Source organism: Peromyscus eremicus, chromosome 3 (genome assembly GCF_949786415.1).
Source record: "Peromyscus eremicus chromosome 3, PerEre_H2_v1, whole genome shotgun sequence".
Taxonomy (NCBI): Eukaryota; Metazoa; Chordata; class Mammalia; order Rodentia; family Cricetidae; genus Peromyscus; species Peromyscus eremicus.
The window spans coordinates 70,888,456-71,032,337 of NC_081418.1; the positions used below are offsets into that span (position 1 = coordinate 70,888,456).

The window sequence follows — 143,882 nt, forward strand, 5'->3', positions numbered from 1 at the left end:
TAGCAAACAATGCACTGAAGTTGAAGATAATTCTGGGAAAAACTGTTAACAGAATTGTCTCCAGAAGGAAAAAATAGAAAAGAAACGGACATAATTTGACACAAATTAAGAATAAATGGGGGGCTGGAGAGATGACTAAGAGGTTAAGAGCACCAACTGCTCTTCCAGAGGTCCTGAGTTCAATTCCCAGCACCCACATGGTGGCTCACAACCATCTGTAATGAGATCTGGCACCCTCTTCTGTATATATAATAAATAAATAAATCTTTTTAAAAAAAGAGTAAATGGAAAACTCACTGCTAATATTCTTGAATTTAGAATTTTAACAAATGGACAATTTCCTTAAATGTGTAATTTTATAAATAATGATTAAAAAAGAAATTCAAAACCTCAACTACTGACTGCTTTAAGAAGTTAAGACTAAATCTTAAAAATGGCAAACAGTGATTGGAGAAAAGCAAACAAACCCTAAAGCAGCCTTCAGAGACGGTTTGACAGTGGGTCTGCATGCAGAGAAGAAAATGGAAAACAGCAGCTATTTGACACCAGACAAGGACTGAGTGTGAAGGAAACTTAAAATGCAGAAATCCCGATTGAACAATACCAGTCTAAAGTAGTGTCTCATGTTAGGGATAAGCTCTCTGAAGCCAACTATTAGTGACACACACATACACAGAATAAATAAGCAAATAAATGAATGAATGAAATTATGCCTCAGGACCAAATTGGATTTATGCTGGGGCTGAACAGATACTATAAGATGAGACCATTAACTCAGTAAATGAGGAAGCTTTAAGGAAAAGTCTGTCTGTGTTCATGACCTTTACAGCAAAAACTCAGGCTAAATAATAGGTGAATTATTAGAACTGGGCCAGTGAGAGGGATCAACAGGTAAAGGCACTTGCTGCCAAGCCTGACAACTCAAGCTTATTCCCCCAGACCCACATGGCAGAAAGAGAGAACCAATTCCTGTATGCTGCTCTCTGACCTCTACATGCACACACATGGATGGATGGGTAGATAGATAGAGATGGATGATAGGGAATAAAAATTATTAAAATCAATGAGGGTTTATTGGGTTGTCAGATAGGTGACATATGTGTGGAAATTGTTGCTTTCATGTCCCACAAAGAAAAAAAAATGAAGAAGAACTTTTCTTTAAATAGTAACATTAAAAATAACAAGGGCTACAAAAGCAATAATGTATTAGAAATAATTTCTAGAAAAGGTTTGAGACTTTCTTTTAAAAAAATTTAAAACCTTATTGAAATAAGGTATCTAAGATTAATATACATGTAAAGCATATTATGTATAGAAAAATGCAGTATTATAAAAATAATATTTATACCCTAATTAGCCTGTATAGTTAATGCTATCCTGTTGTTGGTTGTTTTTGCTTTTTTGTGGGGTCCACCACCCAGCTCCCAAATAAATCAAACACAGAGGCTTACTCTTAATTATAAATGCACCAGGTCTTAGCTTGGCTTGTTTCTTGACAGTTTTCCTTAACATAAATTATCCCATCTACCCTTTGCCTCTGAGTTTTTTCCTTTTCTTACATCTATAAATCTTACTTTCACTCTTAGGTGGCTGGGTGGCTGGCCCCTGGTGTCCTCCTCTCCTTGTTCTCTTGCTCTTTCTCTTTGCTCCTCCCAGAGTTCTCCTTCTATTTATTCTCTCTGCCTGCCAGCCCTGCCTATCCTTTCTCCTGCCTCCCTATTCGCCGCTTAGCTCTTTATTAGGCTATCAGGTGTTTTAGAGAGGCACAATAACACAGCTTCACAGAGTTAAACAGGTGCAACATAAAAGAATGCAACACATCTTTATATCATTAAAACAAATGTTCCACTGCATAAACAAATGTAACATACCTTAAAATGATATTCTACAACACTCTCCCAATCAAATCTTAGTTTCTTGTAACCGGACACAGTGTTTCTAATATATATATATATATATATATATATATATATATATATATGGACCAATAAGTGAAGGGCTAAAGAGCAGTGACCATACTCATGAAGAATAATCCTCTTGGGACATATATCCTAAGAGATGCAGAAATTAAACAAATGTGGACAGAACTGAGTCCATAAACACGTGAGCCTGAGTGGAGAGACCACAGCCTGGGACCTAAGGACATGGAGGCTGCAATCAGGGTCTCAACCCTTCCACTAATTAATTTACTATGTGATTTTAGATGGGCTTTAATTTTCTTGTCTCTGAATGTTTACGATAAGGGCAATAGTACAAACTTCATGTGGTTGTGAGGATTTCAATGTGTTAAAATTTGGGCAATGTTGGCACTAAATTAAGTGAAAAAATTGTTGACTACAGATGGTGCTACAGTGTCATAGAGTAGGCTCTTGATGAGTAGCGCTGGGATTAATTGGTTAGTGACATGGAAAACAGTTGAATCATTTTTAAATTTGAAATAAAAGTTCTAGGTTGTCTCTGTAATACCTGTGAAATTCAAAAATCTAAAGAAGTAGGAAAAAAATAAGGAATTGTTTTTGACCTTTTGGTAAGGAATTTCTTTTTGCTTAAGATATACCCTTTTCCCCTCCATCCCCACCCCCCCAAATAAGCTTAGGGGTGCTCAAAGATGACTCAGCAGCTAAGAATACTGTTCTGCTCTTGTGAAGAGGATCTAATCTCGGTTCCCAGCATTCACGTGGCTCATAGCCTCCTGTAACTCCAGTTCCAGAGGATTTAACTTCCTCTTCTCAAGGGCTGATGCACACACATGGTACCCTACAAACATTTAGGCACACATACATACACATAGACAAATTTAAATGATAAACTTAGAAGACTGATAACATTGACTGTTTTAAATTGTAGCATATTTACATTTGAGGTAGAAACTAGACTTTGTAGTGGAAATGGCTCTTGACAACAAAAGTTTTGTGATGAAATAACACACAGTCCTTTGGTTAGTTGCTGTAGCAGATGATGCTTAAGTTGGCAGATAGAAGCATGATAGCGTAATGACATGGTAATAGTCTGGTCCAGGTGATACCTTTTCTCGCACCCTAAGTGCTGCTTTGTACAGCTGCAGAGGAGAACACACAACTACAACAAGCCATGCAGTAATGCAGTGTTGAAGGGCACTCATCCCCCATGGCCCTGTAGGTATCCCTTCAGGCTATGTGTTTCAAAGGAGCCCAAGTCAGAGTTCTCAGTTTTATGTGCATTGGCTTCATGGCCTATCAGTCTGGATTCTTTTTAATTATATATGACAATAAACTCATAACATTCCAAAAAGTACAGTATTTATTAGAAATGAACGTGTCATTGTTCTGATAACAAATTATGTTACATGGTCTGCCTTTAATCTGTTTTTTACCATCAAACCTTGTTATTTTAAGTTTATAATTTTGTGGAAAGGGTTATTAAAAAAGCATTAAACAGCACCAGTATTTAGGAGGTGGAAGCAGAAAGATGTCTAATTTGTGATCCACATAGCAAGATCTTGTTTCAGATGCCTGACCCCACCCCAAATATATATGTTGTAACTGAGGTACCTGAATAATAGTAGCTTCTTGAAAATCTGTAAGAAAAAACTGTAGAAAATTAAAAAATACAAAGAAAAAATTGTGACTAGTGAGGTAGTTAAGTGGGTCAAAGTGCTCACCCCAAGTCTGACAGCCTGAGTGTGATCTCTAGCACCGTTAGGTAGAAAGAAAGAACTTACTCCTGTGGGCTCTTGCCAGCACATAATCACCAATCTCTCTCTCTCTCTCTCTCTCTCTCTCTCTCTCTCTCACACGCACGCGCGCGCACACACACACACACACACACACACACACACACACACACACATACACCCCACACCCTACATATAAATTGTGATAAAGGATTTTTGGAAATGTAATTCAGTAAAGAGGATTGATGTGGTTGGTAAGCAGCTCTAGTTACAATGTATATGCTATAAGTCAGTCATTCTGTTCTCAAGTCTGTGCTGCAGAAGAAGTCTAGAGAGAGCAGCCACTGCCCAAAATTAAGACCAGGAGGAAAGAAAGCATCTAAACCAGGATGTGAGAAAGCCTTACTGTGACTCTCTAAAATGCCATTTCAAACTGTAATTAATGACAACATTAATTTATAATTTGTGTGACCTTTCAGAGACTGTTCATAGATAATTGGGAATATCTATAGTAAAAGAACAGATCAGAAAATTGTGATATACTTTTTGTCATTATTTATTTTGAAACAGAATCTCATCAAGTTTTCTAGGCTGGCCTTAAACCTATAATCTTCCTGCCTGCCTCAGTAACCCAAGCAGCTCGGATTATAGGCTTGTGACATCAAGTCTGTGTGCTATACTTACATAATGGAATACAAATTTAAAAGCACTTACAAAGAAGGCAAATAAGGCATAATATTTGTGGTGACACTAATTTAGAATTTTAGACATGGGACAATACTGTGTGTGTTTAGAATACATGCCTCTATAGTTATGCAGTAAGAAAATGCCTGAGAATAAAATTCAGAATACTGATTTCCTGTTGGAGCTGCTAGGAGAACGGGCTATCACAGTCTAAACAACCAGTGAGGTAGTTTACAGTCGAAACTATGTGAGTTGATACTAGTTTGATGAGATGGGATCTGGAGTGAGTTATTGCCTTCTCATGATGAACCTAGATGACATGGATATGGAGATAGTTTACCTTTTTTTTCCTATTTTCACCTGTAGAACTACCAATAACATCTTTTCATTTGCCCCTTCAGGATACTAGCTCACCTGGCTATATGAGCATACAGAAATTAACATGTGCCCCCAATGAGAACTCTGAGAAGTTTGAATCCTGCTTTAGTACTCATAGGCTGCTGCCCGAGTTACTTGTCCTTTGAAGACATTGATGTTATCGTTTGCCACAGCTCTGTGAATTTGAGAAAATGAAGGAACAATGTGCACAATTGTTTTTTTGTACAATGAGGGAAATGTGTTACATCTGTCCAACAGTGGAGCAGCCATTACAGGTCACTACTGAGAGCACTTGAAATGGGGCTGAGAAACTGGACTCTGTTGTTAATTAAGCTAATGAATTTAAATAACTACTGCATTGGACGTTGCTAATCTACGTTAGGAATAATTACGAGCTGCGAAGATAGCTCACTAAAGTGCTTCTCTTGTAAGAATGAGGACCTGAGTTCAGTCCTTGGAACACACACAGAAAAGCTGCTGTGGTGACAAGCCATTGCAATCTCAATGCTTGAGGAGGTGGAGGTGGGTGCATCCCTGGGACTCACTGGACAGCTAGCCTCATGAACCTACTTAGATAATTCTGGGCTACTGACAAGCCCTGTTTTGTTTGGTTTTTGTTTTGTTTTAACAAAAAAGGTGAGAAGCACTTGAGGAATGACCTCCTAGGTTGTGTGTGGCTTCCACATGTACGCACACATACATATATAGGCATGCACATACGTATACATACACAAACCCAAAGAAAGAGGATAAATATATGTACTCTGTACATAATTTTCAGTAAGACCATGAATCCTCTATAAATGTAAATAGATCAGGGTATCTTTGTGTATATATGGACTGCAGAGCAGGGTGAATTAAAGGGTCAATAATTACATATAAACATGAAATTTTAAATGTTAAGCATTATTGTCAAGAATTAAAAATTTAAAGCTTTTTATTACATTGCTAGGCAAGCTAAACAGGCCTGTGTGTAACTATTTTGAAAAGGAAATGTTTTTTTCTAACTTTTGAATATTAATGAAATGGTAGTTCTTGAAGGTAATAGTTACTCTTTTAAAATTTGAAAGTATGTCATAGCATAATTGTTCGAGGATTTTCCCCCTTAATAATGTAAAATAACTGAAATATAATTAACATCCTTTACTGTATTTGTCAGGTGTGATCATTAAAAATACTGATTGTTTTCCAAAGACACTAAAAGTCAAGTAGTAGATGTTTTTATTATGACTGTTGGGATCTCATTATACATAGGATTTATACTTTTCTGGTTTTGTTCTTTTCTAGCTGCATAGATGAATGGTTTGAAGTAAATAGATCTTGTCCAGAGCACCCTTCAGATTAAGCATCAGATTCCTGTGTTATGGGTAATTGTCCCTTTTTTTGTTTTAATTGATTTATAAACTATTATTTTGAATTACTATTTCATCTTCAGTTTTTTTCACCTTTTTTAGTGTGTGTGTATGTGTGTGTGTCTGCACTTGCTACTGCATGTAATCATGTACAAGCCTTGGCGTGTGTGTGGAGGTCAGAGGACAACCTGCCTGAGGAATTAGTTCTGGCCTTCGACCATGGAGGTCCCAGTAATTGAACTCGGGTTCTAAAGCAATCACCTTTGCTGCTGAGCTACCTCTCAAGCTACCTCAGCTCTCATTGTTATCCATCCATTTACTCACTGAGGCACGTTTCTGTGTGCATGTCTGTATATGTTTCCTAGGTATTTTGCAAGACTACTATATAAAAACTCACATTTAAAGCTATACTAAGGAGGCTAAGAGTCTTGTTAAGGGTTAGAACACAGACTTAACTGTCACAAGCACCAAAATCACTCCTAAAACAACAGCAAAACAAATACATGAAAAGTAACTGTTCTTGATTCTTGAATAGAGTTAGGTATTGAATAACTACAATACCCTTGCTACTTAAAAACATAATTGTTTATTTAATTACAGTTTACTACTGGGAGGAAACAAACAAACAGTGAGGTACAAATCATGACCACATCTTCTAGGAAGAATTCTTTAAGGGTCAGAGAGAGAGGTTAAGTCCCATGATTTTAAAAAGCAAGTTATACCATACTCCTCAGAGTATTTATATTGCATATGCACAGCTTTTTTTGCATGTCATTTACTTCAAGTCCAGATTGCACAGAATTTAATCTACGTGCTTAAGCATTGCCCCAGGTGTTTTCTCAGGTAATACAATTCCAGTCATTTGGAAGTCTGATGTGCTGGGGTCATTTCCTGTCTGCTGTGTGCTTGAAGTGAGAGTAAGCTGCTCAGTACTCAGATAGGGAAGTTAGAGCCGTGGGAAAGGTGACGTGGAGGACACGTGGTCTGTGGTGCCAGTTTGCACCCAGCTCATACATGTATCACCTTGCAGTACTAAATGGAGAGTGGTTTTATTCTGCAGAGGTAGTTTATTTGAAAATGCTTAGTGAATTAAAGGTAAACCGTGACTGTATTTTTCTTTAATATATGTCCCATAAGGTAAATTAATGTAAGGCGTCATTTAGCATTGAAAAAACTGAGGTTAACTTAGTTGCCATCTTTAAGTATGAAGCATTTAGCTAATCTTGCAATGCTTCAGAGAACTGAAAGACTCATGATGAAGGTGAGAAGACTAGCCAGCTGTAGACTTAGTGAGCAGCTGTGACTAGAAGTTGGGAGTGGTGTTCTGGGGTCTTGTTCTCTGCCATCCTTGATAATCTCAAGGTGCTTGGTGTATGTGCTGGCTAATTTTATGTCAGCTTGACACAAGCTAGGGCCAGCAGAGAAGAGGGAGAAAATGCCTCCAGAAGATCAGGCTATAGGCAAGCCTGTAGGGCACTTTCTTAACTAGTGGTTGATGTAAGAGGGTCCAGCCCATTGAGGGTGGAGCCATCCCTGTGCTGGTAGTCCTTAGTTCTATAAGAAAGCACCCCTCTATGGCCTCTGCATTAGCTCCTGCCTCCAGGTTCCTGCCCTGTTTGAGTTCCTGTCCTGACTTCCTTTGATGATGAACAGTGATGTGGAAGTGTAAGCCAAAAAACTATTTCTTCCTCAACTTGCTTTTGATCATGGTATTTCATCACAGCAATGATAACCCTAACTAGAACAATGGGTAAAGGTGCCTGTCACCAAGCCTGATAACCCGTATTCTTTTTTTTTGTTTGTTTTTGTTTGTTTGTTTTTCGAGACAGGGTTTCTCTGTGTAGCTTTGCGCCTTTTCCTGGAACTCACTTGGTAGCCCAGGCTGGCCTCGAACTCACAGAGATCCGCCTGGCTCTGCCTCCCGAGTGCTGGGATTAAAGGCGTGCGCCACCACCGCCCGGCCCTGATAACCCGTATTCTATCCCTGGGACCTGCATAGTAGGAGAGAATCAATTCCCATATGCTGTTCTCTGACCTCCACACATGGGCCCCACCTCCACAGATAATAAATGATGTAATTAGTATCTCTTGCTCTTTAGCTTAGAAGTCTAGGTATTGAGGTGATGTACTCAAGAAATGTGGTTGCAGCATTGATGAGGGTAACTTAAGGGTAACAGATTCAGCAGTGAGAACTACAGCAGGGTACATGAGAAAGCAAAGGCCCTGGGGGACTGGGGTGCTGAAAGACCCTAAGTACAAATGGGATAGCAGGCGTTCTGGTGCAGAGCAGTGGGATGTAGTGAGGTTGTGTCAGGGCACGTGTGTGTGCATCAGTGTTTTTAGTTTACTATTAGAAAGGTAGAGATCTTTATTGGTTTTGTTTTATGATGTTGGAAATCAAACCCATGATCTTGTACATACCAGCAGTTTACACTGGGGTACTTCCACAGTCCCAGTAAAGTTTCTTGTTGTTTCAGAGCTTGAACTTAAAGTTCTGTTCTGGCTAGGTGGTGCCCTGCCACTGAGCTGTATCCCCAACCTGAAAACATTTTCTGATGGCGAGGATGCTTTGCCATACTGTCAAGTGTTGTCCTGTGTCTGGGTCAACACAGTTAGGGGAAATTACTGTAGCATTTTAAAATAAATACTAAAAACTAGTGCTAATAAAATGAAGGTTTTGCTGGGCATGGTGGCAGAAGTTCTGGGTCAGCCTGACCTACACAAAAAGGGAGGTATTTTTAATTTAGTGTTTCACATGCCAAAATCTATCCCTAAATCTTTAACCTGCCTATAAATATGCTCCTTTTAGTCTGTACTAGTGCAGTCAAGATAGCCTAACAAAGTACCTGAGGTGGCTAATGATGAGCAAAATCTTTGCTCAGAGTTTTGCACATTGGAAAGTCCGGATCAAGGTGCCAGAAGACAATGTCTTCAATGATCATTCCTCAGGTGTCCTTGGATGACAGAAGAGAGGTCATTGGCCAGGAAAGGCTCTGATGCTGCTGTGATGGAGATTAGCAAACACCAAGATCACAGCAGAAAGTTTTTTCTTTCATGGTCTCATCACTGAACTTTTTTCTTTGATGTTACAGTGAGCTCATGGGATTTTGGAACACATCCTGTCTCATAGTCACCAGCACATCTTTTTAAGCTCAGACAACATTTGTTTTCTTAACATCTTAGTCCTTCCTCGTTAGGAGTGTTTCTGCACATGGCACCTGTGCTTTGAGACGAACTTACATGGGATAAGTTGATCTTTCTACACATCTGCCTGCAGAAATCCAAACCAATGGAGTCTGTTTCCAAAAGCTTTAAGGAGTCTTTTTGAGTAGCAAGGCCTTGCATTATATCTGTAGCATAAGAATTTAATAGTTACCAACCCAAAATAGAGACATGAATATGCACAGTCTTGATTAATTATGAAGTTGCTTACTGCTTTTATTTGGGGAGATGATTTTAAGTTTGAGAGGGTGTATGTATATGTGTTCATGTGTGTACTTAAGCACTTACCGTGGAAAAGGAATGACTTAAGTTTTTGCTGATTTCTTATACTATGTTAAGCTTTTATTGTCATGCTGTTTCTTAATTTGTTCTACAGAATAATTTGTAAATTTCTGAAGTAAAAAGGGTGGTATAAAAGGCTACAGTAATAAAGCACTCTTCATGGGGAAGTGGGTGTTGTATTTCTGTTTGCATTACTATTATTGATCATGACTTAGAATAATTTATTTTTATGCAGGTTTTCTTGTCTTTTCAAGATGCTTGAGAAATCTAGAAGATTTGAAGATCTGTCTCTGGAAAAAAAAAAAAATGAAAACTGCAGGCTTACTCAGCCAGGAACTGAGTTCTGTGACACTCGGTAATCCAGAGATGGACAGGAACCACAGAACTCAGTGTACCAAACTTGCATATAAGGGACACACAGGGATTTTGAAAATGCTGCACATCCTGTACTAGTCACTGCATAGATGATACTGATAAACATTTTGTATTCAGACGCCAAAGTTAACTAATTTCAAAGTTGATTTACTTTTTATTAAGTTCTGTAGAGCTGCTGTTTTATTGTATTTGTTTTATTTGTTTGTTTGTTTTTAGTTTGGGGACTTTTTATTTTCCCCAACATAATGCTTCTGCATTCACCTATTCTTAACTTGAAAACCACCCAATTTAGTTCTTACAAACTCTTCAATGTGAAACCAAGAAATGTAATCAAAACAGAATAATATTCTATGAATGGAGAGTATAATCTCAAGTTCTTCCATTTTTTTCCCCCATGTGTGAAAAATAGATTTCTGGGTAGGAGAGCTAAAATATGTTAGTAGTTTGAATTAAAGGTTTAATATTATAAAAATGCCATCCAAAGAGTAAATCAAGTTACATAATTACATTTTAGTTAATTAAATGTAGAAGTGTCTACTGAATTGCAGTTTCTGAAATACATTGTTTCTTTTGAAATAAAACTGCGCAATAGCTTGTTAGCAGTGACCATCTTGCAGCTATGCAACTTTGAAAAGTCCAGACTTGCAGGTCTTCTTCGTGCTGGGGCCGCAGTGACTGTCCTGACAGGGATCTTTTCTTCCTTTCATGTAACTATGTCATTGTGCTTTGCATTTCCAGGCAGGTTTCCCATGTTTGGTAAAATGTTTAGCGAGTTGTAAACTTAATACCTTATGAAAAGGGTGAAATAAACGCGTCTGCAGTGGGACTTGTAGTAATTTGAGGGACATTTTATATACTTTTAAAAATCAGAATTTAATTGGGATGCCAGATTTCTAGCAACTTGCATCTTTAGTTTTCCAGATAATCTGGAAGTTAGCATTTGATAAATGATTTTTAAGCAAATATAAAGATTTTGTTAATTTATAATTTATTAATGTGTTGTTACTGTAATTGAAAATGTTGTGGATACTTTTAAATTCAGTCTTTGTAGAAAGAACTGTATTAAGCAAAATTATGTGAATAAATATTCCCCCAAAATACATCTGATGGTTAAGAATACTGAAAGTTTAGCTATGAGGACTGCAACAGTGTATGTCTTTTTTAAATACTATCAGAATATCACTAAGTGGGTTTCACGTTTGGGTTCCTCAGGAGAATGTCGTTTCCCTGGTCTAGTCCAGGCTGCACAGTCCTGCTTCCGGCTGAGCTGTCGGGATGTTGAAGTATATGCTTCTCTGATGCTGCTGCTCTCCCTCTCACTTGGTCCCAGCCCCATTGCTTCTGCTTCCTCTTTTTCAAAAGGGCAAAGGGCAGGGGGCGGGGCGTTTGTCCAGATCATGTAATGAACTTGCATTGTTTTCCTGTGGTTGTAGGCTAGATACTACTTTCCTGCAGTTACACCGTGGTCTACCTGTTGGGGACAGTGGTCAGACACCAGAACCTCAGTGGGAGGGACAGCTGCCAGCACAGCTCTGTAGCTGCTTTTTTTCCTGTCCAGGTGTAGGAAGTTACTTTTCCCTCAAGGGAAATTTTCTTACCTTAATTTTTTTGTTGTTGTTGTTGTTGTTAATATGAAATCTCAATCTATTTTACTTTATCTTTCAGTTTGTACACTTTCCTCTCTCCTCTGATTTTCCCCAAGGAAGAGCTCTTAGAATGTGAATAATCACTTTGCTTTCTACTACTGGTGTATTGTCGTGGTAAGAATTACTTCCGCTGGCTTCTCTTCTGGGAGAGAAGCTGTGGTAATGAATGTTTATATTCCCCTGGAAGGTGACCTGCTTTGTGCCAAGCTCAACTTCTTGGACGTCTCAGCCTAAGTTCGCCTTCCTTCACATGTCCTCCAGCGCTCTTGATGGCTTCTCTGCCGTGGCTGCTGCCTCCAAGCTCCTGCGGTGTTAGAGGCCAGTACTGCTGTGTCCAGGACACCGGCAGGCTGTGCCTGTCTGGACAGTATTTACTGAACTCCATTAAAACAACTTTTTTTCCCCCTCAAATTTTATAAAGTTGGCATTTTTACTTTAAATTCTGTCTGTAATGATTTCCTATAAAGAATAATTTAGAAATGGAAGAAAGGAGATGTTTCAGTTTCTGTTCAAAGTTACTATTCTGGGAATGTTCTATAACTGATACTTTATAACACTGTTTATAATATTTATCAGTCTGTATGCAGACACTGAGTAGCATCAATCATAAAATTATATTAGCTATTTGAATATTCAGCTGAAACTACTGACAGTAACTACTATAGAGACAGAATCACAGTGGGATCCTCACTTATCCAGCCAGTCATCACCCTCTAGAATCTTCGTAAATGTTCTTCAGATAAGGTCACGCGTATGCCGAGAAGGAGGTACATGCTTGAATTTCTCTAATGCTGCTCTGTCCATAGTGAACTTTCTGCCAATTTTCTACTTTAATCTGGCTGTTTATTTCCTCTATACTAGGATATTTAAGAGAAGCACTATTCTCTTTAGAAAACCAATTCTCTTTCTTTGACTCCTCTCTAGAGAAATAGACATAATGATTTTTCAAACTTAGTTATAAATCAGACTGTAAGATTATTTTAAGAAGAATGTCTGTGACTAAAATAAGCAGTGGTCTCTTACTGACTTGGTGTGTGTGACAACAGAAACCACAGTGGTCAACTCATGTTGACTGTGGGAGTGTATAGGCCTGGGCTTTCCAGTGCAAGTCTTCTGCATTCTTAAATGTTACATAGTTACTCTGGTTTTCACCCATGTAGACACTAGGATATAGCCCAGAATAACCAAGGACGATCCTCAGCATAGCTGCAGTACATACAGTGAAGCTGTTTCCACCCGCATGAGTTGTCTGAGATGGCAAGCCTTTCCAGACCTTATCTCACTCAGACTGGGTTCTAAGTCTGGGTATGGTGAGGTTTCAGAGCACTCACTGCCCACACTCCTCAGGAAACTGAGGTAGGAGGATTGCCACAAGGTCCAGGCTGGCCTGGGTTGTTCTAGGCTAGCCTGTCTCAAAAAAAACAAACAAAAGCAATCATTTTAATATGTTACAGTAAGACATATGCATATTCCTCTCAGTGAGAAGGATCATGAATTCAGTGTAAATAGGACCTACTTTTCTGTACTGACTTGAGTGAGGTGAGGGGATTTCCCCAACAGTAAGCTAATGGTGAGCAAAGCATGAAACTCAAAATTCAAGAGTAGTTGTGTTTGTAGTCTGACTTATAGCCGCACTTTATATTGACCATATGACCCAGATAGCCTTATGCTTCACAAAGGAGGTTTCCATCTAAACCAACTCAGAACGTCCGGAGCATACAAAGTGACTTAGAGGCAAATGATGCTGTTGTCATCAATGTCCTTTGCTCGTGGTGGGTGCTCTGGTGCATTTGGCCATTTTCTGTGGGTTACACCCTGGTGTAAACTAGGTATTCACTGACAGTGAGAGATGAAACGTGAAATGTCCCTTGTTACTCACTGTACAGATATTTTAACTTGACTTAAAAAGACTAGTATGTCAGTGCTTTGGAGCCCATTCTCCTATTTTTCCTAAAATCTGTAACTTAGTCTTTTCTTAGCTGTGGTGTGACTGTAGTTCCCTGTTTCACTCTCTGCTCCTCCTTCCCACATCTGCTGCTGAGTCTGACTGGCTGCTGCTTGGCGTACTCCTGGTGGTGATTCACATTCTGAAATCATTAAGAAAACAGTTTTGGTGAGACTGTACCCAGTACTTTATACCATATTCTCTAAATGTGGTGCTTAAGCTAGGAAATGGAATTTTTTTTATTAGAGTTCTGTCTTAAATGGGAAATACCTGATCACCTAAGTTTGTTGACTTTCTGTGAGAAATAAAAGGCCTTGAACACCAGAAATGTTAATATTTAGTTTAATATGCACAGTCAATGTCCTCACAGGTGTGTCATTGGATGTTCAAACTCTTCTTCATTTTTTGACCAGTGGCTGAAGATAAGGTAGTTTGTTGTTGTTTTGTTTTGTTTTGGTCTCTTTGTTTATGGAGAAGCAAAGAGCAGTTGACATGAACTAACATCCCCACCAAAAAAAAAAAAAAAAAAAAAAATGAAGAATGTGATACTGTAGCATTTATTAACGTGGTGTGTTTCTTAACTCTGCCCCTATGGCATTACCATCTCAAAATTGGACAGAAGTGACATTCTCCTGTCACTGAGGAGACATTTCTGATTTAGTATGTTGGAGTTGATGTGTACCAATCATTTATTTGGGAAACTTCATAACTGCCTGCCTTTTGTCAGCAGTAATTGTGGCACCAGAAATGTTTCCTTCATTAGCCAAGGACGTGCACATCTGGAACCCCAGCACCCAAGGGGTTGAGGTAGAGGCAGAGGGTCACACGTCTGAAGCCAGCTTGGGCTACACAGTGAGTTTGAGACCAGCCTGAACTGCAAAATGAGAGCTTGTGTCAGAGTTTGGTTGTCATCTTGTTAGAGTGTTTGGGTGTACACAGTATAGTTAGGAGACTGGTCTAGGAGAAACAATAGGAACATGGGACTTAGTGGCACTGAGTAACAGTTCATTGCATTTCTTTGCAGATGACTTGCTATGTGGACTTCTTTGATTGAAAATCACAATATTTACCTCTATTGATTTGCTCCTGGTTTCCACAACTCTTCTAGAATATCTCTTAATTTTCTCTATTAGAAAGTATTTTGTTGTTCTTGTTAAATAAGGCCCTGGAAGCATTGATCACAAGAAACAGAGAAAATATTAGGAACAGCTTTTATTAGTGTGATCTAAACAGAAACAACAATTCATCATTGATATTTTAATAAATAAAAATTCCAAAAGATCTTGTTAAACTCTGTTCTTTAGAAGTAGAAAATAAGAATACTCTCAAAGGAAGTTGTCATGTCCTACCTTATGTCTTTAAGTTGACAGTGCATTACAATAAACAAATATTTGAATGCTGGAAAGTTGGCGTGCTTTAATTGATGTTATGTCCTCTTTATTTTATTTTTACCCATAATAACAAAGCTAGATCCAAAATTGTGAAAATTTCTCATTAGCTTACAGTAATGGACAAAGGTGTTTTTGTATTTCCATGACTATAAGTAAAGATGTACTTTGAAATACCCGATATAAACCTTTAATGTTATCATTGAAATGCAGCTAGAACACTGTTGGGAGGGACACCCTATGAGTGTGCAGTCACACTTTGTAGACTTCATTTGTTTCATAACTTGCCTTTATTTTTGGAAGCAGTTTTTAAGATATAAACACCATTGGGTTCTGTAGTGAAGTGATTAAGAAACTAGGCTTTGGGGCTGGATCTCCTAGTCTTAGGCATCTCTGGCCATGGATTTTATTCTGTGCCTTGCCTTGGTCTTCTGATACCAGGGCTCTTGTATTAAGTAAGAAGGTATGTGTATTCAAAGTCAGATATGTGGTATACATAAATGTTGCTATATTAAACAAAAACATTTGTACCCATTTATATGATTTTTGTTAATATGTTTACCATGAAGTGTGATGATAAAATCTGAGATCTTAACTGGTGTATTGAAAGAAGCCATGGAATACCGGAGCATCGTGGGTTCTGATTTTCATTCTCACCAGTTAGCAAGAATGCTATTTGAGCAACTTTTCATTGAGCAGCTTTTGATTTCATGCTGTCTTGGAACTAGGAACATAGTAATGAAAGACAGCTGGCCTCTAGAAGCCTAATTTCAGTTACCATTGCATGCTAGAGAGTAATAAGCTGTAGCAGGTATGTTACTATGTAATATGACTCAGAGACATAAACTCAGAAGAAATGGGAGCATTAGTAGGTCTTTAAGAATAGGTAGATGATTCATAGCTCTGGAGAGTATGGGTAAAGGGATATGGACAGCTAGCAACAGATCATGCATCATAACTGTGATTAGAGGACTTGAAACAGGAAAAAAGACAATCATGCTACATTTCAGATTGGGGACGGTGAAACTGGAGGCAGAAAGGCCTGGGAAGAAATCTCTAGTAACTCAAGAGATGAGAGAGAAGTCAAGAGAAGGTGAGGTCAGGAGGACCTGGAACCTTAGAAAGGAAGGTTGATTCACCTCAGCAATCATCTCTATAGAAAGGGATAGAGAGCTCCTGGGACAACTCATTGTCCTTTCTGTCTATCTTGAAAGGTTGACTGCCTGGGAAAATCTGATTATGCCAGGAATATCCTAAAGAACCAGAAATAAGGACCTTCCGTTTGAAAGTGAATTGAAGTGGGGGTCGGATAGAGGGTTGAGAACAAAGGCAGACATGAATACATGGCAGCTGCTTCAGGATCATAATGCCTTAGGGCTGCAAATATCGGTAGTACTAACTGCTAGCTAGAGAGTGAGGAACACAGAGTTACTTAACACTCCAGCTTGGCTGAGTTGGACTTCTCTTGAAGCCCTATTGCTTTAGCTTCTGTTGCTGTGGCCCTTGCTTAGTGAGTGCCAGCCTGTACCTTGAAACACTTGAGAGTTTTGTCTTGGGTTCATTTTCCATGCCCTTTCCATTGTACCTGACTTCAAATCTTGACAACAGACTGCTTGGTTTGGGTTCTCGTCCACATCCATGTGAGCCTGTGGTCCTAGTGACATTGCTCCTCAAAAAAGCTTAGGTTCTGCTCTGGAGAAGGACCAGAAGGCTAGAGGTGCTGCTGCATGATCTTTGCTGTTGAGCAAAGGACAGAAAAGACTGGTAAAGGCTTTCTGGGAGGAGCAGCAACCTCAGGGTAGCTGTATGGGTCAAGGAGGAGACCTCCTGACGACCTAGTCTAATAGCACATCCCTGGCAACACAACAGATTGCTCCAGAATGACCTGTGAAAACAGTAGAAACTTAACCTTGAGATATATATCCCAAGATGGCAAAGGACCCTAGGTTTATATATTTCACATAAAATGCTTTTTAAAAAAAAAAAAAAATGTCTTCAGTACTTTATAGAACTTAAAATTTTGTCAAATTTTGTCAAACTCCTCTAATATTTTCTGTGAGCTCTTGATTTCACTATTTTGTGGGGTTCAGATAGATTATAACCAAAAAAAAAAAAATACCTTCCCGATAAAATAAATTTGAGTTTTTAATATTTCTAATTTATTTGGTCCTTTAGGAGCCGAGTGACCAGGACATTAACTGAACAGTAGCTGCATAGTGTTGGCCTTAGTGTAAAACAACTTCAGGAAAATATCAAAGAACTGCGTATCATGAGCCTTTGGTAGCTCTGTAATGCCTGAGATGTTTAGTGTTAGGTCGGGTGTGGTGGCACACACCTTCAGTCTCAGCACTCAGGAGGCAGTTTTCCTGCCTGGCCCACAGTCAGGACAAATCTCTCTCACCTACCAGTCCCACAGCCGCTCAGACCCGATCAAGTAAACACAGAGACTTATATTGCTTACAAACTGTATGGCCGTGGCAGGCTTCTTGCTAACTGTTCTTACAGCTTAAATTAATCCATTTCTATAAATCTATACCTTGCCACATGGCTTGTGGCTTACCGGCATCTTCACATGCTGTTTCTCATCATGGCGGCTGGCAGTGTCTCTCTCTCAGCCTTCCACTTCCCAGCTTTATTTTCCTCCTTGTCCTGCCTATACTTCCTGCCTGGCCACTGGCCAATCAGTGATTTATTTATTGACCAATCAGCAACACACTTGACATACAGACCATCCCATAGCAAGCCTGGTCTATATCGCCAGGTCCAGGCCAGCCAGGGATACATAGTGAAACTGTCTCAAAAAAAAGTCTAAGGTTATTCACCACCCAGATATTCAGGTCCTGTACATCAAGGACAGCAAATGGCATATACTTCATCTGTTGTTAGAACGCAAATCATAAACTGCCCTAGACTGTTCAGATATGCAGATCCACCTTAGCATGTAATCAATTTGATAAGTCCCCAACTGATAGATAACTAGGTGGGTTTTTTTGTTTGTTTTTTGTTTTTTTTCTTTCATCTTTGGGATCTATTTGGAACTAACCCTGTTTTCAGTGCTCAGCAGTTAAGCGACCAGTAGCTATTGTCCTGGAAGGCACAAGTTCGGGCATCTCTACCTTGGGAATGTTTTCTCTCTGACTTTTTGTGCCTGGATAGTTCTGAAGGCTTTGTTAAGACCCTGACCTCATTTGGAGTTGGTCTGGTTGAACAACTGCACGTAAGCAGCTCTTGCTTGCTCTGTATTGGGACTAGACGGGAATAGTGCCAACTTATTCTGACAAAAGAACTGGAAAATCCTTTGCAAAATTAAGGTCTTCATATGCATTCATGGACAACTCTGGCCATCACTGTGGCTGTAGCTTTTGGTGGTTATATGCAGACTTTGATTAGCTGGTCTCCTGCACAGGAGCTGAAGGGTTTGTGAGGTCTGATCAAGCAGAGTTGTTCATGAACCCCTTTCAGATGCATCACCTCTCGAGTTCTACCTGACCATCTACTTGTAGTTAACTCTCTACCATGTTCATGCTTGGTGCTGCTGTTAGGCTTACCCACAAAATACTCATTTGCAAAACAGACTTCACAATCTCGTGTGGGGAGCAGTCTAGAGGCAGTTGAAGTCTAAATGTTACTGAAGCCACTGCCCAACTTGCTGAGGGGTCTTGTGCTCTAGTGTCATGCTGAGTGGGGTTTGTCAAGTTGAACTGTTCCCTGAGAAAAGGCATATTAAACACTGTGCCTCTTGATTCGTGTGAGTCGGTAATTTCTCAAAACTTGGCCAAGCATCAGATTAACTCAAGAGGCAAGAGGGAATGCAGGAGCTGCTCTTTAAATCTGTGGGCTCTGGGCCAATCTTTGCAGTATGGTTCTGTGGGGTATCCAAGAGACCTCAGACCTGTGCAGCCCGGCTCTCGACATCTCTTCTACTGCTCTTCTTGTTAGGTCCAACTTCTCTTGTTGAATATTGAGAAAACTACTCTTGGTGAAGTTATAAATCCTTCCCCTCTTTGGTTAAGGAATCAACTCTGGCTCACCAGGGCTCCAACACTGATTCTGCACAGCCTACTTTAATAGGTTCCTCAAAACCTTTTTTCCCCCAGAGCTTGGCACTCAGACAAAGCAAAAGTCCTTTTGCTTCCAGGCTTTTGTCTTCTTCACATTTAATAAACTCAACTTTGACTGAGCACTGACATCTCTCTCTCTTCGTCCTGAAACAATGACTCTAGTGAGTCCGACTTCCCAGAAGCACCCAGAACACAAAAAAATCCCAGGAACAAGGACCATAGCAGCTAAAAATAGTGTCACCAGCTGGCCTAGTAGCACACACCTCTAATCCCAGCACTTAGGACTGGAGGCAGGAGGATCAGTCGTTCACAGTCACCCTTTCTGCATAGCCAGAGACCAGCTTGGGTTACACAAGACCCTGTACCCTAAAAAGTGCTGCATTCCAGTGAGACAGAAGAGCTGTCCCAGTCTGTTCCACTCACAGATAGACCTTCAGCTCTCATCTTGCGGAGGAGTGTGTGAAGCTATGCTGATAGGGGACAGATAGGGAGTGGATGTTTGCTGTTTGTAACAAAAGATTGGGACTCACATTCAGTATAACAACCATAAGAATAAATGGCACATGCCTGTAATTTCAACACTCAAGAATCTAAGACAGGAGGGTTGCTAGGTTGCTAAGGCTAACCTAGGCTTCATAGTAAATGCCAGACCTGCTAACATTACGCGACTAGACTATCTCAGCAACAGATTTCAAACACTTCTTGAGTAGGCGTGTGTCGTCAGGTCTTAGAAGGAGTAAGGGAGGATAGTTGCACAGGACAGTGGTCTCACATTCTACCAAACTGATGTGCTGCTGAGAACCAGTGAGCACTGCAGATGCCAGGCAAACTCGGCCCTGTTTCCTCAGCAAGGGCAATGGTGTGTCCTAATCAAGCTATTTCTTTTTCAGAGCAGCTCTCCTGAGTTAAAATTTACATATAACAGAAACACCAAGGGGAAACAGCACCTAAGGAATTGAACAGAAATGCACCTGCGTGGCTTTTCTCCACAACCGAAATAGAGAACACTTCCATAATCCTCAAAGTTACCTCGTGTCCCTTGAGTAGGTTCCCGGCCATCTACCCTCAGCCCCAGCCACTGCTGTCTGCTTTGTGTTGCTGTGGATTAGGGGAAATCAGTATGGCTTTTATTTGTGTGTGGTTTCACTCAGCGTGGCCCTGTGAAAAGCACACATGTTACTTGAGTCAGTTTTCTTCAGAGTAGTATTCTGTTACATGAAGATGCTGTTATCCTATTGGTGTGGACCTCAGCTGTTTTTAGTTTGGGTTGTTATGAATAAATGGTTGTGAACATTTATATACAATGTGTGTGAACATATAACTTCATTTTTCTTCAATAAATATTGGTGGTAAAATTGCTGAGTTATGTGGTATTTCCGTCATGAGATGTTGCCAAAGTGTCACGAAGTGACATTGTGTTTCACTTCCCACCAGTACCACACCTTATCGATACATGCCTGTAATCGGATATTCAAGAAGTGGAGGCAGGAAAATCAGGAGTTCAGGGTCAGCCTCAGCTACATACCAGGAGTTCAGGGCCAGTCTCAGCTACATACTACATTTCGGGTTTGAAGCCTGTGATGCATGAGGTCCTTTCTTAAAAACAAACAACAACAACAACAACAACAAAAAAAAAAAAACCCAACACTTTATCAATCATTCCCATCTACTCTTCCCCAGCCAGAGGACCCTTCATACTCTGTAGATTTGCATTTTAGGTTATCTAGCCCATGTCAGTGGACTCCAGTATGCTCTTGCATTTGATGTTTTGCACCTTAACATTCACCCATGCTTAGTGCATATTAGTCATTCTGTAGTGACAAATATGTGTGTGGCTATGCCACATTTTATCTGTCTGCTAGTTGGTAGAAATCTGTAATTGTTTCTATTTTGTGGAAGGCCACTCTGAAGAATACTGCTTTGAACATCTACCCTCAAGTCTGTATGACATTGGTTTCCAGTAGGTACTGAAGAGTAGAATTGCTGGGTCATGTGTATGCAGCTCCCTTCCTCTCTGTTGGTCTCATTCCTCAGACCTCTAGATTCCTTGTCTAGATTCTGAGTCTCTTGTCCTTGGGCTGATGACAACCACATTGGTTTTTCCTGATTTTGTGCCTCCCACATCAATACCGTTTCTAACACTGACCTTCACCAGAGTTTCCCCCACTTTACTCCCAGTCTGTTTGGTCCTCCCAGCCGGCTCCACCCTGGTAGGACTACTTTGACCCAGAACCTGCTAGGGGTGGGGTTGGGGTAGGGTAGCGGGAGTTTGGTTAACCTTCCGTCTGGTCATTGGGCTGTTCAGTTTTTAATTGGCTCATATTTCTTACTGAGTTTTGTTGGGGGAGGTTTACACAAATCTTTTATTAGGTGATTTATAAATGCTAGTCTATGGCTAGCCTCGAAAATGTTCTATTTTAATGTCAATTTATTAGTGTGTTCTTTTCCTGTCTTCCTGCCTTTTTGGCCTAAGCAATTCTTACCTAATATATAGTCACAGGATTTTCTCTGTAGCTCTTAGAGTTAGGTCTACGATACAGCTGATGTTAATTGTGTACTGTGTGACAGTAAGGGTTATGGTTTGTGTTTCTCCCTATGGCACTCGAGCTTGTTCCAGATAATTTGTTGTGATGGTATTTTCCCTATGGTATTGATATGACATCTTCATTAAAAGTCTCTATTTTTCTTTTTTTTTTTTTTTTTTTTTTTTTTTTTAAAGATTTATTTATTTATTATGTATACAGGAGAGGGTGCCAGATCTCATTACAGATGGTTGTGAGCCACCATGTGGTTGCTGGGGATTGAACTCAGGACCTCTGGAAGAGCAGTCGATGTTCTTAACCTCTGAGCCATCTCTCCAGCCCTAAAAGTCTCTATTTTTCTATATGGACCCATTTCTGGTCCCCTTTGTTTTTAGGCCCTGTGGTCTGCTGTGTCCATGCTAATGTGCTCTTACAGAGGACCTGAATTCAGTTCCCAGCATCCACAGGGGCAGCTCACAACTACTTTTGTATCAGTTACTTTTTTATCACTGTGATAAAACACCATGGCCACAAGCAACGTATGGAAGAAAGGGCTGGCTTACAGATCCAGAAGGATAGGAGTCCATTACGGTGGGCAGAATAGCAGCAAACGTTAGACATGGTGGCAGGAACAGAAAGATGAGAGATCACATCTCCATCCACATGCAGAGAGCCGAAGTGGAGTGGGCCTGTGAACTCTCAAATCCCACCCCCAAAGACAGACTTCTTCCAGCAAGCCTGAACTACCTCCCCAAATAGCACCACCAACTGGAGAGTCGGTGTTCAAATATCTGAGCTTATAGACAACATAGTTATTCAAACCGTTTCAGCCTCTAACTCCAGTTCCAAGAGATACAACACGCTTTTCTGGCCTGTGTAAGCATTGCCAGCACATGGGGTACATGCAGGCACACACATATAAAAATAAAGGTAGTAAAGGCTAATGTATGATTGAAAATGACATTGATTTATATGGGAGTTGCGTGTGTGTGGAAGTCAGATGTCAACTTGCAGAAGTTAGTTTTCTTCATTCACTACATGGGTCCAGGGATCAAACTCGGGCCATTAAGCTTTCTGGTAGGAACCTTTATCCACTGAGCTATCTCACCGTACCTCCCTCCTTCCTTTTTGGAAAAAACAGAAGACTACAGTAGCTTTCATCATGTCCCTGTCCTCAGTGCACACTGGGTGTGTGAAACAGCCCAGTCACAGCCCCTTGGGTAGTGAGGACCAGAAGTAGCTGCTTTTTCTAAGGAGCCATTTCTGCCCCTGAGGCCAAGGCACATGACAAGGTCCTGCAGCAGTGGCTTGAGGTGGTAGGCATCAAATGGAGTGGAGTCTGGGAGGAGTCATGATGCTGTATGATGGAGGGCATGTAAATACATCTGGCCAGAGAGTGGACTATTGGCTTTGAATCATGTCCACAGACCCCTTTGCATTTCCTACATGCAGAGCCTTAGTTCTGCTCCTCTGGATTATAGCCTGGTCCTGGCACCTTGCTCCTAACTCATTAGCATCGGCCTACATGTGCTGCAGAAGCCTCCAGTACTAGTTTAGAAAAGCCTTCTGCCTGGCTCTGGAGAATCTCCGTGGCCCCCAGCTTTGTACTTGAGAAAGACTGGTCACCAGGCAACTGATGGAGGAAGCTTCTAGACGACTCTCCCCAGCTGCCATCATACTGCAGCCAACCACATGAGAGAGCCTGAGTGAGGGAGTCCAGCCCACCTCAGAACTGAGAGGCCTGAGAAGGTGTGGCTCTTGACCTTGTGTCCCACCAGGGATGAGGTGGTTGGACACACTAAGAAAACTAGAGCAGACCTGTTCTAGAAATGAGAGCACCTGGCAGACGGCCCTAGGCCACGCAAAGGTTTGGCCACTTGCTTCTCTACTCGTGGCCACTGAATAGGTTTTCCCCTATCCCCTATTTTTAGCCACACAAAGTGTTTTCTGACCTTGGGATGCTTGAGAGTCCTAAAGTGAAGAGAAATGTAGAAACTTAGAGGAAGCCAGGTTATACCAGTGCTACGATGTCCAAGAAAGAAAAGTGGGGGGGGGGGGGGGGGCGGAGCAGTTGCCTGGGATCATGAGAGCTTGCCACACAAGCATGAGAAACTAACTGGGTTCTGTACCCAAGACTCACATGAAAAAGCTGGGTATGCCTCCCACTCAGTGCTAGGAAGGCAGACACAAGTGTAGCCCTGGAGCTCACCCAGCCAGCCTAGCCTAATAATAGGAAAGCCCGGCCAATGAAAGACTCCGACTTGCCGGGCAGTGGTGGCGCACGCCTTTCATCCCAGCACTTGGGAGACAGAGGCAGGCGGATCTCTGAGTTTGAGGCCAGCCTGGACTACAGAGTGAGTTCCAGGAAAGGCGCAAAGCTACACAGGGAAACCCTGTCTCAAAAAACAAACAAACAAACAAAAAAAAAAAAAAAAAAAAAAAAAAAGGAAGACTGACTGAAAACAAGGTGGACTGCTCCTGAGGAATGTCTCCCAAGGCTAACCCCGGGCCTCTACACACCCATGCGTACCCATATAGATATCCACCGCACACACACACAGAATGGGGGAGGGAGGGAGATAGTGAGAAGGAAGGAGGAAGTGGGATGAGCGAGAGAAAGAATGCTGGTTGGAACAGTTCAGAAGAGTTAAATCTATTGACTTTAACACTGTAAGGTGTTACTAGTAGCTCCTTCTAGGAAGGGAGTTGTTTACATGTCAGTTAGTATTGGCTTGGTAATTATCACAGAAAGGAAATGGAGCACACAAGGAGGACCTTTTTAAGGTAAAGCTAAGGAAAGGGTTGTTTTGTGTATGGCTCTTCTAATTAGGGTTTCTATTGCTGTAATAAAACACTATGACCAGCCAGGGGTGGGGGGTGGGGGTGGGGGGGTGCATACCTTTAATCCCAGCACCAGGGAGGCAGAGGCAGGCTGATCTCTGAGTTCTAGGTCATCCTGGACTACAGAGCAAGTTCCAGGACAGCTAGGGCTATGAAGAGAAGCCCTGTCTTGAAAAACAAAATACAAAACAAACAACCAAATAACAACAAATAAAAATACCGCCGGGTGGTGGTGGCACACGCCTTTCATCCCAGCACTCAGGAGGCAGAGCCAGGTAGATCTCTGTGACTTTGAGGCCAGCCTGGGCTACCAAGTGAGTTCCAGGAAAGGCACAAAGCTACACAGAGAAACCCTGTCTCAAAAAAACAAAAACAAAAACAAAACAAAAAAAAACAAAAACCATGACTATGGTAGTTTAAAAATAATTGGCCCCATAGTCTCATAGGGAGTGGCACTATTAGGAGGTGTGGCTTTGTTAGAGTGGGTATAGCCTTGTTGGGGGAAGTTTGTCACTGTGGGGCAGGCTTTGATGTTTCCTATGCTCAGGATACCACCCAGTGTCTCAGTTGACTTCCTGTTGCCTGCAAGACTCTCAGCCACTACTATGGCACCACTTCTGCCTGCACACCACCATGTTCCCTGCCGTGATGATAATTGATTAAACCTCTGAAACTGTAAGCAAGCCACCCCAATTAAATGTTTTCCTTTGTAAGAGTTGCCGTGGTCATAGTGTCTCTTCATAGCAATAAAACCCTAACTAAGACAATGACCAAAATCAACTTGTGGAATAAGGGTTTATTTCATTTTACACTTCCACATCACAGTCCATCATTGAGGGTGTCTTAGGGTTTCTTTTGCTGTGAAGAGACACCATGACCATGACAACTTTTATAAAGGAAAACATTTAATGGGGGGCTCACTTACAGTTCAGAGGTTTAGTCCATTATCATCATGGCAGGAAATGTGGCAGCATGCAGGCAGACATGGTGATGGAGAAGTAGCTGAGAGTTCTACATTTTGATCAATGGGCAGCAGTAAAAAGACTCAGCCACACTAGGCCTAGCTTGAGCATTTGAGACCTCAAAACCCACCCCCACATTGACACATTTCTTCCAACAAAGTCACATCTACTCCAACAATGCCACACCTCCTAATAGTGCCACTCTCTATGGGCCAAACATTCAAACACATGACTCTGTGGGGGCCATTCCTATTCAAACCACCAAAGAGGGCATTCAAGAAAAGAACTGATGCAGCTGCCATGGAGGAATGCTGCTTACTGTATTGCTCCTCGTGGCTTGCTTAGCCTACTTTCTTATACAACTCAGGGTTATCTGCCCAGGAGTGGCACCACTAACAGTGAGCTGCCCCTCCCCACCCCTCATACCAATCATCAATCAAGAAAATGCCCTACAGCTCTTGCCCACAGGCTTGCCCATAGGACAATCTGGTAGGGGCATTTTCCCAACAGAGCCTCCCTCTTCCCAGATGATTCTAGCTTGTGTCAAGTTGACAAAAGAACAACCAGGACAATGGCTTTAATAATTCATCCTTTATTTCCAAATAAAATTTTTCTCCCTGCAAAATAATGGAATTTTGTTATAGAGACCTTTGAAAATGCAAGGAAGGCACAAAAAAAAAAAAAAAATCCATTGTATTTCCCCCTTTCTCATCTGGCCAGAGATTTGTTTTCTGTTAATTCCTTGGCAAATATTTTTCCTGACTCTTTTCTGTGCATATATATTTTTGGAATTATATATAGTTTTTAGAATCACTTTCATCTCATTTATCATTTTTTCCATAGTGTTTCATTACATAAGTTTTCTTTCATTTCTAGTTTTCTTTCTGTTACTGTGCCATAATATCAGATACTATTAGTATATTTATATTTATATTTAATAATAAATATTTAACAGTGCTATGGTTGAGTAACTCCTCTGTGTTTTGTAAATGTCTTATCTAAGGCTGAAATGAACAGTCTTATCTAAAGTTGATGGGTCAGGCTAACAAATGCAATGTCAGGTCATGGTATTCCTTCACTGAGTCCAGTCCTGTGGCCCCATCTTACTCAATACCATAACCTAAAGACCCCATAACACACAGACATAGACACGCCCCTCCCACTTCCTTCTCTAGCCCTTCTTCCTCCTCCTTCCCTCACTGGCCCCTGGTTTGGGCTCTCTGCTTATGACACTTCCTCCCCAGAATCTTGTAGCTTCCTTTTGCTTTGGCACGGTTGTCACCCAGTGGAGACCCTTCTTCAACCACACACTGTAAACACCAAACACTGCCTGACACGTAGCTGTCACTCAGTAAGCTCAGCAGTAGTAACACCAACACTGACATTGTGAAAGAGGTGACTATAGTATAAAAGACACCACCGTTTTAGATGCTGAGGCAACCTTTTGTGTATTTTTACTCTACTAATACTTGGTTCAGGATTTTTTACCCCACCCATATGGGACGTGATCTATGGTTTTCTATTGTTGCAGTGTGTTTTGTTTTTCTCTCTAGAAAATGGAGGGCTCATTGAGAATCTTGGGAACTGCTCCCTGGCTTATTTTAAAAGTTTGTACAAAATGCTAGAAATGTCCTCCTGTGTACTGCTTAGCCTGCATCTCACAAATTGCATCTTGGTTGAAAAGAGACCATGCCGAGACCTGAAGCAGATGGTACTGGGAGTGTAGGTAAGATTTATCCCAGCAGGTATGGGCCAGTTTCCTCTCCTGGGAGGGAGAGCTCCTGGGGGAGGTAGCTAGTGTCTGCAAATCATGGTGGAGAGTCTCAGAAGAAAGCCGATGATCCTCATAGCCAGAATAGCACTGGGAGCTGTTCCCATGCATAGCACGTTGTGCTTCAGTGATTACAAAATAAGGATTTTGTGAATCTGAGGTTAAGCTCCATTCTAGTTTTCTTTCTGTGATAAGATACCCACCAAAACGTCTTAGAAAGAAGGGGTTTATTTCAATGTACAATTTCAGATTCAGCCAGTCACTGTGGGGAAGTAAAGGTAGCAACTTCAGACAGTCAGTTACATCACATCCATGGTCAAGAGCCACCCACCAATGCAGGGGTTACAAGAACGCGCGCTGTGACCTCACTTTTTGTATGGGTACTAGGGGTCCATCCCAGCGTATCTTGCTGTCATAGCAACCATTCTATTCACTGAGCTGCCTCCCCAGCCCCTGGTATCTTTGTGTTCCGCTCCAGCTGGACTCCTCAACAAACAGGTAAGTGTTTATCTGTTTGTAATTTCAGTTCTTTTGCACTATGAAAGTTTGTCTTCTGGCTCCAGATAGGATCTGGTCTACCTTGGCATCTTTTACCTGTCAAGGCCATCTTCCCCTTGCTGAGAAGGCTGGCCTGGAGAGAGATCACAGAGATCCCTTCTGCCTGTGTGACACTGTGCTAAGTCATATGGCCACAGCTCACAGTGGAGGTGAAAACTGACTTTGGCTATATTCCCAGGAAGAAATGTGAATAAAATCGAGTAATTCTGTAACATGACCGCTCATATTTCTTCTTAATTATTCTGCTTTTACTCCCATTCCTAGTTTTGTAGGTATACACCCTTCTGACTGATCCAGATAGTTGATTAGAGTTATGAATATTTGACAATATGTAGGATTCTAATGTTTATTTATTATAGGTATGTCATTCTTTACTTAACTATAGATTATGTTTTTGTAATCTATGATCTTGTTTCATATAAATACCATTCATCCCTTTTTACTTTTTAAAAATATTCCATGGTGGCACAGGCCTGTAATTCCAGGTTTGGAAGCTAAGCAGGGGGACTGAGAGTTTGAGGCCTGCCTGGACTATGTTGTGTTATGGTATAATCCTTTTGTACACAGTGAAGATGTGTCATTCTGATTGGTTTAATAAAAAGCTGAATGGCCAATAGCTAGGCAGGATTTTCAGGCCAACAGGTCACTGGGAAGAAGTGTAGAGTTGCCAGACAGACAGAGAAGGAGCAAGACATGCAGGAGGAGAGATAAATGCCACAAGTCATGTGGAAACACGTAGATGAATAGAAATGGGTTAATTTAAATTATAAGGGCTGGTGGGACAAGCCTAAGCTATCAGCCGAGCTTTCATAATTAATAGTAAGTCTCCATGTTGTGATTTGGGAGCTGGCAAGAGGGACATAAAAATCCGACTGCAAATGGCACCAAATGTCCAGTCACATATATCCACATAAGACCTGAGAAAACCTTAAGAAGGTTTTAAACACACAAAAATGGACCCAAATGTGGCTTCCTAGCCTCCTGTCTCTTATGCCAGCTATGGTACAAAGACACATCTCCCAGCAGCTGCCTGCATGTGTGAGGCCCCAGTTCGCCATGAGCTAAGCCCTGTGGCAGATTTAAGGTTTTGCTCTTGCAGACAGAAAAGGTTACAGATACACAGTAAAGCAGAAAACAAAACAAAACAAAACAAACAAACAAAAAACCAAAACTCTGAACAGGTTACAGTGTGTTTAACAATATGCATAAGCTTAAGGGGAAAAAAAGGACGAAAGGGTATAGACAGTCATAAAATAAATAAATAGTTTTAAAATAATAAAGTTTTTAAAGAAAGAACAAAGTAATAAAAAAAGCCACATAGATATGGGAAATACACAGGAAGTCTGGATCCTGTATGTTGCTGTGTTGACTTTAAATTTTTTGATTGCTGATGAGCAAACAATAGCTGCTGAGAGACACTGGATCATAAAATCTAAATTAAACCAACCTATATATTTTTAAAATGTCTTAACTTCAAAATGGAAGTTGGACAATGTTTTGCATTGGAGGAGAGGTTATACTTTTGTTTCCAGATTAATAGAGATCAGATTTGTCTGGGGAAGACCTGAGTATGTTTGCTACAGACATGGGGAAGGAAGCCAAAAAAGACTACAGGACAGGCGATGTGTAAGCTGATCCCTTGACAGGGGAACAACTCTGAGATGAGATGAGGCATTATAAAACTTGTTGGCTACAGAGTCCTCATGATTTATTATTACATGCCATCCTTTCATATGGCATAGATAGAGATCTGTATTACAATTTAATTATACAGTTCAAATGGACTTATAAAGTTGATAGAAGCATTTTACCTCTTCAAACATAGAACAAAAAAAAAATCTTTAACAGCATTGTGCACACTGCACATTCCATACTTATGTTAATGCAGATATGTATGTTACCTTTAAAAGTCTGTGTGGTTTCAGAGCAGGGGGACCAGATACCAATGAAAATGGGTGGCCAGGTGATCCAGTCTCTCAGAATGCCTCTATTACAATTTCCTCAGAGTTATGCATCCAGAACAGCTTCAAGGCTACTGGCTGAGATAGTCAGCCTCACAAACTATTCCAGCCAGGACTTGAGATAAGCCTTGCACTTTCCCATTGCATGGAGACTCAATGACAAATATTATATATAACTCTCCCAGGACTTAACCATTATCCCAGTTTTTCCAGGGTCTCCTAAAGATGCCAGTGCCCCCAGACAACAGAAAGCAGTCTAGAGAACACAACACCCACATTCCCAAGAGATGGAGTGAGTATTTTTTTTATCATTTGGTGGGTTATAGATGTTTATTATTGTTTAGGGGGGTTGGATACAAGTTGTTATTGGTCATGGTCAGGAAAAAAGCTAAAAAAGGAATAAGATTCAAGGATCTCTTTCTGAAGGAAAAAAAGAGATATAATATAAAAATGATGAGATAAAAGGGCGAATTGCTGAGTCCACTTTTAAACAATCATTACTCTCAAATATTTTACATTGGTATGGATTTTTATGTATTGATACACATTTAAGGTTATTTTTATTATACTGTATATATGTTTCTATTCTTGTTTAAGGTATTGTACCTAATTTAACAATGTAATATAAATTTCTAGTTCTTGAAAGTTATTGTTACAAACTATTTAGGATAATAAAGAAATGCAGATTAATAGTCACCTGTTACAATCAAACTTACACTCATGTTAGGTATGTTTTCAAGGTAAAACAGAGATACATTTTAGATAGATAGATGGTCTTCAAATACTTCAAAGACATATAGAATATGGCATTTAAAATGTTTTGTTAACATAAGGCTCTTCATGACAATGAGATATGTCTGCTCCTGGCAGCAGCAATTTACTTCAGAGAAAATCATGGGCATAGAAGTAACTCCATATGAAGTTTGCTTTCAATATGGCAAAATTAGCCATTTGGGCAAGAGGCTGACCTTGCCTTGATTGCTGACAGTATGCTGTCCAAACTGGACAAGCAGGACACACACATACACACACACACACACAAATGTGACTGCCCAGTTTTGCCAAGACAAGGTTGAACAGTTCTTCAAAATTCCTGCTTTATCAAAAAGTCTGTCAGATATTCTAGGTCTGTAGGCTGAAGATGGATGCCCCTAACATTACAGAGGAACCTTGTGTGACTGTACAGGCAGCCAGCTGTTTCTGTCATTTCTATAGGGTTGGAAGTGGCTTGCACTGCACTTCCTGTTTACTCAAGTAATATATCATCCTTCTTGTGTCTATGATGAAGTTGAATACTAGACAGTCATAGTTATATTTTCCCTAGTTATGATAGAAGATAAATTAGGTACAGAACTTTAAACTCACCAAAATAAAATACAATAATAAAGTATTTTCTCTAAAATTGCCAAATACAAGTGGACTAAACATTGTGAATGTTATTCTTACCTGATAATTGTTCTTATTATATATAGCTTTACTGTGTTAGAGTTAAACCCTTTCCTTTTTATTTAGACAAAAGGAGAAATGTTGTGGAATAATTTTTTTGTACACTGTGAAGATGTGTCATTTTCATTTTATAAAAAGCTGAACAGCCAATAACTAGGCAGTAATTTCAGGCATACAGGATGCTGGAAAGAAGAAGTGTGGAGTTGCTAGCCAGACAGACAAGGAGCAAGACGTGCAGGAGGACAGGTAAATGCCACAAGTCACATGGCAACACATAAGTGAATAGAAATGGGTTAATTAAGTTATAAGAGCTAGTGGGACAAGCCTAAGCTATTGGCCGAGCTTTCATAATTAATAATAAGTCTCCATGTCATGATTTGGGAACTGGCAGGAGGGGCAGAAAAATCTGACTACAATGTAGTGAGTCCCTGTCTCAAAAAAAAAAAAAAAAACACACACACACAAAAAAAAAAAACAAAACAAACAAAAAAAAAAAAACCAAAGACGTATCTACTTTATTCATTTCAATCCAATATATCTTGCTGGCTGGCCCTCTGTGTAGAGTCACCGTCTTTACTAATGCCACACTATCTATGGTCTCCTCATTATCTCTGCCATGTAGCAAACCACCTCACCCCTAGTGACTTCAATGACAGTGTCCATTGTTTTATTACCACATTGTACATGGGCTGAACTGTCCAGGACAGCTTGCTCATCTTTGCTCCATGCACTTTTGTTGATGCACAGGTTCAGGTTGGAGTTGCCTGAAACTTCACTCTTATCTGCTGGTGATGGTGGTCGTTGGTGTGGACCTCAGGCAGCTGGAGATCTTTGCCAGGACACCCACTGTGAAAATTAGTGTTAACTGTCAACTTGATAGACTCGAGAATTACTTCTGGAACCGCCTCCGAGGAATTATCCTGATTGTGTTCATTGATGTGAGGAGACCCACCCACTGTGGGCAGCACCATTCCCTGGCTGGGATCCCAGCCTACACAGGTGGAGAAAGAGGGCTGAGCAGCAGCAAGCACTCGGTGCTCCCTGCTTCTGACGGTACCACTCTGTTTCAGGTCCTGCTGCCTTAACTCTTCAGTCGTGATGGACTGTAACCCAGATCTGTTAGTCAAAATAAACCCTTTCTCCCTTAAGCTCCTTTGTTAGAGTATTTTATCACAGCAAAGAGAAAAGAAACCAAGACACCACCAGTAGCATGTCTGAGTAGCAACCTGACTTCCTAACTGCAGGGACTGGACTCTCAGTGTGGTTTCCCCAAGAGAACAAGGCAAAAGTGCTTGGATTTTACAATCTCAGCTCACAAGTCACACACAGTCACTTTCACTCCATCATGTTTGTGGCAAGGACACAAAGGTCTTCCTGGGTTAACAGAAAGAAGACAGGCCCACTACACAGGAGGGAGTATACAAAATTAACATGCTAACAAAGCGTGTGAGGTGGGGTAGGTCACTGTCCCTCTCTGGAAAAGACAGTTTAGCATACCTCAAAATTGAAAACAAGTTAGACACAACAGCATAAGTATTAAGGCTGACAGGCAAGTATATAAAGAGGTCTACTTGAAATGGTTAAATTCTATACATACACATACAATATATATACCAATGTACTAAGTCACAGCCAAGAAATTCTTAACTTCCCATGTCTCTGGTCTTTTCTTTCTAAAGTTATCTCTGTCTTTCCCTTGGCCTTTATTACCTTTAATGCTGCCAACTCATACAGCAGGTTACAAACCTGGAGTGCCACCACAAGAAACTGAAGATTTGCCTCTGTAGAAAATATTTCTTAGGAGAAAGAAATAGTAACTGGCGCTGAGCCCCTGCGCCCTCATTCTGTGTGGTGGGACAGACGGTCAAGTGCCAGCCACATGACTAGGTACCTTCCATCTGCAACGACCATCCTGAAGGCTTGTTGTCCCCAGCCCCAGCAGGCGGGTCCATAGTTTTTGCAACTCTTTCTGTGATCAGTCCTCTGTGGGATCTGCTGGGTCTCTGGTGCTTAAAGAAAACACTGCCATATGTAGCTCTGCCTTCTTTGGATGATGGCCACGAGAAGAGACGTGTGTTCCAGCCATCAGTATACTGGGAAGAGGTGAGGTGGGTTCTTCAGCCCTGTCGAGGTCCTGATTTCTGTGGATTATGCCATCAGCGCGAGGCCTCCTTGGGCTGCAAGTATAAACACAAGGGGAGCTTCTGCTCTATGGAGTCTGTTTCTTTCCGTGGCTGTTCATTCTTAATTTGTGTGGGCTACTTCAGTTACCTTTCCTGGGATAACAGAGCACTCTGAAATTGTAGCGGCTTCAAACCACGTCAGCCCTAATTAACCCCTGATTACAGAGGTCAGAAATTTGGGCTCTCAAATGTGCTTGTTTGTGCAGCTAGAATCAGCAGGTGGATCTCATGGAGTCCAGCTGGGCTGTAGCTCCCCTGGAACTCCTTGGTAGGTGCTGGCTGCTAGCTGGACCACGTGCTTGCAGCATGCTTGCCTGAGCTCATTCATGTGATGGTGGAAGCGTTCCCAGGAGCAGGAGAGGACAAGCCCCGGTCTGCAAATACTTCCTAAGCTGCTCTGGCTTAGTGCCACACCACTGTTCCCTAGCCCTGACGCCTTACACAGGCTCGAAGGACACAGGATTTATGGGGGCCATTTCCTGCTATAGTTGGTTGTGTATGTGGCAAGTATGCAAAGTAGGCACTTGGTTCACATTTGTGTAACAGCTTAGTTGCGTATTTGATAATGACGTCAGCTGTGACGCCGTTTTCATAACCTCCTGAATCAATTAAAACTGTGTTGGTGAGAGGGAGTGGGTGAGGAAGGAGTCTCCCTGTGTAGCCCCCGTCTGGCCTTGGACTTTTGATCTTGCTTCAGCCTCCTTTGTAGCTGGGGTTGTAGATGTGTACCTCAGTGTTCCGCTTCTCAATCAACTGAGTCAGTGTTGGGCGTAATAGAACTCCAATTATTTTAAATTACTTTTCAGGTCTGGATATGAGACTAAGATATTTGCCAATCATCATGGTTGGAATATGGCTTTTCTCCCAGGGCTCATGTTGGCGGGTAGTGTGGGGCCTTTAGGAGACGAGGTCAGCAGGCGGTCCGTAGGTCGTTGGGAAACACCCTCGGAAGGAATCAGGGTAGTGCTCATTGGATCCCTGAGTTGTTTCTCAAAAGTCATAAAATTGGGTGTGAAGGTGCATGCCTGAGATTCAAAAGTAGAGGCAGGAAAAGCCAGAGTTCAAGGTCGTTCTCCACTATAGTGAGCTTGAGGCCAGCCTGGAATACTTGAGAGCCTATTAGCAAACAAGCCAAACTTTCCTGTGGAAGGAGCTTGGCCCCTCTCAGCCTCTCCGGCTTTCTCCTCTAGACGTCCCTATCTCTTCCTCTCATTCCTGTTCCCACCACTGTGACACTGTCTTCTAGGACATCCTCAGAAGGGTGAGTTGCACACATCTCTTTATAAAGTTACCCAGACTCAGGTGTTTGTCCCTCCAAAGAACCCCCCATAAATCAATTAAAAACAAAACACACAAAAAAAACACCTCACTCCTCCATTTCCAACACCTCTTCATCCATCCTAGTAGCACTGGGTGCTGCGGTATGTCACGCAGTAGACCCCTTTTGTCCACTCAGCCCCACCCACAAAATGTTCGTTGCAATGAGTCATTGGTCTGGTTCAAGTCCTCTGGCACACCATCATCACTGGACCCTCACCAAAACTCCTCTTAGACATCCTGCTGTTGCCCCGAGTCATGGAGATCCTGCAGCCATTGATCCACAGGACCAGTCCCTTCATGTACTCCAGCAGGTCATAGATGTGGTAGATGTTAGGGTGGACCAATTGAAAGCTCAGGATGTGGGTCTGGGTAGTAGCTGAGCTAGTCAGTCCTGGCCACTGGGACCAACCCTCTCAGTCGAGGAGTGGAGCCAGCTCTCCCACGCCCATGGTGTGGGGTGGGGCCGTCTCTCCTGAGTGTGGGGGCCAGCTCTCCCATGGGGGAGCAGGACCAGCTCTCCTGCTGCAGTGTCCAACAAGGGGCAGGGACAGTTATCCCAGGGACAGTGAGGGGCAGGGCTAGCTCAGCATGGCCCTCTGATTTCAACATGCAAGGTTCCTATGATGTGGCAACATGGGCCATGGACATCATCACAGATCCCAGCTGCAGCAAGACCATGGGCCAAGACATGGCCCTCAGCAGCAGCTCAGACAGAGATGTCACCATGGCCCCAGTGGCAGCACAGGCCACCCAGACCAGTATGGCCCTGGTGGCAGCAAGGCCCTCAGACACCAACATGGTTTCAGGTAGCTGTCCAGACCCTGGGCATCTGCACAGCCCTTGGTGGCAATAGGAGCCACAGATATCAACCCAGATCCTGGCTGTTGCTGGTTCATAGACCCAGATTTGGCCCTCAACTTCAGCCCAGGCCTGGACAATACCATGGCCCCAGGTGACAGCACAGGACATTCAGGTCGGCATGGCCCTGGCAGCATAGCCCTTGGATGCCAATATGGTCACAGAATGTAGCCCAGACTCTGGGCATCCATGTGACCTTTGGTGGCACCAAAGGCCACAGACAAAATTATTTAACAGTTTCTCCGACCGGTGTATCCATTTCTTCTATCTTATCTTCAGTGACTGAGAGTCTCTCTCCTACCTCTTATATTCTGCTGGTGACAGTTGCCTCTGAGGTTCCTAAATTTTTCATTTCCAGTTTTCCCTAAGTTTTGGTTTTCTTTTTTTTTCTTTCCTTTCTTTCTTTCTTTCTTTCTTTCTTTCTTTCTTTCTTTCTTTCTTTCTTTCTTTCTTTTTTTTCTTTTTTTTTTTGTTTGTTTGTTTGTTTTTCGAGACAGGGTTTCTCTATGTAGCTTTGTGCCTTTCCTGGAACTCACTCTGTAGCCCAGGGTGGTCTTGAACTCACAGAGATCTGCCTGGCTGTGCCTCCTAAGTGCTGGGACTAAAGGCATGCACCACCACCGCCCAGCCAGCTTTGGTTTTCTTTATTGCTTCTGTTTCCACTTGAAAGTCTTGAACTGTTTTCTTCATTTCCTTTCACTGTTTGTGTTTTCATAGATTTCTTTAATGGATTTATCCATTCCTCTTTAAAGACCTCTTACATATTCATAAAGGCTATTTTGAAGTCCTTGTCTTGTGCCCTAGCTGTATTACGTTTCTCGGGGCCTACTGTGGTAGGGTTGCTGGGCTATAGTGGAGACAAATTGCTTGGATTATTATTGATTGTGGTTTGGGGCTGGCATCTACGCATCTAGGTTTGAGGTGATTGTAATTCTAATTTCTGGTATCTGGTCTTGTCTTTGTTGGGTGAGTGTTCCATTCCTTGGTTTCTGTTGCCCTCTCTTGTTCTTAGCAGAGTGTGGTAGCTGTGGGTGGCCTGGTAGGGAATGCTTCTGAGATCCTGCCAGATGTGGCCACTGGGGATTCTGAGTAGAAGGTGTTTCTTGGTATTGGGAGCTGACAATAAATAATGGGGATTGACTAGAAGAGGATGTTAAGAGGGTCCACAGGAAGGAGGAAAGCAGGGTGTACCACCAGGATCTGCTGAGTCCCCTGGGGGCAGAGAGGGAGGAGAGGCCACAGCCATCTGCTAAGGAGCTGAGGGTGAGACTGGAGCTTTGGATTTGGAAGAGATGAGGGACAGTGAAGATCTGAAGATTGCCTACCTGCTTCCCTGGCAGGCAAGTTCCCAGGGAACGCTTGTGTGAAGCAAAGGCATGGGGTGGTGAGGAAGTCTGTAGAGTTCTGTGTGATCCTCTGTAGGTGAGGCAGAGGAGCAAGGGAGGCCATAGCAGCTGGGTTGCTACCCAGCTGGGGGTGAGACTGGATTTGGAAAAGAGAAAGAGTGAAGGTCTGAAAGTCACCCACCTGCTGCTCTGGCCAGTGTGGACCTGAAGGGGTGGGGGTGGGTTCCAGGGAGCCTGTGAGAGTTGGCAGCTGAGACAAAGGCATGGGGTGGTGAGGGAGGCTGTAAGAGATCTGCTAACAAGGGCAGGAGTGCACACTTGCATTTTGTTCTGAACCTCCTTGTGAAGCCTTGACCCTTAGCCAGGGTAGTGGAGAGATGGCATGATGTGTGTGGTAAGGAAGCCAACTTGGGTGCCCGCAGAGGAGACCCTGGTCTCTCCGAGGGCAGGACAGGAGGAAGCCAAGAAATAAGAGGAAGTATGACAGCAGCTCACACAGGCAAACCTGGCCTCTCACTCTCTCTGCCCGTGGGCTGGTTTCAGGAGTCAGGGACCATGGAAGAAATGCTGTGGGACCGCTGCTGCCTCGTGTGCTTTAGAAGGCAGCTGCTCCTATGGCAGCCTCTTCCCCTTCTACAGGGGTGTCAAAAAAATAACAGAGGCAAAGCTGTCGCATGCGTTGAGATGATCTTCAGGACAGGTGAATGAGAAGAAAGCAGATGGTTAGACCTGTGACCGTGATTTGCTGAATGGAAAATTGCACAGTGTACGGAAAGACCCTTGGTGGGGCAGAGGGACTTGGGATGGGACAGGGAGAGTGTTGTTGGTGTTTTATACTCTTTTGGGGGGTCCACCACCCACCTCCCAAATAAATCACACACAGAGGCTTATTCTTAATTATAAATGCTCGGTCTTAGCTTGGCTTGTTTCTAGCCAGCTTCTCTTAAATTATCCCTTCTACTTTTTGCCTCTGGGCTTTTCCCATTCTTTTACTTCTGTAATCTTATTCTTACTCCATGGCTGGCTGTGTAGCTGGGTGGCTAGCCCCTGGAGTCCTCCTCCTTCTCTAGCTACTTCTCTTTCCTCCCAGATTTCTCCTTCTATATATCTTCTCTGCCTGCCAGTCTTGCCTATTTCTCTCTCCTGCCTCACTATTGGCCATTCAAGTGTTTTAGCAGACACAGTAACACAGTTTCACAGAGTTCAACAAATGCAGCATAAACAAACATAACACACCTTAAAATAATATTTTATAACAGAGAGAACTACCAGGTGTGGGGAAGCAGAGCTCTCTCTCCAGAGCAGCAGCAACACCAGGAAGACAAAAACAGGTGAGACCAGAGAGGTAAGGGGGCAGGGGTGGTAGGAAACTTAGATCTTGAGTGTGAATCTTTGGGACTTAAACAGAAATGCATCACATCGAGTGACTAAATGCACTGAGAGGAGAGAATCAAGAAAATGTAATGGAAGTCAGTTCTGGAGGTTATGGCAACAGTGTGGGCAAACACCAGACTGCTTGGTGCAGTTAGAAGAATTTGTTGGCCACTAATGAGTCCTGCTGGGAAATTAATTGCAGACAGGAATCCTCTTGGCTGGTTGTGTTGGCAGGTGCCTGTATACCCAGCACCCGGGAGGTTAGGGCAGGACTATCATAAAGTCGAAGCCAGCCTGGACTGTATAGTGAGACCTTAGGCCCCCTTCCAAATAAACAACCAAGCACTTCAGGAATCAGAGCCCTACAGGTCACCTAGTGAACACCTGATTGGACATCTAAGTGCCACAGCAGGCAGCTGGCCCATCCTGTGCTTCTGGGGGCTCAGTAGCTTGTGCACTTGCTAACTACATAAATCTTTCCTGTACCTAGGCTGTTGGGTGGTGACCTCACATGTGAGGCGAGTGGAACACCTGTGGAGTGGATGGAAGTTAAGGTTCCAGGAGTTAGCCCATCCACTCCCTCCTGTTTGTTCCTGTCTTGTCTTCCTCTCATTTCGTTGTGTTATAGGCAGGAGACTGAGCAGCCATGCAGCTAGTACGTGAAAGAAAGGGGTGCTAGAAACAGAACCATGCACTGATACAACAGAAGCAACCTGCACCCATAGGGACTGATGTGGACAGCCTCGTGTCTGTCCAAACCATGCCCTGTTCATCTGGATACAAGGCGGCTTGCCCTGTTCGCCTGGATACAAGGCTGCTTGCCCTGTTTGAATGGATACAAGGCTGCTTGCCCTGTTCCCCTGGATACAAGGCTGCTTACCCTGTTTGCCTGGATACAAGGCTGCTTACCCTGTTCACCTGGATACAAGGCTGCTTGCCCTGTTCGCCTGGATACAAGGCTGCTTGCCCTGTTCACCTGGATACAAGGCTTCTTTATTAAATAAAGAAGACTGTTGCACTATAGATGTTGGTTTTCTCATCCCTCAGCATTGCACATAGCCTTGTGTGTCTAAAAGCCTCATCTTGGCTGGCCATGTGGAAGGGTGATGTTGTCTTGGCTGCATACTTAAGGTTGGGGAGGGTAGCCCAGCATATCTCTGCTTCTGCCAACTCTAATTCCTGATTCCACTGAGGCAGGCCCAGAGGGAATCAGAATGATGAGGTAACGGGAGTCGCTGTTTCTGCCCCTGCCCCCGCAATGTGAGCAGATGCTGGGTAAGAGCTTTATATTAACTTATTTAACCTACTTGCTCAGATAACCCTGCAAGGGAAGCACTGTTTGATCGGCCCTGCTTATAGATGGGAAACTCAACAACAGAAAAGCTAAATCACATGTCCTGGGTCACACACAGCTGCAGTTAGCACTGGGCTTTGAACTCAGACCCTCAGCACTACAGTGATTCACCAAATACGCTTTTAAGGTGTCCTTAGCCTGTTCTGTTCATGTATTGATGTCTTTGACCTGATGAAGAAGTGGGATTAAGATAAAGTTTATTTAGCTCGGTATGTTTTGGTTTGAATTCATGGCTCATTAGGAAAAGTGTTTGCCAGCAAGTCTGACACCCGAGTTTGGTGCCTGGAACCCACATAAACAGCCAGATGCAGTTGTGCTCATCTGTAGTTCCAGCACCCTAAAGTGAGATGTGAAGGGGGAGATAGGAGAATCAGCTAGAAGCTTCTCAGCCAGCTGGCCTGAAGAGGGCAGCACAGCCGCAGAAACAAGAGGAGACAGTGGAGTCAGACCTCCATAGTCAGCCATGGCATGTGCACACACACACACACACACACACACACACACACACACACACACACACACACGCGCGCACACACGCGCACACACACACACGCAACATAAATAAATAATTTAAAATTTTATTAAAAAAAGAGTGAATGGAAGAATGTGACAGTCACCAGGGTCCCTGTACAGAGGGCTCTTTCGGGTCCTCTTGTGGTGAAAGTCACCCCCACACACACCCCACAAGTGCACTGCAGCTCTGGAATGCACCTGCCGACTTCCCTCAGCCCACACTCCTGGCTGGAGGATGGGGATGCAGTTGTTTGCTCTAGCAGTCTTCCTGCCGTTCTCTATGATGGCCCCCTGGACACATGAGGCCCATCAGCCTGACTTCAGAGGCCTGGGGTGCAAGCACCTTAATGGAAGGAGTAAACATGAGGCTTTCTGAAGAAATACTGGGTGCCAAACAGACACACCGTGCCCTTGGGGAAGTCCTTTTCTGCTTGGCCTGCCTGTGTTTAATAGGTATGGTGGGTAGGTTAGTTGAGAAGTAAGCAGCAGACCATGAACTCCACCAGAACAGAGGGAATAGTAAAGCAGCCAGGGAGAGGCCTGTGTTCCCAGCCCAGCTCCACCAGTAACAAACTGTGTGCTCTTGGCTTGTCACCCTGCCATCTGATACCAGTTTCCCCACTGGTGGAGTGACGGGTTGATCCATAGGAGCCTCAGGTCCCAAACAGGACAAGTGTGGTCCTCCACATCTGACAGGGTCCCATCCTTACAGTTTGTCTGCTCCGCTATAGACATGTCTTGGCTAACAAGACAGTGTGCACACTTGGATCACTATTCTCACTCACAGCTGCTGTTCTTGAAAGCACTTCCACTTCCCCAGGCTGTGCAGGGAAGCAGTTCCCACAGGTCTCAGTGCCGGGCTTAGGTTGGGTTTGTTCAGGTCAAGTGAACACACTCAGAGATATGACATGTTTACATCAAGGGAGAGTCTAAGCCCTGACACCCCGCACTGTCTCATACAGTCCCCCTTACTACAGGAGCTGCTCCTGGGGCTGCTAACTCCTCCTGTGGCAGTTGTGGCCACCACCATCGGGCTTCAGACATGCACATCCGGGGCATAGGCAGAGTCTGGACAGTGTTTAGGCTGAGGGGCAGGGGCACAGAACTTTGCTCTCCCATGGAAACACTGTTGGCATTACATCATACTGTTCCCTGGTTTTCTGCATTCCTCACACCCCTAACATGGTTGACTAAGAAATGTAATTTATAACAAGAGCCTTGACCATCTCACTCCAGAGAAATAACTGTTAAGATTTTTCAGTTCTACCAAAACATTGTCTGCTGTCGTCACCAGCTCCGTAACCAGTCTGGAAACATGAATGTCTCATCGTTGGAATGCAACTGAGTTCTCCCAATTTGCAGAACACAAGGGGTAGTTGTTAAGAGTGTGACAATGTGGGAGAAATGTGTTATTAAAAGAACTGCGGACATAGGACGTGGCTACACACACCTTTAATCCCAGCACTCGGGAGGCAGAGACAGGCAGGTCTCTGTGAGTTCGAGGCCAGCCAGAGTTACATAAAAAGAACTGCAGACACGCACCATGATTGAAACAGTGAAGAGGGGGTTCATGGGTCAGTGAGATGGTTCAGTGGGTGAAGACACCTACCAACAAGCCTGGTGACTTGAGTTCAATTCTTGGTGCCTACCTAGTGGAAGGGGATAGCCAACACACCAACACCTGAAGTTATTTTCTGACCTCCTCCAGATATGTGCTGTGGCATGCATGTACACCAACCCCCCCCCACACACAAATATTTTAAAATTTTAAAGATATTCATGCAAAGTATAGAAGATCATTGCAAAAACTAAAGTAGCTGTGTTACTATCTTGGTCTGGTATGAAGTATACCCCAAAGGCTTATGTGTTGAAGACTTAGTTCCCAGTTGGCAGATCTACTAACTGAGAGGTAGTCGATGATGAGAGTTGTGGTAGACTTGTAGCTCAATGGACTGGTAGGAAATGGTGGAAACGGGGACACATGCCTTCAAAGGATGTGTTAATGCCTCATCTCTACCCTCTGGGTCTTTCTGCTCCGTGGCTGTGAGGTAAGCAGCCTCCTCTGCCACACATATCTGCCACTGGGAGCCTGAAAGCACCTATCCAGCTAACCTTGGTCCCAAACCTCCAAACATGAATCCAAATCTTCCCTTTAAGCTGCATTTCTCAGGTATTTATTTGGTCAAAGCCACAGAAAAGGAACACGATTACATGTAGTATTTTAAAATGTTCAACATTTTAAGGTCAGCTTTATAACAAGAACAAGGGTGTTGTGAGTGAAAGGACTCTGGCCAGCCTGGGCCTGGCAAACATGGCTCTGGCAGACCTTGCCCTTCTCCCCCATTCCCTCTGCTCTGCTAAAAACAGTTAGATTGTGTTCCTGAAGCTAGCCACCCAGAGCCATCCCGCAAAGGCCACTTCCTCCACCTGAGGCTGACTACCAGGGTCCAGCAATCAAAAACCCTCCTTTGGCTCACCTAATTAATTTGCCCAATTAAAATTAAACACCTCATCCTAACACAGGGGTTCCCATTTTATGTTTATAAACTGCCACTTGCCTGTGGGCTACATCTGTCTCCTCTCTATCCAGAGGCAGTCCTTTGTCCTCCTCCCTGCCCCCCCCCACGTGCATGTGCGCGCATGCACACACATACACACTGGGACAAATACCCTGACCTTGTTCCCCTTCTCTCTCTTCCTGTCTCCTGTCTTTCTCTCTTATTTCTGCCCTCTGTCCCTCTGGAGCAAATAAATTCTCTTTTGTGCCGAGAACTTGGTCTTGAGGCGTCTTGAGCCGACTTTGAGGTTCCTTACAGTGAGAAAGAGAGCAAGCAAAAATGGAAAAATTGTGAGGCATTTTGATATTTATAGACTCAAAAAAGTAGCCTAGTAATTAAGCAGGGGAACCCCACAAGCTTGTTTAGCACCCTCATTTTCTCACAGCCTCTTTCTGTGCTGTCTAAATTATCTTAAGAAGCCTTTTTAGCACTCGATGCCTCTGGAAATCTTAAGCTGGTTGTGGGTGAGGTTCCTTCCATCTCAGGTGACGGGAATCATATGGGATGCCCCCACACCCACACAGCTCTGTTACAGGATGTTTTTACCCATCTGTGTGAACGTGTCTTGGCCTCCTCTAGAGCTAATCACATGCTACTGGAATTCTCTGTAGAGCTGGATAATGGCCGAGGTTTTTACCTCTCAGCACCATAGCAAGGTTTTGCTTGTTTCTGTAAACTACGCAATTAGCTACCAGAAATAGATATGTGCCACATCTGGAAATAAACTAAAAATATTGATGTTCCTTCCTGGGTCAGTGGTGTTAGCTTCCCATCCCTGTCACAAAATACTAGAAAGCAAATAACTTAGAAGAAATGTTTAACCTGGTTCACTGTTTCAGCTCAGAGTCCCTCAGCTCTGTCTGTTGGCCTGGGTGAAGCAGGACATCGCAGCGGAAAGGTGGGGTGGAGGAACGCTGCTCTCTGTAGGGTGGCCAGGAAGCAGCGAGAATAAGGAAGCAAGTGAGTCACAGGTTGTGGCTAGGGAACAAGATACACCCTCTCAAGAGCATGCCTCCATTGACCTAACCAAGTAACCCCAACTAAGCTTTATACCTTCTTCCAATAATTCATCAGTAGTTTAACCCTTTGATGAGGCCAGAACATCAATTATACAATTACTTTCCCAAAACACCAGCTTTGGGACTTTGCTATACTGAGGACCAAATCTTCAACGCATGAACACTGGGGGAAATGGTTCAAAATGAAGCCATAGCAGAACCGGAAAGGCAATTGGAACAGTTCATGGGCCTAGGTCTACCCTGTAGTGCTAGCCCCTATCCTGCTCTTTCTTGTGAGGTGGAGACATGGCTACCAGCTGTGCTCAGCAAGTCCCACTTAAACTGCAGCGCCCTTCAGGAACTCCAGTGAGGACTAGCTGCTGTTCTCATTGGCAGAGCTAGGGTATTACGGGAGGTGTGATGTCCAGTATTTTGGGGGAGGAGATGAGAGCATGACTGTCCTGTTTGACTTTACTGGGAGGCTCTCTCAGCCCAAGGGAGAAGAAACAAGTGGGGAATCCACTTGAGTGGGAAAGAGGAAGTCGGACCTGTGGGAACTGGTGCCTGGAGAGTGGGGACCCTGTGCCAGCCCTGCTGAGTACCATCCATGATACCTCCTCTCAACAGTTACCCTCCTCAGTTACAACTCTCGGATTCTCCTTTTTCAAGGAGGAAATCAAGATTCCAACAGTCTTATACCCGGCCCACATCTACCAGGCAGGCTGCGGCAGAGTGGGTAGTACCGGGAAGTTAATTCTACTCAGGTACATAGTGATTTTATGTGGCTTTTAAAAGTAAGTTCCAGGGTGAGGAGACATCTCAGTCAGTGAAGTACTTACCTTTAAGTATGAGGACCTGAGTGTGACCCCCCAGAACTTATATTTTAAAAAAAGTCAGGCATGGTGGCAAACAGAAGATCCCTAGAGGGTCCCTAGAGGTCATTGGCCCCCAGCCTCGCCTATTCAGGGAGTTCCAGGCCAATGAGAGACCCTGTATCAAAAACAAGGTGGATAGCACTTGAGCAACAAGTCCTCAGACTTCTATATTCACATGGTACACATACATATGTACACACACACACACATACACACACATACTAAATAAATAAATAGTAGATGATAGAAAGAAAGAAAGATGACAGATAGATAGATAGATAGATAGAAAGAAAGAAAGAAAGAAAGAAAGAAAGAAAGAAAGAAAGAAAGAAAGAAAGAAAGAAAGAAAGAAAAAGATTTTTTTTAAGAAGAGAAAAGTTCCAGATTCGCTTGGATATGTCATGAACTCAGCTATAAAAGACAGGAACTGGCTGGGTGGCAATGGCACACGCCTTTAATCCCAGCACTTGGAAGGCAGACCCAGGCGGATCTCTGTGAGTTCGAGGTCAGCCTGGTCTACAGAGCGAGATCCAGGACAGGCACCAAAACTACACAGAGAAACCCTGTCATGAAAAACAAACAAACAAACAAACAAAAAAGACAGGAACTGTTTGTTTTCTCCCAAATCAGCCAGAACATCCTATGGAAATAAATTATATTCAAAATTCATATAGAAAATTCTCATTGTCATTTACATTTGGAAGGGAAATGCTGGGGATGAGATGCTTTGCACCTCCTAGGCAAGTCCTCTCCCATGTAGCCCAGGCTGGCCTTGAACTCATGGTCCTACCCTATCCTCTTCAGAGCTAGGATTACAGGTGTGGACCACTGGAAGACCCATTTTCTTTTCCTTTGATTACTCAGAGCCTCAACCTATCTGCTGGCTCAAAGCCTCTGCTACCAAGCAGGGAGCTGCTTTGAGTTTCTGAGAAAGGCGAGCCTGCCTTTCACTCCCAGGAGGACTGAAGTATGATAGACTTGAAACCCAAACCCACGCTAATGCCCAGCCGCTCCAGGTCACAGTTCTGACAGCCGCAAGGGCAGTAAGGAACACATTTTAGCCTCTCGAGGGGTTCCCTTTGACTGTTAGTAAGCCTGTGCTTTGTCCCGGAGGAGTTCTTGTAAGGCGTGGTGAGTGTGCGGTCCATTGCGAGCATCACTGACCTGTGGCATGCCACTGTTTCCTGTGCTTCTGGTAGATTCCTCCCAATCTGGCTAGGGCAATGTTGCCACTCCTGAGGGTGATTATTAGGTAAATATTGGGGCCTGTAGTGGGGAGGATGGGGATCCCCACAGTAGTGCTTTTGAGGGAACTGCCCTTATGGGGTTGTCAGCCCCTACAATATTCCCCAAAACTTCAACTGCACACTTCCTTCCAAGCTGCCACCCAAAGCCACATGAACTCTAGGACCAAAACGATGAAGTCGGAGGGTCCCATGAACTGTCTCCTGCCACCCCTATTGACTCAGTGCCCCTTGCCACAAGCTCACCTGGTCTTCCACCCAGCAGTGAGCACCTGAAGACAAATAGCCCGCAGAACTCACTATGCATTAGTGATGGTGTGAAATGGTGCCTGCTCCACCCCGACATGCCCCTGTGTCCTGACTCAGTAGCAGCCCCTGTTTGGATTCAGAGACCGGGTAGAGTGGCCTTGGAGGCTGCCTCCACCTTTCTTGTCCCTTGTGGGTGGTGAAACCTGTGAAGGGTCAAGTTGGTGATGCCTCTGGCTTCTGTGTATCAGCCTTCTGTATAGTATGACACCCCAGAACCCCTTTGCAGTGGGCCATGCTGAGGCTCAAGGCTCACGGCATTTCTTCCTGGCAGAGTCCCTTCAGAAAACCCCCAGACTTAGCCATTAGAAATAGTGAGCATTTTCAATATTTTATTAACAAATGTGGTGGCAAAAGAACATGTTATCTGGCAACATCCCCAACCATCTCACCCTGCTGGCCATCCCCACGTACCCACCATAGTGGTGGGTATCTGCCACGCTTTACTGGCAGAGCTCTCAGCCAGCTCCCTGAGTCTTGGCTGTGCTCAGTTACCCTCGAACTGCTGAGGGCGTGAAGATACTTCCTGCTCACAGGCAAGAGAGAGAGTTTTGCTTGGGATCTCAGGACCATTGAGACAAGCCATGCTGCTGTGGCTGGCGGATGGGAACTGATGCTCCCTCCTGGGGCAAGTAGAGATGGGTAAAAACTCTGGGTAGAATCTCAGTCCCCTTAAGGCATAGCGTTCCTCTGAGACTGATTTAGAGAGCATCCTCTGACTCTCATTTGCAATCAGGGAGACTCCAGAACTGAAACCAAAGTCTGCGATGAGCCCTTGACAACCAGCTCACTGTGGGCCCTTGGATGAGTCCTCTCCACAGTGGACCTACTTCGGCAACCACGGCTGCGAGGAAAAAACAGATCTGTACAGTGGGGAGCGGGGGTACTGAGGAGAGGAAGGAGGTTTCAAGATAATTGTGTCACCAGGTGCCTTCTTTCTAAAAAGTGGCGGCCGTCGGCTCTGCCCAAGTTCCCAGCTCTTTCCTGAAGGTGACATCGGTCCCATGAACCCTTCAAGCAGGCATCTGTGGGACCTGAGCTCGGCCCCCTCTGCTTCTTATGCTCTCATCTTCAGACATCATTATGGACATGCAGGGAAGTCTCTCCGTATAGACAATGCCTGGCTGGTTTTGAATGATGATGGAAGCCCCTAAGACACTCTACTTCTGCAGAGTCCCAGCCACGGCTCGGGTGCTGCCAGTCGGAGCATCTGCAGGGGAGGGTTCCTGACGGTCCCCTTGCTGAAGACCCTGCACAGCATCCCATGTCCCTGCTGATGGCACAGTGCTGTCTGTGACTGAGGAGCGACCTAGGTCAAAGATCCGGCGCAGGAACGTCTATCAGAAACAGATGATTCGCTTCTCATTTTCAAAGTCTTTGGCCTCCTCGGGCTTAATTAAGTTTCCATTGAGACTAGTGAACAGGAGAAAAATCAAATTTTACCCAACGTGTTGCAGAATATTATCCATCCCTTCCCAACAAATGACCCCACACACTGTGTGCATCATACAACCCTGAAGTGAGGGAGCACACCCTATGCAAATTACGCTTTCATGTGAATACCAGACTTTTCCAGTTGCCCTTGCTCTGTTGACTGGATCTCACTGGGCTCACAGCAGCCTGTATAAGCCCGAGCTTAATGACATTTCCAGGCCTCATCTTTCTTCTGAGCCTTCATGGGCTTTCGGCTAACTTGACCTCTTCCTCCCTGAAGCACTGCGTCCTCTCTCAGGTGGACATCGTGGACTCTAGTTTTTCTCCTGTCTCTGGTACTCGTTCTGGGCCTGCTCTCTCATGCCCTCATCTTCAGTACTGGCTTCCTCCAAGGTGGGGACCAACTGGGCCCTCAGCTCCTGGCCTCGTTTCCTCCACAGCCAGGTCAGTTAGGCAAGCTTCCTATTGACATCTTTCTCTGGATGACTCCATACACTTCAAAGTGGCCACAGCAGCCCGGGGAGCCCCAGCTCGGTAAACAGTTCCTCTCTTTACCCAGCTGTGTCGGGTACCTGAGGCCTGCCTCCACGCTAGTTCTTCTGTCATGAAGTTCTGTTTGTTTCCTAAGCAGTCCTGGCACGACACTCTGACCCTCTGTAGCCCAGTCCCACCATACTCCTCTGAGGGCCCAGGGCCCTTCTTTGCACACAGCAGGGTCTTCCTGACTGCTCCAGCAGATGTGCTCCGGCCTGACCACACCCCTTTCTGTAGTACACCCTTCACTAGCTTTCCCCTGCTTTCAGTATCAGGGTCAAAACCCATGATCTGACCCCGAGACCTTTCATGCCGGGGCTCTGCCTATCTCCTCAGCCCTCTTCTGTACCCTCTTCCACACCTATGGCATACCAACTTCCTGTGGATTTCTTTGAGACAGGGTGCATTAGTTAGTACTGTGGGATGGTCTGTATGTCAAGTGTGTTGCTGATTGGTCAATAAATAAATCACTGATTGGCCAGTGGCCAGGCAGGAAGTATAGGCGGGACAAGGAGGAGAATAAAGCTAGGAAGTGGAAGGCTGAAAGAGAGACACTGCCAGCCGCCATGATGACAAACAGCATGTGAAGATGCCGGTAAGCCATGAGCCATGTGGCAAGGTATAGATTTATGGAAATGGATTAATTTAAGCTGTAAGAACAGTTAGCAAGAAGCCTGGTATGGCCATACAGTTTGTAACCAATATAAGTCTCTGTGTTTACTTGATCGGGTCTGAGCGGCTGTGGGACTGGCAGGTGAGAGAGATTTGTCCTGACTGTGGGCCAGACAGGAAAACTCTAGCTACAAGTTACTTTTCTTGTTGATGTGACAAAGGCAACTTAGGAAGGAAGGATTTATTTTAACATGCAGTTTGAGAGGGCATGATGACAAAGACGGTGACAGGAGCAGGGGGCCACTTGTCACACTGCATCTGCAGTCAGGGAGCGGTGAGAGATGAGTGCTGGTGCTCTGTGCTATCTATCTATCTATCTATCAATCATCTATCTATCATCTATCTATCATCTATCTATCTATCTATCTATCTATCTATCTATCTATCTATCTATCATCTATCTATCATCTATCTATCTATCATCTATCTATCTATCATCTATCTATCATCTATCTATCTATCATCTATCTATCATCTATCTATCTATCATCTATCTATCATCTATCTATCTATCTATCTATCATCTATCTATCTATCATCTATCTATCATCTATCTATCTATCATCTATCTATCATCTATCTATCTATCTATCTATCTATCTATCATCTATCTATCATCTATCTATTTATCATCTATCTATCATCTGTCTATCTATCATCTATCTATCATCTATCTATCATCTATCTATCTATCATCTATCTATTTATCTGTCTATCTATCTATTTATCATCTATCTATCATCTATCTATCTATCTATCATCTATCTATCTATCTATCTATCTATCTATCTATCTATCTATCTATCATCGATCTATCTATTGATGACTATTGGGGTCCAGCCCCTCAATAGCCTTCTCCCAGAGTTCCAGAAGAGATGCTACCAGTGGCAGATTAATTAATCTGAGAGATTCTCTAATAAATCTACATGCACAAAACTCTTTAGTCTGTTCACTTTATTCTTCTGAGTCAGTTCTCTTTCTACACACCTTCTATTCTGCTCTCTTATCTAGCTCCTTTTTTGCCTGATTCTCTTTACATTTTTCTGCTGTTCCCTCTAAGTGCCATCTTAATTCCTTCATCTAGTTCTGCCCCATCTAGGTTCTCATCCACCCAGTTCTTTTCCATCTTAACTCCTTTCCCATCCCCTTCTTTCTCATCTTGATCTCCCTCATCTTGTTCTTCCCCATCTGGCTCTTCCTCATCTTCCATCTTGTTCCTCTAGTCCTCTCTTCTAGCCCTGTAATCTAGTTTTTTCACGTCTCTGAGGTTTATAGTTATATACCCATGCAGTAGCAATGCTCTGGCTAAGGCAAGGTCACCAGGCTTGAATTCCCTCAAGGTCAAAGGAGGAGCAATAAGATCCACACAAAAGAACAGTAGTTGTCAGCCATCAATCGCAACCCAAAGGGGAAGTGACTAATGGAGAATGAATCAACTGAGGGCTCAATTCAGTTAATAGATCTGAGAAAGGGAATTTATGTGCTCAAACTACATTCTTAGAAGTGGTTAGTTAAAGTGTTAGGAGTCTATCAGTGACGAGTGAAAATAAAACTGCCTTATTTTCCTTTGGCTCCTTATCTGTCCAAGCTATCTTGGCTGCTGCCATTTTCTGGCAGGGCGGGGGAGTGCACTCAGTGGCTGGGCAACCTGAGTCACAGCTTGATGTAGGTATAAGCAGAAACCCTTTAGTTCTGAGTTAATAGTTAAAGGTAGATCTAAAACTAGAGATAAGACTTTGGAAAGGGGAAGGTTAAGCTTAATTAGCTCATTCGCCTGGCCTGGGCAATTGTCCGTGTAGATCTTTACCTTGTCTGACAGATGGTCTGTTCTTAAAAAGTCTGGGAAGTTTTTCAGATAAGATGCTTTCATCTAGAGAAGGTCCTGGCCAGATGTTGCTAATGACAATAGTTACAGAGAGGCCTGAAATTGGGTGCCTGGCTGTGTTGCTGCTTTTAGCACAGTTGGGGAAGGTTGTCCAAATATTCCAATAGCATAGGGGAAATTGTGCCCAATGAATGATCAACACACTGTTCTGGAAATGGAGAAGCTACAATACCACACAAGAAATTCATTGTAGGAAAAAGGCTAATATTCAAGAACCAATATCACCAAGACTTCCTTGAGTCTTGGCTTCATCCTCTGGAAATGCCCTTGGCTTCTTCCAGGTATCAGCTTTGCCATAGACAGCTATTCTACTTCATATTTCTGCAGCTCCCAGCATCTATCTCTATCTCTATCTCTCTTCAATCTGAGGCCCCAGCACATGGGATGGTGCCACCCACATTTAGCATGGGTCTTTCCACATCAGTTAACTGAACTGAAACTTCCTCACAGACATGCCCAGAGATTTCTCTCACAGGTGATTCTAGACCCTTTCAAACTGACAGTCAGTATCAATCACCATGCAGGGCCCCGTTGTGTAGCCCAGGCTGGCCATGATGCGTCTGCCTCAGTTTCCATGTAGATCAGACCAGCCTTAAACTCTCATAGAGCTGAGGGCCGGGTTAAATGCATATGCCACCACATCTGGCTGCTTGTAGTTCTTGATGGGCACTATCTCAAACTCTGAGCCTTTGTGTGTGCCCTTCTCCAACCTGTAGCACTATCAGACCTACTCCAGCCTTCCAAGCCCATTCATCCTCCGTGGCTTAGTCTAAAGTCTCTCTCTTAGGAGGCCTGCCCTGTGTCCAACTCCCTCCTGGCCTTGCCCGATCCTGCAGCCTTCATGGTTACACTTGATATTTCCCGTTCTGTGCTCCTCCCTGACCTCAGACTGAGCCCATGAGGGCAGTTCACACGTGTTCACCATTGGATTCTCAGCAGCAGCCAGATATATTTCCACAGCACTTGTGAGTACTCAGGGTGGCTGTTTCCGATCAGGCACACGAGAGCTTTAAAGAGCTGGAGCCCCTCCCCACATTGTCCTCACAGGCAAGAAGGAAGTGGAATGGGACTCCATGACCCCATAAAGTGGTCAGTAGCACTTACCCAGAGACCATGGAACCGGGTGCTATGACAAGAGCATGGCCTTACCAGATCTCTGTTATGGTGGTGATATGTGGTGGTTATATATGGTGTTATGCACATGGCCTTACCAGATCTCTGTTATGGTGGTGATATGTGGTGGTTATACATGGTGTTGTGAACATGGCCTTACCAGATCTCTGTTATGGTGGTGTTCTTCTGCAATGCCTCAGCCAGTTGGGCTGTCCCCTTGGCTGTGATATGATTCTGAATAAGCCTGAAAGGAGAGTACACGTGTGAACACAGAAGGCTGGGTCCAATCCGGAATCTATGGGGTCAGGGTTAGGTAGTGACAGGATCCCCAACTTCCTCACTGGACTAGCAGTGCCTTACCAGAGAACAATGAAGAGCCCTGAAAATCTTCAACGTTTTTTACACAGTGATTGTGATATAGCTAGACTCATACATAGCATAATTGTAAACGGATCCCCCTCCTCTCTCTCTCTCTCTCTCTCTCTCTCTCTCTCTCTCTCTCTCTCTCTCTCTCTCTCTCTCTTTCTCTCTCTTTCTCCCTCCCTCTCTCCTTTGTAGCAGGGATCCCCAGCCCAAAAGGATTGGGCTAAACTTTCTTTTCTGGCTTTTTGAGACAGGGTTTCTCTGTGTAGCCCTGGCTGTCCTGGAACTTACTCTGTAGACCAGACTGGCTTTGAACTCACAGAGATCCACCTGCCTCTGTCCCTCCCAAGTGCTAGGATTAAAGGCATGCACCAACACCACCCAGCAACAAAACAGAAAAACAAAAAACAAACAAAATAAAACAAAAAACCAAAACCCTCTAAACTTTCAAAGGTTGAGTGCTGTGGTATATAGATTCTATCACAGACCATGCATAGAAAGCAGAGTCCAGGCTCCAGGCCCCATGAGTTACCATAAATGCTTCAGTGTCTGGTTGACTTTCAGCATCTCCGCGAAGCACTCTGCTGCCTCATCATTAAGTTCATTTTTTGTCAGCCTAGAAGAAAAGAGATGTTGCATCAGCAATGCTGATGGACAGATGTTGTTTATGAGTTCACAGAGGCCATTCTGGGGCCTTCCCTTCTGCCCGGCATCACATGCTGAGGGCCAGGCTCCCCATCTACACTGAAACCCTGCATCATGGCGTGTAAACTCATACAAGGACACTAGCTTCCAGTCAGTCCTTCCCTGAGCTCTGTTTCCTGCCCTCCTTCCTGCAGGGTAGTTCCCTACCCAGACAGCACCCTTGGATTTTACAGACGTGAATGCCCTACAACACAGGGAGCCAGTGTCTGCATGTCAGCCTCTGGGTCAGCGTCCAGCCCCCCTAGACTTCTGAAGGCCACTGGCAGCACACTGCCCAGATCAGGATGGAGCCCTGGAAAAGCCCTGCCTGGTGAACCATGCTCAGCTGTTCTCTGAAGCTACTGTGAAGGACAGGAACTGGTAACAAACTCAAGGAGCCTCTCGATTGCTCTAAACTCAGCAGCTGATGGGACAAAGCGCCGAAGCTCCCAGATGTCCCCAGCAGAGGACCCTCTTGTTCCAGTGGGTTGAAAGAATACGAAAACTGAGGTAGAGTTAGCACCATTTAAAAGACCGTTCTTTGCAGGGCAGTTTGGTCACATCTACCCCGATCTTAAATGTATTTCACTTTCAGATAAAAGTTGTCAGACTAGAAACTCACCCTGACATTGCAAGATGTTCATCAAAGCTAAGAAAAGTGGCCTCTGTAACCCCAGCTTCTCAGAGGCAGAGGCAGGAGGATTGTGAGTTTGAGGCCAGCCCAGGTAACTTAATGAGGCTCTATTTCAAAACTTAATAAAGAATTTAAGGGCTCGTGAATGTAGCACAGTGTCAGAGCACTTGCCCAACATTCTCAAAGCCCTGACTTTGAACCTCAGTGCTGAAAAGGAAGAAGATGTGTAACAAGGGTGTAAGCCTTGTAACACGCACTGGGGTATTGTACTCGTGATGCAAAAGGAGAACTGTTTTAGGTACCTGTCAAAAGAAGAAACTGGTAAGATAGTGAGCATCCATTCAAAGGTGGATTGTGCCTTAGAGACAATAAGAGAAAATAAAGAAGGAGGCAGTGTGAGGGTGCTCTGGACACCAACTTGCCATGGAACGAGTCCACATGTGTGAAAGGTGCAGAAGGACCCATGGCTTACAGTAAGAACTTTGCATTCTTGTCCATGCAGAGCAGTGGCTCTCAACCAGGCTGGTTTTGCTGTCCATGGACACTGAACAGTGCCTGGAGGGAGACATTTTTGACCATCATAATTTGAGTGCTCCTGGCATCTAACAGGTAGAGGCCAGGAATGCTTCTATACACCATCCAATGCTCTGGCCAGCCCCAAGCAACAGCCAAACCATCAGCAGTGTGGAGGTGAGCGATCCTGACAAGAACAGACATGTCCAATATGCAATGTAGAGTGAAGAGGTATAATAGCCAAATGCTACTCTACTTTATATACATTTGAATATACAAAAAGACTGAGAAGGAACAATAGTATTTGAAAACCATGAGAAGTACTTTCTTCTCCTAATTTTTGTCATTATTGTTCGAATCAGGCTCTCGCTACAAAGGCCAGGCTGGTGTTAAACTTGCAACCCTCCAGCCTCAGCCTTTTGAATGCTGGGGCTACATGTGTTCTCCACTACACTGGGCAGAACATGGGATTTTCAGTAACTATGTCTAATGGTTTCTATTGATGGTCAACTTGCCAGGATCAAGAGGCACTGAGGACATAAACCTCAGCATGTCGTGGGGAGTTTCTAGATAGGGTTAACTGAGGTAGATGTGGATGGTGTCATCCCATGGGTGCAAGCACCACAGTCAATCAGAAGGAGAAAGCCAACGGGTTATCAGTATTCATCTCTATGCTTCCCAACAGCGTGGTGTGAACAGCTGTTTCATGTTCCCGCCGCCCTGCCTTCCCTGTCGGGATGGATGGTAGCTTTAAACCAGAGTCAGAGTAAATCCTTCTCTCCTTGAGTTACTTTCATCAGGTATATTGTCATGGCAACAAGATAAGTAACTGATAGGTTAGTGAGATCTGATGAGCACTGGGAGGCAAGAGGATGACATACTCAGTAATGTAACTTGCTCACAAATAAAGATAAGGAAAAACAAAGGATTAAACGACCTACCAGAAAGGGGGGAATGACCAAAAGCACCATGGCGACAATGTCCACCTACTAAGTATAAGGATTCCAGGTTTCTAGTGACAGGCCATCTGGGGCACAGAAGCCAAATCGTGATGCATGCACATGGACAGAGGCAGTTGCATGGATGATTGGCAGTGCAAGAGGTGAAGTGGGTATTTTGGACGAGGTGCATGAAAGCTGGGCCTGGGTGGGGACTTCTGGCACCTTCACAGAAGCTGAGGGTGACAAAGCCCGCTTCATCCATGTGTTATTCCTGTGTTTGTGGGAATGGCTGGGGGAAATGTCATTTTCCTCTATAATGGAGAAGTGCTTTTCAATTTAGATTCCGAAACTTTGGGAATAACGACCAGACCCAACCCTTGGAAATGACTCAAAATATTACCAGAATATTGACAGAGAGTTGTTCTGCTTCAGGGCCTGTGCGAGGCTCTTCCCTCCCTCTGGGGAGATATCGTTGGATGCAAGACTAGGAAGAGAAACACAGGGGATGGATTATTACAGACACAGACACAGTCGGCCTTATCTTCAACACTCAGTCATTGGGAAGTTTCTGTCTGGACACAGACCCAGGCAGGAAGCAGAGTATGTGGCCCTCCAGCAGGTGCCTGGGCTTTGCTGCCTGAGCATGTAAGGGCAGGCTTACGGCTGTTTCTGAAGAGACCAGGTGAAAAGCAAAGGCAGAACTCAGGGGTTTGCCTCTGAGCTGAAGGCCAAGGAATCCTGGTGCTCCCAAAGTGGACTGTGCCAGGCTTGTATGTATGAGGGCATCCATCGGGCAGCTCAGGTCATCTGAGAGTTTCAGAGGCCCATGACAAGACCTGGGAAAGTCTCTTCAGCAAAGTCCTGTGCCCCTTTCCATGGCAGAGCCGACAAGGCTCTAAGACTCCAAGGTGCTGGAATCAGGCCAGGGTGCTAACAGAAGGCTGTTCATTATCTGAGAAAGAGGAAGGGGCGGCCACCTGCTGGCTAGTGTCCCTTTGGCTTTATCTGGGCTTGAAAATTGCTCCCAGCCCCATCTCTGAGGGTGCCCGTCAAGATAGCTGAGGGACTGCAAGTGTCCCAGGTCTCCCTGGCGTTCATTGAGCTAAGCACCTCACTGCATGCCTCACACCCACTGAGAAAAACTTCAGCAAGAGAAGCCATGTGCCAATCAATCTTGCCCAGTAGGAAAGCCAGCCACCCCCTCCCAACAACCCCTCCCTGGGCCCCTGGAGCCCCCATCTCAGAAGGCATGTTACCTGAGGTTGGTCAGGCTGCGGTGGTCCCTCAATGCCTCTGCGAAGGCCTTGGCCCCTTCATCCCCAATCTGGTTGCCCCACATCCTGAAAGCAGAGGTGAGAAAGGGACTGTGACACAGCCACCCTCCAGCGGACGGCGGCTGCCCGTCTCGACTCCTTCTCAACAGGCAACTCCCAGAGGGGTGACCCTGGCAGCAGCCTGCAGCTGCACAAACAGCCTGCCCCGGGCTCCCAGTTACAGACAGCCATGAAAGCAGCAGCAACCTCGAGTACAGACAGGCCGACCAGCAGGTTGTGTGGTTCGAGATCAGCCTCTCCGAACTTTGCAAAGGCTCCAGTCTGAGATCCTCAGCCCACAACTGCCCTAGAAAGAAACTCCCGGGCTACCCTGGCCTGAAAGGAGGGCTGTGCACAGGAGTTAGACTCCCACCCTGGATCAACAGAGAGCAAGCAAAGGGACCGCCACTGTAGATGATTTTGGCCTCCCAGGAAGCCAAGACCTGGAACTGTGGCTGAAACTATACTAGTAATGCTCTTTGTATGTGGCAAGGATGTTGCCAGCCAGGCCTTGCACGCCACTTCAGTCTCAGTGTCCAGTTGTGAACAATGAAGCTGACTTCTGTCTCCAGGCAGACCTCTCAGAGGACCAACCAACACATTCTGCATGACGAGAGTCTTCCGTCAAGCTCTGCCACTGGGAAGAGGAACCTCAGCGGAGAACATGCCTCCATCAGATGGGCCTACAGGAAACTCTGTAGGGCACTTCCTTGATTGATGATTGATGTGGGAGGGCCCAGCCCATTGTGGGCAGTGGTACCCTTGAGCAGGTAGTCGTGGGGTGTAGAAGGCAGGCTGAGTGAGCCTTGGGGAGCAAGCCAGTAAGCAGCATTCCTCTGTGGCTTCTGCTTCAGTTCCTGCCTCCAGGTTCCTGCTTGAGTTCCTGCCCTGACTTCTCTCAATGATAGACTGGGATGGGAAAATGTGAGCCAAACCAACCCTTCCCTCCCCAAGCTGATTTTGGCCATGGTCTTTATCACAGCAATAGAAAGCAAACTAAGACAGCCACCTACTCTGTGCAATCTTATACAAACATTAAAACGCCTTCGGCCTCAGTTTCTTTCTCTGTCAAATGGGATAACAAGGGCATTCTTGGCAGAGTAGTGAGGAAGGTTTTGTGATTTCATAGATGTGAGCACTTCGAATAGCACCTGGCCCAGAAGGGTAGGCTGTTTCCAGCAGGAAGGGGCCTCTGTTTCCAGGGAGCAGAACAATGTGCCTGACCCACTCACAACAGGACCTGACCTCTACAGCAAGGTCCAGCAGACTGCCTTTAGGTATGGCCGATGAGAGGCCAGTTTTCAGTACTTTGCTGAGAAAATGTGTGCACAATACAACTGAGCGGCATCTACTTCGTAATAAAGTGTCAGAGTCTGATATGAGACTAAGTAAAAAATGAAGATAAAATTCGGTCCGCATGGCTTGGTTTCTGCTATGTAAAAGGAGTATCAGGAGGAGAAAAAAAAAAAAAAGAACTAAAAAGAGTTTATATCATCTCAAATGTCAATGGCAGTTCTCTCTTTTAAGTAACCCTGGCTGGCCTTGAACTTGATATATAGCTGAGGCTGGTCTTGAACTTGTGATCCTCTTGCCTTCACTCTCCAAATTCTGAGCTAGAACAGGCATGTACTATTATATCCAGCTTAAAAGCAATTCTGGGAAGATAATTTTTATTAGTTTTCTACTCCCCATAGTTTCTCAAGAAAACCACCTACGTTCCTTTTTAATCCAGGAAAAGTTACAACACCACAAGGAGACTTTTAACCACAGCGGGGTACCACTCCTAGCATTAGCATGGCCGCTGCTCACAAAACAGAAAAAACAAGTGTTGGCAAAGGGTGGAGAAAATGGAACCCATGTGCGCTGCTGGTGGGGGTGTAAAATGATGTACTGCCGTGAGGAACACTACGTGAGGCCTCCAAGAAATCAGACATAAGGAATAGAGGGCTGGCTCTGAGGATAAGAGGACCTGGGTTTGAATCCCAGCACCCATAGGACAGCTCACAATTAGCTATAACATCAGTTCCTGGGGATCCGATGCCCTCTCTGGTGCCCCCTCAGTGACACTAGGTCCGTAAGTGGTGCACAGACATACATGCAGGTGAAAGTCCCATATTCGTAAAATTTTAAATTAAAAAACATAATGAACAAAGAAATCAAACATAGAATTGACATTCCACTGCAACTCCAGTGGGGCCGTTTAACCGCAGAAAGTACAAGCAGGATCGAGCAGGGATGTCTGTGTACCTAAGGCCATCCACAGTGTTCACAACCTGTGTGTCTAGTGACAGGGAAATCAAGGAGCAAAATGAAGTGCAGATATCGAGGGGACAGTCAGCCTGAAAGGAAGGGAACTCTCCCATGGGACCACTGGAATGACCTGTGAGGCACAATGACCCTCAGGGTTGTCATGTTAAGTGAAATAGGCCACACACACACACACACACACACACACACACACACACACACAAGAACAACAACGACAAAACCCTGCAATGTACTCACTTTGGATTTGGATGCCTAGGAATGGACAGCCAGGGCCAAGAAGCGCCTTGGAGAAAGATGGTGTTATGGCTGTCTTACATGAATGAACTTAATGCCACTGAATTACATGTTTATGTGGGCATTTTATCATAATTTTTAATATAAAACTGAAAACAAAGCTAACCAGAGGATAGTAAATTTTTGTTTGTTTGTTTTTTGTTTTTCAAGACAGGGTTTCTCTGTGTCGTTTTGGTGCCTGTCCTGAATCTCACGCTGTACACCAGGCTGGCCTTGAACTCACAGAGATCCGCCTGGCTCTTCCTCCCGAGTGCTGGGATTAAAAGCTGCTGGGATTAAAGGTGTGCGCCACCACTGCCTGGCAGATAATAAATTCTCAAAACCAAGACCAACCTCTGGCCGCAGTGAACACACAGAGCTAGGCTCCTGTGTCCCAGTCACAATGACACCGACTTCTAAATAAGTAATTAAAAGTTTGTACATTCCCAATTGTCACTGCCTCTGGGACTTCCCACCCATTTTTCATGCAGAAGCCATCAGAGTGTCTGTGCTGCCAGCCCCAGGGTCCTTCTGACACACTGATGTCCAGAGGAGCAGCCAATGCCCACACAGACAACAGGTTGTATAAACCCCGTGTGTGTGTGTGGGGGGGGGGTGTCCCTTCTACTCACCCAACATCAATGATGGAGGTGCTGTTCTTCACAGCCAGAGCCACACACTTCCCACCCTCACTTGTTATTCTGTTTTTCCCCAGTCTGCAGAGAGAGGGATGCATGATTGGTTAGCCTCTGTTTAGGGCTCCACAGTAGGCCACTCTCCTTCCCAGCACTGAGCCCACCCAGGCCTTCTTGCCAGTGTGATCTTGTTTCTGGCACACATATATCCGTGCTGGGGGCTTCCTCTCAGGGAAGGACCCACAGCCTGGGACCAGTGTGGAGGCCCACAAAGATTTCCTAGTGAGATCTGAGCTTGCTTTACCCAGCAGAGCTGCATTAGAGGATTGCTTGACCATGTGCATGGTTTCTAGGTGATTGGAAGAGTCTACACTCGACTAGGGGAAGGTCTTTTGCTGCACTCCTTGGCATTTCTATAAATAGCTCTTTAGAAAAGCCAGGAGGAGCCGGTGGATAAGGATCCAGGCCCTCCTGAGGCCCTCCTGTGTTTCTGTCTGTTTCTCTCTCCTCTATCCTTCTATCTAAATCTCTTACCCCTCACTCCTCAAGAGTACCCTGGGGTGAAATGTGGGAGCTGGTCTCCCAGCTGGTCTCCCACAGACCAGCCCCCAGTGTCCTCCCTAGGAGGTAACCCATGATCTCTGCTGATGGTCAACCATTGGAGCCTTTCCTGGGGTTCTCTGAGTGACCATCACCCACTTTTAACAGGCTCGAGAATGCCCATATTTATTGACAATGGTTAAGATGGGTGTTTTCATTACCAGGACTGGATGACCAACAGCCTGAAGGGGCACATCTTTGATAGCACCAAGGGTCAAGCTCCCTGGAACCTACCAAAGAAAGAGGATCTTTCTCTGGTATCCCCAAAAGGACAAGAGATACAACCCTCCCTTCCAGCCAGTAGTTAGGGAGACTAAAGTGCTGACACCCCACACTAGGGCATATTCCCTCCACAGGATGAGCACACCTGGCCAGTTGGACCAGTATGGCCATGGGGCTAGCAGATATGTTAGAGTGAGATCTCTTTATGGTGACACTGCTTCTTCTAGTAACAGAAAAGGTGATCCAGATATTTGTAGAGAAAACAAACTTCTAAGGAGTCGCTGCCCCTTCCCCACTTACTTACTTAAGGTGCGTGAGGCTTCTGCATTCATCCAGGATTTGGGCCACATACCTGGCTCCAATATCAGTGATCTGGTTGTTGTACAAGCTTGGAGAGAAAGCACAGCCAGGGGTCTTTGTGAGTCACAGTGTCACACGAACACCTCCTCCTCTAGTGAGTCCATGCTGCCTGCTGATTTCCACTGTCTAAGTTGAAAGGGGAACTCACAGGGACCACAGTGTGGGCTCTGCATCAGCCTGGCTCCAAAGCCAGCTCCCTTACTTCCCTTTGGTGCTGAATCCAAACACCTCTCCTCCCATGGTCACAGGGAGTATATGCCATCATGCACAGCCCTGCCACACGATGCTCAGTAAACGCAGGTGGTGGTGATTCTGGTTTTCTGAAGAGTAAAGCCTGTGTCCATTTTTTTTTTTCAACCATTCTGATTGAAAAATAAGACCAGAAACACAGCGAGGCTTCCCTCCACTATCACTCATCATACATAACAGAGAGGAGCATGGGACCTTTTGCTTATGTGTTGTCATGTTCCAGAGGTCCAAGAGTACTCAGCAATGGCTCCAGTGACAAGATCAGCGGCAGTCATGGGGCCACTTGCCCTCACCTCAAACTCCAAAACTCGAAGCTCTTTGTAACTGATTTAGCAACCGATTTGGGTCTATGCGTGGTCTTTACTTAAGCCTACCTGGTTTGAGTATTCACTTATTTTTCTGCAGCGCTATTGAAGTATTTGAGGAAGGTACTGCCTAGGACCCCTCTGGCTGTGTCACTACTATTCAACACATATATGCCCCTGCCCTGGACCTAGGAGTAGACCCAAAGTAGTCAAGTCTAATGTATTAACAGGTATTTTAACATCTACCAAACCTATCCCCACATCCTTTCTCTTCATATCCTCCAAAATAGCTTGCCTGGATGGGGTCCAGTTTTTACAGGTAAGGAAGCTGGGGCCCCACAAGTGTTTGTGAATAGCTCCAGTTCTACCTAGATACCAGTTGAGCCTAGACCAGAACCTAGAGCCATGTGTGGTGGTGCATGCCTGTAACACCAGCATGTGGGAGGCTGTGGCTGGAGGATGCCAGCACCAGCCACGGTTTCTGTCACCAGTGGACCACATGGCTGTCGATTTTCTGCTACTCAGAACTATGATAAGGTCACAGGCCCAATATCCTCAAGCAAGACTTACCCCAGAAATGTCACGATTCTGTACTTGGTCAGTCCTTCACACAACACCTTGGCCCCTGTGTCCGTGATCTGATTGACACTGAGTCTAAAACACAACAGCAAAAAACAACTGCCAGTCAGGGCAGAGGAACTTCCAAGGGAGAATTCAGCCTCAGAATTCAGCTGCCTATGGCCAGGGCCAGCAACAGGGCTGCAGTCTAGCCCTGAAGCAGAAGGGTCACAGAGGCTAAGAAGGGCACCCACAGCCAGCTACTTCCAGCTCCCTCCAACATCCTGCATTTGGCTTCTCCATCCTTTGTGCACAGAGAGGTCATGGGGTCTGAAATGTAAGGGACTGCCTTTAGGGATCACTGCCACTGGGGGTATCCTTGCATTTTAAGAGTGGAGTCAGGACATGAGATAACTTGCAAAATACGGGACAGGACAGTCCCCACTAGAACGGACCCACCTCAAATGCAGGATGAGGCCTGGCATCCTGCTACCCACGGAAACTGCTCTTTTGAAGCAGCTCTGTGTTGGAAATCTCAAGAGAAACCAGGAGCTTTCTGGGAAAGGGTGGGACTTGGCAGCAACGCACTCCAGCTTCTCCCAACGCAAACGCTGCCTGTACAGGCCAGGCAGGGAACAGGCATACAGAAGAACAGGAAAATGGGGCCTCTGGGACTGGTTCCCTGTCGGTCAAGGGCCAGCCACAGACTGAAAAATTCTCCAGGAAAATTTCTGAACCAGCAAGAGACAAGAGCTCTCATGAGCAAAATGTGCCTGCGTGAATGTATCTATTGGATAAATAATGCATACAAATCTCCAGGGGTAGAACCCGGGGCTTGCAGCATGCTAGGCAAGTGTGCCACTGAGCTACCAATACCCTTCTTTGCTCCCCTCCCCCTCTCCCCCTTTTCTCTTTCTCTTTCCACCCCAAGCAATCCTGTAACAAGCTACCTTGACCTTGAAGAAAGGAAGCAGTTGAGAGACAAGATCAGAGCAGGACTCCCAAGAGGGGACCGGATTTGGGGGGGGGGGGGGGCGGTGAGCAGACTTTCTACGCTAAGACCAGCTGGAAAATGGCGAAGGCTGTGCCGGGCCAAGCATATCTGCTCAACCATACAGTGTGAAACAACCGAGAAGTAGATGACAGGTGTGGCTGCTCTCCAATAAAACTTTATTTACAAGCACAAGCCACGGACTAGGTTTGACCCCAAAGGTGACATCCATGGCAATTAAAAAGAGAACAGAAAAAGCTTCGTTTTATTTAGCCACATCAAAAAGATAAGGGCAGCCTCTCAGGACCCGTCCCCTACAGTATCAGACTGGATGCAAGCACAAGGTACACACTGCACAGCCATCTTTGTTAGGTCTCAAACCTGGGACCCATGGCTGAGATGCCTATTAACATATCAAAGTGAACCCTGGCTGCCAGGTCCTCCCAGCACCCCTCAGTCCCTACCTGTTATAGGGTCCTCCTGGCTGGCTTACCCTGCCCCTGCCCTGAACTTTCCAGCTCTTCCCCTAGCTGTTCTTCCCTATATAATTTGGCCATTTGGCTATGCCAGTATGTTTTTACCAATGTTGTCCTTCTGGCCTCTTGGTCTCCTGGCTCTCCTCACCTCCCTCCTCACATGGCCTGGCTTGATCTGCTGCTCATGTCCACTCTGAACTCTCCTAGACGTTTCTGCCTTGGGCTATGCTTTCCCTCACATCTACAATAAACCTTCTTCTCTACCATACCTGGGAGCAGCCATGGCCTGCCTCCCTTTTTCATTTTTTCATTCAATCCCGACATGGCAGGAGCTTCCGGTATCTGTGTGTTCTTAGCAATACAATCCCCTGTTCTCCCCTCCTCTTTTCCAGCTTGGCATATCCAAATCAGTCCTGCCTAAAGAAATCTAAGAAGTTGTATCGTTGGCAATAGCTTTTAAAAACTGTTAGGGGTGTTCAATAGGAGAGTGCCTATGTGGCATGTATGATGCCTCCAGTTCAAACCTTAATTGAAGAAAAAAATTTAAAAAAAAATAGGACATGTCCTTCTTTTGATTGCTTCTGGCTACAATACTAAGGAGTTGTCTGGAGCTATCTTGGGCAACCATATTGGGTCAGGATATAGAAGCCAGGTAAAACAAAAGTGAGCCTGGGTTCTGATCAGACAGACAACATATCATTCTTTAATTGTCTACTCCTAGGCTTTGCTCCAGAGAGATATAACATATGTAAACTTCCCAAATTTGATGTTTTCTCAAACTCTTTATTGCAATTAATCCTACCTGATGTCCTCAAGGAACTTAAGGTACTTCCATCCGGTCGCCCATAAGCCCTGCTTTCCTATAAGCTGCCTTTTCCTTTGCTGGGGTGGGGAACAGCCAGACAGGGCAGGATTCCCCTCTGCTGCTCAGTTCCCGCTTACAGAACGGGCACTGAGCAATGCTGGGTGGAGATCGCCAAGGAGAGTGGCCGACTTACAGCCCAGAGGACAGATGCTGGCCTTTAGTTCTAGGCTGCCACCTTTAGCTTCGTATACCCCAAGTCCACATACGATTTTCACTCTGGTTTCCAGGCCTGAGATTGAGCTCCAGATCCCCACTGTTCTGCAGAACTGAATGATGAGCCAAACTGTGGCAGAATTTCTGAGCCTCAGACTTATCTTCAAGGGCTGGTCTTCCCCTTCTGGTTACACCACATCTCAGCTGTGGGGCCTGCAGCAATTCATTAACTTCTCTGTGCCTCACTTCCTATTTGCCTAAATGCGCATTATTGTTCTAAGGCAATAGCAGCCCCTGCCTTATGGGAAAAAGAGCATTAGGCTGGGCTACAACCCTAATGCATTTCGCTCACTTTCAGTACACACTGCTGTTGGCTTGGCCATGCTAGGACAATAACAGCTCTCCGCCCTGCCCCCGGGGCTCCCCAAGATTACACAGTTGGTTATAAAACACCCAGCTGAAGCTGAACTGGTCACCTGACTGACTCACTTTACTCCATGCCTCTCCTACCGCACCCCCAGACAGAAAGGTTGAGTCCCTGTGTAATGGGCGAACCAAGAATCCTGACCCCTGTTACCAGTCCTGTGGCCCCAAGCCTGTCTGTCTGTCCCCCTCACCCATTTCAGCTGGCAGCCTCACCTGATAACCGTGAGGCGGCTGAAGCAAGGCTGCAGCTCCTGCACTCCATAGTCATTGAGGTTGTTGTTGTCCAGATCTAGGGCCAGCTGCCTGTGGAAATGGTTCAGGACGAAGGACAGGGCGCTGCAGTCCGCAGAGCAAGCATTGCAGAAGGCCAGCTTGAGGTAGTCGGCACTGATGCCCCTGGCAGCTAGGCGTCCCACCTTCTGGCTCTGTGTCTCGTAGATGCAGCGCAGCATCCACAGGAATGTGGGCATGGCATGCACCTGATTAAAGCCTCCGCTCTGGACCCGGGGCAGACTCTTCAGGTAGGAGCGCAGGCTGGCAAACAGGTGAGCCCATAGGGCCTTGCGCTTCCTCCTCAGGGTAGCCTTGGGCACCAGCTGCCGAAGGAGTTTCTGTCTGGCTTTGGCCAGCAGCCCACACAGAAAGAGGTTGGTGAACTGGAAGTGGTCTTTATTCCTGAAGGGATCAGGGCCCAACCGGCTACCGCCACCCAGGCACTGAAAGGAGAAGAAGGACGGATAGCAGGACATGCTTGATGTCTCCCCAGGAGACGTCCACTCTCGAAAGAACCTCAACAACTCCCGGGTGCCCACTTTGTCATCTGCCACCAGGAAGAAGGCAGTGAAGAAAGCCTGGAGCGTGAGATGGAAAAATTCATAGGACTGCTGGCCCTGCTCAGGGCCCACGTCGGGCAGAGGCCGCAGGAAGCCCAGCTGCAGATCCCCTTCCTGCAGCTTAGATGCCTGCACCTCCTCCTGGCCAAACACAAAGAGGCTCTTGTCGGTGCCTTGGTGCGCCACCTGGCCCAGCGCGTGCAGCGTGCGCCAGCCTGCGCGCAGTGTCTCTGCCGGGCTGCGGGTATTGCGCTGCACCAGGCTGCTGGGCTGCGTCCTGTTCAGATGCACCTCAGTGACCAGCAGGAAGACATCGGTTAGGGTCACGGCACAGTCTGGTAGCTGGGAGGAGCCCTCGAAGGCCGTGTGGAAATGCTGGAAGCAGCGGAAGATGATCCAGCAGAAGAGCGGCACGGCGCACAGGCTGCAGAGGTTGGGGTTGGCATCCAGCTGCTGCAGCAGATGCTCATGAGCTATGCGCTCGGGGAACATCCTGCGGGCATAGGCGCGCAGGTGGCCGGGGGAGAAGCCCCGGAGCAGCACCTTTTTGCGCAGAAGCTGGCGGGGGACCTCCACGCCTGTACGGGCAGTGAGCAGCTTGCCGGCGCCCTTGAGCAGCCTCCCGCTTAGGAGGTTGGCCAGTAAGACCAGCGGGTGTGCCGGCTCCCAGGGGCAGCAGCTGTCCGGCACACGGCTCAGGTCGAAGTCCGAGTGCAGCTCATCCAAGCCGTCGAAAGTGAAGAGCGCTGTGTGGGGAAAGCGTTGCAGGAAGGAGAACACCTCCTCGGGGTCCTGCTCCGGGTAGCAGAAGTGCTTGAAGAGCAGGTCCTGCAGACTCAGCGTGTCGCTCTCCTTGAAGCAGCTGAACATGCGGCAGCGGAAGTGGAAGAAGAACTTGGCTGTGGAGGCCAGTCTGCCGGACGCCCAGAGGCTCTGCAGCCGCTGCAGCAGCATGGACTTGCCCACTCCCGCGTCCCCAAACACGAAGACAGTCTCGCCATGCTCATTGAGGATGCCGGTGCTGTGGTCCAGCAGGCAGTCCAGGCCTCCCAGGCTGCCCAGGTTTTCGTTGTTGAAGCCTACTAGCTCCATGAGTGTGTCCATGTAGGTCTCCTCCAGCAGCAGGTCCTCTTTTTGGGCGTAGCACATCATGAACTTGGAGTCGCGGCCCAGTTGGTGTCGCAGCTGCTGGGTGTACCTGCTCACTGGAGCGGGGAGGAGTGTTTCCCAGCAACCAGGTGAGGGGACACGGAGTAGATGCGTTAAACAGGGCATCTTGGGACAGAGAGGCAAGCACACAAGCAAACAAACCCACAGCCCAGACTCTGAGCCAAGGCATTTACTCCTTTAACAGAAGCCCCCAGGGCCTCAAAGAGCCAGTGTCCCAGAGCTTGAGGGTCAGGCCTTCCCTCCCTCTGCTGGCTTCAGGTTTAGCCAGCTGGAGGGCTGCAGGGCCCCTCCAGGTCAAGTGTCTGGGACAGGCCTCCCTTGTTCCTCTGCACAATGTTGTCATTGAACTCTAGAGACAGAAGCCACTCACACTTGAGGGCCAGGCCAGCCAGCTCTGCTGCCCCACCGCAGGCCACAGGCCTGTTTGAATAGCAGAGTCAGTCCCCACTGAAAGTCTTGTATAGAGGGAAATTATCCCAGCCTTTCTTTGGTTCTTTAATAAGGATCTGACAAAACTGTATGACAAAACTTTTGGTTAGGAAATACAAGGCTGGACATTAATCTGATTTGCAGAGGATCTGTGTCTGGCCTCAAACATCACAACTAAATATGCTGAGCTAAAACAGTGTAGCCTCTGGCTCCCAGGGTGAGCACCTTGAGTCATAGATGCTCAGTGTAAGCCCCAAGGGTGAGCCCAGGACCTTCCCTCACACCCCTGCCTGTAGTCCCTCGTGGGCTGACTCCTACCTGGGTCAGTATTGACGATGGTTTTGCTCCGAATGAGCTGGGAAGGAGAGAAGCCGATCTCCGATAGCCACAGCCTGAGGTCCACATAAGCGTCCTCGAGCTGCTGGAGCACGTAGAGGAAGAACTCGGACACCTCTTCACCTTTGCTCTGCACCAGGTCAAGAATTTTTCGGACCTATGGATGACACAAACATTAAGAGCATGAGCTAGTGTGAGGGGCATCCTCCTGTCAAAAGGATCTCGGGGTACACTCAGCTTAGGCTTGCAGGTGCTAGTACAGTAGCAATAACCTGACCACCTGCATACATATCCAGTATAAGAATCAGCACAGAATCTGCAAAGTAGGACTCTTTAGCAAGAGTTCATCCCCTAAGGCAATAAGAGCCCAGGAAGCGTCTCTGGCTTTCCCTCCTAATCTCATGTCACTACCATCCAGGGACAAGTGTGCTAGGAGGTAGTCACCCTATAGACAAGAGGAAGTAGCGTATCTGAGCTACTCTGCAGTAGAGTAACAGACTCCCATCAAATCACATGTTCAAAATGGTCTTTTCATTAAAAACACAGGCAAAGCAATCAGGAGCTGTACATCGTGGCACACACCTAAGTCCCAGAGCTTGGGAGATTGAGGCAGGAGGATCAGAGTTTCAGCTCCACCTAGACTACAGAGGGGGATTCTGTCTCAAAAAGCCAAGAAAGGGGTGGTGGTGGTCAAGAGAGGAAACCAAAGCATACCAGTGTGCTGTGCCCACTCACCCCCAGAAGTTCTTTGGGTGTCTCTTAGCCCCTCCCTACCTCATCTCAAATAAGCACTTCATTTTTCTATCCAGGGACTTACGGGACTCTGTTTTATTTCTCAGATGATGCTCCCAAGCTTAGGAAACCGAGGGTTGTTTTACTTCCTCATTTATAGCGTGGGAAAGTCTTCAGTGGGGTCCCACGTTGGGAGGCAGTCATTTCTAAATCTGGCTTTGTGGGTGGCTAGCCCGACTCTTTGCCTCTGTGCCCTTGGGGTGTGGAGGCACTGGGTGTCATGCTCTTCCTCACCTACTCATTTAAAGCCCCCTTAAAGTTGCCTAGGTATCGACACACACAGCAGGGGAGCTGACACAGAAGGGTTTGTTCCAGCCTCACACAGAAGTAAGCTGACTGGGCAGGAAGCTCAAACTTGGGGCATTTATTTATGTTCTACCAAGACCCCAGCGTGAGTGCACATCTATAATCAATCTTTTCTGTATTAAGCTGAGGCACAAGCCTGAAAACAACCCGAAGACCCCAGTGTGAATGCACACCTGTAATCAATCAATACTCCCTGTGCTACAGAAGCTGAGGGGGGGTTGGATTATAGCAACAACAAAAACAAAGACCCCAGTGGGAAACTCGGTCCAATATACCGGATTCTCCCTTCGCCTGGGTCAGGAGGGGGGAAACCCAGGTCAGTAACTGTCAGCACCAGCGTCCCTCACTGCACCTTGTCAGGCTTGGTGGGACAAGCACACACGATCTCTGCATCTTCAGCTGAGAAGTAGCCATTCTTCAGCAAGTTGTCCAGCAGACACTGAGTGTTACGGATGTTGGTGACCAGATGTTCCCTGTTGATCTTCAACAGTTTAATGTAGGAGTGACAGCCCAATGGGATGGCTTCCATCTCATGATGGCCCTGCTTTTCCATAGTTCCAGAAGCCAGCAGCTACTTTTCTCAAATTCATCTTTGACCACATGTGTCTCCCGGACAGACAGGCAATCAGGATTCAGGGCCACCGTCCAGGATCCTGCCTTTCATTGCTAACCCTGAAGGGATAAAGGACATTGTCAACAAAGCAAATATCACCAGAGGATTCGCCCTCTCTCCCATCTCCCATTGCCCCTTGCATTACTCTACCTCCAACAGGAGGGTGTCATGCCAAAGAACTTTATCGGGGAACGTACTGAACAACAGCAACAATCACAATTCATTGCTGTTGGCGGGATTCCACACCACTAACTGTATTAGCCTTTCTGTCATGGCAGCAAGAGAACAATGTTGAGGAGAGAAGAGTTAGTCTCCTCTTGGTTTCAGTCCTTCGCTCTGGGGAAGGCATGGCAGAGCAGCCCTGTCTCCTCATGGAGCCCAGGGAGGAGAGAGTGAGAAAGAGGGAAGAAAGGTGGCCACCAGGACCCACTTCAGGACTTCAGTAAGTGACTCCCAAAAGGCATCCAGCTGACGACGCCAAATGCAAATGGTTAGTCATACTGAGTCTCAGGCATCATCCTTTGAAGGAGGATAAAATACTCTAATGTGGCCTTCTTCCCTTAAGCCCTCACTGTCTTTCTGGAATCTGAAAAGCTAACGAAGATAGAGATGGCAAAAAATGCTTGTGCACACAGTAAGCACAGGAGAAGCCAGGAAAGTTAAACTCGCAGGCTTCCTTCAAGGGCAAGAGATGTTTCACCTGTTCCCCTGGGATGCTGGGAACGGATGTAGCTTACAACCTGGTGATCCTCTGCTGTCTGATGAGGCAGGTTCTGCCCATATCTCCCAGAATTTCTGTTTTACTTACCCCAGATCCGTTCCCTTTAAAACCTTGAGCATGACTTCTAGGCCATAAAACTCATCTTTGTGAGAGATGCCATTTGTACTTTACAACAGCCTAAGTGACTTCTATGGTATCCTAGGGCCAGCCATTATATCTACCTCAGCCATTCTCCCTGGACCCTTGTCTTGAGCATTGTTCCTAAGTCAACAAGAACCCATCTTACAGATGACACCAACGCACTTCGTAACGAGCTTCAATGTAAACATGTCTTGAGCTTGTTGTACTCACAGGGCTGAGTTAATTGTTACCAGAAAACTTTCCTCCCAGACTGTGCTGTGCTTAAATACGGCTAAAGTAAAGGATCTGGTGTCAGACTCCAGAACTTCTTGCCCAGCACCAGCACCAAAATCAGGCTGTCCCAAGTTTCATTCTTGTATTTTGGCAGATCGTTTCCCTGCCAGTTGCAAAGCCCAAAGGGACCCTTGCACACAAGGAGAGTCTCTTTTTTATATTTCAACTTCATTATAAAAAACACTGCAAAAAAATAAAATAAAATAACATGCTGAAATTAACCAGATCCTAAGACTATACATTTCAATGAACTTATGTACAGTTAAAATAGCCATTTGGAAAGAAAGCTATGGAACTTCACATTGGGTATTGCTCTTCCATAACCAAATACTTATTCACCACCCCAAATGAAAACCCTATGACAGAGTTAGAATTAGAAAAACAATTAGCTTTATACCCCTTTCATAATTCATGTTCATTTCCTACATTCAGTCTTGTTTGTTTTTTGTTTGTTGAGACAGGGTCTCCCTATATAGCTCTGATCGCCAGGATTAAAGGTATGCCCAGACTTGTTTTTGTTTTTAAAGGGTATTTGAGGGTGCTGGGAAGCCAGCTCAGGCAGTAAAGTGCTCCCTGTGCACGCATAAGGATCCCTTCAGCACCCATTTGAAAGCGCCAGAGACGGAGGCATATGCCTGGAATCCCAGCACTGAGGAGTCGCACCGGAGGATCCTGAGGGCTCCCTGGCCAGTCAGGCTGCTGGATTCCGTAGCTACAGGTTCAGTGAGACACACTCTCCAAATTAAAAAAAAAAAAGAAGAAAGTAGTCAGCACCCGAAGAAGACAATATTAACCTCTGGCCCACATCACATGGGTACGTATGCACATATACAAATCAATCAATCAACATTGAATGCCACTGGACTGAATCATGAATGACTGAAAATGGTGATAGAATCTCATAGTACTCTCTGCAGTTTTCTTCTTTTAAGGCCATGTTTCTCCACTATCAGTCATTGGGCGCCATGTCTCTTTGTCACATCTAAGGTCCCACCTGTACTTTAATCTTGCTTTGGGGACTGTAGGGGCGCCTTAGGAAAGGAGGAGGTACGTGCAAGAGGAGGAGATGGTAAAATGGCAATAAGGATGTGTGAAAACACCACAAGGAATCATACTATTAACTGTGTATGAAAAAACACCTATAATACATGTAATTCTGTGTATAAACATATGTATATAGTTTTAATGAAATTTCCTCATCCGGGCTGGCAATGCTTCCTCAAACAGCCAAAGATCACCTAACAAGACCTCAATACCAGACATTAGAAGCCCTCTTTTGATTTGTTGGGCATAGCTATCTAAGAAACTCCCAAAACATACAACCTATTGCTGTTGTCCATGGTTACCACCCTCCTTCCCCAGAGGTGGAAGGTAAGTCCCAATTGCTGAAGACACAATCTACTTCAGAAACCAAGTCAAGAGACCCCTGAGCTAGAACTGACCTGAACATCCCTCCCTGAGGACCAGCTGTCATGATACCAGAAGGCCCTGTGCAAGCTTCCGAAGGAGGGAGACAACCCATAATCTTACCAGCTGTGATGCCTAGGAGTCAAATCGACGCCCAGCATGGCACAAGAACCCTGAGGGTGCAGTGGTGGCACATTGGTGGTAACCAACAGCTCTCCAGTTGGACTTAAGACCTGCTCGGCAATGAGGAACAATGCCTGGTACTGGAAACCTCGCTAACTACTCCGCACTAGTGAAATCATGGTTACTGGAAGAGAATTTATAACTACTAATTTATTAAAACCAGCATAATCCCAACCAATAGTTCATAAACATTTGTCCTTGTACCCACAGATAAGCATACTCCTCCTCATCCTTCATCAGGGAAACTTTTCGCAACAGATGGAGACCACTATAGAAAGTCACAACTAATAAAAATGCCAAGTTCTGGAGCCCAGTCCCAATGCACACATCTACAAAACAGCCCCACATCGAAGACTTAGGAAACATTTTGGAAGAGGAGGCAGAAATTCTGTACGAGCCAGAGGATTAGGAAGTTTTCTATGAGATTGTGTCTCCTAGGAATATCAGCAGCTACACCCATAAAGTCTCACCAACAGGATGGCCCAAATGTGAGCTGAACCAGGAGAACACCAGCAAACACTCCGAACTGGATGGAGAAAAGCCTATGGGTCCTCAGCTCTGCACAAAGAATTACAGGCAACCGAGGGAAGCTGGGAGTGGGAGAGGTGGTGTTCCCTGGGGCAGAGCACACCAATCTGTTGTTAAGTGACAAATGGTCAGCCCTAAAACATACATACAAGCAACATTATATGGTCTGAACAGGTTATATCTAGGAATACATATGTATATACAAATACATGTATGCATGCAATAATAGTTAGAAGAGAAAAGGTCATAAATTTGAAGGAGAGTAGGGAAAAGCATATGGAAAGGTTTGTAATTAAATTATAATCTCAAAAATGTTTTAAATTCTTTAAAATTTTATATTGTGACAGTAAAAAAAATGAATTTTTAAGTATAACTAACTGGCTAAATAAATCAATTAAAGGAAAGGAAATGGGGGCAGGAACTGCCACAGCAGCAGCAGCAGTCAGGCTTAAGGCTGTGAAGCTGGTTTCCCTTAGAGGCCTGTGAGAAATGCTGAAGCCCAGAGTGGAAACTTCTCTTGAAGATAACCACAAGTCTGAGAGAACAGGGAAAGGCCTCTCTTTCTCCCCTGGTGAGTCAGCCTGCTTTAGAAGGCTGGGAAAGGAACTTAAGCAACATCCTTCATTCCTCTCGTATCACTGGGAGGGCTGTTAACTCTCTGCTTCTCTTTCCCGTGCCTTCGATACCCACAAAACTTGTCCCTGGCTTTTCCAGACTGGTCCTGTAACACCCACCATAGACACCCCACTATGTACCAGCAAAGGGGGAAGCTGTCTCCTGATTTTTTGACCACCTGAACAAAGCCCACCAGTCACAGGACAACTAGCTAGCAGAGAGGCTGCTTTTTAAAATAATTCCCAGAGGGCAGTTAGCTCACGTTGGCAGGAATGTAAGGAAGGATGGACGTCAAAAAGGAAACAAAGAAACAGCAGTGTCTGGTAAGCAGAAGCCAGAGACAGACCAAACTGCCATGAGACACCTCAGAGGGGGTTACCCTTCATGAGCATGTGCCACCAGAAGCAGCAGAGAGCCGGGTGTCTCCCGACTCAGAAGGGTCCTTCATGTCTTACCTAGCAAAGAGTGGGTCCTGTCGTGCAAATGGACGGCATGAGGGAAAGAGAAAGTGGTGGGAAAGGGGCGGAGGAAGGAAAGGGGAGGGCTGGAGGGGGGAGGAAGGGGTGGGGAGACGGAAGGGGGAATGACAATGGGTAGCCCTGGGCTTCTGAGAGCCAGGCCACGCTGTAGGGGGAGGTTTTCCCGCCTCCAGATGTGGAGCCCTGAGGATGGATGTTGAAGGGAGATCCTGTCCAGACAGCGCAAGGAAACAGCCAAAGAAACAATTCAAGGTCAATGATGTGGCCAGAAAACAAGTTTCCAGGGCTGCAGAATACAAGACAGAACACCAAACGGAAAATAGACGGTAGAGCATGTCAGTGGTGAGCCCACCGCCTAGAACTACATCTTGAATCAGAGGCAGGAACAGTATGTTGTTGGGAAGAAACTCTGAGTGTGTGTGTGTGTGTGTGTGTGTGTGTGTGTGTGTGTGTGTGTGTGTGTGTGTGTGTTGGGGGCTGCTAGACTGGCCCTTCCCACCAATTCTTTGTCTGGCTTTTTTTTTTATATATTTTTAAGATGGGATCTTGCTGTGTTACTCTGGCTGTCCAGGGACTCCCATGTAGCCAAGGCTGACCTAAACTCACAATCCTCCAGCCTCAACCTCCTGAGTCCTGGGACTTACAGGCCTGTGCCACCAAGCAAGGCTCCTTCTGGCTTTCTGATCTGCTGTGGGACAGGTTTTGTCTCCAGGCTAGGAGAGTCCCCACCCAGTCCTTGTGGAAATAGGTCTCTACATTCCATCATGCAACTTGGGCTTCTGAACTAAATATGCAGTAGATTTGTGGGAAGGCGGTAACTGAGAGGAAAAAGGATTAGGGAGCAGAGTCTTTATGTTTTTTTCTTAGGCGGTCTTGAACCCATGAGCTCAAGTGATTCGCTCAGGGTCCTGAGTACCCATACACAACACAGTGCTTAAAAAGAATAATTCTAAAAAATGATAGAGCAGGGTTATTAATATAAAATAAAATAGAATCCTTGTGGTAGTTCTATTTTACTATTATAATCTTTCACATGTATTTATTTAGTGTGTGTGCATGCACTCACATGTGCACAAGTACCAGGGTGCATATGTGGTGGGCGAAGACGACTTGCCAGATTCGGTTCCCTTCCCTACCCTATGGGTCTGGGTACTGAAATTCAGGTTTGTAGGCAAGACCTTTAGCCTTCGAGCCATATCATCAACACTGGCAATTTAAATTTTTCTAGTCGTCTCATTAATGAAAGTAAAAACAAGCAGGCAACCTAATGAGATATTTCAACTAATTAAATATGTGCAAAGCATTGCTCTAATATGTCATCAGTATAACACTGCTATATAGCCATTGCCTCTGAGAGGAAAACCTGTCTTGGAGAGAAGCTCTTTAAGACATAAGATGTTAGGAGGTGAAACAAGAGGCTCTAAGGTCTCAACCTTCCTGATGCTGTGACCCTTTAATACAGTGCCTCATGTTGTGGTGACCCCCCAACCATAACATTATTTTCATATTTTCATTGCTACTTCATAACTGTAATTTTGCTACTGTTGTGACTGGTAATGTAAACATCTGGTATGTGATCCACAGGGGTCACGACCCACAGGTTGAGATCCACTGTTCTAAAGGGAGGTAAAACATTCCATCCTGCAAGGAAACTCTTTAGGATCGAGAGGTAAACAATTCAGAGCTTTGGGAAGTCCTGACAAGATGCACTAGGCCCCTTCCTCCCCAGGCATGTATAATCCGTAAGGACAGCTCAGTGACACTCTCAGACTAGCTGAGCTGCCCAGAAGAGGCTGGGTCCAACTGAGAAGCAGACACCAGCCGAGTTGCTCAGAAACGACACTTTCCAACCTGTTGTGCTGCCTGCAGGCTGTTCAGAGCTTTGGTGATGCCGATCTCTGAGTCATTTCTGTGCCAATAAGTAACCCCTCACCCACACTCCTCTAAGTAGCCCCAATCAAACTCATTCGGTCATCAAGTCGGACTTTGATGGTATCCATACTTTGGTCCATCATTGGTTCTTTGTCTGGGGATAAACATTTGTTCATATTTCCCCAGAAATCGTGTCACGCGACACTCATTAATGAAGGAATGTCTGTGTTCTTATTTTTCACTGGTGTGTCTTACACTTAAAGAACATCTAGACCAGGCGGTGGTGGCACACGCCTTTAATCCCAGCACTCAGGAGGCAGAGGCAGGTGGATCTTTGTGAGTTCAAGGCCAACCTGGTCTACAGAGCGAGATCCAGGAAAGGCACAAAGCTATACAGAGAAACTCTGTCTCGTAAAACAAAAAACAACAACAACAACAACAAAAAAAAAAAGAACATCTAGCTTCTGGCCAGCAACACTGAAAGTGTTCAATGGCCACATGGTAGAGGCGATTTTGCAACTCTGTACACTTGAAATAGAAACCTACTGCCCTTTGTCAGTGAGGGACTCTGGCCAGCTCGAGCGTGGCAGGCATGGCTCTGGCAGGCCTTGCCCTTCTCCCCCATCCCCTCTGCCTTGCTAAAAACTGTTAGATTACATTCCTGTAGCTAGCCCCAAGCTATTCCCTTATTTGTCCACTTCCTCCTCCTTAGGCTGACTACCAAGGTCCAGCTATCAAAGTACTGACATCCAACAACCAAAATCCCCTTTGGCTCACCTAATGAACATGCCCAATTAAAATTAGACACCTCATCTTAACACAGGGTTTCCCCCTTGTACCTTTATAAACCACAATTTTCCTACAGGTCTCATCTGTCTCCTCTTTATCCAGAGGCAGTTCTTTGTCCCACCCCAGGACAAATACCCCTCCCCGCTCTCCCTTGTTCCTTTCCTGTGGTGATATTTTATTTGTGCTGAAATGTGGTATTTTATTTGTATGCTAATAAATAAAGTTTGTCTGGAGATCAGAGGTCATAGTCAGCCAAAAACAGAAGTCAGGCGGTGGTAGCACACGCCCTTAATCCAATCACACAACAGGCAGAGTCTCTGTGTGTTCAAGGACACAGCCAGGCATGGTGACGCACACTTTTAATCCCAGAAAGTGATGGTAGGAAGCAGAAAGGTATATAAGGCATGAAAACCAGGAACTAACGTCTGGTTAAGCTTTTAGGCTTTTGAGCCGCAGTTCAGCTGAGATCCACTCAGATGAGGACACAGAGGCTTCCAGTTTGAGGTAACGAGATCAGCTGAGGAATTGGCGAGGTGAGGTTAGCTGTGGCTGGTTCTGTCTCTCTGATCTTTCAGATTTTACCCCAACACCTGGCTCTCGGGTTTGTTTTTATTAATAAGACCTTTTAAGATTCGTGCTGTACTTCCCACTTCTCCCTTGTCCTCTGTCTCCTGTCTTTGTCTCTTATTCCTGCCCTCTGTCCTTCTGGGGCAAATAAATCTTTATGCTGAGAACTTGGTCTTGGGGTGTCTTGAGCTGACTCTGAGGGCCCCTACGGTCAGTGCACAGCCTGATCACATCTTTGATCCCTGTCTGCTCCTCCTGCTCATGAGCTGCCGTCCTAATTGTAACTTGTGACCTGGGCCAATGTCTACAATGCCCATACCGTCAGATTCCACCATAGGGCGCCACTGTCAACATGATGGCTCTCCCGAACACATTTGTAAATTCCTGTCAGAGATGTATTAGAGTCCCTGTTAAGCTACATTGTGAAGAAAGGGTTCCCATTTTTCTGGTCTTTGAAATCCAAGGTAAGAGTCAGTGGTCGTCTCTGGTTGTGATTTTTATGCCAAAGCAGCTTCAAGTCCCTGCAGAGTAACTAGCCCATGTCACTGTCACAGTCCACACCTCAGGGATGTTATCTGCAGCTAGTGGGAAACTAGAAATGGTGGCCTGCTGTGTGACCTCCAGTCCTGGAGGGTTTTAAGTCAAGTAAGAGCAGGTGCTATGATATTGGTCTAACAAAATTCTGGGAGCTTTCCAAGGACATTTTATAAGACCAAGTTTTATCTCAGTAATAGCTAATTTTGAGGGGTTTGAGATCTACTAGAAGTCATTTATGTAGCCATATTGAACTCAGGTAGTTTTAGCTGATGGGGCAGAAAGAGGCTCTCAGGCACTCTGGACTCGTGGTCTGATCTGATGTCTTAACCAAGCTGCTGAGAGTCCATGGACAAGGGACAGGTCAAGGGTCCAAAGTTTGTTCACCCTCCCCTTGTGGTGAGCCCTAACTGTCTCAATATTATTGATCAACAGCCTGCGAGAAGTCTCTTTAGCAACTTCCCTTTCTAGAAATCTGCCCTTTGAGGAGAATCAGAAGTTCTGACAGGGTTTTGGTTTTGTTCTGTTCCGACAAGATCCCTGCTGTTAACTGTGAGAAAGTAGTTGGCAGTTCGTCCCAGAGGGACTGCAAATGACTGAGTCAACACAGCGTCTACAGCCATATAATGCAGCAGCAGGCAGTGGAATAAAATATAGCATGAGTGTCACAGAGGCAAGGCAGAGAAGTCAGGCTCAGAAAAAGAGAATGTACAGCATGGCTCGGTGTGCATCCTCAAACCAGCTCCTGGGGAAGCAGGGAGATGGCAGCTGTGGAGACACTGATTGCAAACAAGAGTCAGGCAAAGTCCTGGGGACATAGAAACACTGTGTATCCTAAGTGAGTGCTATGTGTATCATATGTGTGCACATGTGTGTGCGTGTGTGTGTGTGTGTGTGTGTGTGTGTGTGTGTGTGTGTGTGTGCGCGTGCGCGCGCGTGCGTGCGTGCGTGCACGCATGATTCAATCAACCATGGATAAAGAATATTCAGGAAAATATCATACCCCACTAAACATGGAATAATTGATAGATGTTTTCATTGTCATTATTTCTTAAATTGAATAGTATACCAACTTTTATAGCACTTCCAGTGTATTAGGCACCATAATGATCTAGAGATGATTGGAAGTGTTCAAGAGGGTATGTGTGATATGAAGACACTCATTGTGCCTTGTATCATGGATTTGAGCACTGGTGTATTTTGTTTTTCTTGGATCATCTTGACACTGATCCCTGCAGACACTGAGGGAAGAATGCGCGCACGCACACACACACACACACACACACACACACACACACACACACACACTCTTACACTGTGGGATGTCTTTCTATACGCTGTGAATATGTGTTGCTATGATTGGTTAACAAAGAAGCTGCTCTGGCCTATGGCGAATCAGGTTATAGCCAGGCAGGAAATCAAAGAGAGAGAAAGGAAGAAAAAAAGCAGAGGCAGAGAAGATGCCTAGCCACCGCCCAACATGCCAGCAGACCAGTAACACCATGACCACGTGGCAATACATAGATTAATAGAAATGGGTTGATTTAAGATAAAAGAACTAGCTAGCAAGAATTCTTAGCCATAGGCCATACAGTTTGTAATTAATATTAAGCCTCTGAGTGAATATTTCATAAGCGGCTGTGGGACTGCAGGTGAGAGAGATTTCTCCCGACTGCAGAGCTGGGTGGGACACAAAAAATCTTTCCACTACACACACACACACACACACACACACACACACACACACACACACACACACACGATTTGCCAAATGTCATCAACCTATATGTTTGAAGTCCGAAATGTTATATGAAATTGTACTGTAGTGATGTGTTTTGTTTTCATTTTGAGAGAGAGTCTTGCTATGTACTCCAGTTTCGCCTTGAGTTCAAGCTCCCTCTGCCTCAGCCTCAATGATGCCAAGATTAAAAGCATGCAACACCATGCCTAACTAAAAGTACTACTTTTAGTTCCAGTACAGCCAGGACTACACAGAGTAACCTTGTCTCAAAAAACCAATAATAATAATAACAAATCAATCCTTAAAAATTGAAGTAAATGTTGTGGAATATTATTTTAAGATGTGTTACATTTGTTTATGCTGTGGAACACTTGTTTAATGACGTAAGAATGCATTGCATTCCTTTATGTTGCATTTGTTTAACTCTGTGAAGCTGTGTTGCTGTGCCTGCGTAAAACATCTGATGGTCTAATAAAGACCTAAGTGCCCAATAGTGAAGCAGGAGAAAGGATAGGCAGGGCTGTCAGGCAGAAAGAATAAATAGAAGGTGAAATCTGGAAAAAAAAAAAAGAAGAAGAAGAAAAAGCAAGAGAACAAGAAGAAAAAGGAAGAAGGAACCAGAGAAGGAGGAGGACTCCAAGGGCCAGTCACCCAGCTACACAGCAAGCCATGGAGTAAGAGTGAAAGTAAGATATACAGAAGTAAGAAAAGGAAAAAGCCCTGAGGCAAAAGGTAGATGGGATCATTTAAGTTAAGAAAAGACGGCAAGAAACAAGCCACGATAAGGCCGGGCATTTACAATTAAGAATAGGCCTCTGTATGTTTTTATTTGGGAGCTGGCCACCCAAAAGAGTAAAGAGCAAAGAGTAAAAAACAACAGGTAAAGAAACAAAATGAATTACACATATATGTATATATCTATATCTCAAAATACTACTATTAAATGAAATATCAATAGTCCAAGCATACTGATTATAAAACATAACTCCCAAAGTTTGTTAGAAAAAAAACCCTACATGCTCCTCAAAGAGATGTGTCTTCAATAAAATGTCAGTGTTTAGTCAATCAAGGAAGAAGGATGCATTGTGGCTAGCACAGCTAAACTAGGATTAAATTAGAATTTAAGAATCTTGTAACAGTATAATGAATAGTACTTCAGGTCGGTAGAAGAATTTTCACTTGTACTCATCTAGCAGTACATTTTGAAAATACATTAAAGGAAAAATTTGCAAAAAGGCAACATATCCAAATGTATGATCATAGTCAGAGACTATACAATACTTCATATAATAGATGAAAAAACAGACCGTGAAAGCAGTAAGAATGTTGGGAGATCTAAGTAATTAATAAGTTTATCTTGTTGTGTGTATATCCCACTGTGCCTAACAACAGCACAGGACCTGGTGTTAAGTGCATGGTTTAAAACTTGGCCACATTCTGGACCTCACTGTAAACTCTTAACACATGGCAAAGGATGAGATTTATCCATTCTACATTTTGTGACCACAGTGGAATTAAGTTAGAAGTCAACAATAAAAAGACATATGGAAAGTCTCCAAATTCACAGGTCAAAGGAAAAATAGAAACTAGAAAGTATTTTTGAACTATGTGGTAATGAAATTACAGAATATCAAATTTGTAGAAAACAAAAAAATACATCATCTCACGTTCCTGTGCTGGATAAGAAAAACAAGCCCGAAACCACAATGCCCTGTCTTTATCAGAGCACAACTTGCAGAAGCTGCTTCTCTCCTTCCCTCCTGTGGGTCCTAGAAACGGAACTCTGATAGGTGGGCTTGGCAGCAAGCCCCTTTCTCACTTAACTGTCTCATGAGCCCATTCTTTCTGTGTTTTTTTTTTTTGTTTTGTTTTGTTTTTTTGTTTTTTTTAACTTGTCCACTAACCACAAATGCAATACCTGGTCACTGTAAAAAATTTGTGAAAGGAAACGACTAATAACAACAGAAAGCTTAGAGAACAAAACAAAGCTATCCATTAGCTCCCGAGACAGCATGTTGATTATCCCCTCCACCCTCAACGTCTGTGTGCACAAGCAACGTTTTCCGGGTTGGTACCACACTGTTTCCTTGTGCCCTCTCGATTACCTCGAGTTTCTTTGTGACTGCCAAGGCCCTCTTTTGAGCTGTTGAAACTGATTTTGAGCGGCAGAAACAGACCAGCTCTCCAGCAGCAGAGTGCTTTGCCTGGCATGGCTTTCCCTTTACAAAGAGCAAAAGAACTGGAGGGTCAGGATTGCAGCTTCAGACTCTGTGACTGAGCAATCCCCACACCCAAGAGGCTGAACGGTGATGCCAAGTGGAGTGTCCTTCTCGGCCTGACCCTAAAGAGCCGCCACAGTCTGGATGCCAATGTCATCACTGACAGGGTTCCACGCTCACCAGGAGGAGCAATGGCTGCCAGGCGTGGAAGGCAGCAGGAGCGTCTACTGATGCTACTGTCTTCCTCCTTCTCTCCTCAGATTGGCTGTATGCGGGTCCAGCTGGGCACCAACGATAACAGCTAACATAGTCAGCTCTTGACTGGGGCCCAGCTTCACCGACGACTTTACAAATGCTGTGAGAGGCATGACAACAACGACGAACTGGGGTCAAATGCATGACTTCTGGAGACCCCACCCCCACCCCAGCCTCACCCCACTCACCCACGTTCACACCTATCCTCGGCACTAGGGAGATCAGTTACCTGGACTAGAGCTGAATGGGCTGCTGGCCAGAGCTTTTCAGGCTGCAGGGACAAGGCCCACAGAGGTGATGGCTGTTCCTGGGGCTCCACACAAGGATCCCCCCACTGTGAGGACCAGCATCTTAGCAAGTTGGCTGCTCTGTGCCTTGATTTTCCCAAAGTAAGAGTCCCTGTCTTAGTGTGTTGCAAGAAATTTTGAGTTGATGTGCTGGAAGGGCTATACAAGGCTGGCATGGAGCAGATCCCCACCAGGCTGACACAGAGCAGACCCCCAGTTATCACCTGCTCCGCTCACCTTTCTTATTATCCCCATCCTTCCGGCAACTTCAGGTGACAGTCTCTGTGAGGAACACTTTACTGAGCACAATGAGGCCAAGCAGATCTCTACCCTCAGTGTTTATAACCTGGCAGTTCAGACAGACTCAGAATGAGGTATTACAAGTCCAGTGAGTGGGATTAAGAAATGCCTGGAGAGTAAAGAAAAAAAATGAAATGCTAACATTTGCCATGAAAATGCGGAAAAATGGAGGTTACCACATTAAATGAAATAAGCCAGACTCAGAGACAAATACTCTATTTTCTCTCACATGCTGAACCTAGATTTAAATCTTTCTCTTTCCCTTTCTTTCCTTCCCTTCTTGTGTGTGTACATGTGTGTGTAAGACTCACATGTAAGTCATAAAACTAGGAAGAAGTCTGTGAAAGGGGAGGAAGAGACCGGAATAGAGTGGGGAACAGGTGAGGGAGTACATGGGGGAGGAAAACAGGGAAACTGACCGCCTGGGGAGAGGAAGGAAATCAGTAAGTAGAGAACAAGGAGGGGGAAAGTGACACAGCACGCTGTGAAAATGTGGTGTCACCCATTGCTTTGTCTGCCACCTTAAAGGGGGGGGGGCGGAGTCTGGCAAGTCTGACACTCTCCTGAAGGCATCCTTCAGTCTGTCACCATGACCACAAAGGTGCAGGGCCCATGTGAGCCTCTGCATCGAAAGGTTACAGGGAGATGAGTGTAGGCAGAGGCCCTCTCTCTTAGGGGGTTTGAACTTGAGATACCCAGAGGAACACGGAACACTTGAGTAGCCCCCAAACGTTCCACACACACCCAAACCTGTCACCACTGTCTCAAGTGTTCATGACCAGAGGCCATCCACACAGCTCCCTGCGGCTGAGAAACACTCTGTCAGCAGAGGCTCTGTTCTGTACAAAACCATCTGGTGCTTCTGTCCTGCAGAGGCTGCCCTGCCTGGAATGTGACCATCTCCTCAGAAGCACAGCTGGAATTCAGATCCCATCCCTGAGTTGGCGGTTGAGTCAAGCAGAGAAACCTCAAGGAAATCATTTCCCATCAGCCCCTCCAGCCTTAGGATCCCACCCTTTCCTTACACACCCCATCGTTGGGAACCTTCATTCATTCTTTTTAAACTCTATGTATTTCCAAATAAACAGCCGGCTTTCTCCAAGTTGGTGTTGCAATACCAGCAGATAAGATTCCAAGTGGATCTGAGTCTTTCCCAGAGAAACATTCTGTAACAACATAGCAGATGCTAATTAGAGTTACACCAAGTTGCTTTTAAGTGGTCGGGCCATCTTGCAAGTATTTCTGTATAGAGGTTGGGCATAAACCCTAGCATAAACAAAAGCAAGGCCAGAGTTAGAGTCTGGCCGCCCTCTCCACCTCTTCCCCAGTCCTGTTTCTCTCTCCTCAGGCTCCTTTCCTGGAATGAGAGCTCATAAGCAGCCTGTGACTCAGGGACTGTGGCAGCAGCAGCAGCAGCAGAACAATGCTTTTGTGGACACAGAAAGGCCCTGTTAGTAAAGCAATGACTTTACTGACCATGCAGCAGTTTATACAGCCTTGCCCTCCGTTTTTTTGAAGACAGACACAGGTAGAAGTCTGCTGTCCATTCAGCAGCCTGCTATCCCTGCTAAGGCCTGGCTCACTCTCTCCAGCCCTTTGCCGTGGCTTAGGAACTGAGAATAGAGATAGAGTTTCCTGGGCTTACAGTGGTAAGGGTGGGCACACGGCTATCACTGTTTCAATCCTTCTCTTCTGGAACGATGGCAAGCCTCCTGTGGGAGCCCACAAAGGTTTTCTAGTGAGATCTGAGCTTGCCTTACACAGCAGGGTTTCATTCGGGGATGGCTTGACCACGTGCATGGTCACCAGGTGTTTGGGATGGTCTGTACTTGGCTGTGCTGGGGGTAGGTCTTTTACTCCACCCCTTGGCATTCCTTTAAAAGCCCTTTAGTAGAGACAGAAGGGGCTGGTGGGTTTTGATCCAGGCCCTCCCCAGGCTATCCTGTGTTTCTAACTGTCTCTCTCCTCTATATTTCTATCAAAATATTTTTCGTTTCTCCCAGCTCAAAAGTACCCTGGGGGGAAAAGTGGGGGCAGACCCCCCACAGCCTCCCTGCAAACAGGTGACTGCTCCCCCAGCCTTAGAGCTCACAAATCCTTACAGTGAGTGGAACATGTATATATGTTACACACACATTGGTATTTTGAGACAGGGCTTCTCTGTGTAGCCCTGGCTGTCCTGGAACTCACTCTGTAGACTAGGCTGGCCTCAAACTCATAGAGATCCACCTGTCTCTGCCTCTGCCTCCCAAGTGCTGGGATTAAAGATATGCACCACTGCTGTCCAGCTTAAAAGATTTTTTAATTTATATTTTATGTGTATGTGTGAGTACCTTTATTTTATGTTTGTATGTGCACCATGTGTGTTCCTGAATCTGGAGGAGACCAGAAGAGGGCATCAGATCCTCTGGAAATGGAGGTTGTCAGTAACCCTGTGTGGGTGCTGGGAAGCAGCAAATGCTCTTAACCGCTGAGCCATCTCTCAGGCCCGAGTGGAACATCTTGCCAACTTGCAAAGGACCTTGGCCTGCAATCAAGCAATGAGCTACAACTGTTTGATCTGGGGAGCTTTCTTAATTAGCCATTAGTGTGGCAAACCTTTCCCAATCATTTGACAGATACAATCATTTTAGACAAAAATACTGGGCCCTTAAGGAAGCTGGGTTCAGACTGGTTGTCAAACAGGAAGCAGCATGGAGGGTGTCTAAGATATTATCTGCTCAGGAAGCTCACCCCTGCCCTCCCCTTCCCTCATAAGACGGCAGTTCCTACAGGAGGGAAGTCAAAATACAGAATACGCCACTGAGTAACTCATCCTTAGGAGCTTTCACTTCACCTCAGCCGTCCCATTTCCTAGAAGAAGCTGCTAAGGAAACAGTGTGTCCACCTAAGGGGACAGTGTTTATCCAGGGAAACAGTGTTCATTAAAGTCTCAGACTCCATTGCCATGTGCACCCGAGAATAGTGAAAACTCTTTCTGGTTTGAGGAAATACCCCAGTAAATAGGATGGGTTCTAGGTTGAACAGATTTATTTTATATTCATTTGGGCAGGGCCTAGCAACTGATAGCCTAGTTGGAACCTAAAAAGAGGGAAGGAACTCCCCACAGAAATAACTTTCTTGGAAAAGCCAAGAAACTCTCAAGCAATTGTGATTTTTTTTATTTTTTATTTTTTAATCCTTAGACCTCAAGCAGCACCATACAGAGGAAATGTTTACTGCGTCTATATGTTCTCGCTTTTGTTTCCTTCACATGGGTGTGGGTGTGGGTGTGTGTTGGAGGGGGTGTGGAGGTGTGTTGGGGGCTGTTTGTGTGGATGAGCATGCTCCACAGGGATCAAACTCCTCCGTTATGTACCTTAGGTTCCTCTCCTTCCCTTTTCTGAGAGGTTCTCATTAGGCTGGGGCTCACTGATTGCTGACCAGGCTAGGCTGGCCAGCCAATGACCTCGAGGGACCTCCTTGTCACTTCTCTGCAGTGTGGAGATTACCAGTGCACACCAGCATGCCTGGCTTTTTAATAATATGGTCTCTGGGCTTTGGAGTTGCACAGCAAACACGTTACAGAATGATCTATCTCCCCACACCCCCTGCCTTCCCATTCTTCTCCAGTATGTGGTAGAACACTGTCCATTACTGTCTCCATCAGGGCAGCTGGGATGACCTGTGAGCGAGCTTCAACTTGGGCTTATTTTAAGTGACCTTCAAGATTGAGCTTATTGGCCGGGCGGTGGTGGCGCACGCCTTTAATCCCAGCACTCGGGAGGCAGAGCCAGGCGGATCTCTGTGAGTTCAAGGCCAGCCTGGGCTACCAAGTGAGTCCCAGGAAAGGCACAAAGCTACACAGAGAAACCTTGTCTCGAAAAACCAAAAAAAAAAAAAAAAAAGATTGAGCTTATTGACATCCCTCACAGAAGAAACAGAAGGGACGGTCCATTAGCCCCTCCCCAGCCACACACATCTCCCTCCTAGTGGTATGTAGTTCTGCCCAATCATCATGTGGCTGCATGCTGTCCAGAGGCACTAGAGTATAGACTGTGGAAGGTTAGCTGAACTCAGAGGAGACTCCATCTATTCAGCTATTGGGAAGCCACCATTCAGGCTAGGGTGAGACTCTTTGTGAGGTGGCTGCTTTGGGTCACCCATGCTTCTATAAGTAAGCTCTGTAAGTAAACCCAATGAGCTCATTGGTGCTCCAAGTTAGAGTCTGGTGGAGCTTTTACTTTGGTCTCTCACTGGTGCCCTACTTCTGTGTTGTTGTTGTTTTGTTTTGTCCCCCACCTACTCCGCCCCCAATGCTGGTATTAAACCAAAAACCTTGTGCATGCTAGGTCAGCACTTCACCATTGAGACATACCCCCTAGACCTTAAACCCTAACCCAGAAATGCTGTAATTTGATTTCTCTGAAGCAGATGGATGACACCAAGGCACCTCTCTCATTCCTACCCATTATCTGCCCCCCCCATCCAAATAATTACCAATGAAACATTTCAGATTCTTTCTCCCTTTTTATTAAAGGTACATCTGAGAGTAGCACATGTTTGAAATCCTAGCACTTGGGAGGCTGAGGAAGGAGAATCATGAGTGAAGTGCTAGAGCAGCCTGGGCTACGTAGTGAAACACACACACACACACACACACACACACACACACACACACACAAGTACAAGCAGCAAATAACATCTGCAGCAAGGTCAGAACTTGATGAACACAATATGGGCTTGCAAAAGCTCTGTGTTCATACAGTCTTGGGCACTAGAAATATGAGTGGAATTCATTTATTGAATTGAAACAAGTTCAAACCATCATTCCTTCCTAATTTAAATAAGTGCTGCCCATCTCAAACTTGAAATAATCTAGATGGAAAGTGCCATTCAGAACACATCAGGTTCAGACACCAGTGTGACCAAAACCTCAGGCATGACTTGTAACATACGTCCATGAATGCTAAGGGTCACATCTGCACTCCCCTTTATGAAACGCCTTCTGTCTTGTGCGAGAGTCCTTCTGGGGACTTTAATCCCACAGCCTCCTCTCTGAGGAGTTTTCCAGTGTTGAAGACTATTATGCTGTATTTGCATAGGAACTCCCTGGATGGATTTTCAGGATTAAACTGTGGAGGAGTGGAGCAGCATGGCTCTCCATTCCTCCAGCGGTCAGGCAGTGACTGCGTGGGCTAACTCATCCTAAGATCTGGCTAATGGATACCAATGTCTAGCCTGTTCTTATGCAGCACTCATACAGCAATGTAAGGCACACATGCTCAGCCACTCAAGTGGGTCCTGTCATCTCTGCTACATGATCCAAAATCCACATTTCTCTCTTTCTTATTTTTATTTATTTTTTTTTTTTGGTCAAGCGCTTAATGAACTTAGCATGGAGGAACAGCCCAGTTTGGTACTGTTTCTGCCACACCAGGAAATGATTGACAGGACATCTATCTGGAGAGGTCTGGGCAGGTGGATGAAACTACCATAGTTACTGAATGCTTCAAGCTCCATTGGCTCTCACTGACTTTAAGCATCTAAAAGCGTTTAATCCCTCAGCATTTCAAAGCAGAGAGAGAAATCATCCCCCATCCAGAGCTTCTCTCTCTTTCTCTTTCTCTCTCTCCATATAATTTGAGTCCCAGGCACACAGGCACTGCCATCCTGCCCACAAATAAAGGAATGCAGACACATCTGATACAAGCATTCCTTAGAATTCAGCGATGACGCACAGACATCGTTTCACAACTGCTCAGCTTCTGGGAAGTCCGGTGATGCCTCCACATCCACAGAGCCAAGAGTCTCCTTCCGCTGGTCCCAAAGCCCCCACACAGAGTGCCCCAAAGCCAGCCACTCTGCGGGATCCTGGGCTTCTAGAGTAGAGAAGACCATCCCATACACCCACTCAAACATGGAAAGTGAGACCCTTAGCAAGGCAAAGACTTGTATAGATCAACTAAAACTGGAACCCAGGGCTCCTGGCTATGAGGCAAATGCTTTCTCTGTTTGCTTCTGGCTAGAGTAGCCCCCTTATGCAATGACTCTTCCCATCTTTCAGTAGGGACTGAATGAGAGAAGGCCCAGACTCCACCTCAGTCTGTCCTCCCCTAAGCCCGTTTGCCCCACTGCAAATTCCCATGGTACTTTATCCCTACCACTTTCATGGAAGGTGGTACTTTCTTTTGGAAATTATTTATCCTCTTCCATGTGGTGATATTGTGTTCCCCAATATATTGTGCACCCTAATAAACTTATCTGGGGTCAGAGAACAGAACAGCCACTAGATAGACATAGAGGCCAGAAAATGGTGGCACTCACACCTTTAATCCTAGCCTTCTGGAGGCAGAGATCCATCTAGATCTCTGTGAGTTCAAAGCCACACTGGAAACAGCCAGGCATGGTGACTCATGCCTTTAATCTCAGGAAGTGAGGGCAGGAAGCAGAAAGGCATATAAGGTGTGAAAACCAGGAACTAACATCTGGTTAAGCTTTTAGGCTTTTGAGCAGCAGTTCAGCTGAGATCCATTCGGATGAGACACAGAGGCTTCCAGTTTGAGGAAACAGGATCAGCTGAGAAGTTGGTGAGGTGAGGTTAGCTGTGGCCTGTTCTGTCTCTCTGATCTTTCAGCATTTCACTCCAATACCTGGCTCCGGGTTTATTTTTATTAATAAGACCTTTTAAGATTTGTGCTACACTTTCAGGCCAAGAGACACTGGCAATAAGGGACATCAGTGCATGTTCATAGCCCACAGACTCACTTCCAAAACATCACCTCCTGAGTTTATCAGTAGATGAGGGCAGATTTGCATCCAGGCACTTCCTATTGCTCTAAGTCTTTCATATAGCTACCACCTTAAAAACAAAAACAAAAACAGCTAGAGAGCCAGGTGTGGTGGCACAGACCTGTAAACCCAGTTTTGAGGCAGGAAGGTTGCCAGCCAAAGCTACACGATAAGAAAAGGTAAGACAGAAGGAAGTGGGGAGGAAAAGACAAAGTTAGAGCACGTGTCTCAATTTTTGAGCATTATGAGTGTATCGGCTTGAAAGTGAATCACTTGCAGCTTAGTGACCATGCCCCGTATTAAGACTGATGCTGAACTGTTAACAGACACTCTTCCTGTTTGAATGTAGGCTTTGAAAAAGATCAGGACTGGAGATCATCACTGAGGGGCCAGTGAATAACACATCCGAGGGCTCAGTGGTTAAGCACACTGGCTGCTCTTCCAGAGATCCTGAGTTCAATTCCCAGCAACCACATGGTGACTTACAACCATCTAGAGTGGGATCTGATGCCCTCTTCTGGCATAAAGTTGTACATGCAGATAGAGCACTCGTATATAAAATAAATAAAGCTTTAAAAAATCCTAATAAGGAGAGCAAAGAGAGGAAATCAGACCCTTGGTTTACCCAGTCCTGGAATTTCTCAAAGGGAGTAAAGAAGTGTTACCCATGAAGGCCAGAAAGATGGCTTGTTGAGTAAAGGCTTGCTGCCAAACTGATGGTCTGAGTTTCATCTTCAGGTCTTGTATGGAAAGAGAGAATTGATTCCCACAAATTGTCCTCTGACCTCCAAAAATGCCCCTTCTCAAATAAATAAATACACGTAATATTAATGGGGGGGCTGCTATACACAGAGCAGATCTGCAACCCAGAAGATATCTGAAGGTGGTATTTAGTATCTACACAGAAAGTGTCTGAGGCGTCTCAGATGAAAGGCATTTCTTAAGAAGAGCATGTGTTAGTCACCACAGAAGCTTGAGGTGAAACTTGGCTGTGAACAGATAAACACACTGCTGACTGCTGGCCAGAGGGCTCCATGAAGTCTGTCTCGCCCCACCTGAACACATGTGCACAGCCAGCAGAATCTGGGACACAAATCTGTCATGGAGTTCAGATGGAGAAGACAGGAGAGCATGGACCCTGAGGGTCAGTGAGGCGCTGAGATAACAGAACCACCCTCCCAAACTGTCCTCCTCAGAGCCTGCACAGCCTGGGCCAGGCCTTGAAGAGTGAGCTCCTATCACATGGAGACCTGTTTAACCAGCCACAATGCATGCAGCGGAGAAGGACAGGGTGGTGCAGCCACCTAGCAGCAGGACAGCAGGCTGAGGTGGGGCTTTCGGGGGCAGCGGAGCATTTCTCTGTGACCCGAGTGTGCCAAGTAAAGACTTCCTTTCTCCCTTTCTTTCTTTCTTTCTTTCTTTCTTTCTTTCTTTCTTTCTTTCTTTCTTTTTTTCTCTCTTTCTTTCTCTTTCTCTCTCTTTCTCTTTCTCTTTCTTTCTTTCTTTCTTTCTTTCTTTCTTTCTTTCTTTCTTTCTCTCTCTCCTTTCCTTCCTTCCTTCCTTTCTTCCTTCCTTCCTTCCTTCCTCCCTTCCTTCCTCCCTTCCTTCCTTTCTTTTTTCTTTTTTTTGTTTTGTTTTGTTTTTTTTTTGAGACAGGGTTTCTCTGTGTAACAGTCCTGGCTGTCCTGGAACTTGCTTTGTAGACCAGGCGGTTCTCAAACTCACAGAGATCCACCTGCCTCTGCCTCCCAAGTGCTGGGATTAAAGGTGTGCGCCATCACCGCCCGGCTCCTTCCTTCCTTTCTTTCCTTCCTTCCTTTCTTTTTCTTTTTTCTTTTTCTTGCAAACCCTAGGTTCTGGGGATGTAGCTCAGGAATGGAGCCCATGCTTAGCCTCTAAGAGGTCCTGGTTTCAACCACAGCACTAAAAACAAAAAGGTAAAACATAACCAACCAGGAGATGAATTTGGGTTTTCAAAGATAATGAGGGTGGGGAAAGCACCTCTTTCAGCCAGAGGTGGCACGATAGATGTGTGAGACGCTGCCCCATAACCACAGAATAGCTAGTAGTTTGTGCCTGCAATCTCTAATCCCACCTAGTCCCAACCTCAGTCCACTTTGGGGAGTCTTTTGTCCCTGCTTCCAGAGCTGGAATGGACTAGAATCTCTCATACACCATCCACTGGAACTCCTGATTAAGGATGCTCAATGCCTAGAGGAGCCCCTCTGTTTCAGGAAGCTTCAGAGCAGGGACTGAAGGCTGGGCACACCTGACTCTGAACCCACTTCCACTGCGTTCTGGCTCAGGATCCTTCATCCAGAAGTTGAAAACACTGCCTACATTCAGAACTGTTTGACACTAGAACACAGGCTTGCTTCCTCAACCCCTTTCAGAACTGTTTGACACTCGAACACAGGCTTGCTTCCTCAACCCCTTTCAGAACTGTTTCACACTCTAGCCCAGGCTTGCTCCCTCAGCCCCTTTCAGAACTGTTTCACACTCTAACACAGGCTTGCTCCCCCACCCCACCCCTTCCTGTTTTTCTTCAGTACGGAGGATGGAGTAGCGTAAGCTTACTAAATTCAATATTGCAATAGTTGATATAGTGTAACCATTTGCCTCTCAAAATATTTGAGTTGGAAACTGATTTTCAAGGTCATAGTGTGGAGGTGGGACCTTTGAAGGAGACGGAGTTATGATGATCCCATCCTCATGATGGACCACAACTAAATGTCCCCAAGAAGCCAATATATTAAACTTTTAGTTACCAACCTACGTGTTACTGGGAAATGGTGGGACCTTTAGTAGGTGGAAGGGCGTTACACCGTGGTATCAAATCATTGAAAGGAATAGTAGGACTTCAGTCACTTCTCTATTTTACTCCAGCCACCAAGACTCCACCACCTTGTCATAGTATTCAGCCTCATCATAGGTACAAAGACAACAGGGCCAAGAAATCATGGCTACAACACCTCGGAATCCATGAGTCAAAATGAAACCCTTTTCCTTTTAAGTCGATCATCTCTGGCATTTCGTCACAGTAATGGAAAACTGACTACAATAATGGGGTTTTCAAGGGAGTGGATTAGATATTATGAGTGGGTCTGCTATAGAAGCAAGTTTTTGCCCTCTCATGTGAGGCCCTCTGCTCTCTTTCTGCACACACTTCCCAGGATCTCTTACTTATAGATTGATAAGTGAGCTGGTTTGAAAGAAAATGGCCCCCAAAGGGAGTGGCACTATTGGGAGGTGTGGCTTTGTTGGAGTAGGTATGATCTTGTTGGAGGAAGTGTGTCACTGTGGGGGCAGGCTTTGCGGTCTTATATATGCTCAAGCCATGCCCAGTGAGTCAGTCCACTTCCTGTTGCCTGCATATCAAGATGCAAAACTCTCAGCTCCTTCTCCATCATCATGTCTGCCTGCGTGACACCATGTGTACCCTGATGATAATGGACTGAACCTCTGAAAATATAAGCCACTCCATTTAAATGGTTTTCCTTTATAAGAGTTGCTGTGGTCATGGTGTCTCTTCACAGCAATAGAAACCCTAACTAAGACAATAAGGTAAAGATGGAGGAGGATTTTCAGCAGCTCTCTACTTCATGTTAGAATAAAATCCCATCCTTACTCAGCCCAGGAGTCGCTGCTCAGCCTGAGCTTGGCTCATTCTCTAGCTCCTCTCATTCCCTTCTCCCTCTCTCCACAAGAGAGCCACTCACTCGCTATTCACATACCCAGTTCCTTCCCACCTCTGGGTTGCAGACATGCTGTTCCCTAACTCTCAAATCTCACTCCTCCTGTGTACATCCCCAACTCCTTGCAGAAAGGCTCCCTAGAGAGGAACCTCAGACCTCTAATCCTAGGAATGCTCTGATCGATCTCAGAAAGAGTCCTTGCCACCCCTTATAGCACTCAGTACATTTTATAATTATGTACCTTCTTGTAGGTTTACACCCTGCCCCACAAAGGACTGAATGCCCATGTTTCCAATCATGAGTCAAAGTGCTAACCCCCAGCATGATAGCCTTGGAGAGGACCCTGGGTATTGGTTAGGTTTAAATGATATCCTGGGGATGAAGGCTCCATGGTGAGCCTAGGGGACTTATAAGAAGGGACAGAAGAATGCTATCTTGTTTACTCCACCTGTCCCATAAGGACACAGGTGACCATCTGTAAACCAGGTAGAGAACCAACTAACCCTGACCCTGTTAGAGGCCCAATCTCATAGTCCTTGCCTCTGGGGCTAAAAGAAATAAAAAGCTGTTGTTTAGAACACAGACTCTAAGGAAGCTTGTTATAAGGATGTCCACCACTAGCTTGGATACTCCATTAGCCCACGCACTCTACAGAGTCTGGACTGGCCCCAAAGCTGCTCTCTTCCAGGCCTCACCCCAGAGTGTTGGGATTCCAAGCAAGCACTGCCAAACCCAGCTAAAAATATGCTTGAGCCTTATGTTTTCAGTAGTGCTGGGGCTTGAACCTAGGACCTTGGGAACTCTGGACACACCCTCTATCATTGCATTATACCCACAGTCCCCAAGTATTAATACACCCCTGCTCCCTGTGAGACGTTCTGATAAGAGGTGTTGAATTAACGTGTTGAAGAACTGAAACTCCAAAGAACAAGGAAGAACCAGGAGTGACAGTTTTATACCAGTCTTCCTCCCCGGCTAAGGAGCCAGCAAAGTACTTCACATCCCTGGAAATGGCCACTTCATTATTGGACATGCTAAAGCACCTACCACTTACTCTTGATGTTCACTCTTCCGTCCCCCACCCTACCTCCACACAAACCTCTGGGAAGGTTGCCAGATATCAAGAAGAGAAACAAGCCATTGGGGTGCGAAGGATAAGGAAGATGAATACAAATTTAAAAGCTGGGGTGTACTTAGAACTATTTAAACTCTGTCACTTTTACCTGAGTCTCATCCTGGTAGGGTTTCTGTGCTCCTCACCCACACACCCACACACCCACACACCCACACACCTGCCTGCCGTAAAGGCATACTTTGCTGCATTCAGTGGGAGACTATCACAAAATAAACATTATAATACACTCTAATAAAGTTAGATCTATACCAGTAACAAGGCTTTTGGGTTTTCTATGTGTGTGTGCTTTCTTTCAGTTACAGTCCAAGCAGTGGTCGGGGTTTAAGTCATCTGAGGGGCACAAGAGGAAGCTCCTATTTCCACTCCTTAAACTGGCAGAAACACTGCTCTGCAGGAAACAAGCACACACCTGCCCTTAATTACAGGTAGGAACCTGGAGAGGTGGGTGGGGCCAGCAGAGAGGGCGGGGTCCCACTGAACATGCAGGCAGAAATTAAGAACCCAGGCTTGCTGGGCTGGCTTCAACTCCTGAGTGGAACACTGTTGACTTGGGGTTAGCTCTTTACCCTCATGGGACTTCAGCTACCCCACCTGGAAGATGGGAGATACAACTAAGGGCTTGGAGGCTGTTGGGAAGACAACGTGGGGGGAAAACAAAGCAAAAAAAAAAAAAAAAAAAAAAACCCACAACACATCGTGCATCCTTTAGCCCAATGTGTCACACAGCAAGTCTGTGGCCCTGTTCCTCCTTATCTGAAATCTGTTGTATCATCACTTTATTTCACCAAACCTAGTGTCAACCCAGTTCATCCAGATGAGCATTGACCCCGATTTTACAGACGCCAGAGCCTGGTCCAAGGTCACACACAGGAGGAGATGGTAAAACCAGCCCTGGAACCACAGTTGCCATCATTATTACCATCACCACAGTAATCACCACTTACTGCAAGCAAGCTGAGGTGGAGGGTGCTTCGCAGATTAGCTCATCATTAGCTCAAAACACCCTGTTTGGAAAGGAAGTCCTATTTTACAAACGAAGACACCACCTTTAGTTAAGGATAAAGCAATGGTGAGTTTCTTCCACATCCATCTGCTATCTGCTTTACAGAGATCAAGATCCTGCACTTGAAGCCTCAGGAAGCAAGCCTGGTTGCACGTTTTTTAAATCTCCATTGTAGCAGGCACGGTAATGCCTGCTTTCAATCCCAGCATTCTAGAGGCAAAGGCAAGAGAATTCATGAGTTTGAGGCTAACCTGGTCTACATAGTGAGTTTCAGGACAGCCAAGGCTACTAAGTGAGACCCTGCCACAAAATAATAATAACAATAAAATAAAATTTAAAACTCCACTGTTAAATAGAGCCAGGGATGCCCTCTCAAGGGAGGGTCTATTGTCCTGTAGTATATACAGAGACTGCCTGTCCCCAAGGGAAAGCCTAGCCTCCTACCTACTTCCTTCCAGAAAGTTTGCTCTGTGGGTCATAGGGGGAAAAAATGGCATTTTGTTAACATGAAATTCTTGGCCATTGCATTTTTAATCTTCTGGGAATTAGAAATAACACACCTATTCTCCCAAGGAAAATTTAACCTTCTTAAAGCTCTCCGAAGAAGTTTCTTCATTAATATGTGACTGTCTTACATAGTGGTACATAGCTGTGAAAGCATCCACAGAGTCGTTAACTACTACCCCCCACCCCCATCTTCCAACCCTAACCTATGTGGTGGGGACCATACAACAGAAGAGCATGGGACATCTCCATTCTAAACAAATATAGCAGGATGCAGGCCTGTAACTCTAGCTACTCAGGAGGTTAACGTGGTGGGGCCCAAGTCTCGGTGGGCTACAGACAGAGTTTAAGGACAGCCTGGGTAGTTTAGTGAGACCCTGACTCAAGATTTTAAAAGTAAGAAGAGGGTGGAGTTACAGTGCAAATTCTTGCCTAGAATTTTCAAAGTGTTAGGTTCAGTCCCCAACACAGCAGTAGTAATGATCATGATGTATTAAGATTTAGTGCTAATCAGGCGCTCACTGGGCATTTCCTGGGTCTTTGTCTTCAACCATTTATTACTCCTTTAAAAGATAGCTTTTTGGCCGGGTGGTGATGGCACATGTCTTTAATCCCAGCACTCAGGAGGTAGAGGCAGGTGGATCTCTGTGGGTTCAAGGCCAGCCTGGTCTACAGAGAGAGTTTCAGGACAGTCAAGGTTACACAGAGAAACTCTGTCTCAAAAAAACCAAATATATATACATATTTTTTTTTCTGTAATTCAGAGGAAAATTACTTGTCAGCAAAAGCAAATCCTAAAGTGAGTTTACAGAGCACCCTGTTGGTTTTAAGGAAGCATGGTATTTCATTGCCTTGTTGGCTATAAAAAAGTGCATTTCTTACTAGGGGACTCTGTTCCATCAGAGCCCAGGATAGGGCCCCATCAGATGACAGCCTGCTCTCCATGGGTTGGCAGGAGAGTAAATGGGGAGGGTGGAGCCTCCTGCTGTGACTGACAGGACTCTCTGCCCACAGTTTGGTACCTGCCAAATTCAGATGAAATTCAAGTTTAAGTAAGCATCCAAGCCAGGAAGTCTTGTGTTGGCCGGAGTTCCAGCACTGGCTGAAATCCATCAGTTAATTGAAAAGACAGCAACTACTCCCTCTCACTACAGAGTCAAGTTTAGATGAAACACCTTCCCTCCCTGATCCTCCACTGACACACTCACAACCTGTAGACATTTATGGGCGGGCTGCTACAGGGCATGCAAGTACATATTAGCTCTCCTAACTTCATCTTGCCCAAAACCCTCCAAAGGAAAAACATAGAAGAAACTGTCTTTTAAAAATTTAAATCCTGGAAATCAAATGCCTTCCATTTTCAGCAGTGAACCTTTCCTTTGAATAAAAGACACAGCCTTGGTATTTTGTTGTTGAAGCAAATATCAGTGACCACACACACACTTACAAACACTTGTCCTCCATGCCTCCATGGCTTCACAGTTTACATTTTGAATGTCTTATCTAAATAGTGCTCCTACTATTATTCTGGCAGTGACAGACCCAACAGAGTGGGTGGCTGGGTGGCAGTTTCAGATGGGAAGCAGGCATCAGTAAGGGCAGGATTTGGAATTCTCTTGTACAGATTCCTGGCTATCCTTGGTCCTTGATGAAAGAGTCCCTGGCCAACAGTCAAGAGCAAACCAAGAGCTTTGGGTGGAATATCTCCGGCTGTTGCCAGCAAGAGAGCCATGTGTGCCGCATCAATTCTGAGTCTTGCTGACAGCCCCGCTTTCTTGAAAGGAACTGTTTGAAAATATATTTGATGCAGAGGAGCAGCAGAGTGAGGCTTTAAGGAAGACAGTTTCTGGACAAGCACACTCCATCATGGTGGCTACAGTAAAACAGATAATTGTGGCACATAAATCACCACTACTCTATCTTCCAGTAACGGATATGGACCACATAATGTCACCTTATCCAGCTGTTAGCTTCACCCTGTCCAGATTTATCAGTAAGAAAAAAGAGTCTCAGAGGGCTCATTTCTAACTTGTTGCAGATCACATCACTCTATGTGACAGAATATAAGATCGGAACCAGGTTTACTGGGTCTCCATTCCAGAAAAACAAAACCTACTCTTGCAGGCTTTGAAAGGGCCCTTTTTTAATTCTAGGTCCTGGGGTTTTTAAAATCTGCCTCTCCCCTGACCAGCATATATGAGGATGCCTGTCCATTTCCCAGCGGCTCCGGGATTACAATCACTGGCATCTACTCCCAGGTATGAACAGGGGGACTCTCCTCCCCAACAGACTTCCTGGAAGTTACCCTGAACACTCCAGGTATTCTTAAAAATCTCAAGCAGGAAGCTTGCTTTTAAGGAAGCAATCAGACTCTATCCTGCAGGCATACCTTTGGCTTCACCCTTAAAGGCGACCCTGCCAAGCAAGCATTGTCTTGCTTCCTTCTTTTGTATCCCATGAAACTCAAGGGAAGTCTTCCCTCGACCTCAGGACCGTAGGAGGTCCCTGGAAGCAGCCAGCCTGTTTGCAGGCTGGACTCAGGAAGGTCCCAAACAGCAGGCACTTTCTTTTGGCGGCTACCCTTTGGTCTAGTCTCTGGCTCCCAACTCTACGTGCACATTAGAATCACCCAGGCAGCTCCGAAGCAATAGCTTGGAGATTCCAACAGAATTGGCCTGTGGAATGGTCTGGTCATTTGGATCTGCGAGGTCCACACTTGATGATTCTAAGCTGCAGACTGGCGGGCTGTGAATGCGGGCCTTAGATCACAGTGGGATCTTCGATGCCGCTGGCTCTGAACTGCACGACTCGGAACTCAGACTGCATCTGAAACTGGGGGTTGGGGGGTTGGGGAGTGTTTTTCCGCCCGGTTTCAGCCACAGCATTTCGACAGCAGCCTTACCTTTCCCCAGCTGATCCAGAGAGCCTGCCCGCACCAACCCCCACGACTTACCAAACTGACAGAACTTTGGCTCTGGTGGCCCGGGAGCTCGGCGGCCCGCTGTGAGGGGATCCGGGGACTAGGGTCGCGGATCCCGGGGGACAGCAGCAGCTGGAGGGCAGGGTGGGCACTGCGGCTCGCGATCCGGGAACGGGAACTGGCGAGCACCAAGGCCACTCTGCCTCGCCGCGCCCGGGCTCGGGTGGGCTCCCGGGAGAGAATGGGGCGGAGCGGGCGGATGAGGAGGGGACGGGCCGGAGCGCTGCTGCCTGTCACTCCTCCCTGGCCAGAGCAGCCGCACACTGCGCTGGGAGAGCCGCCCCTGCCGAGCGGTAGTGGGCAGGCCCCGGAGTTCGCCCAGGGGTGACACACTGGGAACTCGTCGTGCCAGCTCTGCCACGGCCGCCGCCGAGAGCCAAGGCCCGCCCCCTAAAAGTGCCACCCAGTGCCCGTAACCACAACCAATGCCCGGACCCGGGCGGGAAGGCTTGTTAAATGGAGTCTGTGCCTCGCAAACTAAGCAAACTTCAGTTGGATCTACTTTTAGAGACCGAAGCTTTCTCCCCGTCTGTCAAGTCTGCTCTTGACCGTGAGCATTTTAGAGCCTTTTCATTTACTGTAACCACGTGAAGGAATTGTTAACATTCTAATACATTTTCCGCATAAACATTTTCAGACGTTATTGACAATTAATCAAAAGTGCTTTCAGATATGCGGCCACGTACAGTCATGGATATGAAAACATGCATGAAGCCTGCCCTCTGAGGAAAAGCAAAACCGAAACTTTGCGAGCTCGGTGGGCCGCTATGGGGGTGGAGGGGTGGGGTGGGGGGACTGAAGGCTGCGATTCTCCTAGCTCCTGCAGTGTGCTGCCGGCGCTCCACGCGGAAGGGACAACTAACTTTTCTTCTGAGAGTCTGATTTGTTTTCAAGGGCTGGAGACGGACCCAGGGCCAAACGCACGGTGCACCTCCCGCCCATTGTTCATATTTGGTCTTCTGCTCTTTGCTTACTCTGTCATTTACATTTTTTTTTTGAGACAGCTGTGCCTTGCTTGTTATTTTGTACTTTTTATTTGGGGAAAATTGTATATTAATAAAGAATTGGAAGAAATAATACACAGATCCATGCACCCTTAACCCAATTTCCCCCTAACCCTGTGGAGCTATGGTACCGAAAGCTACGGTAAGCAGAAAATAGACATTAATACAGTCAGCAGAAAATAGACATTAATACAGTCAGCAGAAAATAGACATTAATACAGTCAAGATACAGAACAGGTCCACCAGAAGCATCCCTTTACATCATCCCACGCTCTGTTCAGCCTCTGGCAACTGAAAACCTGTTTCCATTTCTATAATTTTCCAGGACTTAAATACATGGAATCGAGCATCAGGTTGCACTTTGGGATAACATTTTAACTTTTGGATTACATTTCTTTGTGTGTGTTTACATGTGTGAGTGCATGCGTACCATGGTGCACGTGGAGATCACAGGAGGTCACAGAACCACTTTCAGGAGTCGGTTTTCTCTTTCCACCATGTAGACTTGGGGCGTGGATTGAACTTGAACTTGGTAACCTGCACCTTTACCCACTGAGCCATTTCAGCTCTGGATAGTATTTCACTCTTGTTTTGTTTTCATTTAGTATAATCCTGAAAGGATTCACGTAGACCGTTGCTTGTATCAATAGTTACTTCCCTTTTATTATTGTTGTTGGGCAGTATTTCAATACATGAGTCCTGGTAGCTTAAACACACACACACACACACACACACACACACACACACACACACAAAAAAAAAAAAAAACAAAAAAAAAACAAAAAACAAAAAACAAAAAAAACAAAAAACACTTCTCACCTGTTCACAGGCACCTGGGCAATTTTCAGCCTGTGATTACAATGAGGAAACTACTCTGCTCATTTTTATACAAGCTTGTGTGCAAGCTGAAGTCTTCGTCTGCAGGTCAGTATCTCAAAAACCTGCTGGGCTATCTTCTGCAATAGCTAAAGCATTTAACATTTCCACCATCAACCTGCCAAGTGACTGTGGTGATATATTGTGTACCCTAATAAACTTGCCTGAGGATCCAAGGACAGAGCCAGCCATTGGATTAGACAGAGAGGCCAGGCAGTGGTGGCACACACCCTTAATCCTATCACTCAGGAGGCAGAGATCCATCTGGATCTCTGTGAGATCAAGGCCACACTGGGCTACATGAGATTGATCCAGTATAGGAGAAGAACAGAACCAGGCAGTGATGGCACACACCTTTAATCCCAGGAAATGATGTCTGGGCAGACAAAGGTATATAAGGCATGAGGAAACAGGAACTCAACTCTCTTTAGACTGAGGATTTCGTAGAGGTAAGAACTAGTGGCTGGCTGATCTTTCTGATCTTTCAGCTTTCACTCTAATAACTGGCTCTGGGTTTTTTATTAAGAGACCATCTAAGATTCAAACAAGTGACTCTTCATAGTTCTTCACCAGCCTCTGGTGAGTCCTGTTTCATCTTGGCCACTTGGCCAGTTGCGTTGTCCTGGTGAGACATCGCTGTGGTTTTAGCTTGCTGATGATGCCGGACTTCTTGCATGTGCCTACTTGCCATCTGTGAATTCTCTTGAGGAGAGCATGTCTCTGTGTCTCTTGTTCATTTTCTAAGTGTTGTATGTTAAGAGTTTCTATGTGTGGCTTGCAAACATTTTCTCCAGTTCTTTGCCTTTTCCTTTTTTCCTCTTCCTTCTCTGCTTCCTTCCCTCTCTCCTACAGGGTTTCACATATTCCAGGATGTCACATATTACTTCTATGAAACCCATTCTGTTGCCAAAGATTGATGTTTTTGGTATTTTACTATTTTGTGGGGGCCCTGCCACCTACCTACCAAATAAATCATATACGGAGGTTTATTCTTACTTATGAATACCCAGCCTTAGTTGGCTTACTTTCTTGCCAGCTTTCCTTAACTTATCCATCTACCTTTTGCCTCTGGGCTTTTCTGGTTCTTCTGTAAATCTTATTCTTTCTCTGTGGCTTGCTGTGTAGGTAGGTGGCTGGCCCTGGAGTCCTCCTCCTTCTCTGGCTGCTGGATTTATCTGTCCTCCCAGATTTCTCCCTCTATATATTCTCTCTGCCTGCCAGCCCTGCCTATCCTTTCTCCTGCCTTGCTATTGGCCAGTTCTTCATTAGACCACCAAGTGTTTTAGACAGGCACAGTAACACAGTTTCAGAGTTAAAGAAATGCAATATAAACAAAAGTAGCATATCTTAAAATAATATTCTACTACAAAAGATGACCATAAACATCTAGTCCTCCTCCCAAGAGCTGGGATTGAAAACATGCCACCATGGCCAGACACCATAGACCAAACCCAGGCCATGCCAGACAAGGACTGTTAGCAACCGAGTTACATTCCACAAACTCCAGCTTGCCCTTTCATTTTGCGAGGCCCAACCTACTCACTTTCCCTTTGATGGATCATGCTTTTGGAGTCAAATCTGAACTCTGCCAACTCCTAGACCTTAAAAATTGGCAGTTACATCTTTTTTCTAATAGTTTTACAGGTTTGGGATTCTATTGTTTGTTTGTTTGTTTTTCTTAACAGGGTCTTGTAATATAACCCAGACTGGCCTCATACTTGTGGTCCTCCCCAAGTTCCCGGGTTATAGTCTGTGCCACCATGGCTGGCCAGTTCACAGCAGACATTTACTCTTCATCTCTAAAATCCTCCCTCCCCTTATAAGGTTTTCCAGTCATGGATTCAGGATCGTTTGCTATAAAGGTTCTCCCATTAAACTGCCTTGGCCAGAAGTCAGTTGGGTGTATTCTTTTGGGTCTTTCCCTGCATTCTCTGTTCTGCTCCATTGTTCTATATATATGTCCATTCACTAGCAATTATACCAAAGTCTCATTTTATTCTCTCTCTTTTTAAATTGCTTTAACTATTCCACTTTGACAGTTTTAGAAAAATGAATCATGTTACAATTTTGACACAGGAGTTTTTTGATTCTGTTCTGGGTTCGGGGAAAACCAACAATTTTACTATGGGTCTTCCCCATGAACATTTCCTTTGGGTCTTCCAACATATGACTATTCTCATTTGTCTTCCATTCACTTACGTCCACTTTGATTTTGGCTCCTAGTTTTCTAACATTTACACTTAAGCATTTTCATGGTTTTGGTTTCTTTTTTGCTATTATTTTGAGACAGAATCTCATCGTGTGGTCCATGCAGGCCTTGAACTCAACAACCTTGCCTCCTCAGGCTCCCAAGTGCAGTGAGTATAAGCAAAGCTAGTATTTTCATTTTTTTTAAAAAAAAGAAATTGTATACATGACTGGTTAGAATTACAATGTTTCAGCCCAAGTGGGAAATTGTAGTGGTTACTTTAAAAGTTTATATATATATATATATAATATATATATATATATATAACTTTATATATATATGTATATATAATATGATCCATTGTTTTGCTCCTATCCAAAATAATTGAAAAGTAGTACTCAGAAATATATACACAAATGTTCTTGGAAGAAATACTCATAATAGTTGGAAGTGAAAACAGTCCAAGTGCCCATGATGGGATGAAACAAAGTGTGATGTATGCATACAACTTTCGGGATTCATTCATAAAAAGGGACGAGATTCAGATGCCAGCTACAGTGAGGGTGAAGCTTGAATGATCCCATTTATATGAAATAGACACGATAACTAAATCCACACACACGGAGAATAGACTGGAGGTTGACAGGACTGGGAGAAGAGCAGGCAGCAACCTTTTGTACCTGGTTTCACTTGGGGGTGACATAAATGTTTCGGAACTGGAGACAGTTATAACGTTGAATGTATAAAATGCCAACTGTCCACTTAAAATGGCTACTTTATAAAAAATATAGCTAAAAATCTGTAAGTGGTGTTCTTTTTTAAAATTTGCTTTTTAATGTGCATGAGTGTTTTGCCTGCATGTAGCATATTGCACGCATACCTGGTACCTGTGGAGGCCAGTAGAGGACATCACATCCTGAGCCACCATGTGGGTAAAAGAACCCAAGTTCTCTGGAAGAGCAGCCAGTGCTCTTAACCACTTGAACTCTCTCTGCCCAGTGTTTTTTACATTTACTATACTGGGGATCAAACGCAGGGCACACACCCGGTAGGTAAGCTGTTCCCTCCTGAGCTACAGCCCCAGACAGTGCTGTATGTTTACTTTCAGTGCCTATGTGTTCATCTCTAGTGTAGAGGAATACTATGGACTTTTTGTACAACATCCTGTATACTTTGACCCAGCTGGACTTACTTCATTGATTGTGGAGATTAAAAAAAAAAAATCTCCCGTGGTAGTTTCTGTATGGACAATTATGTCAACCATGTATAAACAGGGATGGTTCAACTTTTTTTCCAAATTATTAGATCTAAAGTGTGTGTGTGTGTGTGTGTGTGTGTGTGTGTGTGTGTGTATGTGTGTGTGTGTGTTTGCAGAAGTCAGAGAAAAACCTGAAGGAGTCCGTTTTCTCCTACCTACCACGTGGGTCCTAGGGATCAAACTTAGGTCATCAGGCTTGTTGGCAAGTCCTCACCTGCAGAGCCTTCTCACCGGCCCAATTTATTATTTGTACTTTTTTCTTCCCCCTTACTGAACTGTGTTGAACGAGTAGGAAGAGCACATGTCTATCTTGCTCCCAATTTTAGGGGGAAAGCATTCAGCATAATGTTTCCAACAATGATTTTTATAAACTCTGTCAAATTTAGTTCCCGGTGCATATTTTTTAGTGTTTTGATTGTGAATGGGTGTTGACTTGTGCCAAATGCTTTTCCTGCATTAGTTGATTTGTGGGTTTTTTTTCCCCCTTTTCTTTTGTTATTGAAGTAAGTAGCTTGACAAATTTGCAAATACACCATCATGACATCTCTGGAATAAACCACACTTTGTCATGGCTCACAACTCTTAGGTATGACTGAATCCTATTAACTCCTGTTTGCTTAAGCATTTTTTTTTTTTTAATCCACACTCATTAAGAATATTCACCTGGGGTTTATTTTTCTTTGTATTATCTTTGTTGGTTTGGGTACCGAGCTAATACTAGTTTCATAAAAATGAGCTAGGTAAGATTAGCAACTGTTCTGTTTCCTTTGCTCTACACTTGTCTGGGACTAACAAGGTTCCTGTTTGCTTTGGCTCATGGCTGCATGCCAGCTCTTTGTCCACCACTCCCTTTCAAACTGCTTCACTCATTACGGTTGAAGTTTCTTGTAGACACCATGAGGGTGGGCTATGTTTTAAATCCATTTTGACGATTTCTTTAATTATCATATTTAAATGTATTTTTAGATGTTCAAGTGTTTGCTTGCGTGTATGTATCTACACCACATGTATGCTTGGTGCTGAGGACACTAGGAGAGGGTGTTGGATCCCCTGGAGCTGGAGTTAGAGGTGGTTGTGAGTCACTGTGTGGGTGCTGGGAACCAAATCCAGGTCTTCTGAAGAGCAGTGAGCACTCTTAACCACAGAAGCTTTTCAGTAGCTCCAATGACATACTGAGACTACTTCCACTTAATATGATTGATAATGCTGAAACTAACTCTGCCATTTAAATTTTGCTTTTTAGTTGAAGCTGGCTGATTCATGATCCTCCTGTCTCAGCCTTTCAAGTACTAGGATTATAGGTATACACACACACACACACACACACACACACACACACACACACACAAGCCTTCTACTTGTCTTCTAACAGACATGAGGTGTTTTCTTTTTTAAAATAATGTTTCCTTTTGAGTAAATCCTTTCTGCATTTGTTTTATGGGTGCCTACTGGTGTGTTTTACACAAATACGGGACACATACCTTCTTTGCTTTCTCCTCTTGTAACCATGCTCTGTATTTTAGGAACTTGGCAGTTAGTGTTAAAACTTTTGCTCTGTTGTCAAGTATAATGAGGAGACTGAGAAGGGAAACCTAATGCATTTATCCTAGTTTTTCTCACCATGACCCTTATGTTTTTATGATGCTCAAAGCTTCCTTATTTATTTTCTTCATTATTTTGGGAAGGATGGCTAATAATTTTATTTATTTATTTAATTTATTTATGCTTTTCTGTCTTACTTTGCCCTCATTCCTAGAGATTCTGGGGTGTCTTGGTTTGAGTTTGTTGTCCAGCTCTTCACGACATGTGCTTTCTTCTAGCCTCCACCATTTCCTATGGGTGAAGTAATTACCAACACTGCTTTTTCTCTGAAAGTGTTACTTCTCACTACTTTAAGAATTTCGGAGTTTCTAAACTTTGACTATGGAGGGTTTGGGTGTGTATTTTTTGGGGCTTGCTTGAGGCCCAGTCAGCTTCTCTGTCCTTTGTGCTGGCTTCTCTGCAGCCTGCCCTCTTCCTGCTTCTTCCTGTAACGTGTCAGCTCTTCTGTTAGAAGTTAACAGCGCTCCACAACCTCTTGGCTTTTTGGTCTTGCCTCCAACTCGTTATATTCCCCGACCCCACACTGGCAGCTACTGTCCCATCACCCAGTTCGTTTGCTCCTTCCTTTGTCCCCATCATTCTTCTGGTGAGCCCACTCACTGATTTTGTAGATTTCAGCTATATTTTTAAATACTAACATCCCCATTTGGGTCTTTCTATCCTCTGCTCTACTGAGGCTGTTTTTACTGGCTTCCAGCATGATCTTGTTGCTTGCTGTGACATTTCAATGGTGGCTGTTTACTCAGTCACTGTGGTTAAGTGAAGACATTCTGATGAATAAGGCACTTTGGCTTGGTGATGTACATTTTGCGTTGGTCATTGGAAATGGTCACAAGTGTAGTGGTCTATATTATCCCCAGCTTGTGGCAGAATCAAACTCCTGACCTTGCCCTTGTGAGCTCTGTACACTAACCAACTGAACCAGCTCACCACCACCGGCTGTTTTTTAACACACATCACCTCACCTAGGCACCCATAGTTATCGATTATCATATAGTCTGGGATTTTCCTGGCTCTTGGCATGTGATCATCAATTGAAATCTGAGTATACTGGACATTTATGAAGCTCCGGGTCTATTTAAGTCCTGTTTCAGCTGGTTCACTCTGCAATCATTCTAGCATGGAGGGAGGGCAAGAGGAACCACCAGTGATGGATGGGAGTTTAAGTCCCCATGGTTCTGATGACTCACTGAGGGGAGGTGTTGCTGCCAGGAGGTCCTTCCCAATCTTTAAGACACTACATTGGTGGTGGGAAAGTGGTTATAGGGTGTCTGTCTTGTTATGCTTGGGGTATATGAAAATCCAGGCTCTCCTCTGGGCCTCTGTTGGCATGGTGGAACCTGGAGTCTACAGTGTTTCTCTGTGGCCTGACTGGTGTGTTTGAGCTCTAAATGTTTTATACAGCCAGGCTGTCCCTTTCCTGGTACTATCACTAGAGCAGGCTGTGTGTATTCAAGCATATCCTCTTTGGTACTTTTAGGGGTACTGCCTTCCTGAGTTATAAGCCTGAGCTGTACGAGTCAGAAGAAAACTCAGAGAATTTAGCACCCTGAGGCCCTGGGTCTTGAGGCCCTACTGAAGTCTTGGCCATCTCCCCTTTCATCTGCCCCAGTTTGTCACATAAATAATACATAGAGAGTTGAGTTGTACTCAACTGGAGAAATAGAGAAAAGCACACCTACTCAATCTTCCCAGAAACCAGTCTCCATGCATTAAATTGGTGTGGGTTTTCTGTGTGTTGTTTCGAGATGAAGCTTTACTATACTGACCGGACTGCACTCAAGCAATCATCCCACCTCAGCCCAGGACTGTATGAGTGCTAGGACTACAAGCACACAGACCCACGCCTGGTGAAGTTGTTGTTTTACAAACAGCTCTACATTCTTCAGCTGTGTGTGTTCACGTGGAAGAAGGTGTGCACAAAGGGCAGAGGCCAGCCTTGGCTGTCACTCCTTGGGAGCCACTCACCTTTCTCTTGAGACAGGGTCTCTCAGCAGCCTGGGGACTTTCCAAGCAGGCTGGCTGGCCAGTGACCTACCCATCTCTGCTTTTCCAGCACCAGGGTCACAAGCTTACACCACCAAAGCCTAGCTTTTTTTTTTTGGACTGGGGTTCTAGGAACTGAACTTGAGTCCGCATGTTATGTGGTAAGCACTTTACCAACCGAGCTATTTCCCCAGCTCTAAGTTTCTATCGTCTCTGCTTTCTCTTGTGGGAACAACGGGCTAGCAAGGGGGAGCCAAGTTAGTCCTTCCTAAGAGTTCTGGTTTCTTATCCTACTCTACAGAAATGCTCCGCAGCTATTTGTCTAATTCCAAGACATCGGGGCCATTTCTTCCCAGTGTTTGCTCTTTCAGCTCACAATTCACCTCACCCCTCTCCCCGAAAAGGGCTGACACACTTTGAAGATTTCTCTTATTTTTCTGCAATCTAGGGCCTAACTGTACCTTCTTTCTTAGTTTTTCAAGAGTTGTGTTGTTTGTTAAAGGGCCCAAATAACTGGTTTTAAAAAAGAAAAAACCCGAATCCCCTGCCACACAGGATCATACACACCTGTAACTCTAGATCTAGGAAAGCTGAAAGGTAAGACAACCCTGAATGCAAGGCCATCCTGGACTACAGAGTGAGCTTATGTCTCAAAAAACAAAACCCCAAAACTTGATGATGATTGCTAATACTGAGTACCAGGCTCTGTCCTAAACTTGCCATATGTTTACTCATGAAACTTTCAAAATAAGTTTAAGATATAGGTGTTTCGATTATCCCTACTTGTACAGATGAGGCAACTAAGGTACAGAGAACCAAAGAAGCTGAAGTCTCGCAACTGGACAGTGGTGAGGCTCAGCTAGGCTCAGTGGCATAGGACTGTAATCCCAACTACAGGAGAAGTGGAGGCAAGAGGGACACAGGTTCAAGGCCAGCGTGGCTCTAGATCCACACCACCACTTAAGGCCGACTCTATGAGGCCGAGGCTGCTCTGTGCAGTCTGAGCTGAGCAGAGTGAGGTGGAACACTTGCTGGGAACCCCTTACAGCCACGAACGCACTCACTCCAAAGGACAGTGTATCGTCCGTCTACTTCTCAAAATCCTATGGCCGACTCTCTATAGTTTGCTCACTCTGACAAGCTCATCAAAAACGAGCAGAAAGCAGACCTACCCTGTGCCACAGAACACAGTGACACGCTTCCATGTGACTCGGGATCGAAACATGTCCGCAGGAGAACCCACAGCCATCGCCACTTACACACTCCAGGGACTCCTGGACCCTTTTAATTGTCTAATTCCTATCCCCATCCCAGTTCTTTTTTTTTTACAGTTGAAAATACGGAATCGCCTAAGTGAGAAGTCCTTCACAGCACTTTTGAAAATCAATAGGGTAAAAACAGGAAGGTCCCAGATTCCTGCTTGCCGACACTAAAGACACTTCATACTAGCACACAGAAACATCCTCAGATTCTGTTACAAGCTATACAGTTTTGACTCCCCCTTTTTGATGATTTCTTCCATTTCGTCTGAGATCTTTCCTTTATAGTCATTTGGTTCTATTGCTTTTAACTTCTCTTGATACTCCGGTGGCAAACCGTTTTCTTTCGCGCCCATGCAGATAACCTGGAAATGGTTAAAACAAGGAAGGCCTTTCAGTTAGCAGCATGCTTTGTCTGTACAGTCCAAGGTCCAGGACACTGGCTGTGGCTGACTAAAGAACTGGAACATTCTACAACACCCCAGGCACGGCCAGCTGCTCTGCATTCTGAGTGTGACTGCAGAAGGGCTCTGAAAGCACCGGGAAGCCCTGTCAGGGTATCAGTTCTACTCAACAGCATGACTCCAAATGTTTTATTATTAAGACAAAATGCATTGTTATGGTATAAAATTTACATGATGCTTTAAGAAAAATTACATTCTTTAAAAAAAGGCCAAGCTTTTAGGCAGCAGCTGACAGCACCACTGTCTACTTCTGCTTAGATGAGACACGGGGGGTGGGGGTGGGGGTGGGGTTGGGGGGGTTGGGGGGGATAAGGGATGACTGTTCAGAGGACCCCTAGGTCCTTACCAGGCTGATCTCTGGACACCATGCCAGAGGCTCAGCACCTGTGTTACCTCCAAGGGGCATCTGGTCTCACCCCACTTGCGTCTTGTACTTTGGAGGGTGGATTCCCTGACTCTAAAAGGCCTAGTGACCTTCCCATTTAGGGAAGAAAATACTCCAGCAGCGGAAAAATACATTCCCCCTCCATGGAAAAATGAATCTGTTCTATGAGATACTGTTCGTTGAAGAACAAAAATTGATAAAAGTGTATGTATAGAGTATTATACATATATGATAGATATACATCTATTAAAACACACTTTCCTTATTTAAAACATTTTGATTAAAATGTTCACGTGGGGCTGGAGGGATAGCTCAGCCATTAAAGGCTAGGCTCACAACCAAAAATATAAAATGTTCACGTGGAATTTTAAATTCTCAAAAGCTTTCTGAAGAGGAAATGCTCTCTAACTTAGCCCAGTGAGATTAAAAAGATTCAGCACGGTCCAAGCAGCTCACCTTCTTATACTGTGGCGATGGGGGGGCGCTCTCATAGTTCGTCATCAGGTAACTGCGACAGGGTATTTCTTCCCCTTCCTGAGTAGAAACTTTAATCTCTATTACAACATACACTCCACTTTTAACTCCTTCTTGCCTGAAACCAAAGGAATCACATTTTAGCCACAGGGGACGTAGAAGAATGGTTTATAAGATATTCTACTCAAGGTGAAGTGTAAGGTTAATGGTATATCTACATAGGCATGCTTGCTCACTCAGTTCACCAGGTCAAATGTACACTTAGCATTTTTTCTTTTTAACACTATGTGGTCCTGTCTGGCCTGGAACTCACTATGTAGACCAGGCTGATTTCAAACACACAAAGATTCACCTGCTTCTGTTTCCTGAGTGCTGAGATTAAAGGTGTGCCCAGCCTTGTTTCTGTGTGCCACCATATGCGACATGCTTAGCATTTTAATGTTATAGTTGACTTCTGGATCCATAGACTCACCCAACTTCAGACTGAAAATATTTTTAAAACTTAGGTCTTAACTGAATACATACAGATTTTTTTCCTGGTCATTATTCCCTTAAAAGGAAATCCGTTACGGTAAAATACACTGATATTGTCTTAAGCAGTGACAGAACCCTGAGATGCTACCGCAATACAGGCGGGTAAGTGTAGGTCACATGCAAGCATCACGTCAATTTACAAAAGGGACTTAACAACTGTAGATTCTGGTGTGCCTGGAGGTTGAAGCAATGCCCGGTGAATGCAGAGGAACAACTGCACTTGGTGCACGTCTAGCAGATCTCTGCATTTTTCCCTGTCTGAAAACATGCTTCAATATTCTTATATTTACCTCTGTACCCCGAAGCGGTAATCTGACAGCAAGCGAATGAACACCCGGAGAGAAAGCGGAGGGACTGCTTAATCTAGCCGGGGCCAAGAACAGAGTGCCGGACAGTATGTTCTATTCAAGGCCAGCTCTTCCCCGACAGTTTACATTGTATCAAGCACTCTGTCACACAACTCTGAGAATTTTAGTTCTACTGTGTTAGTCAATGCCTTTAAAAATCATTATTATTTAACTGTAATCTCAAAGAATTAAAAAAAAAAAACAGAAACAACTCACTTTCAAAGTCAATAAAAATATGTAATGATTATAAAAAGCTTCATGACTTTTTGGGTTTTTTTATTTTTATTATTATTATTATTATTATTATTATTATTATTTTGGTTTTTTGAGACAGGGTTTCTCTGTGTAGCTTTGTACCTTTCCTGGAACTCGCTTTGTAGACCAGGCTGGCCTCAAACTCAAAGAGATCTGCCTGCCTCTGCCTCCCAAGTGCTGGGATTAAAGGCCTGTGCCACCACCGCCTGGCCGACTTTTTGTAATATGAAACTAGAAAGATTTTTATTGTTGTTGTTTGTTTTTGAGACAGGGTTCCTCTGTGTAGTTTTGGTGCCTCTCCTGGATCTCACTCTGTAGACTAGGCTGGCCTCGAACTCACAGAGATCCGCCTGGCTCTGCCTTCTGAGTGCTGGGATTAAAGGCGTGCGCCACCACCGCCAGGTGAAAGTTTTAAATAAAAGACAAACAAAATTAAAAAATAAGGGCTTCCATCTTTTTGCCTAAGAGATTACAAACATCGCCCCATCCACAATCAGTAAGTGTGACCGTTCTATATTTATTAGTAAACTCACAGTTTCTAACTATTGTCCTGCCTCTGAAGTATAAAGAATGTATCTACAGTGTATCCACAAATGCACATCCATATAACCCACTTTAAGTATTATTTTAACTTATAATTAGAAGCCACCTACTCATCCAGAGAACTTAAATTGCTTTTGTTCATTTTCCATACTACTCCCCACACTTCATCGCCAGGACTTTGAAAAATGGTAGCTATACCTCCATGCCACCTCTCACTTGTTTTGCCTTGGAAATTGCCAAAGTCGAGCTTAAAGTCCTACAAAGAAAATCAAAGTGATATATGATCAATACCTATGTTAGCATGAATTTCCCTCCTCGAAATACAAATGATTTGCCTTGACTTCCATGCAAGCAAAACATTCAATAACCTTTATTTCTGTGTGTACAAAGTTATGGAAAATAAAGAGAAACAGACCAAGACCCAAATCTCAAGGAATATAGATTCTTTCTTATTTTCCTTTAAAAATGAAGCTAGTTCTGAGCATATAGGCATCTAAACATTTAAAGAAAAAAAAAAAAAACCCTTAAGGAAACCCAATATACCATACAATAGCTTTAGCTTTCATTTTTTTCAAATGACTTCTCAGTCTACTTAAATAAATGCACGTGTATTTTCACTCAGACATTCTGGGTGATGGTTACATAGGGGTTATAATATACTTTTATGTCTCTAGAGTAACTTACCTGCAAATCACTGTATTTACTCTAAGCGAGCTGGCTTAGGGTATATGAGCATTAATCTTCATGAACTGTATCAATTTATTTCCAGTAACTGAAGAGCAGCTAATACTTCCTAAATATTTATTATGTGCTATATGCACTAGCTATTACTTTACATGAACCAGTGTTTTACTCAATTTACAACAGAAAAATTACAGCGTAGAAGGATTAAGTCACTTCCCTAAGGTCTTATAACTAACAAGCAACAGAGACATCTTTCTAATTTAGCTTCTGCTATCATTGATGGGCAGTCAGGGAGTGAGGTCATTTGCCCTGTGTGGCTAAGAAGATGTCCTTCCATCTCTCCACAGCACACAGGATGGACTAAATGACAGTGCTGTAGTCCTTTCTGATTTATATTATCCCTGTCACCTATGTTTTCTCAAAAATCTTGTTTGATAACTCAGGGAAAACGCTGGTCCAAGTAACCAGGACCTTCAAGCAGCATACTGGGTATTCCAGAATCAACAGAACTCACCGAAGATACAATCCACACCAGAGACTGGCAGCCTATTGTTAAATGCAGCAGGCAACTGCTGTGGAATAATCCTTCTGTACACAGTGAATATGTATCACTCTCATTGGTTAATAAAGAAGCTGATTGGCCTACAGCGAGGCAGGATAAAGTTAGGTGGGACAATCAAACTGAGGATGCTGGGATAAAGAAGGCGGAGTCAGAGGGAGACGCCAGCCAGCTCTCGATCAGCCCTTTCTTCTGACCTGAGTTTGACCTGATCTTCTCACCTCTTTGGCAACTTCCCCCTACTCCCCATCTTGAAATGTCAGGGTTTCTTGGGGTTCAGCTTAGGCCTGTTTTGAATTTAGCAAAAAGCACAGACAGCCTCACCACCTCCAGCAGCTTCTAATACCATCGAATGCTTTGGCCACCTTTAAAATCAGCCCACATCTCTATTCTGAGACTCAAAAGCACTTGGAATAGGGCCCAGCCCACAGTAATGCCTAACAAATGTTCACTAATATTTTTCTGTTTGTGTGGCTGTCTAGGAAGCATCTTACACTCGATTACGTTCAAAGTTAACAATTTTTACCTCCCAAACCTGATTCTCCTCTGTTAACATTAATACCATCATCTACCCAGTTGTGCAAAAACTTGAGTCATATTTATATCGCTTCTCTTCACGCACAATCGTCAAGGTTTAATGATGTTATCTCTGTATTGCTCAGAGCTACCTACCTTTTTCAGACACCACCCTGTTAGATCATGGTGGCGTTATCTTTGATATGAATGTGGCAAAATCTTAACAAGGCTTCCAATAGCCACCCTTGTTCCATTCCGCATAGTAACCAGAATGAGCTTTCAAATACATAAATCTCATCATTCCCTTTGATCCTCAGGGCCTGCAGAAGACTGTCCAGAGGTCTCTGTGGTCACATTAAGATTTTTTAATCTCTCCAACCCTCGTTATAGACTCCAGCCACTTCGACTGGAACAATCACTTCCTCTTTTCTCCGGCCCTTTTAACAAGTATTCTTTTTGAGTTTTTTTTTGCCCTTCACCTCTCCAAGTCTTAGCTTAAAAGTTCCATCCAGGAGCTCACACATTCCTGAGCATCTTGGTCAGATCCTCTGGTCATATATTCTGTTGCACCTTGCATGTCCTCTTTTAAGGCTAACCACAGCTATACTTTATTATTTATGCGATATTTCTTTTCTGCTCTGACTAAGCATTTGAACTCCCTTCCTACACTCTTACGTGTTTCAGATAAGAGTACAGAGTATGACTCCCAGTTTTAAAACTTCAAAGGCTAGAAGTTGGTTATCAGATTGTCTTATAGTAAGGGCATGGATACATGGTGAGACTTAGCCAATCAGGGCATCCAGAGAGGCTCTCAATTAGAGCTAGTGTTCAAGATTATCAGGGACTCCATTCTGGGCTTCAGAGACTCCATTCTGGACTTCAGAAACTGCGGCGCTGGTGGCACAGCAGAAGGCAGGAGCCAGCTCCACATCGTATTTACTAGTTCAGGAAAGGTGCATCCCAGGGCTGGGCTGGTTCTCTCCTGCGATGCTGGTTGTACACACACAAAAACACACACACACACACACACACACACACACACACACACACACACACACACACACCCCTGCACACACCAGAACTGCCTATTTACTCAGCTCTGTACTCCAGTCTTTCGGGTGATCCAGTGAGCTCTCTAACAGCCTTCCAACACCCTCCCTCCCATCCCCTTTCTTAAACCAGCCGGTTTCTGTTGACTGAAACCAAGAAGAACTCTGACAAGGTTATCAAAGACTATATGTGTGTTGGCTCAAGTTGTCAAAGGCGCTACACACAATCGGATTGTACACTGGTAGGTCCTCCAAGTAGCGACGCTGCTCAGTCATCTTTGTAACCCCAGCACTGTGTGCCAGAAGAGTACGTATTAAAAAAGCAAATGAACTGTGGTCAAGAGCAACAGTTCACCAGAGTTAGTTAAAGTTTATCGGATAGGGATACTCTCCTGGAGGAACACTGCCGTCTCTATGGAAGACACGACTCCAGGTCCTGATCCAGGTCTCAAGACCAGGACCACTCACTCAGATCGGGAGGAAAAGACAGATACACAGAATTTCACAGATCTGTGGAACAAGTCCTGTGACAAGGTATGCAGAGGGTGGAAAGCAGCTAATCCTCGACTAAGAGGCACCCATAGAAGGCGTACTATAGGATGCTCGAAGTCGGTGGGAAAGGATAGCCAGTGGAGGGCTACGAACCCCGATGGTAGCCAAAGGTTCCCGGCAGGGGTCGCACCTGGCCCGCTATCCCGGTAGCGGGCACAACGGCACTGACCTGTAGGCGCGCCACGCAGCAGAACACGGCGGAGGGGTTTCGCAGGTGGATCCTCTCGGTCAGCAGGTTGCTGCCGTAGGCGAAATACAGGAACGTCTCCCCCTCCTGGCCCGCATGGTCCTCATAGCCGGAGCTCGCCATATCTGCTCGTCCACGCCTTCGGTGCCAAGCACTGATGAGCGGGACCAGCGCTGCAGCAGGAGCAGCGCGCCGCCACCCACGGGCGAGCGCAGAGCAGTGGGCGGAGCTGCGGAGAGAGCGCGCTGCGGATTGGCTGCCGGCTTGCCGGCGTGAGCCGACTACTGTGATTGGCCCATCTGCACCGCCTCCCTCCCACTGGAGCCGCCTCCCCATTGGATACACACCTCGGATGTCCGGCCCCCTGCCTGAGGCTACGCTAATTGGATGACCAGACCGGCAGCCGGAGAGCGGCTGCATGCTTCCGTCTTCTCCCCGCCTGGCAGACCCTGGTTAGTTCGCTCGGTAGGCTTCACGCACGGTGCAGGTAAGACAAGGCCTCACACTGCTGCCCGGCCCACCCTGGAACCCGCGGCAGTCCTCCTGCCTCAGCCTCCCTGGAGCGGGGACTACCGGCTAACCCAACAGGCTTTCTAAGGATCCTTCACTCCCTGAAGTTGCCACCCTGGATGCCTGGGGCCTTTCCCCAGGTTCAGAGGTTCAGATCCCTACATGGCATCTATTAGACACTTGACTTTGTTCATCTTTGCTCGCTGTTTCCTCTTTTTGAAAACGAATCACACAAAACCTCTATGTTATTAATCTTGAAATGAAGATAGGCGTGCAAACTGAAGGCCTAGAAAAATGACTGCCTTTGGCCCTTAGATATTAATCTAAATATAGCTCCACACCGACAGGTGCCACGATTCCTGGAAATATGATTGAATCCAGGTCAAAGCTGGGAATGAACAGTGCCTCTGAGAAGAACAGGCTTCAGAAAGGGAGAATCCCAAGACAAGCAAGGTCCTTCCTGAAAGACTCCCCACTAGACAAAAATGAGAACAATTTGAGCATCAAAACATCTGGAAACTAAAATGGTCGTTAGCATTAATAATACGTTATTCCTCTCAGGAAGTAAGCCAAATTAAAACAGAAAAGAAAGCCGTATTACCACACTATCAGTGGTGAACATTTCATCACCTTTACTCTTAAAAAGTGTTTATTTTAAGAAAATAGTGTTTATTCTGCCTTTCTAGTACTATATTTTTGGAAAACCAAATAGCATTAGCTGATGGAGAAGTAGTTCTTTGTAAAACGTATACTAGCTAAATGCAGAAAAGGGGGTAGAACATCATGTTCAGTCTCTGATGAAACAAACCTTCTTGTCAGGAGCATCAATGAAACTGCTTGTTGGGAAGGCCAAAGGGATATATGTAGGGTATCAGGTATCCTCCCAGAGATCATTGCTAGTCATGGGGGAGGGGACCACTTGAGAAATCTAAACTCTCTCACCTGATGGCAAAGCAATCTGGTCACCAATAAAGAAGACTAGCCTGACATGGTCTTCTGATATTAAGCAACCCAAAACTCCAGCATCTGTGAATTGCAATTTACAAAGGTCTTTAACTTCAACATAAGCCTTTTGTATCATCATGTTTCAGAAACCATTTACATGGAAGAAAAATGGAAACAATCAGGAACACCTAGAACCTATCTCTTAAATTATTGTGATTAAAAATAAAAGGTAAGCTGGGCAGTGGTGGCGCATGCCTTTAATCCCAGCACTCAGGAGGCAGAGCCAGACGGATCTCTGTGAGTTCTGGACCAGCCTGGTCTACAGAGCAAGATCCAGGACAGGCACCAAAAATAAACTGAGAAACCCTGTCTCAAAAAACCAAAAATAAATAAATAAATAAATACATGAAAGGTAAGGCTGGGCCCGCTAGATGGATCAGCAGGTGAAGGTACTTGCTACTGAGCCTACAGATTTGAGTTAGAGCTCCAGTTCCCACATGGTAGGAAAGATCCAACTCCTACAGGTTTCCTCTGACCTCCACTTGCACCCACATCTACATACAAAATCAATAAATGCATAAATGTAATACAACATGTTTTTAGAGAGACAAGACTGAAGGAGGGCTGTTCCAGCTTAAGAGAAACTTGAGACATGATGTAAGTGTGATGGCTTGTCTTTGCTTGATTCTGATTTAGTAACTCAAATAGAAATATATTTCAGGGACAACTGCACTTGAATTTGGATTGCAGCATCAGATGATACTAGACAGTTGTTATTAAATGGATAATGGTTTTGTGCTTATGCAGGAAAATGAGTTTATTTTTTACATGCAGACGGACATTTAGGCTGACACATTTGTTATCTATATCTATTTAATTCAGAAAAAATAAAAATACAAAGAGCTAAATGCTAATGGGAACGATATGTATATATTGTTCATTATACTGTTCTTTTCTTTATATTTGAACATATTCATCTTAAGAGGGGGAAAAACAGAAAAGATACCAGGAAAGCACTTGGTATCAGTGTGCCTCAACAGACAATGCCATTGTTGTATAACCTGCAAGTTATACAACAAGATTGCTGTTTTCTCACCCCAGCCGCCAGGGCAGAACTGGAAATCTACTTGGTCATCTCAGAGAGTGAGTTGCGTATCAGCTGACATTCTCTAAATTACCCTACGTTCTTAAGGTCTGTGCTTCAGAGTACTGCAATGTAAGGCTCTGTTTTAAAGATGTGCTTGTAACTACATAAAATGTGGGTTTGGGTTTTGTTTGTTTGTTTGTTGTTGTTGTTGTTGTTGTTGTTGTTTGAGAGTTTCACAATATTGTCTAGTGTTGGGGACCATGTGAGAGGAACAACAACCAGCTTTGGAACTCATGGAATATGGCTCAGCGGTCAGCATAAACACGCTGGGTGAGCCATGGAGGCAGAGTCCTGAAGACTAAGTGTCCTGAGGACCTCATGCTGTTATCCAGCGTAGCTCTGCTCATTGCCCTCTCGGTCACCACATCCCTCATAATCTATGAGTTGTATGAAAACTCTCAGGGGCTTTCTAGCCGCTCACTGGGCAGTGTCACTGCTACTTACAATAATAGTGATTGACTTTTTCCAAGCATTGCTGCTGGAGCAGATTAATGATTCAACCACCACCTTAGAAAGAATTTAGACATGTAGACTTTTAGTGAAGTTAGGTTATGGTGTTTTTGTTTTTGGCTTTGATGTAGAAAATCTTGGGGAACAATTTAAAGTTTGGAAAGGCACACTTTGAATAGTTGAACAGGGGACAAGAACAAAGGCAGCCCAGTCATTACTAGCTGACATGCTATTCTTGCTAAAGATGGATTGGTGAGCAAAGGCGATGATTAATTTCTTTTACCCATTTTTGCCCTTGGCTTCCTGGTATGATTTAATAAAAAATTGTTGATGAGTGGGTGTGCACTCTGAGGACTTAAAGTAGAAATGACTATTTTTTTATATATAAAAGTTTAGATTTGTGATTCTTTTAAGATTTTTTATGAGATTACCTTTTGAGATAAATAATAAAATGATTGATCCTTTCTTTGTAACCGCAAAATGTAGCCTGCCAGTAAAAGAACCAGTGGAGAACCTTGCTTGCCTACACTTTGTTAATCTATAACAAGTTGCTTAGACAAGGATGTATGTGGGCCCTTGGGAATAATGTGTTTTTCACCTGTAATGTGTAAAATGTTTAATCATGTAAGTGAAATGAGAAACATGCTGTTTCTTACTTGCATTCATTATAATCATTCATTTGAAAAATAGAATGAACCACATTCATTCATTTGAAAAATAGAATTCAAACCAATATAGTTTTTATATTGCTTTAAAGATTTTGCTGGGGTGTATAAGCTGTAAGGGAAAGAATAAAGATACATAGAAGGAAAACATCAAGGAAGAGATAGAAAGAGAACATCTGGGAAAAGAAGGAAAACAACAGGGTAGAAGAATAGAAGAGAGAGAGAACAGAGTAGGAGCAACAGAAAGAGAAAAAGAACATGAACAGCTAAGCCTTGGCCCTCAGGAAAGTCCCCGTGTGTCTGTGCGTCTGTCCAGTAGTTCACCTGCTCTGTCTCTTCTCACAGTGTCTCTGACCTGCTGAATGCTGACCTTTCAGCAGCAGTCTAGACTGACCTTGAACTCTCCAGCCTGAATACTGGGATTACAATCCAGTCCCAGCAGATCCAGCAATTCAATTATTAAAGGTTATTTCTTTTCTCTTCCTATACATCTTTCAGATGGCATAATTTCATGGCTGGTAATTATTCTCCACACTGGTTTTTGTGAAAAGAATTCTAAAGTGAAGCATCAGTGTTTCCTTAAACTCTGAAAGTCTTGTTTATTCCAATTATGTATTTAGCTATCCCATGGAGAATGTGGTGTGCAAAGCAATATTGGCCAGCAAGGGGCAGTAAGTAGCAAGGTTACTTCTGGGTTTTGTATTTGTTTTGTCAATTTCAACCAAACCCAAGTTAATACTAGTTAACACTCACCTAACCCTTGTTAACTGTGAGGCCATGGCCTAAATTCTTTTGTTTACTAAGTCACTTATCTCTGCAAAAAGCTCTGTACAGACGGTACTTTTATCCTGTCATGGGTGCGGACGTGCAGGCTGTAGTTAGCAATGACTGAAGCAGATTCCACCACTTCTGGGTGCTGCTGCCCAGACTGCCCACCCTGCAACACTCTAGATAGAATAGTTATATCTATCATATAGATATAATAGATAATATAATAGGGTGCTCTAAATATAATAATAATAACCACTTCCAGATACACCCTGTGTTACAATCAAAGACATTATGAAATAATAATGTTAGCCTTCAGTCACTTAATGATAATGATAGCAAGGCCAGATGTCTTCCAAATGCCATCTTTTAATCCAGTTGTCTTTCAAGTTTTTTGATTGTGTCATAAGTTTTTTGAGCATGCACAAATACAATTCTCTATATATTAACCTATGTGACTATACATTAAAAACATAATAAATAACATTATGTCACATTATATGGATACTGTTACTTGTTAATTTATTAGCACATGATAAAATACATTATACAATAACCACAAAATATACACTTAAAAATAAATGAACCCCTCCATCCACCCAGGTTGAGAAGGAGGCACCATGGCGATGTCCCCACCGCGACAGGTCACTCACCTCATCTTTGACATGGACGGACTCCTTCTGGACACAGAGAGGCTGTACTCAGTGGTGTTTCAGGAGCTGTGTGGTCGCTACAAGAAGACATACAGCTGGGAGGTCAAGTCCCTGGTGATGGGGAAGAAGGCTCCAGAAGCTGCGCAGATCATCATCGACGTCCTGCAGCTGCCCATGTCCAAGGAGGAGCTGGTGGAGGAGAGCCAGGCAAAGCTGGCAGACCTTTTCCCCACAGCTGCCCTCATGCCAGGTGCTGAGAAACTGATCCGGCACCTCCGAAAGCACAGCATCCCCTTTGCCCTGGCCACCAGCTCAGGCTCCGAGACCTTCAAAATGAAGACCAGCAGGCACAAGGAGTTCTTTGGGATGTTCAACCACATCGTGCTAGGAGATGATCCTGAGGTCAACAGCGGGAAGCCATCCCCGGACATATTCCTCTCCTGTGCACGGAGGTTCAGTCCTGCTCCTGCCCCAGACATGTGCCTCGTCTTTGAAGATGCTCCCAATGGAGTGGAGGCAGCTCTGGCAGCTGGGATGCAGGTTGTCATGGTTCCCGATGAAAACCTGAGTCGAGACTTAACAAGAAAGGCCACAGTGGTGCTGAGTTCCCTGGAGGACTTCCAGCCTGAGCTGTTTGGTCTGCCTGCCTATGAGTGACGGGTGGCAGCCTTGGTGCTGCCATGGGCCTTGTGGCATCCTGAGGGGGGGGCACATGGCATACTGGAGGAGCCACATGGCACCCTTGAGGGGCCACATAGCTCCTGGGGGACACATGGCATCCTGGGGGGCCATATTCAGGGTCCATGCCATTAAGGAGAAAGGGGAAGGCAATGCATAGCACCAGACTGAGCCTGCTTATACACTGTAGCCTGTGAACATGGCCATCCCCGTCTGTGTGGGCTTGGCCATCTCTCTCTGGATTGTGGTCGGGTCAGTAGACAGCAAACAGAGATGGCCCAGAACACAGCTTGAGTACAGTCATGTAATAAAGTGATGTGGTCTATGAAGAAAATGAACACACACACACACACACACACACACACAAACCACACAGCATTGTGTGACTACACATGTGCCAATATATATCCATACATATATATATAAGTATATATGTATATGTATAGTGTTCCAGAGTAAAATCATATTTATGTCTGTTTCCTTGTAATCTTTGTGTATAATGGCATTTGGGAAGTGTAAACTCCATACACATATATGTATATGCCATTATAGATGTACATATGTATGTGTAGATTTTGTGTGTGTGTATGTATAATAGACCACTCCACTGCCTTCAGGGTGGACATTAATGTTTCAATACCAACTGATAAGTGAGTCTCCTCTCTCCCCCTTCTGACCTTAATGGCAGATTAGCCTCATGATGGAAGAGCATCAAGAAATATCCTTTCACTCCAGCCTCACTATCATCGCAGACACCTCCCTGGTCTTAGACTTAAACGTCTTCCATTTCACAAGCTGGGTCTAAGTTTCCATTTTTTAAACAAAGGGCTATTAATCAAAAGGCCCCTGACAGCAGGGACGAGGGAGAGAGCACGAACAAGGTCTGGGTCAGCCTCTCAGTGTCCCAAGGACAGTTCCTGCAACCCCCTTGAAACTTATCCAAGTGTGTCCAAAGAGAAAACCTCAGCCAGTTAAAAGTATACTAGTGTAACTGCTGCTCGCTTAACCAATTATGTTTGAGATGACCTAACCATCTCTGAAATTCCCCTAGCTATGCTTAAAGGACCCTGGATGTGCCTCTTGTGGTCATCACCATTTTGTACAGATGAACGACCCCACGTATGCTAGTATAGTAATAAACACTCTTTGTTCTTGCATACTATTTGAGTCTGGGGTCTTCCTTCAGCCTCTTCTCAGCAGGACTCCATGCCTGACAGAGCTCGTCTCTAGGAGATCCCTCTGTCTCTGGATTCGTCTGCCTATCTTTTACCTACTCCCTTATCCATGTTGGAGTGTTTTCTACCCTAAGGAAAAAAAAATAGAACTTGATTTTGCTTGATGTAGCAAGTTTATTTCAACATTCCTGATTACACGTCTAGTCTGCTGTTCATTCCTCTTCCAAACAGTTCTCATGTCTCGCAAGCTTCCTCACAGCCATGATTTGGTTGTGTAATATTTTAATGGGAGTCATGATTTTGCCTTTAAATAAAATATCCTCCAACCATCATAAAGTAAGTAAGTGAACTATTTTCACTTTCATATAAATTGTGATATTTACCCATCAGCCAGTGTCAAGGTTAAATATATATAGTAGAGAATGGAGAGTCACACTGCAGGTAATTGCAGAGCATGAAAAAGTTCCATGTTTGACTGTCCTTGTCATCTTTACAAAGTCATCACTAAATGCTGCACACCAGAATGTGCTACAGGAGCTTGTACTAGAAGCCTGAAAAATGACCTTTTTCTTCAATTGTACTTAAACTTTAGTAAGAGCTCTGATCCGATTCTTTGTAGAGGTCTTTTAAATCATGTTTCCATTTTGTGAGAATCAGTTAATTATACATAAATTTGATGCAAATCTTTGAGAGACAGGCCCTCTGTTGGCCCAGATGGGCTTAAGGTGCAAAAGCCAACCTGAGACAGTCACTCTGGAGTTTTTTGTCTCAGTTCAGTGAGGAATAAAGTCATGGATGGACAGAGGAGAACAGCACAAAGCAAAAGCAGATTATTAAGGAAATCTGAGAGAACTCCTGAGTTGGAGGGTCACAAGGGAGGATAAAATGGATGCACTGTCTGCATAGGGCCTTTTCATAGGACTTACGGCGGAAACTAGACCGACTGAGGTCGTTTCTATTGAGATAGTTTAATTCTATAGACATTGTGGCCAAGCTAGTGGAGACCCACACACTCTGGACATGACCCTCTGGCCCAACCCAAGGGGTGTGCACCCGGTGCTTGCCTGGTTGGAGGAGTCACACACTGAAGCCCCACTCTGCCTACCTTTAATTTATTGGTTAGCTGCTGACCTTGGCTCACTTGCTGGCGATGCCAATTTTAGCAGGTGTGGCTGGTCTCTGACCTTGGCAGGAGTCTTGCTGCTCTTTGGCCTCAGTGTTTAGGAGGCTGGTTTGTACTTTAGCTGTCGGCCTCCTTTCCTTTCCTGCCTCTGGAGAGCTACCTGCTGCTTAGAATACCTTTAACCAAGCATGGGCAAATGACCAAGTCCCAAGATAGAAGAGGTGAATGAGTGAGGGCCAACTTCACTATCAGCCCTTCCCCAAGACAGCACCCCTTCCCCTGGAGTACTTCACACCTATGCAGCAGAGATCCACTGACTGAGGACTGAATAAGCAAAATTCCTAAATGATTATGTAAGTTTCTTTACTAATAAAGACAAACTATAGAAAAGAATCTTTCTGCTATTTTCATTTAAATAAGTGGAAATTGAATTTTACTGATTCTCATACTTGAACAGGCCAGCTTGCTCTTTCACTTTGCATACTATTACTATGATCAGTTTTTGTTTTTGTTTTAGAAACAGGGTTCTTCTCTGTAGTTCTGGAACTCTCTGTAGTCCAGGCTGGCCTTAAACTAGATTTAATTTTAATGTGTGTGTGTGTGTGTGTGTGTGTGTGTGTGTGTGTGTGTGTGTGTGTGTGTACATGTACACATGAATATGAGTGCCTTTGGAGGCCAAAAGAAGGCATCAGATGCCCTGGGGCTAAAGTTGCAGGTGGTGGTGAGCACCCTACATGGGTATCGGGAACTAAACTGGGGTCCTCTGCAAAAGCATTAAGTGCTTTTAACCATTGAGCCATCTCTCTAGCCCCAAGACCCTGTCTTTAAAAACAAACAAAAATAAGTGGACTGTTTTAGGTCGGGATATGACCTGAGTTCTAGTTCATCTGAGTGATTCTGGATACTGATGGGGGATTCAGTAGTTCAGAGACAGAGAAGCTACTGTGAAATTTACAGAACTTTGTTTTTGTGGTGCAGAGGATTGAATTCAGAGCTAGGAAAGTGCTCTACCATCAACCTGCACCCATGGCCCAAGTTTTGACAGCTTGAGATGGTACCTTGGACTAGGGTAGGAGTGAGGGTGCAGAGAAAAAGGGCTGATGTGGAATGCATTCACATAGTTAAGCAGACCAGACCTGCTGGGCGACTTGCCAGGAGGCCATGCTGGGTCCACTCTCACTGAAGTCATTCTTGATTTTTCTTCTGGAGAAGGAAGTGATGATTGGTAACCAAAGCAATCTGGTTTTCCTCCAGTCATTTGAACCGGAGTCTAAGTGATTCAGCCTCAACTTTGAGTTGGTGGAGGAGACATGTGGATGAAGAGATAAAGATGAACCTGCAGCAGAGAATCGGAAAGTAGATGGCAACCAAATCAGAGAAGGGAGATACAGAAAACATGAGCACATTCCAGTGCCGCCCCAACGGTCGTTGAAACCAAGCAGGTTCCTCTCTCTAGTTCAAAGAGTCTAACCCTTAAGCAACACTGTTCATGAAATATGGGGCATAAATATATTATTACTTGAGACAGAGTCTTGCTATATAATTCAGCCTCAAACTTGCTGTGTAGCCTAGGCTAGCCTTGAATTTGCAGTCCTCCTGCCTCAGCTTCCCAGATGCTGGGATTACAAGTGTGGGCAACCACACCAACCAGTTCTTCCTAAATGTATGTGGTTTGCGAAAGCAATACATGTAATCTCACATCAGTAATTTAGGGTGTGCCTTAAAGACCTCTACCTCCCACAGTAAAGTGCACTGCTGGGCGGGCCTGCATTATTTCAAATAATTAGACATGTCACACACCTGTAAGCTCAGCACCAATCAGAGATTGAAGCAAAAGGATTATGAGTTCAAGGACAACCTGGGCTATACAGTGAAGCCCAATCTCAAATAACAATAAAAATAAGATGGCTAGAGAGACGGCCCAGCAGTTAAAAAGCACTTGTTGCTCTTCCAGAGGAATTTTCAGTTCCCAGCACTGGTGTAGGGGGGCTCACAACTACCTGTAGTTTCAGCTCCCAGAGATCTGACACCCTCTTCTGGCCTTCTTGGAAACCCAATTACGTGGAGCATAGACTCACACAGAAATACACATACAGACACACACAGAGAGACACACATACACACAAATAAAATCTTTCAAAAGCACTAAGTGTCTGGTCTGGGAGATCACTCAGTTGGTAGAGTGCTTGTGCTCAAACATGAGAACCTGGGTTTTTGATACCCAGCACCCATGTTAAAAAAAAAAAAAATCCAGGCTAGGAGGCATGCACTTATAAATCTCAGCACTGGGGTGGCAGAGACAGATGGATCCCTGGGGCTGGCTGACCAGCCAGCAAGCCCTTGGTTCCAGTGACTGTGTCTCAGAAAACAAGGTATACAGCTCCTAGAGAACGACACCCATGAATGACTTCTGGCCTCCATACACACACACACACACACACACACACACACACACACACACACACACGCATCCTCCCACACAGGGACATATCCCTGCCGCCTCCCCACTCCACATTCAAAAATCAGTGTAAACATATATTAATGATGTGGAGAATAGAAAAATTGTCAGCAGTTCTGTAATGTCCCAGGTTACACGGTGTAAAATAAGCATGGACCACAAGGATATGGAGTAAGAAGAGTTGAGAGGGATTCCATTCTGCCTAAAATCCAGAATGAGCACTCTCTGACCCACCATGACCAGCTAGTGTCCCACTCTGCGGTTCCCTAGTTCCTCCTGCCTCTCTCCATCAGCCAGCACCACTTCCCTGCCACTCCCGTCTCTGATTCTGCTTACTGCGGGATGGAAAAGGGCCCAGGATCGGGTTGGGGGTAGGAATCATGGGAGGGAATATGAAAGTGGGTTTGGAGAACCGTGAGTGGTTCCACTTCTACAAAGCACAAGATACCTACTAGGGAAAGAGAGGCAGGCCTGGAAGGATATTAGCATGGTTTATGGGAGGACCTTACATTTTGCACTAAAAACTAAGAAGACTCTTCTGGGATCACAGGAGAGTCATTGATTCTTTGCAAACAGGCAGTGTCCCTTGTATGCCTTTGGAACATCATTCTTGGTGCTATGTTCAAGATGGCCTTCGAGAGGATAGGCTGGGGAGATGGCAACAGCCAAGGTCAGGCACGCCTGAGCCTGACTGGTGGTTATAAGATGGGCTGAAGCAGAGAAGACATGTTACTCAACATTGATTTTATCATATCCCTCCTTTCTATAAAGACCTGTGGAAGCATCTTTGGTTTATTGCTTTACCAAATGTGGGCTCTTGTGCAAGCCCATTATTATCTGATTCTATTCTGTCTGCCCAGCTGATTTCCCAGTAGATGGTAAACTCTTTGGAGTCAAGGACCACACCTTAGATGTCTTCAGCCCTTACCACAGCGTAGATGAATACTAAATAGTTGCTGATTAATTGACCCAGAGTCAAAAAGCTCTGAGACCTAGTTCTGGCTCCAAAATCCTTTTTCTCTCTGATGTTTCCAATTTCCCTGGACTTACGGGGAAACGATTGTCCTTTAGTTCTTAGCTAAGATTTAAAGCTTTATACTAATACTTCTAAGCAAACTCTATCAAACACAGTGGTACTGTTGTTACATCTTCTAGCTTGTGGTTTTGCACATGGCAGGAAGTGAACCAGAGTATTGGTGATGTCTTGACATGGGGTTGGGGGAGGAATATATTAAAATGATAGTAGGGGGAGGCAAGATCATTTTATGTGTAAAAGAGTTTCCTGAATAAGCCTGGTGACCTAAGTTTAATAACCAGAACCCACAGTGAGAGAAAAGAACCTGAAAATTGTCTTTTAGCCTTCACCACACAGATGCCATGGGGTGCACACCTCCTTTCTGTCTGTGTCTGTCTGTCTGTCTGTCTGTCTCTGTCTCTGTCTCTGTCTCTCTCTCTCTCTCACACACACACACACATACACACATCAATAAAAGATTTCATAGTTAAAATTCTAGCAGGCAGCAGTTTCTCGGGATGTTTGATAAGTAATCTATACTCTTGTTTTAAGAGTGATTCTGACAGTTAGTTCTAATATGTGCTTAGTAAACAGATCCTTGGGTGTCTCCATAACTATGTACTTTGGGAAGGCAGGGTCCAGGCTCTTAGCTATTCTTACCTGTAGGAAGGTAAATAGAGTCAGAGAGGATGGGAGGTGAGAAGCAGGAGAGCTAGCTAAACAAAAGCATTTTTTTGTCAGTACTGGAGGTTGAATGTAGGGCTTGGTAGACGCTGGGCATGCACTCATTGCTACGCTGGGCATGCACTCATTGCTAAGCTGTGTCCATGCCCACTTTTTATTTTGAGGCAGGGTCTTAATATGTTACCCAGGCCTTAAACTGACTCTGTAGTTCAGGCAAGCTTTGAAGTTGTGATCCTGATGTCTCAGCCTCCCAAGTGGCTGAGATTAAGAGCTTGTGTCACTAGGTCCAACTAGGCATTTGATTGTTTTTTTATTCTTATTCTTCGTATTTTGGGTACTTTTGAGGATTTTTTGCCTACTTTTATTTTACACACACACACACACACACACACACACACACACACACACACAGAGAGAGAGCATTCACACACACACACACACACACACACACACACACACACACACACACTGATGCTTTTCTGTCGGCTTAGTGGCTGCACATGAATCTACTGATATTTTAATTATTGTCTGCCACCCCATGGCCCCTAAGTTAGTGCCCCAATAGGCACTCAGACTGCAGCCTGGTGGGGCTTTCTGTCCCACAGTCCCGGCTCTGCCAGGGCCACCATTTATGCATTTAAATTAAGTCTCTATCATTCTATTTATCAATAAGACTCAGAAGTCAAAGGCTGGGGTGAAAACCTGCGAGCTCAGAGAGGCTGAATAGCAATTAGCTGACCTTGCTTTTTGGCCAGAGACACAAACTGCAAGAGACACTTCTCTTCCCTTGTCCCAGAACCAAGAGAGCTCAAACTCTAGCCCCCTCCCTTTCCTTCCTGTGTGTCTTCTCTATCCAAACTGCTGGCTTCTCTATGGCCAATTCTGGTCAGCTAGCCACTGGCTCCGCCCCCTGATTCAAGGTATAACTTTATTGGACAGTCTCAGGAGTGTCAGAATGTGAACAAAATATCCTACAACACACAATGAAGAGAGGGATACAGCTCAGTAGTAGAGTATTTGCACAATGTACTAAGTTCTATCTCCAGACAATAAGTGGATAAAAACTTAAAATACATGTATTACATTTACAATAACACTATTTTATGGGATTTTGTGTCTCTATCTACAGATCTAATGTCAGGTAGATGAAAGAAGGGTGAAAACCGAACAGATTGCTCTATGAGAACCCACACAGTGAACACATTCCCAAGTTGTTGTGCCACTAAACATGGCAATCAGGCAATCAGGCTGGATCCTGTCAACCTTGACCTACAGGATAATGAGACTTCATCTGGAGAGGCTGCAGTTGCTGTGAATACAAGAGCCAAAGTTTTCCAGGCTGCTTTAGGAAATGTATCTGTTCTGGATCCTGCTGCCAACCTTCACAGTCACTTCCAGAAGGTTCTTTCAGAACCGCTCAGCATCCTGTATGTCATTTCCCATAGCATTTGTGCTAGTTAGCGTTTTGTCAACTTGACACATGCAAGGGTCATCATCAAGAGCCTCAGTTGAGAATTGCTGCCATCAGACTGGGCTGTGGGCAAGTGTATGGGTATTTCCTTGATTTATGATAGATGTGGGAGGGGTAGACTACTTTAGTCCTGGGCTACGTAAAAAACAAACTGAGCAAACAATATGGAGCAAGCCAGCAAGCAATGTTCCCCCACAGCTTCTGCGTCAGGTCCTGACTTCAGGTTCCTGCCTTGAGTTCCTCTCCTGACTGACTTCCCTCAGTGACCAACTGGGACTGGAACACGTAAGCCAAATAAATCCTTTCTTCCTAAATTGTTATTGGTCATAGTATTTATCACAGGAATATAAAACAAGCTAGGATAATACTGTCAGACTGAGACAGACATACCAAGATTGATGACTGTTATGGCATGGTCGACTCCTCTCAGAACATAAAGTCAATATACCTGTTTCTTAGCTATATGTTTATGCTATTTGCAACACTTTAAATTCAGTTGACCACAATGAGACCAATTACATTGTTTGATAACTTCAAACATTAACAGAAAAATCAACTGAAATTAAAATGTTTGTTGCCTGTCATCTATTGTTGACAGTACAGCAGTGAAGTAGATTTACTTCATTGGAAATCCCGATTTGTTCTTGAGTATTGACCTCATTTTTTCTAGAAAGGGGTTTAAACTCAGCCAGTTCTTAACATCGTGTATAATTATTAGCTGAGAACCTAGAGTTCTTGCAATGCCTCCATTGAAGGAGTTTTGGAATGAGATCTGCTTTAAGCCTTAGCAATGTTTTGGTTTCTTTGCTTTGAATTTAGGAACTATGCTTGAGTCTTCTGCTTAACTAATGTGCTTGGAGTTCATGCTGTCAGTCTTTTCCATGGCTTTTAATGAATAATTAACTCCTCTCAGAGACATCTGCACTCTAGTTGACCATTTAAAAAGCAAAAACAAAAACCTTTAGGCATTTTCAAATCTTTCCAGTATAGCTGACCCAGTGTTGGCGGCCATCTTTAATTTTCTTCATTATTTTCTGCCTTCCCATGCATACATCCTGTGATCATAGAGCTACCAAGAGATAGCTCTGCTTTTGTTTGTTACCATCTTATTAGTGGAGAAGCCCACAGACACCGTATTGAACAGCTGAGTAGCAGAACAAATGGCTCACAAAATGAGCAGTGACTGATGGGTGAAATGGGTGAATTCCTTATGTTGGGAAGAAACTGGCTTATATGTGTTATTCTAAAGCCTCCTGAAAGCAACATCTTTTATGCATACAAGCTGGGCCCAGGTAGAAAGGGAAGATTTGCAAATCTCTGCCCTGTTCTGTTCTGGTTTCCCCAGGCTCTGCCAGTGGTAGGGAACATTCTCTTACAAGGCTGATTCAGAAATGTTGCTATTTGCAAGCCTTGTAGTCGGTTTGGAACAGTGGCACCATATATAAAAAGGCTCCTCAACTTTTGTTTGCCACAATAACAGTTGCAGCCTTGCAAAAATAAGAATCTGATGGCAAGGCCAAGAGCTGTGTGGACTTGGGTTTTTGGTGGTCCCCACTTTTCTCTCTTTATTCCATTGTATTTCTTTATGATTATCAATCGTTTACAAGAGGACTAGAGCAGGTTGGACAGCTTGGGGGATAACCCTAATTAGCATGGGACACACCTAATTAGCATAGGACACACAGGGGTAACACAGGCAGGTCTTGCCAGGCCAGCTGGATCTTGAAACACACTAGGGCCCCTTCATTAAAACATTTCAGTGAGTGTCAATATTGATCCTCCCTTCCTGCTGCAAATAAAAGTTCCTTCTGAATTCCAATCACAAGTGCTTTTTGGCTTAGCAAACTCGGCTCCCTTGTGTGAGGTGATTTTCTGTGCTGTCAAGCAGTTAAGAATTTTCTCAGCGTACTTAATCACTAGTGAATTGATAGTGACAAATTAGATTATTGCTCTTTGCTGTTCCAAGTCCTTCTGCATTTTGTATTCATGTGTAGAGCGTCGGATGGTCCCCTGAACCATTCCAAAGTGAGCCAAGAACTGAGACCACTGGTCTGGTGTGGAACAGGGTGCAGGATGCAGTTTCTCAACTAAGAGTGGGGTGAAAGGTTTAAAGGTAGCAAAGACACTTAAAAAAACGGAGGCGCTGAGTGTGGAAGGAACCCTGAGCCTCACGTATTGGCAGCAGGTGAGTTACCGTTGAGCTGTATCCCCAGCCCTGAAGAGATTGTTATTATGAAGGAAGACTGTCTTTCACCTGGTTGTAAAATGACAAAGAGTCAGGAAGAAACTTAGAATATATATTTTTTCTTGAATTTTATCAATCCTATAAACATAATCTCCTTTATTGAGTTGTTTTACATCCAATTTCACTAACCTGTTGTAACAAAAACAAACTCAAAGATTTCAAATCCAACAGAATATTGAGGAGTTCTTCTACAAGCAAACTGGAGAGCCTGAAGCTGTGACTGCCCCGGCAGGAAGGAAGACAGCTAAGGAGCAGAACTGTGTCCTCTCATGCTATTGGGCTGTTGGAACAGTGCTCCCAACCGAACTGGAGTTTCTCCTGAACGCCCATGCTAGGAGAGGAAGGCCCGGAGCCCACCAGGAAGAGATTTCACACAGTCTGATAACTGGTCAGTCCACCTTCCAGGGAAGACATGGAGTGGAGACAGCGATGGGTGGGACCACTCCTTGATCAGGGCTCTTGAATATGTAACTTAAACTTCATGTCAGGACCCCAAAGATAGACAGACTTAGGGTGTATTAGTCCTTTCTGTAATAAAATGCCCTTTTGTTCCTCACAAAAAAAGGACAAAAGGTGTATTTTGTTCCATGATCAGAGGTACGTCCATCATGGTAGGAAGGCATGGTGGCAGGCGATGGAGGTCACATTGCATCCACAGTCAGGAAGCAGAGAGCAATGGATGCGGATGCTGGGCTCCCTTCACATTGCCTCCACAGTTAGGAAGCAGAGAGCTGTGTTGTGCTTTTATCTGTGTCCCCCAATAAAGTTTATCTGAGGATCAGAGGAAAAAGTCAGCCACTACATTAGACATAGAAGTCAGGCAATGGTAGCACACGACTTTAATCCTATCACTCGGGAGGCAGGGATCTGTCTGGAGTTCTGTGAGTTCAATGCCACACTGGGAACAGAGGCAGGCTTAGTGGCACATGCCTTAAATTCCAGCACTAGTTAAACATAAAGGTCTGGAGGTCTGTACAGACAGACAGGAAGCGACAGAGCTGGGCAGTGATATAGCTGGGCGGAGAGAGGAAATGAGCAGAACAGAAAGGTATATAGGCATGGGTACAGGAATTAGGTCTCTTTGGAAGCTGAGGGTCAGTAAGGTGAGGTTGGCTTTGGCTTGTCCTATTCCTCTATTCTTTCAGAATTTACCCCAATATCTGGCTCCATGTTTTTATTAATAAGACCATTTAGCAATTCTTACAGAAAGCAATGGATACTGATGCTTAGCCCCCTTCACACTGCATCCACAATCAGGAAGCAGAGAGCAATGGATGCTGATGCTTAGCCCCCTTCACGTTGCATCCACAGTCAGGAAGCAGAGAGCAATGGATGCTGATGCTCGGCTTCCTCTCTGCTTTTCATCTGTGGCAGTCAGAATGGTCTTCCCACCTCAGTTATCCTAGTCTGAAAAAACTTCACAGACTTACCAAGGAAGGCTAATATAATTTCAGTAACATCTTACAAGCCCAGGGGCAGATCTAGGCAATCCTAGAGTCTATCAAACTGACAATCAGTCTGTGCCACCCCGGGTCACTGGCCACACTAAACCAATCCCCTTTCCCTACTTTTCACCATTACCTGTGTCTTTATGTATTGAGAAGAGTAGCTAAATCCAGCTTGTTAGCACTATAGGAGTCTCAGGAGTCCAGACTCTAGCGGGAACAATGCCTGAAACAAAGTAACAAAAGAAGGTCTATGGAGCTGGGCGTGGGAGTTCCCACTTCTAATTCCGCTCCAGGGAGGCAAAGGCAGGAGGATCAGGAGCCCCAGGCCAGCCTGGGCTACCGGGGCCACATAGTAAGATCCTGTCTCAAAAATGAGGAAAGAAGAAAAAAATAGGATGTGTGTGTGTGTGTGTGTGTGTGTGTGTGTGTGTGTGTGTGTGTGTAAGGGGGGGAGAGAAAGAGGGAGAGGTTTTGGAATACCTACAGAGAAATTTACTTTTCTTATCTGGAAAATGCTTATTTGCTCTTCAAGATAAACAAATATTACCTCCTGTCTCAAACTACCCTTAACTTCTAGTTGATGAGATCCTCTGTGCACTGTACTATACTCGATCCATTCCTTTACTTTTGTATTAAAGAATTTAAAGTTTTCAATTACATGCTTTCTTCTGTTGCAGCAGAATGCCCAAGAGAACAAAATTATCATCCATTCAATACACACAATTCAATATACATGTGCTGAGTGCTTCTCCAGGCTACTCCTGAGCGGAGTGCTTCTACACTCAGTCTTCACCTTCTAGTCCAGGCCTTGGAAACATGCAGCGTTATTACTGAGCAGGCATTCAGTAGCTGGTTGCCAAGTAATCAAATAGCCGAGTGAGTGAAAAGCTCAGTGGATGAATAGGCTCTATTGTGTGTGGTAGAAAAGGCACCGTTCTGCAGGGCAGTTTCAGTTTCCTGATTTACAAACACAACAGTCAGCACAGAAAAGTCAAGCTAGGAAGAAGTGAGGAGTTGGCATTCTGCAGGGCAATACAGCCACGCAGTTTCTAGAAAGCCGGTGGGGAACAGAGGAGCTGGCGGTACAACATCTTTAAAGGAACATTGGGAGATGACAGCCTGGTCCGGTTCCTTCTAGGTGTGTTTCTGAGCTCTGTTCCAGTCTGAGAAGTCAGAAGATGGCTGAGTCAGGGTGACTCCCAGGGCTCTGTTGCTAAGAGCCTGTGGGTGTGGTGTTGGGGACAATGCCTCCCCTTATTGCAGAATGCTTGCTGAGGAAGACAGCCGACCCACATTTGCTGATGTCTCTCCTGCGATGGTCTATCCTACTGCAACGCTCCAGCTGCCCCAGATCACTTTTGATAGTGGGTAGCACTTTTCTCAGGGGCACCAGGGCCATCATCTGCCTGAACTTGATGTCAGCGGTTTGCTCCCAAGGGGGCCCCTGGGTTGCCTCAGACAATCGTGTCTCAGACTCTTCCATGTAGGGCCTAATCTCATGCCACAGCTTCTGATCTAGCTTCATTAGCAGCTGTTAAGACCTGAGGCTGGATTTGCCACAAAGGACAGTGAACAAACACCAAGACGCCTTCGGTCTTGACTACGTTCCCTGGCCCGTCCCTTTCCCATTCTGCACAGTTATTCCAATCCCTTGCCTGCCTAACCACACCACCTCATTGTTGGCAGGCGACAAACCACACATTTAATTTTACAGAGAAAAGAGACACCATCAGGCATTTCCCCTTCTTTCCCTCCCATATCATGCCTGCCTTTACTTGTTCTCTGATGTCCTTACACCCCAGGAAAGAAGGTGTGTTCGTTATCTATTGCTGTATAACAAATTTGTTCCCAATTGAACAGCTTAAAGGACTAAGCATTTGGGGGGGGTGGCTAGAGAGATGGCACAGTGGTTAAGAGTGCTTACTGCTCTTCCAAAGGTCTGGAGTTCAATTCCCAGCACTTGCCTTGTGCATGTCATACCCACCTGTAACTTACAGTTCCAGAGGATCCAGTGCCATCTTCTGGCTTACATGGGTACACACCAACACACACATACAAATAATAATAATAATAATAATAATAATAATAATAATAAATCTTTTTTAAAAGATCAAGCATTAATGACTTCATAACTCCACAGAAATGCCAATATGGAAGTCATTTACTGGGCATCTCTGGCTCAGTGCCTTTCATAGGATCACAGACAAGGTGTCTTTGGGCCACTATCATTTGGAGGTTCTTTTCCAAGGTGGCAGACACACTCACAGGGCTGTTGACAAGAGGCCCTCACTACCTGGGCCTCTCTACAGAGTTGCTTGGATGTTCTCTTGTGCACGTGTGTGTGTGTGTGTGTGTGTGTGTGTGTGTGTGTGTGTGTGTTTGTGTGTGTGTGTGTGTGTGTGTGTGTGTGTGTGTGTGTGTGTGCGTACTTTGCCGAGCATGGTGAGCTAAGAGAATAGCATGGATAAGCTGCAGTGTCTTTTGTAGCTCACTCTGAAGTTGCATATGGAAACTTCCTCCAGATTCTATTTAATAAAGGGCGTGACTAAATGCCACCTGCCCTTAGAAGGAAAGGAATTAGAATCTATCTCTGAAATAAATGTGTACCAAAGAATTTATGAACATCTTTTAGATCTACCACAGAGCGACTGCCTTTCCTTTTCAGGGCTAGCCTGAATCCTCCTTCCCTCTTGGACGTGGCTCATCAATGGCGCTCTCTTATTTTCTCAATAGTGGGTCAGTTCACGAGCCATTCACCATGTCTTCCTACCATATATTTCATGTGGGTAATCTCAGCTCTACGGCAACTCTATGTGGTGAGGCCAGGCAGACAGGGCTTAGAAACTGGAGAGGTTCAGTGTCACATAAATAACAAAAGTTTCTTAAACTCAGTCCTAGCTGGGCGTGTAGCTCACATCTGTCTCCCCAGCATTTGGGAGGCCAAGGCAGGAGGGCCATCAGTTCAAGAGCTGCCTGAGCCACATAGTGAGTCTGGGTTCAGCCTGGGCTACATAGTGAGACTGTCTCAAACAACACAACACAACACAAAACAAAAACCAAAAAAGCCCTAAGTAACAAACCCAGCCCTACTCGGTAGCCATGCCTCTGTAGTAATTTATCCTACACTGCCTCGTACATACCTTCCACCTCTAACCCCCCCACCAGCTTCTCCCATTAGCTTCTCTGACTGTTTCTTCTTCTCAGCCTCATCACAAGCTCCATCACACTTTCCACTCCCTACATTTCTTGCCAAGGTAGTCTACACATCAAGCCTCCTTCTGCACCTCTTACTGTAGCAACTCACAGCCCTGAGTCCTGCACGTACTTGCCTACCAAGATGGAGTAAGGCTCTTCTTTAAGGCCCTGTAACTTCCAGACTCCTACATTCACTGCTTCCTTGTCAGACCACATTCTGCTGTGTTCCATCAATTCCAAGTTAGACGATGTTTTTATGATTTCTGAAATGGGGGTGTTTCCAAGCCAACCAATGACAATTGAAATTTGATAAAATAACATTGCTTGTTCCTTGTTGCATTTTGTCACAGCTCAGTTATTTTCACAGAACTTTTTAGTCTCATGCCATGACATCCCTGTGATGGATAGTCTTATGTTGTCTTGACGCAGGCTAGAGTCATCAGAGAGGAGCAAGCCTCAGTTGAGAAAATGCCTCCCATAAAATCCAGCTGTAAGGCATTTTCTTAATTAGTGATTGATGGGGGAGGGCCTAGGTGTAGTCAGAAGTTTCCCTGTGTGCTACCCCCATCCCATAGCCGCTTGGACCCAAGTAAACACACAGAGGCTTATATTACTTGCCAACTGTATGACCTAATGGCTCAGGCTTCTCGATAGCCAGCTCTTACAACTTAGCTCAGCCTGTTTCTATTAATCTATGCATTGCCACGCGGCTTCATGGCTTACCGGTACTTTCACATCTTGCTTCTCCTGGCAGTGGCTCACAGTGTCTGCCCCATTCTCCTTACTTCTTTCCCATCTCTCTTGGATTTTCCCACCTGGCTCCATCCTGCCCTGCCTTAGGTCAATGCAGCTTTATTTATTAGCCAATGGAAGTAACACATATTCACAGCATACAGAAAAGACATCCCACAGCACCCAGGCCATTGTAGATGGTGCCAACCCTGTGTTGGTAACCCTGGATTCTATAAGATAGCAGGCTGAGCAAGCCATGTAGAGCAAGCCAGTAAACAACACTCCTCCATGGCCTCTGCATCAGCTCCTGCCCCCAGGTTCCTGCCCTGTGTGAGTTCCTGTCCTGACTTCCTTCAGTGATGGACAGTGATATGGAAGTATAAGTCAAATAAACCTTTTCCTCCTCAGCTTGCTTTTGGTCATGATGTTTCATCACAATGTCAGTAACCTTAACTAAGACAATCCCTGAGGAAGGTTCCAGTAACTCTGCTTAGTCTCCTTTGGTGCTTCCTCTCTCAGCTATCCTCAGATGGTAGTATGGACAGAATTGTGATGACTCCCTTTTCTATCTTGTGTGCCCCTGGGTCATGCACCTTCCACAGTCTTCCTCTCTGCTCCAGACTTCATCTATCCTTGCTTACCTGTATCACAATTCTGTGTGGCCCACATATCAATCCCCTTCTAATCAGTCTCCCCACATTGCCCCATCTCCCATGGATCCCCTTTGGAAGGAGCATTTCAGAGACGGTTTAGTTTAAAGCACAGCTGACATTAACATACGAAGGACATCCATCATATATAGATTGCTACTGGCTTAGTTACTGTCTATTCCTGTGAAGAGACACCCTGACCAACGCAACTTATAAAAGGAAGTATTTAATTGGAGGCTAGCTTACAGTTTCAGAGGGTGAGTCCATGATCATCATGGCAGGGAGCATGGCAGCAGGCAGGCAGGCATGACATTGGAGCAGTAGCTGAGAGCTTACATCGTTCTGGCAATTTGAAGGCAGAGAGACAGCAAGACTGAGTCTGGGATGGACTTTTGAAAGTCAAAGCCCACCCCCCCAGGTGACACACCTCCTCCAACAAGGCCACACCTCCTAATCCTTCCCAAAACTGTTCCATTAACTGAAGGCCAGGTGTTCAAATAGAAGAGCCTACAGGGGCCATTCTCATTCAAACCACCATAGTCCCATAGTCACCAAATAAGCAAAGCAGTTACAAGGTGCAAACCCCAACAGAGGAGCAATAAGATGTTTGTTTGGGTCCTGGGGAGGTGGCTCAGTTGGGAAAGTGTTGGCCACACCAACGTGCAGACCTGAGCTCAGATTCCCCTTATCCTGAGGACAGCTGGGATTCGGGCATGCACAACATTCCTGGCTCAGTGTCTTTGATGCAGTTATTATCCACTGGATACTGGCTTGAAATAAAGCCCCTAGTAGCATTCCAGCAGCAGGACATCAGACCATGGAGGAGTTTTCACAGTCTGAGATGTCACAAATACAATTTTAAAAGACACCTGGACTCATTTGGCATTCAGCGTCCTAATTAGCCTAGACTCAGCTGGAGGAAGAGTCTAATGTCTCTTTTATGCCTGGCGTTCCCAGAATTCTTTTGAGGCTTTTGTAACTTTCAGGACTAGTATGATTGTGGGCTACAGTTCAATTAAAACAGATAAACATGACCAACTGTGGTGTTGAATGCCTTTAATAGCATCAGTCCGGAGGCAATCAGCTAGGTATCTGTGAGTTCAAAGGCAGCTTGGTCCACAGAGCAAAGTTCCAGGCCAGCCAGAGCTATTTAGTAAGATGCTATCTTAGTAAATAAAGAAACAAAAACAAATGTATTAGAAGGTCATATCAGTCAAATCCATTAGCTGGAAAAGTTACAGCTGCTTGAATTGCTTGAGATAGGTGGATTGTGGAGTGCAAAGGGTTTTAGGAAAGAAAAGGGCAAAAAGGACCATGGCCGTCTGTTCATGATCTGATGCTTTGACCCGTACAGAAGAGAGTTTAGAAGGGATGAAGAAGGTGGCAAATGATGAAATGTAAGCTCAGAGCAGGATTTTTTTTTTTTTTTTTTTTTTTTTTTTGGTTTTTCGAGACAGGGTTTCTCTGTGTAGCTTTGCGCCTTTCCTGGAACTCGCTTTGGAGACCAGGCTGGCCTCGAACTCACAGAGATCCGCCTGGCTCTGCCTCCCGAGTGCTGAGATTAAAGGCGTGCACCACCAGCGCCCGGCTCCAGAGCAGGATTCTTAATCTGAAAGTCCTGGGTGGAAACCATTTATACCAAATGTCATCCCCATTCATAAATGTCAACGGTTTTCTGATTTCAGAGCAGAGTGCATCTAACAGGTTTTTTTTTTTTTACTAAGCTAAGTCTTTAGTGGGACGGGATGCTCAGACTGTAGGCATCCTTAGAAACTTTGCAATGGGAACCATGAACTCCTGAGTCACCCATGCTTTTATATGTAATCCTGTACCATGTTCCTGTAAGCAACCTCAATAAACATGGTTCTCTGATCTCTTGATACCTGCCTGAGGTGAACAGACATGTGCCCAGTCTCCCCTAGAAAAATAAAAAGATATTCAAAGATCATCCTTTTTCTAAGCTCTCATTCATAGATATTCAAAAATTAATCCATATGCCTCTGTATGTACATATTTAAACACACACTAAATTAAGTAAGTCAATAGCGTTCACCCTAGGTTTAAAAACACTCCTCATGCCAGATGTGGTGGCATACATCTGTAATTCCCAGCTGCTTAGGAGCCCAAGGCAGAAGGAATGTAAATTCAAGGTCTGCCTGGGGCTGCATAGTGAGTTCAAGGCCTAAGCAAGTCATCGAAAGACAAATGGGATAAGCAAACTCTTTAAACAATGGCTGAAGTTTTCCAAAGTTCTGGAGAGACATTTATGTGATGATTAATATTTTGGATTTAAGAAATCCAAGGAATGAAATGAGCTCTAAGCTAGGTAAACACACACAGATGTGTGGACCAGCTACCTCATCCTAAAAATGCTGGAACAGTCTGGAAACTGAGGCACAGCTGACAGGAGAACCCCAGCCAGACTGACAGCCTGTAACAGAAGTACGATACCATCTCGGGGAGAAGTCACTCTGCACACCGAGCGGGGAAGGAGGGCTCTTTCCTGAAGTGCCCGCCGACTGGGGCTGAGGCCGAATTAACAGTCAGTGTTGAATAGATGTTACTAACTCATATACCTGAAGCTTATGCATTCAACAAACACTGCCCTCCCTAAATTCTCTTTTGGGTCCTGGCCCCAGGTTACGTTTGAACAACTGAAACAGAGCCAGGAGTCTGCACGTCTGACTGCTTAAGCAGATAGGATATTTCACGGCAAAGATACTGTATATTGCCAGAATTATTTTAAGTGTTCTTTTTTGAATAGTCATTACCTAGGGTCAGCTTGCCCATCTGGCAGAATTATGCCTTTCCTGATAAGAGTGCAGGACTTAATGGCAGGTCTGGACTTAATGATGGTTGTGCCCCTACGCTGCCTCCTTGAGCTACCTGCTAGAACCATGTTCTTTGGGGATGGGCCTATTAGCTGGTCAATCCTGGTGAACATTTATATCCTAGCATGGTAAATTTTGCTTATCTCTAACAGGCCTGGTTAGCAAACTACTTACAAAATTCTTAGCTAAATTCTACTTTGTGTGACTTTATGTTTCCTAAGCAAATATATTTGCAAATCCTTTGTAACATCAATTCTATTACTTCGTGTTTTTTTCTGCATCAAGCTGTCACCTCACCAGGAGCCATGGAGGCCAGGAGGCAACAGGACCACGCAGCCAGGGTGTCTAGAACCTTCCCTAGCTCTTGGTTCCTTACATTCCACTTTCTGCTTCTACAAACATGACTTCTTTAAACACCTTGTATGTCTTAGCTAGAGTTTCTATTGTTGAGATGTGATGAAACACCATGACCAAAAGCAACTTGGGGAGGAAAAGGCTTATTTTGGCTCGAACTTCCAGGTCACACTCCATCACAGAGATAATTCAGGGGCAGGAACTCAAGCAGGGCAGGAATGTGGAGGCGGGAGCTGATGCAGAGGCCATGGAGGGGTGCTGCTCACCGGCTTGCTTCTCTAGGCTTGTTCAGCCTGCTTTCTTATGGAACCCAGGACCACCAGCTCAGAGGTGGCTCTACCTCTCAGCCACCTGTCTACAGCCTGATCTTTTTGACTTTTGTTTTTCGAGACAGGGTTTCTCTGTGTGTAGCTTTGGAGCCTGTCCTGGAACTGCTGTATAGACCAGGCTGGCCTCGAACTCACAGAGGTCTGCCTGCCTCTGCCTCCTGAGTGCCTACAGCCTGATCTTATGGAGGCATTTTCTCAGTTGAGGTTCCTTACTCTCAGATGACTAGCTGTGTCAAACTGACATGAAACTAGCCGGCACATCACTATAAATGGAATCATGTGATAACTGTCTTTTTGTATGTCGCTCGTCTCACCTGGCATATGTCCTCACTCGGCATATTCCCTCCCCTTTTATGACTGAGTAATAGTCTGCTTGGTGCATATGTGAAGGCACACTTGAGCTGCTGCCGCCTGCTGGCTCTTGGGACCAGTGCTTCTGTGAAGAAGGGTTGTGTTAGGCAAGACCCAATCAGCAAGCTGTGTAGGCTGCAAGCCACTCCCACCACGCCCTCCCGGGAATTCATAGGCGGCAACCCTCCTGAGCTCCTCCTAGTTAGTGCTCTGCTTTTCTCCATGGCCTCAAATCAGCAGGCCACATTTCAGCAAAGGGCACAGGGCTAGCCTCAGCTCAGGTCTCAGCAGGCCTGAGACAGCAGACAATACCCCTCTCCACTTACAAGAGCCCCGTGTGGCTTTGATGGACAGAGGACTTGGGGTAGGACAGCATCAGCTGAAAGAAAACACTGGACAAATGATGTTTGGCATTTGCAGAGTGCTAGGTTGTTGCTCCATGTTAGCCTGATAGACAACATGTGTTACTTTTGTTTTTGTTGTGAATAATAGATCAAGTACACAAAACTTAAGTTTGCAATGAGTATGTTTATATGTATGTGTGCACCTGTGTAACCACCATTCCAAAGAAGATTAGGACATTTTCCAAACCCACCAAGCTCTTCCATGTCCCTTCCAGCCCCTCCTCTCCCATCCCCCCTCCCCTGCTGTAGGCAACCACCGTTCTGTCTTCTAGCAGTCATACATGAGTAGATTTTTAGATGCTGTCCTGTAAGTCCTAAAAAACGGCGGAATGATATTTAGTCCTCGTCTAAAGCACTGTAGGATGGGAAGTCAGAGGTAACGTCATTGTAACAAAAGACTGTGGGAGGGCCTGGGTTTGGTAAAGTGAGAGGATCGTGAGCTCCAGGCCAGCCTGAGCTACAGAGCAAGACCCTCTCTCAAAAATCAAACAATGATGGTCTCAACAAAAGGGGAGAATATATTAGGTATGGAGTGTGGCTCAATGGTAGAGAGTTTTCATGGCATGCCAGAGGCCCTACATTCAACACCTAGCGCTGCCCAAATAAGCCATACAGGAGAATGATGGGAGTTTCTCTAAGCCTTCCCACTTTCTTTTCCTTTCATTTCTTCCCCAGCCTAGGAACACCCCTGGGAGCTAGTCATGCTTAACCTTGTTATACACCATTGTTTCCACCAGGGGGCAGTACTGTACTAAGAGGCGCTGGCGTTCTTTCCTCTCCCAACATGCGCTTGTTCCCTTTGCATCACTATTAGAGAGCTGGCAGAGAAGACCAAAGTTTCATGCAGATTGTTGTTGCTTGTTTTAGTTTGTTTTGTTTTTGAGCATACAGCTCTTTCAGCTCTTATTTGTCCGTAGTATTCCACAGTCTCCCAAAAAAAAAAAAAAAAAAAAAACGATACCCCAGCTCTGGCACCATGTGGATCTTACATTTGTCCTTCTAGCGGCAGAGCCTCTATTGGTTACAATCTTGGGCTGGCTCAGAATCTGAGAACAAGAAATTTTGGGTGAGTCTGATCAGTGCCACTCACTGGTTATGAGACTGGCTGATCAGCCTCATGGCGTTTCGCTTTTTTCTGTAAAGCCGGGGCTGCTGTGGCACCCCCTGCGTGGGGTGTGACGATAAGATGAGTGTACCACAGACCCTGCCACACGGGTGTGTAAAGCCAATGCTAGTTCTTAGGAAGCAGCTGACGGAAAGCTCTCTTGGTCTCTAGGCTTCTCCTGTTCTCTGGCCAAGAATAAACCTTACATTTAAATGCTCGGTATTATAACCATATAGGCAGAGAAAATATTAACGGTGGTTATTTCTATTGACAGAATAAGAAGCGATTTTTACGTTGCTTAATCTTCCCAATTCTCTCCAGCATGCATCGTTTTTGTTTTGTAACATTGGAGACCGAGGCTCGTGGGTGCTGGTCAAGTGTTCTGGCACTGAGCCACACCGATAGCCACTAAGCATCGTTTAATAACCACAAAGAAGCCGTGACATATAACAATAGCTTGTTGACCTTAACTCTTGACAATTCCCCTAAATATCAAAATGCTTTCACCCTGTCCAGGGAGCATCCAGGGCGGAGCTGTAGCCTATCTCTTTGGGATCTTTACCATTAAACACATCACTTTATATGTAGTAGGTAGTTAGTATTCATTTCCAAAAGAGTCCCACGAAGCTAGTTGCTTCGATTTCAGATCTGAATATTTCCACTGTTTTCTCTTTCCTCGTCTACCTCTAAGTAGTGATCTTGTTAACAAGTTAACTGAACCCTCTCTCTGCTGGACTCCTCCTGGCTGGTTTTGGTCAGGTTTCAGAAAGTCCTGTGTGCCAGAGTGCCCAGAACTCCTGACAGGAAGAGTGGAAGTGCATTCTTGAGTTCAAATCTTTAGATTGCACAAAGCTATGACAAAAGGAAATTAAAATGCACCGTGAAGTGGACGAATGTTAGTTCTTCATGAGCCTTGAGTGAGCTTTCCAGGGGTGATATGAGCAAACATGTAACACTGCACAGAAGCCTCATGCTTTGCTCCAGGTCTTACGAGTTTCTCGCCTGAGACTCCTGCGCTCTGTGATCCGCAGTGCGCTGCCTCCTGAGCTCTCTGTCTCCTCCCTGAGGCTTACTGTGATCATCCTGGGCTATTGATCGGTTCCTGTGGTCATCACTTCATTGATGAAGCTTTCATGGGTGAAGCTGTCTAGGCCTTCCCCAGGGAGGACAGGCTGAACACGACATACTTGGTGTTTCTTCCACAAAACCAAAACCAAAATAGATGGCATCAGCCCTGAGCAACTGGTACGATTTGGTTCTTTCCTCAGATTACTATTACTATTTATTATTTTACAGTGCCAGGGCCTCATGGGTACAGGCAAGCATCCTAGTACTATGAGTCCCCAGGAGAACTCTTTCTTTTCAGTGAATTTGAATCTGAATGGGAATCCAAAGATGATGCAGCCAAGCCCCTGAGGTAGAGTCCCTGAAGTGGTCCGACCTTCCCAGAACCTGACTAGTTCTCCCCTCAATCCTGTCATGTACCCTAAATTCTTCATGGCTCAATTTGCCCAATCATCTAGACTCCTAACTAGGTTTTCAAAGTGTCTAGGCCGTGCTAGGGTCTAGAGCCCATGGGCAAGGGTATAAGGATTGCTCTGTGACTGCTGAGTGTTTCAGGATGTGTGGAAGGAACAAGGAGGAAGAAAAACAGGCAGCTTGTATGCGTTTGGTCAGGGTGGGTTTCCATCCCTGACACCCGAGATTTTAGTGATATGGTGGCAGGGTCAGGCTATGTGCCCTTCACTTCTGCTTCTAAGTGCCTGAGCCCTAACAGGAATTAGAGGCCGGGTCCTCTCAGCCACGTTGTGGTGGGATGGGGTTTTGTCTGCTACTGCCTGTAGCCCCTCTGTC

General features: G+C 44.9%; 3 protein-coding genes and 2 long non-coding RNA genes across 8 annotated transcripts; 3 read left to right on the plus strand and 2 right to left on the minus strand.

The window, feature by feature from the left end:
- Positions 1–27,366: 27,366 nt before the first annotated feature.
- Positions 27,367–39,042, plus strand: LOC131905876 (uncharacterized). Of its 2 annotated transcripts, XR_009378065.1 has the most exons (5): positions 27,367–27,579; positions 29,805–29,892; positions 31,217–31,292; positions 38,013–38,084; positions 38,756–39,042. It is a non-coding gene; the product is annotated as an uncharacterized LOC131905876 (long non-coding RNA). The 2 variants fall into 2 exon arrangements; XR_009378066.1 differs by lacking the exons at positions 38,013–38,084; positions 38,756–39,042 and adding an exon at positions 31,794–32,194 and having other exon boundaries at positions 27,382–27,579.
- A 7,245-nt stretch (positions 39,043–46,287) lies between these two features.
- Nod1 (nucleotide binding oligomerization domain containing 1) lies at positions 46,288–98,120 on the minus strand. Its single transcript, XM_059257876.1, has 12 exons — positions 97,894–98,120; positions 68,661–68,980; positions 67,193–67,367; positions 64,656–66,480; positions 61,544–61,627; positions 60,364–60,447; positions 59,235–59,318; positions 56,005–56,088; positions 55,149–55,232; positions 52,509–52,592; positions 51,774–51,857; positions 46,288–47,388 (listed from the first exon to the last, which is right to left on the minus strand). Exons 2-12 carry the CDS (start codon positions 68,859–68,861, stop codon positions 47,316–47,318), a joined length of 2,862 nt encoding a protein of 953 aa, XP_059113859.1. The 5' UTR covers positions 68,862–68,980; positions 97,894–98,120; the 3' UTR covers positions 46,288–47,315.
- Positions 79,203–82,031, plus strand: LOC131906983 (uncharacterized). Its single transcript, XR_009378265.1, has 2 exons — positions 79,203–79,457; positions 81,251–82,031. It is a non-coding gene; the product is annotated as an uncharacterized LOC131906983 (long non-coding RNA).
- Positions 98,121–108,089: 9,969 nt separating the features above from the next.
- Positions 108,090–114,878, minus strand: Ggct (gamma-glutamylcyclotransferase). 2 transcript variants are annotated; one of them, XM_059256677.1, is made up of 4 exons: positions 114,625–114,872; positions 111,206–111,351; positions 109,399–109,534; positions 108,090–108,458 (listed from the first exon to the last, which is right to left on the minus strand). In XM_059256677.1, exons 1-4 carry the CDS (start codon positions 114,763–114,765, stop codon positions 108,309–108,311), a joined length of 573 nt encoding a protein of 190 aa, XP_059112660.1. In that variant the 5' UTR covers positions 114,766–114,872; the 3' UTR covers positions 108,090–108,308. The 2 variants fall into 2 exon arrangements, with proteins under 2 accessions (XP_059112660.1, XP_059112661.1); XM_059256678.1 differs by lacking the exon at positions 109,399–109,534 and having other exon boundaries at positions 114,625–114,878.
- Positions 114,879–115,020: 142 nt separating this feature from the next.
- Positions 115,021–121,620, plus strand: LOC131906984 (pseudouridine-5'-phosphatase-like). Of its 2 annotated transcripts, none has more exons than XM_059257877.1 (2): positions 115,021–115,129; positions 119,731–121,620. In XM_059257877.1, the coding sequence occupies exon 2, from the start codon at positions 119,748–119,750 to the stop codon at positions 120,435–120,437; it is 690 nt and encodes a 229-aa protein (XP_059113860.1). In that variant the 5' UTR covers positions 115,021–115,129; positions 119,731–119,747; the 3' UTR covers positions 120,438–121,620. The 2 variants fall into 2 exon arrangements, with proteins under 2 accessions (XP_059113860.1, XP_059113861.1); XM_059257878.1 differs by lacking the exon at positions 115,021–115,129 and adding an exon at positions 118,068–118,824.
- The last annotated feature ends 22,262 nt before the right edge of the window (positions 121,621–143,882 follow it).

Bases quoted from the DNA above. Each gene is read 5' to 3' on its own strand.
- Nod1 (XM_059257876.1), bottom strand. From the start codon at position 68,861: ATGGAAAAGCAGGGCCATCATGAGATGGAAGCCATCCCATTGGGCTGT. The intron at 61,628-64,655 runs GTGAGGCTGCCA...GTTGTGTTTTAG, and splicing joins AGCCGCCTCACGGTTATCAG to ACTCAGTGTCAATCAGATCA. The intron at 47,389-51,773 runs GTAAGGCCATGT...CCTGTTCACTAG, and splicing joins ACCACCATAACAGAGATCTG to TCTCAATGGAAACTTAATTA.
- LOC131906984 (XM_059257877.1), top strand. From the start codon at position 119,748: ATGGCGATGTCCCCACCGCGACAGGTCACTCACCTCATCTTTGACATG.
- Ggct (XM_059256677.1), bottom strand. From the start codon at position 114,765: ATGGCGAGCTCCGGCTATGAGGACCATGCGGGCCAGGAGGGGGAGACG. The intron at 111,352-114,624 runs GTCAGTGCCGTT...TTTTCTTTGTAG, and splicing joins GCTGCGTGGCGCGCCTACAG to GACTTTAAGCTCGACTTTGG. The intron at 108,459-109,398 runs GTGAGCTGCTTG...AACCATTTCCAG, and splicing joins CATCGCCACAGTATAAGAAG to GTTATCTGCATGGGCGCGAA.